The following is a 144179-nucleotide window of genomic DNA, read 5'->3' as shown; positions in this document are numbered from 1 at the left end:
TTATGCCTTTTTTGATACAATGCCATAATGTGGAGTGGATAAGTTGCAGCATATGTCAAAACCTCCAATTCAAGTCATTTATAAACTTAATGTCAGAAGATTAGACTGTTCTGCCAAAATATTTGGTTCACATATAATTCAAACTGCTATAGATCATAGGAAGTCGGATATAAACTAGATAGACAGTGTTTGCCTTTGACAGAAGCCTGCCCCATTATTTGAATGTCACTGTCTATATTTCATTCGATATAGAATTAAACAGAGCGTAAGGCACAGAAATTGGCCATTTGTCCCAAAAGATGCATTCTTTGGTTTACTGGTGATGCATCTGGTGCTCATATGAACATCTTTTCATTCCTCTTCGTGTTATGCTATTAGCTTCACCTACTTGTTTATTACTCTTGTATTTGCATAGTTTCTTCTTCAGTGCAGTTATATTATTACCTGAAGCCTTTCTTGTGATAGCAATTTTCATATTGCAAACATACCCTGGATTCAGAAATTCCTCCTGAACTCCCTATTGGATTGCTTGGTGGCTAACAATATTCCTGCTAGGCTGTATGAACGTACAGCCACACAGCAGCCTGGAAAGTACCACACAGGCCTTGTTTTGAGTTAAATATCACATGTGCAGTTGCAGCACAAAAAAAAATTAAACATACCACAAGTTGTAATCGCTGCCCATGAGAGTAAAATTGTAAAGGGAATATTGGTGATTATCTCAGGTCTATGGCCCCAATCATGCTCTAGTTTGTACAATGCAGTCCAAATTATCTGGGCTGTTTTTCTGTTTATTGAACCTGTTTTCAATCATGCATCATGTTTGTTAACCATGATTACTTGTCTTGTAACACAGTTTCTTTACAGAACAGTAAGTACTTGCTGGTAGGTATATTCAAGAGTGAGACATTAATATTCAAGTCACTGTGACTTCAACAGGAAAGCTTACAATAATTGGAACCTTAAAGTTAACTCATTTCTAAAACTCTCACCTTCATGTTTATTTTAATCTTCAAATTAAATTTTGGAATTATTCTGTGGCGTGGTTTGATAATTACACAGAAGTAAAGAATTGTAAATATGATAAACATTATACTGCTCAAAATAATACGTAGTAGATGTGTGCGTCCTTTTAATGGCAGAAGGTGAAATTACTGACGATTCTTGAAATTGTTGGGCGTCAGTTGCAATTCATGTTGCAGACTGGAACATTAATTGGCAGGTATGAGCCTCTAATGGTTATAGTACTGGATTAGAAACTCAGAGGTCACAGGTTGACAAATCCCACTGTGGCAAGTTGTGCAACTAAATTTAATAGATTTGGTCATATGTGGAAAGAGAGAAAAAGAGGTCATGAAACCTGTTGAATTGTATGTAAAATCCAATTGATTCACTGATGTTCTTCAGGGAATGAAATGTGCTAGCCTCTCCCTCTGACACATTAATGACACTGGTCTCCATGGTTGACTTTTACTTTCCTCTGAAGAGGCCTACTCAGGCTTGCAAACAAACACTTCAAGAGAAAGACTCATCACCACCTTTTTTAGAACATCAAGTGATTTTCTACATATGACATTGATTACACTTCAAAAACACTTCATTGGTTGTGAAGCACTTTGGCGTGTCCCACGTCATGAAAGGCTCTTCCGAACTCTAGATTTTGTCTTTTGTTCGATTGAAGTGGAGCTTTGCCAGTGTTGGCTACATTTTGAGAACAAATATAAAACCAGAGCACGGATAAAGAGAGCCAAGTGGCGGAGGAATTATATTCCAGCAAACAGGCTTTAATACAGCTTGCATGAAACCTATTCAAATAAAATCTCAAAGCATTACAATAAGCAGAACACAGAACCTAGTGAAGGAAGGGTAGTTTGATGTGCATAAGGTCAATCTCAGCAATCTGGAATCCAGTCATGTTTGAGAGTAATTATCGATACTGGATAACATTCCGGTGGTGCTATATACAGTGAATTGAATTACCATCAAATAAATTCAAAACCTCAAGGATCATCATTTTGAAATACTCTTTTTAATGTTTTAAAGCTGCCTCTAGTATTTCCAACATGAGAGCTGGAAATTTACAGTTTATTCACTGAGTGCACGAGAAATGGCTATGCTGGGTGACCTTGAGGCACTGCGGCCTGAGGGACCTATGGCCTGTCCGGCCCAGCTGTCTTCCTGGCACCAACAGGGTCACTGCGTGAATAGTTGGTGAGGGAGAAAGGATGCAGCTGTCGTGTGTGGAAAGCATGTGTTATAATGCCACTGCCATTCATTGCACTTTGAAACACTGCTGCTCTCTACAATGTATTTTAGGAGTGGTATCAGAATTGGGAAAAATGTCATGATACCTGCTTAATTGCAAGAAAATCCAATTGATTTACTGATGTTTTTTCAGACAAGAAAATATGCTATCCTCTCCCATTGGTACATTGTGACGCTAATCTGTGCTGTACCTCACATTTAGCATTATAGGGGTTTATAAAATCATGAGGGGTGTGGATGGGGAAAATAGACAAGATCTTTTTCCCTGGGGCAGGGGGGAGTCCAGAACAAGAGGGCATAGGTTTAAGGTGAGAGGGGAAAGATTTAAAAGGGACCCATGAGGCAAACTTTTCTGACTGAGGGTGTATGGAATGAGTTGCCAGAGGAAGTATAGAGGCTGGTACAATTTCGACATTTAAAAGGCATCTGAATGGGTAAATGAATTTGAAGGGCTTAGAGGGATATGGGCCAGGTGCTGGCTAATGGGCCCAGATTAATTTAGGCTATCTGTTCAGCATGAACAAGTTGGACCGAAGGGTCTGTTTCCATACTTGCACCTATATGACTCTATGACTGCATAACTGGAGAAGGTGATGGAAGAAGATCATGAATGGTAGTAGTTCCAGCTTTCAATGAAGCTATGAGAGTTGTCACTACTGGCATTAGAGTTCATGGTTGTATGTATTTTAATTGCTTGACACCATTATTCTGCCTTAAATTATTTGACTAATGTATTGCTTGGATTCAGTGTTCCAATCCACACTTTGCTTCCTTTAAGTATTTCTCTGTGATGCTTTTCCTACCATTATAAAAACTAATAAGGGTTTTCAAGATGTTAGGGACTTTTGATAGAGTGGGCTTTCCCCCCTGAAAAGTGGTTCACACCTAAAGGTCTTTTTAAAAAAAAATTGGTAAAAGATCTGAAGGAGACATGATTTTTTTTCACAAATAGAGAATTGTCTCAATCTGGAACATGATGTACCTGAAAGTTCGGTGGAAGTTACTTCTGTATAAACCCAGTAATTCTAAATGGAGTTGGATAGCTACTTGAAGTTGATGAGCTTTCTGAGTTACAGACAAAAAGTGGAGTTGTGGGACTAAACACAACCGCAACTTTGAGGAGCCTGTACAGAAACAATGGGCGAAATGTTTCTCTTTCTGTGCTACAAGCCTCAATAATCCTAAGATATTTGGCTTCACTATTTTGTCCGCACTTATTTAGCAACATTGCTTTGGCTGGTACTAAATTACTGTGTTGTTTTGCCTGCTGTTATTTGAATATAGATTTTCTGCCATTTCTTTTTCTGTAATCTTGTCTGGAGATTTTGCCTTGCTGTTGCCTGACTAAGCCAACTAAATTTGTTTAGCAATGATGTGACCTCCCTCCCCACTCCCTGACCTCTGAGATGTGACCACTCCCTGTTCCCTAACTTGTTAAATCATTCATAGGATATGGGCGTCACTGGCAGAGACAGCAGTTACTGCCCATCCAAGTGCTGCTGCTTCCCTTTCTTGGCCTTTTGTTCCCTCTCTTAGAACTTTATTTCCATTCAAGATCCAGATTCAGTCTGAGGCTGGGAGTTTCACTAGTGTGAGTCCTGATCAATCAGATGTGTTGGGGTTTTTACAATCCATGTTATTTTAAAATGACTTTTAAAGCTGCTCCTGTCTCACTGATCTTCCCCAAAGCCATTGCTCACAACCAGGATTCAGGAGAGAGAAGCAGTGAGCTGGAGCATTTCAAAACAGCAGGGATTGCAAAACTCTCGGATCATCTGAGGCCTCAGGAGCTTGCAAGTTCCATGACTTCAGAGCTCCAGATTGAATCCTGATCTTGAACGGGATTACAAATTCGGGTAAGGGAAGTGAGGCATATAGACTTACAATATAGGATATGGGAGTAAGCTATTTGGCACTTTGAGTCTACTCTGCCATTCAAGATGATCGTAGCTGAGCATTCAACTCTGTACCCTGTTCCCATGGCCTGCACAAGAAGGATGGATTGTGTCTGAATTCGAAGGAGACTAATATACTGACAGGAGGTTTGCTAGAGCTGCTCGGGAGGATTTAAACTAGTAAGGTGGGACTCAAGGAGATAGTGAGGAAAGATACTGATACTAAGACAGTTGGGAAAAGTAGTGAGTCAAACAGTGGGCAGGTGGGAAGAAAGCAGAGAACAAGGTAGGACTGATAAATTATTCTGCCTTTATTTCAATGCAAAGGGCCAAACAGGGAAGACAGATGAACACAGGGCATGGTTAGGAACATGGGACTGGGGATATCACAGCAATTGCAGAGGCATAGCTCAGGGATACACAGGACTGGCAACCTAATGTTTCAAGATATGAATGCTATAGGAAGGCTAGAAAGGAGGGCAAGAGAGGAGAGGGAGTTGTGTTTTTGATAAGGGACAGCATTACGGCTATACTTAGGAAGGATATTCCTGGGAATACATCTAGTTATTTGGATGGGAACTGAGAAATAGGAAAGGGATGATCATCTTACTGGGCTTGTATTATAGAGCCCCCAATAGTCAGAGGGAAATTGAGAAACAAATTTGTAAGGAAATCTCAGTTATCTGTAAGAATAATGTGGTCGTTATGGACTGCCATAGTGTTAAGGGTTGAGATGGAGAGGAATTTGTTAAGTGTCTACAAGAAAATTTTCTGATTCAGTATGTGGATGTACCTACTAAAGAATGTGCAAATACTTGACCTACTCTTGGGAAATAAGGCAGGGCAGGTGACTGAGATGTCAGTGAGACATGGGACCAGTGAACATAATTCTATTAGTTTTAAAATAATGATGGAAAAGGATAGAGCAGATCTAAAAGTTGAAGTTCTAAATTGGAGAAAGGCCAATTTTGGTGGTAGTAGTCAAAAACTTTCAAAAGTTGATTGAGGGCAGATTTTCGCAGGTAAAGGGACAGCTGGAAAATGGGAAGCCTTCAGAAATGAAATAACAAGTCCAGAGAAAGTATATTCCTGTTAGGGTGAAAGGAAAGGCTGGTAGGAAGGAATACTAGAAGACTAGAGAAATTGAGGGTTTTTTTCAGAAAAGGAAAGAAGCATATGTCAGATATAGGCAGGAGAGATTGTGCGAATCCTTAGAAGAGTATAAAGGCAGTAGGAGTATACTTATGAGGGAAATCAGGAGGGCAAAAAGGAGACATGAGATAGCTTTGGCAAATAGGGCTAAGGAGTGTAGAACTGCAGAAGATAGGGTAGTTACTAAATGTGTATTTTGCATTAGTGTTTACTGTAGAGAAGGATATGGAAGATATAGAATGTGGGGAAATAGATGGTGACATCTTCAAAAATGCCCATATTATAGACGAGGAAGTGCAGGATGTCTTAAAATGCATAAAAATGTATCATTCCCCAGGACCTTAACAGGTATACCATAGAACTCTGTGGGAAGCTGGGGACTGATTGCTGGACTTCTTACTGAGATATTTGTATCATTGATAGTCACAGGTGAGGTGCCGGAAAACTGGAGATTGACTAATACGGTGCCACTGTTTAAGAAAGGTGGTAAGGACAAGCCAGGGAACTACAGACCAGTGATCCTGACATTGGTGGTGGGCAAGTTTTTGGAGGGAATGCTGAGGGACAGAATTTACATGTATTTGGAAAGGGATATTCAGCATGGCTTTGTGTGTGGGAAATCATGTCTCATGAATTTGTTGAGCTATTTAAAGAAGAAACAAAGAGGATCGATGAGAGCAAATTGGTGGATGTGATCTATATGGACTTACGTAAGGTGTTTGACAAGGTTCCTAATGGGAGACTGATTAGCAAGGTTAGATCACATGGAATACAGGGAGAACTAGCCATATGGACATAGAACTGGCTCGAAGTAGAAGACAGAGGGTGGTGGTGGAGGGTTGTTTTTCAGACTGGAGGCCTGTGACCAGTGGTGTGCCACAAGGATCAGCGCTGGATCCACTGCTTTTCATCATTTACGTGAATGATTTGGATGTGAACAAAGGACGTATGGTTAGCAAGTTTGCAGATGACACCAACATTCGATGTGAAGTGGACAGCGAAGAAGGTTTCCTTCGAGTACAATGGGACCTTGATCAGATGGGCCAATGGGCTGAAGAGGGGCAGATAGAGTTATTTAGATAAATACGAGGTGCTGCATTTTGAAAAGGCAAACCAAGGCAGGACTTATCCACTTAATAGTAGGATCCTCGGGAGTGTTGCTGAACAAAGACACCTTGGAGTGCAGGTTCATAGTTCCTTGAAAGTAGAGTTGTAGGTAGATAGGCTAGTGAAGAAGGCTTTTGGCATGCTTTCCTTTATTGGTCAGAGCATTGAGTATGGGAGTTTGGGAGGTCATGTTACAGCTGTACAGGACATTCATTGGTTAGGCCACCACTGGAATATTGCATGCAATTCTAGTTTCCCTCCTATAGGAAGGTTGCTGTGAAACTTGAAAGGGTTCAGAAAAGATTTACAAGGGTTGCCAGGGTTGGAGGATTTGAGCTGTAGGGAGAGGCTGACAGGCTGGGATGTTTTTCCTGGAGCATCGGAGGCTGAGGGGTGACCTTATCAAGGTTTATAAAATCATGAGGGGCATGGATAGGGTCAATATATAAGGTCTTATTCCTGGAGTGGGGAGAGGGAGGGGGGTGTCCAAGAGTGGAGGACATAGGTTTATAGTGAGAGGGGAAAAAATTAAAAGGGGAACCTTTTTCACGCAGAGGATGGTGCATGTTAGAGGAAGTGGTGGAGGCCAGTACAATTACAATATTTAAAAGGCATCTGAATGGGTATATGAATAGGAAGGGTTGGGAGGGATATGGGACAGGTGCTGGCAGGTGGGACTAGATTGGTTTGGAATATCTGTTCAGCATAGACAAGTCAGACCGAAGGCTGTGCTTCCATGCTGCATATATCTATGACTCTATACCTAACTTTTCTTGAGAACATTCAATGTTTTGGTCTGAACCACTCTCCATAGCAGCGAGTTCCACAGGTTCACCACTCTCTGGATGAAGAAATTTCTCCTCATCTCAGTCCTAAGTGGCCTAAACCATATCCTTGGACTGTGACTCTGCTTCTGGACTCTCTGGTCATCCGGAACATCCTTTTTTTGTTTGTCTTGTCCAGTCCTGTCGAATTTTAAAGGTCTTTATGAGATTTCTCCCGCATTCATCTAAGTTCAAGTGAATATAGTCAGTCCTGCCATCCTAGGTCTCAATCTGGTAACCTTCATTCAAAGTTTGTGCGAAGATTTGTAGCTCGGGTGCTTGTTGTAGTGGTTCTGTTCGCCAAGCTGGAAGTTTTTGTTGCAAACGTTTCGGCCCCTGGCTAGGAGACATCATCAGTGCTCTGGAGCCTCCTGCGAAGCGCTTCTTTGATGTTTCTTCCGGTATTTATAGTGGTCTGTCCTTGCCGCTTCCGGGTGTCAGTTTCAGCTGTCCGCTGTAGTGGTTGGTATATTGGGTCCAGGTCGATGTGTTTGTTGATGGAGTTTGTGGATGAATGCCATGCCTCTAGGAATTCCCTGGCTGTTCTCTGTCTGGCTTGCCCTATGATAGTAGTGTTTTCCCAGTCGAATTCATGTTGCTTGTTGTCTGAGTGTGTGGCTACTAGGGATAGCTGGTCGTGTCGTTTCGTGGCTAGTTGGTGTTCATGTATGCGGATTGTTAGCTGTCTTCCTGTTTGTCCTATATAGTGTTTTGTGCAGTCCTTGCATGGTATTTTATAAACTACATTAGTTTTGCTCATGTTGGGTATTGGCTCCTTTGTTCTAGTAAGTTGTTGCCTGAGCGTGGCTGTTGGTTTGTGTGCCGTTATGAGTCCTAAGGGTCGCAGTAGTCTGGCTGTCAGTTCTGAAACGCTCCTGATGTATGGTAGTGTGGCTAGTCCTTTTGGTTGTGGCATGTCCTCGTTCCGTGGTCTATCTCTTAGGCATCTGTTGACAAAGTTGAGCGGGTATCCGTTTTTGGTGAATACCTTGTATAGATGTTATACACAAATAGGTTAGGTATACCACAAATTCAACCCAAACTCTGGGTCAGATATGTCGATGACACGTTCGTAATCATCAAAAACACGGAAATAGAAAAAACACACCGGATCATCAACACCACACTCTCAGGAATCCGATTCACGAGAGAAGAAGAAAAGAATAGCCAACTCCCATTCCTAGACGTGATAGTACAGAGAACACCGAACGGAGAATTCACCACAAGGGTACACAGGAAAACAATACACACAGACCAAGTCCTAAACTATGAAAGTAACCACCCAACACACACAAACGAAGCTGCATCAGGACACTATTCAAAAGAGCTACAACACACTGCAGTACACCAGAACTGCGAAAAGAGGAAGAGGAACACCGATACAAGGTATTCGCCAAAAACGGATACCCGCGCAACTTTGTCAACAGATGCCTAAGAGATAGACCACGGAACGAGGACATGCCACAACCAAAAGGACTAGCCACACTACCATACATCAGGAGCGTTTCAGAACTGACAGCCAGACTACTGCGACCCTTAGGACTCATAACGGCACACAAACCAACAGCCACGCTCAGGCAACAACTTACTAGAACAAAGGAGCCAATACCCAACATGAGCAAAACTAATGTAGTTTATAAAATACCATGCAAGGACTGCACAAAACACTATATAGGACAAACAGGAAGACAGCTAACAATCCGCATACATGAACACCAACTAGCCACGAAACGACACGACCAGCTATCCCTAGTAGCCACACACTCAGACAACAAGCAACATGAATTCGACTGGGAAAACACTACTATCATAGGGCAAGCCAGACAGAGAACAGCCAGGGAATTCCTAGAGGCATGGCATTCATCCACAAACTCCATCAACAAACACATCGACCTGGACCCAATATACCAACCACTACAGCGGACAGCTGAAACTGACACCCGGAAGCGGCAAGGACAGACCACTATAAATACCGGAAGAAACATTAAAGAAGCGCTTCGCAGGAGGCTCCAGAGCACTGATGATGTCTCCTAGCCAGGGGCCGAAACGTTTGCAACAAAAACTTCCAGCTTGGTGAACAGAACCACTACGGTAACCTTCATTGCATTACCTCTGTAGTAATTGTGATGAGGTCAGCCAGGTGGTTCTCATAGAATATGACTTCCATGATTGGACCAAATGTGACCAAATCTGGGAGCCCTGGCTGACAGATAAGAACAAGAGTATCAGACATCCTGTTCACTCTGAGGGCTGTCTCTGAGGGAGCTGGATCAATGTCAAGGACCCTCTACACATAAATAAAGGGTGAATTGGTGACAGGATAGTGGTCTTTATGGAGTTATTTCACTCTTCATAGCCAGAAAATCCTTCCTCAGGTAAGGAGACCAAAACTGCACACAGTACTTTAGTTGTGGTTTCACCTAGGCCCAATACAATTGCAGGAGAAAGTGAGGACTGCAGATGCTGGAAATCAAAGTTGATAATGTGTTGCTGGAAAAGCACAGCAGGTCAGGCAGCATCCAAGGAGCAGGAGAATCGACATTTTGGGCATGAGCCCTTCTTCAGGAATGAGGAGAGTGTGGTGCTGAGTTCAAGGTTTGGGACTGAGACAAGGTGGGGGGAGGGGAAATGAGGAAACTGGAGAATTCATCCCTTGTGGTTGGAGGGTTCCTAGGAGAAAAATGAGGCACTCTTCCTCCAGCCATTGTGTTGCTATGGTCTGGCGATGGAGGAGTCCAAGGACCTGCATGTCCTTGGTGGAATGGGAGGGGAAGATAAAGTGTTGAGCCACGGGGTGGTTGGTTGGTTGGTCCGGGTGTCCCAGAGGTGTTCTCTGAAACGTTCTGCAAGTAGGCGGCCTGTCTCCCCAATATAGAGGAGGCCACATCGGGTGCAGCGGATGCAGTAAATGATGTGTGTGGAGGTGCAGGTGAATTTGTGACGGTTATGGAAGGATCCCTTGGGGCCTTGGAGAGAAGTAAGGGGGGAGGTGTGGGCGCAAGTTTTGCATTTCCTGCGGTTGCAGGGGAAGGTGCCGGGAGTGGAGGTTGGATTGGTGGAGGGTGTGGACCTGACAAGGGAGTCACGGAGGGAGTGGTCTTTTTGGAATGCTGATAGGGGAGGGGAGGGAAATATATTCTATATTGGGGAGACAGGCCACCTACTTGAGGAACATTTCAGAGAACACCTCTGGGGCACCTGGACCAACCAATCCAACCACCCCTTGGTTCAACACTTCAACTCCCCCTCCCACTCCACCAAGGACATGCAGGTCCTTGGACTCCTCCATCGCCAGACCATAGCAACACGACGGCTGGCAGAAGAGCGCCTCATCTTCCGCCTAGGAACCCTCAAACCACAAGGGATGAACTCAGATTTCTCCAATTTCCTCATTTCCCCTCCCCCCACCTTGTCTCAGTCCCAACCCTCAAACTCAGCACCACCTTCCTAACCTGCAATCTGCTTCCTGACCTCTCCGCCCCCACCCCCACTCCAGCCTATCACCCTCACCTTAACCTCCTTCCACCTATCGCATTTCCAACGCCCCTCCCCAAGACCCTCCTCCCTACCTTTTATCTTAGCCTGCTTGGCACACTCTCCTTATTCCTGAAGAAAGGCTCATGCCCGAAACGTCGATTCTCCTGCTCCTTGGATGCTGCCTAACCTGCTGCGCTTTTCCAGCAACTCATTTTCAGCCCCAATACAATTGCAGCAAGACATCCCTGTTCATGTACTCAAATCCTCTTGCCATGAAGGCCAACATAGAGAAAGTGAGGGCTACAGATAATGGAGATCAGAGTCGAGAGTATGGTGCTGGAAATGCACAGGTCAGGCAGCATCCAAGGAGCAGGAGAATCAACGTTTAGGGCATAAGCCCTTCATCAGGGTTTCATCATTCCTGATGAAGGGCTTCTGCCCAAAACATCAATTTTCCTCCTCTTTGGATGTTGCCTGACCTGCTGTAATTTTCCAGCACCCAACTCTCAACTATGAAGACCAACATAGCAGTTGCTTTCTTTAATGTCTGCTGCATCTGAATGTTTACAGTCAGCAAGTGGTGTATAAATTCACCCAGGAAACCACGCAACGATGTGACAGGGGAAGGAAACAGGATGCAACTAAACTGCATGGAATGACCCCATCTTGCTGAGTTGAGAAACATGGAGGTTTGTCTGCAGCCAGGAGGATCAAGGAGCAGGAAGTTTGGGAAGGAGGATCATTGATGGGAATTGGAAGTAACTAATATTAAAGCTTATTTCAATTCATGTAAGGAACTTAACAATGCAAAAAGTATGTCAGCTTACAGGGCATAATGTTTTAATATTTTTTCAAATAAGGAAGGTCCGACAGACTCTAAATACAGTTCAAACACCAATCTTTCAATTAACATAATTTTACTTAAAGTCACAATTTTCACAATGATAACCAAGACTTCTTGTATCCAATAGTCTTTTTTTTGTTCCTTCATGAATAAAAGTATATGTAAACTTCAGAAGTGACTGTTGATTATTCATATTTTAATTATATATTTGCTGGAATTTCAGGTCTTTCTGGAACTGATATTATCAGAATCAGATACAGGCCAGCCAAATAGAAGCTTTTGTGTCTAATTTTCAAAAGGCAGTTTTTAAATTTGTAACTTCATGCCTATACTGTGCCATGAAATCTTGCATCTTGGACATTGCCTGTTCAATTTTGCAGCCATTCATTTTCTATGTGAAGGAAACCAAATTGCTAAATATAATGTCAAAATCTGGAAACCATAGTCTCACTGCTAAACTCTGGAGGCCTGTCTGATGTTTTGTGGTTTACCTCACACTGTGTAAACTTAGTAGTAAATGGATAATAGAATATTGTCTTTCTTAGTACAACTATGTTTTCTATTTTAAACCACAGTGATGTTTTCCAGTCAAAGTAGTTTCATCCGTTGTAAATTATTCCATTTTATATCCAAGTTTTGAGTCACACAGATTGATCTATTGCAGTGGTGCACTGGGCACTTAGACACTAGAGGCAGGATAAGAAAATATAATTTTGTTCTGAAAATGTCAGTCACCACAATTGTTCTTATTTTACAGGTTACTTATTTTAATTTTGATGCTCCAAGAATTCCGTTGCGTTTTCCCATTTGTGCTTGATCTGTCCCTTTTATTTTAATCCAATTATTTCTTACTTCCATTGTTATCTATCACATCTAATGTACATTCTTGCTAACAAGGCCTTGGCAGGCCTATGTGACACTGGTAGATATTGAATAAATCCTGAAACTATTTGCTCAATCAGGATGCTGTCATGGTATGTTATTCTGAGATGGGGTTTTTTTTGCAAGCTCTATTCCTCAAGTTGCTAACATAATAGATGAGAAATGTCTTGGATAAAATTTCCACCGTAAACACAGAACAAAGTCTCTTATAATTATAACTGCTGTCATCAATATACTGAAAACACTTTTGTAGTGCTTAAGGTATCTTCTAACAATGTTTACAGTGAAATTGCTTTCCCATCCTGGATGGTACTTTTCAATTTTCTCTTTCCTGATAATAGGAAGGTTTATCCAAGACTATTTCCCAATAAAGTAAAACCTTAATTCCTCGAATAACTTTTGCTGTTACTCTTTCCCATCTCTAAAATATACCAATATGATTTTAAATTTAGAAGCTTAAATTAGTGAAAGTGCTCGAGGTGTATCTTGCTTCTTGTAATGAACTCTACAAGGTGGCAATTTTAATATTACTTTTTTCTAAATTGAGATCTTATTGCATTTTGTGTGTGCATGTGTCTGTGTATGTGAGAGGGAGAAAGGTGCACTAAATGTTGTGGATGTATCTGTTATCCTGAGTACTTTTAACAACTGATCAATGCAACATAGGGGTAGTGTAATCCCTGCTGGTGCAGGAACGTCTATCCCTCAGCATTATCAGGATGCAGGTAATTAGATGCCTTTTCATAATAGCAAGATAGTAGGATAATATCACATGATTTTCTCTTCCATAATTTTCATTCTTAATGGTCCTGCAGTCCAAACCTTGAAACTGAATCCAAATTTTTCTGTCAGCTATGAATTTTTCTGTGGCTTATATAGATAATGTGTGACTCCTAAGTCAAGAACTTTGAGTGGTGAAATGTAAAAAAAGATATAACATTCATAGGTTCTATTCCTCCCAAACCTTGATTGTAGAATTCCTTATTTTAATCAGGATAAAAAACCGATGCTTTGTAATTTTGAAATTAAATCAAAACTTACCTTCCACATGGCATAAAGCCCAGATACTAATCTCCTAGTTCTGTGGTCAAGAAAAGAATCTGTTCAAGAGTCAACTGATTATAGAGCCCGCAGCATGTGAACTGAATCAGGGAGATATGAAAGACAACATCCGCGTCATCTATACTGGTACCGGGAGTAATTCTGAAAACTACACACCCTGGAAGACAGATTAAGTATTAGCTAAACTGTCAACTGCAGTGTCCTAAGAAGAATGTCTTGTCAACTACATTCAAAATGTACAAAAAGAGTTTTTTGTTTGATTTATTTCTCCAGAATACTTTCAATTTGTTATCAGGTTTATGATGACATATTTTTTATTCCAGAATGAGAGGTTACTTTATGTCACAGAAGATGAGACTTGTCACTTTGCTGATACAGTTTCTGAATTAGTGGTGCTGAAAAAGCACAGCAGTTCAGGCAGCATCCAAGGAGCAGTAAAATTGATGTTTTGGGCAAAAGCCCTTCATCAGGAGTACAGTTTCTGTTCATTCCCAATCTATTCTTTGGTAACCAAAGTAAGTCAGTGACTTGTAAGATACATGAAGTGAAGATCCTTCACATATTTTAACAAATTACACTGTCATTTAATTTATATAATTAAGGAAGCTCGATTCATATTGGGTCTTTTTCCATCACACCTTTTTGGGTGCCTTTGCCTTGCACTGCCTGAACCCTGAGCTATGGAATTCCCACCCTAAAACCAGTTCTTTCTCTCTCTCTCTCTCCTTCTTTCACACACCCTTCATAGGCAACATATTTGGACAAGCTTTTAGTTGTCTGCCCTACTATTTCCTTGTATGGTTTGGTTTCAAATGTGTCTTTCTATCATTCTTCTGCAACTCGTTTTACTCCATCAAACGTACCAGACAAGTATAAGCTTTTGCAATTCATTCTGGGGATATGCAATTGCTTTCCAAATCTAATTACCCTGAAGACAACTCTATCCTCTTAACTGCTACACATGATGAAGTTGGGTTGAGGGGCTGTTAGATAAGGAATTTCAGACATTTTCTTAAAATGTGATGAAGAATGAAAAGAAAAATACTAATACAGCAGAACTAAAATCAAGAATATTCTGATTTTGTGAATAGTGGCTAGCCCTCTCAAAAAGTAAGTTTTGGATCCTTGTTACTCTCAGTCAAGTTTGTTCTCAAACAGGTCATGAAGCTGATCCATCTGTATTCCCCTAAAGCAATCAAAGTACACTGCATGCTGGCTGGCAAAATACAGCTGTCAGTACTTTATGAATTTACAATATTTATTGTAAACAGGAATTATAAAAAAAATTACATCCATATGTTGTTATGCTGTTTTTCTTTAATAATACCTGTATTACATGTTCTAAACCATTTGCTTACGATACATTGCATTGATTTACACATTGCTAGCTGCTTAGAAGTGTATATAAACCACCATAAATTGTTTTTCATATGAAATAATATTCTTAATTCAGTGACAACTTTCCACAATTATAAGTACTCTCTGTCAAGTTGAAAAATGAAGCATACTAATAAATTATTCAAACAACAAATGTTACTGTATCTAACTGCTTTGGGATGTCCTGAATCCATGAAAGGAATTATATAAATGCATTTCCGTCAATATTTGCCTCTAAATATTATCTGCTTTGCCAGCCATCTTCCACTTATGAAATATTGCCTTTCTTGACAATGCCAGATCCATCACTGTGTATATTAAAAGGCTGAGGATCCTGGGATTGTATTCATTGGGGTTTAGAAGATTAAGGGGAGATTTAATAGAAACTTACAAGGTAATACATGGCTTGGAAAGGGTGGACGCTAGGAAATTGTTTCTGTTAGGTGAGGAGACTAGGACCCATGGACACAGCGTTAGAATTAGAGGGGGTCAATTCAGGACAGAAATGCGGAGACATTTCTTCAGCCAGAGAGTGGTGGGCCTATGGAATTCATTGCCGCAGAGTGCAGTGGAGGCCGGGACGCTAAATGTCTTCAAGGCAGAGATTGATAAATTCTTGATGTCACAAGAAATTAAGGGCTACGGGGAGAATGCTGGCAAGTGGAGTTGAAATGCCCATCAGCCATGATTGAATGGCGGAGTGGACTCAATGGGCCGAATGGCCTTACTTCCACTCCTGTGTCTTATGGTCTTTTGGTCTTAAAAGATATATCATAATGAATTCAAATGCGTACAATTTATTCTTGGGGTTTAATTTGTCAAGACTTTCTTACATGGGATCTCGACGAAAAGTCTGTTATTAATCTGCAGAAATCCTTAGCACATAAGATTCTGGTATATGTTGAATTCAGTTCAGTTCTGATAATTCTGCCAATATAAACCCATGAAACTATGAGGGCAGTTTGTTTGAAACATTTTCTATTTACAAAGTGTTATAGGTGGATGGGTAATAAAAAAAAGGTTGATTTACTGGAAGTGAATATAATTGATGCTTATGCTGTAGCTGTTGTCATAACATTGATATTCCTTTTGACTTTCTATGTCAAAATGCAGTTGGAAGATAATTATTTTCAATTCTCAACTGGAATGACAATAGAGGTGTTAGAACTAGCCTCAATGCCTTTGGGGAAATTAACCATCCAAAATTTCAAAAATGAGTTTCAAGAAATAATTTCAGAACCTTTTGTATTTGTCTGGTAGCTTTGATGTAGTAAAATGCCCCAAAGAGGTGTACAAGAAGTGGGAAAGTGGCATTTTGTAAAATGTGCCCAAATTTCAGATCCAATTTTCCAAATTAAACATTCATGGATGGAACATGGTGTGAAGTGTAGTCATGATTTCACAATCCTTACACTCCAGCAAGTCTCCACATCAGGAGTGCCAATGTGGGAAATTGCGCTTATAGTGCCTGCAGTTGTTTCAGATTTTGAGGATATTCTGCTGAGTGATTTGCATCAGAATCAAATAACTATTTACAGACACACTTCACTTTCTTAATTGGAGGCATGTGGGCATTTTCTTTTTTTTGCTAATTTTAACAAGTGTTTTCATTCTTTCCACGACTAATGTTTTGGAATAAGAAAATGCATGCATATTCAAACTGTCTTCTGGCAAACAGTGATAAGTAGAATATGGAATGCTTAATAGTAGCCAAGCTTATTCATGTGCAAGATGAGGGCCACTTCAGACTAATTGGTCTTCATCCGAGGAGACTGACAAATGGCTTAGAATTTCATGTAAGCATGTGAACTGGTATGTAAATAAGGGAGCAGAACTGAGAGTACCAAAAATCCAGCCAGCATCTGTTTTATTTAGAACATTCTGTACTTCTTCAAAAGCCTACAATTCATATCTTTCTGAATTGGCTTCTAACAACAGAAGTTGCCTAGTCACTCTCCTGAATAGCAAAGCCCACTTGAGTGCCAGTTTGTTCCATTTACTGATTCTCCCATATTTATATCAACGTAAGCAGTTGAAAATGTGTTGTTGGTTAAAGCACAGCAGGTCAGGCAGCATCTAAGGAACAGGAAATTCGACGTTTTGGGCATATGCCCTTCATCAGGAATGAGAAGAGTGTGCCAAGCAGGCTAAGATAAAAGGTAGGGAGGAGGGACTTGGGGGAGGGGCGATGGAGATGTGATAGGTGGAAGGAGGTCAAGGTGAGTGTGATAGGCCGGAGTGGGGTGGGGGCGGAGAGGTTAGGAAGAAGATTGCAGGTTAGGAGGGCGGTGCTGAGTTGAGGGAACCGACTGAGACAAGGTGGGGGGAGGGGAAATGAGGAAACTGGAGAAATCTGAGTTCATCCCTTGTGGTTGGAGGGTTCCCAGGCAGAAGATGAGGCGCTCCTCCTCCAGCCGTCGTGTTGTTATGTTCTGCCGGTGGAGGAGTCCAAGGACCTGCATGTCCTTGGTGGAGTGGGAGGGAGAGTTAAAGTGTTGAGCCACGGGGTGGTTAGGTTGGTTGGTCCGGGCGTCCCTGAGGTGTTCTCTGAAGCGTTCCGCAAGTAAGCAGCCCATCTCCCCAATGTAGAGGAGGCCACATCGGGTGCAGCGGATGCAATAGATGATGTGTGTGGAGGTACAGGTGAACTTGTGGCGGATATGGAAGGATCCCTTGGGGCCTTGGAGGGAAGTGAGGGAGGAGGTGTGGGCGCAAGTTTTACATTTCCTGCGGTTGCAGGGGAAGGTGCCGGGAGTGGAGGTTGGATTGGTGGGGGGTGTGGACCTGACGAGGGAGTCACGAAGGGAGTGGTCTTTGCGGAATGCTGATAGGGGAGGGGAGGGAAATATATCCCTGGTGGTGGGGTCCGTTTGGAGGTGGCGGAAATGACGGCAGATGATACGTTGTATACGGAGGTTGGTGGGGTGGTAGGTGAGAACCAGTGGGGTTCTGTCTTGGTGGCGGTTGGAGGAGCGGGGCTCAAGGGCGGAGGAGCGGGAAGTGGAGGAGATGCGGTGGAGGGCATCGTCGATCACGTTTGGGGGGAATCTGCGGTCCTTGAAGAAGGAGGCCATCTGGGTTGTGCGGTGTTGGAACTGGTCCTCCTGGGAGCAGATGCGGCGGAGATGAAGGAATTAGGAATATGGGATGGAGTTTTTACAGGGGGCAGGGTGGGAGGAGGTGTAGTCCAGATAGCTGTGGGAGTCAGTCGGTTTATAGTAGATGTCTGTGTTGAGTCGGTCACCTGAGATAGAAATGGAAAGGTCTAGGAAGGGGAGGGAGGAGTCTGAGACAGTCCAGGTGAATTTGAGGTCGGGATGGAAGGTGTTAGTAAAGTTGATGAACTGTTCAACCTCCTCGTGGGAGCACGAGGCAGCGCCGATACAGTCATCGATGTAGCGGAGGAAAAGGTGGGGGGTGGTGCCAGTGTAGTTACGGAAGATGGACTGTTCCACATATCCTACGAAGAGACAGGCATAGCTGGGGCCCATGCGGGTGCCCATGGCAACTCCTTTAGTTTGGAGGAAGTGGGAGGATTAAAAAGAGAAGTTATTCAGGGTGAGGACCAGTTCAGTCAGTCGAAGGAGGGTGTCAGTGGAAGGGTACTGGTTGGTGCGGCGGGAAAGGAAGAAGCGGAGGGCTTTGAGTCCTTCGTGATGGGCGATGGAGGTGTACAGGGATTGGATGTCCATCGTGAAAATAAGGCGTTGGGGACCGGGGAAGCGAAAATCCTGGAGGAGGTGGAGGGCGTGGGTGGTGTCCCGAACGTAGGTGGGGAGTTCTTGGACTAAAGGGGACAGAACCGTGTCAAGGTATGCGGAGATGAGTTCGGTGGGGCAGGAGCAGGCTGAGACAATGGGTCGGCCGGGGCATTCAGGTTTGTGGATTTTGGGCAGGAGGTAGAAACGGGCGGTGCGGAGTTGTGGGACTATGAGGTTGGAGGCGGTGGATGGGAGATCCGCCAATGTAAGCACACCAACAAGCAAATTTCTTTAGAGAATATACAACTGATTAATAAAATTGTACAGGCTACACAGAAAAGAATCTGAGATATTGAACTTTTGCTACTTTTCTGTTACTCCATTAAGTTTTGTGGTTTCCTCCACTTAAAACTATGTGGTTTATGGGACGTTATATAGCAATATAGTGAAACTGATGTTAACAAATTCATCCTGTTATGTTCCAGACTAGGGCATGAGCACATGTGTGAACAGACCAGTAACTGCTTGTGTGCAGGATTACAAGAAATCCAATTTGAAAAACTATGATTGCAGGCTTAAGGCATCAATGTATGTACAGTCTTGCACTTCCATAACTTTTTGCAGTTCATTCAGTAAATTTCACGGTCTAGCTCCAATCGATTGCCACCTGCTTCAAAGACCCGTTCTGATCAGTTACATAAAATCCCATGATGCATGTTGTGTTTGCAAGTGAACTGAATGCATGCTTTGGAGAGAGTGCAGACGAGGTTCACCAGGATGTTGCCTGGTATGGAAAGCACTAGATATGAAGAAAGGTTGAATACATTAGGATTACTTTCATTAGAAAGACAAAAGTTGAGGGGGGACCTGATTGAGGTCTACAAAATCACGAACAGTATAGACAGGGTGGATAGCAAGAAGCTTTTTCCCAGAGTGCGAAACTCAATTACTAAGGGTCACAGGCTCAAACTGAGAGAGGAAAGATTGAAGGGAGACATGCGTGGAAAGTTCTTTACGCAGAGGGTGGTTGGGGCCTGGAATGCTTTGCCAGTGGAGGTGAAAGGGACAGGAACAATAGTATCTTTTAAGATGTATCTAGACAGATACATGAATGGGCAGGGAGCAAAGGAATACAGATCCTTAGAATATAGGTGGCATGTTTAGATAAAGGACCTGGATCAGTGCAGGCTTGGAGGGCCGAAGGGCCTGTTCCAGTGCTGTAATTTTCTTTGTTCTTTGTTCTTTCTTTGTAGAGCACATCCATAGGTCAAGCACACTGACAGCCAGCAATGCTAAGTGCCAATGGAGACTTCTTGGAAATGTGCTTGACTAATTTATATCAGTACAAAAGTAATTGGATCCATCTTCTGTGAATTTTTGAGCTAAATTAATGGACAGGCTGTTGACTGACATATAAGGCATTTTGTAGACTTTGATCCTATTGCTTTAGCAGTGCCTTTAGCTGCTAAAGAATCCATTTGATTAAATAGTGGTCTTTTCCAAGGCTCTTTGGTAAATCTAAAGCATTAGCATACCATCTCCAGGTTTCTGTCTAATCTGGGACAGTTGACAGGGTGACATCCTGAATCTTTCAAACAAAAGATTTTTAAATACAGGGATCTTGGCCAGGGATGCAATGGTTCCATGGATCAGATATAGATTTTTAAGGCTGCAGCAACTGCAGTGATCGGGAGGAGACCTGGGGATGTTGCTGCTTTCCCTCTCACTCTTGTCTGGATGAGTGTTGTGGGATCTGAATGTTTGTATTGTGGTTAGCTCCATTAAGGATGGAAGGTCTCAACATTCCAATACAGTTGTTGTAAGTTTGGAGAGTTCCATTCCACTTGTACAGGTAGATATTGGAAGCATTTTTGCAGGATGGTTCTTGTTCCCACGCAGTCTGAAAGAGCTCAGTGTGTTTCTTGATCAGATATTATCCTCTAGCCTTGTAGACCTCAACCAGCTAGCAATACCTGCTGGAGCTCTGCTGCAAGGACAGGATTTTGATGATGCATACTACTTACACTATCCAATACACCTACCATTTGGAACTCTTACCATTTGCAACTCATGGTAAACCTCATTTTTATCATCTCCAGGGTCTTCATGGTTGGAATTGTCACAGGTACTGAATGACGTGAACTACGGCAAAAAACTTTTGGAGATTTTTATGAAATGCTGCGTGGGGTCTTTCTTGATGTCAAAATTGGCATGTCGCATTTTCCAAATAATTTTCAGACGTCAAGGCAAGATTCTTGTTGGAGAGTGACAATAAATCATTTCATGGGGACTGTTGTTCATTGTTATCCTCATTATCACTTAATTTCCCCTCATTAATATGCACTGTCCTATTCTATCACATACTGGATAGGCGCTGAGAATCTGAACAGGTATCTGGCAACTCCAAATCATTGTTCACTCCTCCAAATTTCTCTCTTGAATCCAGCACCAATGTCTCAGAGTACTCTGCATGGGCAGCAAGTGCACTTCGCCAATGTCCACAGACACCAGCATTCAACACATTGCAGCCTCACTGCAGCATGATGGCATATCTCCAATTCACTTACAATACAGTTCAATGCAGCACTCTGGAGCACACTGGCACCCACCATTAGAATGCTGCTGCAAGGGCACTTTATGTAAAGGGACATACATTCTAAGAGTCTGGACTGGACTAAAGTGCAGTTCAAGGCTCTCTTAGCACTTGCTATCATAGCGCTCACCTGGATGTTCACAGTATTCCAATCTTGCCTTGTGTTTGAGAGCTTCTCCCCCATCAGCTCCACTTCAAAAGGCTTGCTTACAGTACTTCTGCCTTGCCTTGCAGTTAAGCCAGGCAGGTTGCCATTCTTAACAGCAGTCATCAGTCAAAAGAGCAGGCACATTGCTGTATGGCAGTGTTGTGTCAATCTCACAGCTTTAGTCTGTTGCCTCTGAGGCAAACACACCCATGTGCTACAGGCAAACGATCATGTCTCAAAGTTGAATGGGAGTAGTCTGCAGTCAGGTCAGTCTTAACTCCTCAGAATAGTTCAGGGCAACACCCTTCTTTCAGCGGGTCCCAGCAAGTAAGTCAACATCAGCCTTCAATATCAGTCCAGGATTTTGGGCACAGTCAAGCATCCATTCAGGGTGACCAGGGCCAGTGGATCCATAGCACATAGACAGCCTTGCAGTTCCAGTGCAACCAGTGCAGGGAGTTACAGTAACACTGTCGGGGAAGGTATCACATAGGGGTTTGGACACTCATCACTTGGTGCTGATCTGTCAAGTCATTCAAGGGGGTCAGCCACAGTTACCATCCATTGAAAATTAAGGGGCTTTATCAGTGATCATTGTTGGAGGAGGAAGGCTGGGGAATTTATTTGTGATTATTGGAGTGTGTTTTTGAGGAGGTTACTATTCTGAAGGGAGGAGAAATTCAATATATAAGGTGGGGAGAGATTGTTTTGTTTTTATTTATTCATTTTTTAGTGGGATTTGGGTGTCACTGGCTGGTCAGCATTTATTGCCCATCCCTAGTTGCCCTTGAGAAGATTGTAGTGAGCTGTCTTCTTGAACTGCTGCAGTCCACTTGCTGAGCTGATCCACAATGCCAATGGGGAGGGAATACCAGGATTTTGACCCAGCAACAGTGAAGGGACAGTGATATATTTCCAAGTCGGGATGATGAGTGGCTTAGACGGAACTTGAAGGTGCTGGTGTTCCCATGTATCTGCTGTCCTTGTCCTTCTAGATAGAAGTGGTTGTTGTTTGGAAGGTGCTGTCTGAGGATCTTTGGTAAATTTCAGCAGTGCATCTTGTTGGTAGTACACACTGCTGTTCCTGAGCGTCGGTGGGGGAGGGAGTGGATGCTTGTGAATAGAGTGCCAAACAAGCACTTTGTTCTGGACTGTGCGAAACTTCTTGAATGTTGCTGGAGCTGTATTCATCCTTGCAATTGGGGAATATTCTATCACCCTTCTGATTTGTGCCTTGTAGATAGTGAACAGGCTTTCAGGAGTCAGGAGGTGAGTTATTTGCCACAGTATTTCTAGACTCCGACCTGCTCATGTAGCCACAGAGATGATGGAGCATGGGATGGAAAGTAGCAGTGGATTGTTGACAGTGATGTACAAGACCTGGCATATTTACTTAAAACCCCTGGGATGGGGCTCAGACTGAAGCTGGTACTGGAGCTAGTAATGTGGACAGATGCAGACTCTGACAGACATTTGGATGAGGGTTTGGGGAAATGCAAAGACTATGGGGTTAATGTGGAGGCCTAGCAGGACGGGAATTTTATGTTTGTGTTTTATAAAGACAGAAAGACAGATTCTGAGATTCACCATTCAAGGGTCAACTACTGTTGACTTCCATTTTGCTGTAAATACCAAAGATACAATGGAAATGAAATTGGCTTCATCCACACCCAGAGTGGGTGGAGTAAGCACTATATTCTGTGAGGGAGGGGCTTCAATTTTGAGAGCCTTTTAAAGGGCAACATCATTGCACAAATACCCATAAGCAAACTGAAACACATCATTCATGCTGTGCGAACATTAGGCACCAATCCACATCCTTGCCCAAGCACTCCTGACCATATCGTGCAAGATAACAACTGAAGTCCCATTCATGCACCAATAACAATGTTGGTCAACCTGGAAGGGAGGAGAGGCTACTCTGCAAATTAGCAGAGACCTTTGTCTGTCTATGGTGCAGAAGCTGCTCACTTCATAGCTTAGACCATTGAACGTTATGTAGCGTTAAGGAGGGGTGGGCCGTGTATCTTCAATGTTGCAATTGGGTCTTGACAAAGACTTGCACAAACAGATGAAGGGAAAACAAACATATATTTAAATGTGAAAATTTATGCACAGTGACATCAAACCAATTCACACAAGGCACATACCTCGAAGGGTAAATTCTTCATCTTAACTTCTTCTGTTTCTTGGCAACTTCCTAAGCATTCCATTTCTTAATATGAATATAAAGAGTAAAGGAGTGAAGAATCACTTGGTCAGCTCGAGAGAAGTCTAAATCATATGCAGTCTTGGTTGTAGTTCTTCAATACTTACAGTGCAAGGGGTGAAGGCTGATTGGGCCCACTCACCTGCCCAAATGATTTGGTATATTGATACCAGCGAACCTAAAAAACACAACTGAAAAGAAGTCTGAAATGAAACATAGGCTCAACAAAGAAAGTTTCTCAGAAAGGTGGGCTGATTAGAAAGAAATGGCAGGGAATAGTTGTGAGAGCACTCGAAGGATTGTGGGAAATGGAAGAAGGAAACTGAGATGCGAAGGGAAGAATAACAATGCTAGGGTCAAGGGGGACAAGAAAGGGTGGGACTGCATATCAAGAGTGGGGAATACAGTAAAGTAATTACAGTAGGGCTGAGGGTGGAGCTCTGAATGGGAGTAAGATCACGGAAAGGACAGGAATATGAAAGGCTAAGATTGAAAAACAACAGAGACAACAGCAAAGGAAAGAAAGAGACTATTTATGGGAAGTAAAGTGTATTCTAGAGGATGAGGGTTGAGGTGAATGACTTAAAGGAAAAGCCTCCTGTCATCAGCTTTCCTGAAACAGTTTTCAAAATAAAGCCGCACAGAATGTGCAGTTCAATGGGTGGATCACTAGATCTGTCTCTGTGTGTCCCTGCACAGCACAAACACACCCAACTGAGGGAATCAAAACAGAAACTGAAAAATACTGTCATGTGAACACTACATTAAGGCTTTTGCACTGAAGGGAACCACTTGCTGCAGAATTAAAGTGAAGAGGTCCTTATAACTCCAAGCATCTGAACTATATCCTGTCATACATGAACCTTTGTCAAGAAGGGCACCCAAGAGTTACCAGCAGTGTACATGCTGCGGGGGATTGTTATACCACAGTCAGCAGTCCAGCTTTCTCGTGACCACAATTTGGGGCAACAATTTCTGCAATTGTTGTCGCATTATCCGCAACATGGTCACTTACATTGTGCACATTGTCCAGATTCCTCAAATGTTTACCCAACTAAACACCATCCCCCAAACCCCCCTCCCGCCCCATCTTCCCCCCCCCCACGTTATCCCTAGTACTCATCCACAGGTGACAAAGGGAGAACCTGAATGTATATCCAATGACTCCAGTATGAAGTGCCCAGACTGATGCTAAACAGTGCTAAAACAATACCAAAGTATCCAGTAGCGCCATCATTGAGCTGACAATTGATTTGCTGATGATGTACTTCCATTGCCTGGATTGCGCAGCAACAGTGCTCCAGTACTTGCTGGATAGATTAATCTTTATTTACCGCGCAGAATGACAAGGTGAGAGTTTTGAAAAGGGGGGGAAATGGACCAGCCACATGTCTCCTCAGATGAGAAAAAAGGGGAGTCTGATGAATGTACTGAACAAGCTGAGTTGACGAAATCTGAGTGACTGTGGACCGGGCAGACTGACCCAAGAGAATCAGAAAGTGGCTAGTTTTGAAGCTGAATGATTTTGCATTCATATGTATGAAATCTCAGAACCATGAACCAGTTATGGAGGGAAGGTACTCCTGCTGTTAAAGGAATGCTTGGTTTATGACATTTCTAAACATGAAACTACTTTCTTTGGCACAAATTTCATGTAATTTGTTCACTTTGCACCAATAACCTTCTGTTCAATTTCCTCGGCAGAGCATCAGTCAGGATTTATGCAGGATTATATGGGGCTTGCATTTATATGACTCAAACCTTCATGTGAAAATGGCATTCATCTGTCACTGAAACGAAGAGGGAATTATTATATTGATTGACTCAAGAAGCCCAACCATTGATTTAAGTTCTTGCTTCCAAATGTTATGTTCTTCCCAGAAGGCAGCTGTGAATGTGAACCTCAGCCCAAATTCAGCAGGTATTGATTGTTCTGCAGCAACCACCCAATCCCTGGAAGCAGCCATGTGCTCACATACCAACGCAACACCTGACAAACTTGCACAGACTCCTCATTTGTGTTGGTTGCGCATGTTCTCCCCCTGCAGAAGGAAGAATTGAGAAACATTGGAATGGGCTTATCAATGCATTGCCTACATTGATAACAATATCAGTTCCAAGAGCTGTGATTGCCTGTGTACTTTATTAAAACGATATGGTATGGGAAGAGTTAGCCATTAAAGAGTTCTGATTGAAAGATGGTTCCATGTCTATGTTGTGGGGAGGTGATGGCCTAGTGGTATTATCACTACGTTGTTAATTCAGAGATCCCAGTAGTGTTCGAGGGGTCTGGGTTTGAATTTTACCACTGCAAATGATGAAATTTAACTGCAAACAAAACCTGAAATTAAGAGTCTGACCATTAATCCATTGTCAGAAAAGTCCAACTGGTTCACTAATGTTCTTTAGGGAAGGAAACTGCAGTCCTTACCTGGTCTGGCTTGCATGTAACTCCAGACCCATAGTAATGTGGTTGACACTTAGCTTTCCCCTGAGCAATTAAGGATAGGTAATAATGCTGGCATAGCCAGTGACACCCTCATCCCATGAATGAATAAAACAAGAAAAGCTGGAGTTGATGCAAGTCGATAAAGCATTATATGATGTGTGCCTGCAATACTTGTGCTCTCATCGTTCCGAAATTATGGTGGTCCACTTCTGCCCTGCAAGCTTTTGGTGAAATTTTCCCAGTTCTCATCAAAGAACAGTGATCAGATGACATGTGATGTTGCACTAATTGTTGTATTTCTTTTTATGTTTTAAATGTGAACATCATGCAGGCATCACTAACAAGCTCAGCATTTGTTGCCCATCCCCAGTTACCCTTGAACTAAGTCACTGGCAAGGCTATTTCAGAGGCCAGTTAAGATTCAACCACATTGCAGGTCTGGTGTGGCGTGTCAGTAGATCAGAAAGGATGACAGATTTTCTTCCCAAAAGGACACTAGTGAAGCAGATGCTGTTTACAGCTATCAAACTTTTTTGTTTCCATGTTCACCTTAACTGAAACTAGTTTTCAATACTATAATTATTCATCTGTTTATTAATTTATTAACATTATTTCTTAATCAAAGTTAAAATCCACAACATGCCATTGTGTGATTTGAGCCTGTATCCTCCAAAAGATCTGCCTGGATCTTTGGTCTAGTTATCACTATGTTCTGACTTTCCCTGGTAGAACTACATTGGCAGTTGGAATAGTGTGGTAGACATTGATTGCACAAAGAGACATTTGATATCAATCCCTCAAACCCAGTCTTGTGTGCAACAGTCCTGAGCAGTGACAACCTCACACCCACACTCATGGGAGCATCAAGCATTGAATTGGCAAACTTCAAATGAATCTCTATGTTGAACTATGGCACTTTTTTTTTGCCACATCACTGGTTGGGGCATTCAAGCAGAGCTGCTCCTGGGTTGCAGGCAGTGAGATACTTTCCTGGTGTTTTTTAAATATGATAGCTAGAAATTGGAACCCAGACATTCTGGGGAGGAGACATAGCTTGCTGCCTAACTGACCATAAAATTAAAAGTTTTAACAATGCACAAATATTAATTAGATGAGAAGAATGTAGTCATAAAAGAGAATCCAACCCACCAATGAGCAGAAATACCTCTCATTTTCACATCACTTATTCTTAAAAAAAAAATCAAGGTTCCACTCAATGTCCTTGTCCTCCTGAAGTCTACACTATCCTGCTCACTATTAAATTGTTGCCAGATTTTGCAATATCCACAAACCTCAAAGCTGTACTCCTTGTACCCAAGTCCAAGCTTTTTACCTGACAATACAAATGCCTCTTTTTAACCCTGATTCAATGTTGAGATATTATGGTTCCCAAACAAGGGTGAGACAGCAATGTTTTGTCACATCAGCAGTTTTTAAATGTTTCGAAACAAATAGGTAGTTGTTCATCCTGGTGATTATTAGCTCCAGCAGATAATAACCCATACCGCTCTTCAATTTGAAATAATTCTCCTCAGCTCAAAACAGAGTTACACCTGATGAGTCATATCAGTGTTCACACATGAAGAATAACAGACGCATGAGGATCTCAAACAATAATAAACTGTAATACTGGTTATTCTTAAATCTGTAAGTTATTATAATGCCAGTTGATGTTAGAATATGCACATGAAGTTCAAGGGAACTGTCAAAATAAGACAACTCAAATATATTTATTTTGCAAGTTGATTCTGAAATATACATGGTACTTATAGCCATGAGTTTATGGTCATAATAAGTGAGGATGTCAGTGTTCACCATTAACATGGGATAAATTAGAAAGTAACATGAAGTCCTCATATGCGCAGTTCAATGCAGATATATTGAATTGGTTGTCTTATTTATCCTTCTCCACAAGCTTTGCTTCAAGGTACACTTAGCGTTAAGATATATTTACATGAAAGCCATGAGGATGCTGCCCTTACTACTAGTATTCCAATAAAACTAGAAGACATGGGTACTGAAGTAGGCTATTTAGCCCATTGTGTCTTCTCCATTCAATTAGATCATGGCTGAATGGAATCATGTTCTGGATTAGTGGTGCTGGAAGAGCACAGCAGTTCAGGCAGCATCCGAGGAGCAGTAAAATCGACATTTCGTGCAAAAGTCCTTCATCAGGAATAAAGGCAGAGAGCCTGAAGGGTGGAGAGATCTTGTAGAGAGAGGAGGAAAACTTCTTCAAGGCAGGCATCCTTGCAAAAGAATTCACAGTAGGGTTAAAATCTACTAGATCATAGCTGATCTGATAATCCTAACTTCTTTCCTGCCTTTTCCTTATAACTATCGATTCCTTAAAATCTGTCCATCTCAACCTTGAATGTAACTAACACAGCCACCACAAGAAATAGTAACATAGCAAAGTTTAGGAATAAGTAGTGAGTCCACCTTCAATTTCCTGTGTAATTCCTTTGGAGTCTGCTACAATGGGATTCCACAGCCTCCCCACGTGCAATGCTCACCCACTCTGGAATAATGACTGCCTGGTGAATGGAATATCCAAGCCAGAGTTATAGAGTCATAGAGTCATACAGCATAGAAACAGAACCTTTGGTCCAACTAGTCTAAACTGAATATAATGCCAAACTAAACTAGTCCCACCTGCCTGCACCTGGCCCTTAAACCCTCTAAACATTTCCTATTCATGTACTTATCCAAGTGTCTCATAAATGTAACTGTACCTACATCCACCACTTCCTCAGGAAGTTCATTCCACATGCAAACCACCCTCCGTGAAAACAGTTTGACCCTCATGTCTTTTTAAGTCTCTTTCCACTCACCTTAAAAATGCACCCCCAGTCTTGAAATCCCCTATCCTACAGAAGAAACAGCTTTAACCCAGAGGTAGCTGGATCCTTGGTTGTTAAGAAAAGGCATGAGATATCAAACAAACACTGAATTTACAACTGCAGTCGTCCTTTGGCAGTAGCATTCCTTTTTTAAAAGAAAACACAAGTTGAAATTAAAAGTTCAATATATCTGTGTCTTTGGGGCTCTGATCCATTGTCATAATGTATGCAAAGTCCTGTCACTACAGTTGACGACATGATAGAAGGGCATGGGCAGTTCTGTCTCAGTACCTCTAATTAAATTGATTCATTCATCTTTCTCCATTTCAATTACAGCATACTCTATTGTGATATCACATCATGAAACTCTATCACTAACTTTACTTGACCTGTCAACCCATGGACTAGTCGAAGTGAGAACACTCTGCACCAGCATCCCCCACAATGATGGCATCGCAGCAACAGCCTCAGTACTCAACACTAACAACTGCCAATCTCCAAACACCATCCTACAACTCATCTGCTTTATCCTTGATCACACGTCTTCACCTTTGACAACCAGTTCTTCATCCAGACACATGGAACAGCCATGGGGACCAAATTTGTACCCCAATATGCCAACATCTTTATGCACAGGTTCAAACAAGACCTCTTCTCTACGCAGGATCTCCAACCAACATTTTACACCTGGTACATTGACAACATTTTCTTCCTCTGGACCGATGGCAAGGAGTCACTGATAAAACTACACAGTGACACCAACAAGTTTCATCCCACCATCAACCTCACTATGGACTACTCTCGACTACTGTCTCATTCTTGGACACATGCATCTCTATCAAGGATGGACACCAAGCACCACACTCTACCGCAAACTCACAGACAACCTCACAATGCTACACTTCTCCAGCTTCCACCCAAAACATATTAAAACACCCATTCCCTATGGACAAGCCCTATGCATAAATCGGATCTGCTCAGATGAGGAGGAATGTGACAGGCACCTGGAAATACTCAAGGATGCCCTCACAAGAACGGGGTACGATGCTCAACTCATTGACTGCCAGTTCTGATGTACCACAGCAAGGAACCGTAATGACCTCCTCAGGAGACAGACACGTGCTGCAACCTTCGTTGTTCAGTCCTTCCCAGGAGCTGAAAACTACATCATGTTCTTCATGACCTACAACACATTATCAATGAGGATGAGCACCTCGCCAAGACCTTCCCCACACCTCCACTACTTTCCTTTAAACAACTGCCAAACCTCAAACAAATCATTGTTCGTAGCAAGCTGCCTGGCTCTCAGGACAACTCCATACAACCCTGTCTCGGTAGGTGCTGCAAGACGTGTCAGAGTGTGGACATAGATACCACCATTACACGTGGAGACATTTCCCACCTTGTATGTGGCAGGTACTCATGTGACTCAACCAACGTTGTCTATCTTGTACTTTGCAGGCAAGGATGCACTGGGGGAACCAAACAAAGGCTACGACAACGGATGAATGGGCACCACACAACAATCAACAGACAGGAGGGTTCCCTCCCAGTTGGGGAATACTTCAGTGGTCCAGGACATTCGACCTTGGACATTCGGGTGACCATCCTCCAAGGCGGACTTCAGGACAGGCAGCAGCAAAAAGTGGCTGAGCTAAGTTCGGTACCCATAGGAGGGCCTCAACCGGGACCTTGTGTTCATGTCACATTACAGGTGACCACCATTGCACTATGCACACAGACACTCCTATACACATACACACGGACACACATATACACAGACACGTAGACAGACATACACACCCTTACAGACACACACACTCCCACACTCACTCAGGCACCCTCTCACAGACTTAAGACACTTTACACTCATTCCATGCACATATACACTCTCTCTCACACTCAACCCAGACAGACACACACACACAGACAGACACAAAGACCCACATGCATACATATATTTTGTGGGTGAACTTGTACTTGCAGAGTTACATTGTATTTTGCTCAAAAACTGCATGAATTCATGTAAAATTCTGAGCTCAAAAACTGCATGAATTTATGTAAAACTCTGTTATCTCACTTTTTAGATTAGAATCGATCTAAACATCATGGCATAGACAGAGAACACAGGGGGCTAACACCTTCAACATATTGTCTAGCTAACATCAATTGTTACAGCTAACCTGAGAATGCAACTTTTAAAAAAAGGTTTTGTGATTTACACATGAAAAAAGTGAAACTATCATGTTATTTGAACAGATGAAAGACTCAACAGACAATCGAGGTATTTTTCAATGTAAAATTTCAGTTACATCACACTGTAAATTTTTGCCATAAATTCTGTGCCTTATATTTGTGTCCTCCACATTCACCTGATGAAGGAGCAGCACTCCGAAAGCTAGTGCTTCCAATTAAACCTGTTGGACCTATAATCTGGTGTTGTATGATTTTTAACCATTAAGGGAATCTTCATGCTAAGACTCTTAGCATTTCTGGAGTGCCATTTCCTTTTTTATAAAACCTCTTTCCTTAGTCCTTCCTATTTCACCAAAGTCTTCAAAATACTTTAATTATCTTTGTCATTCCAGGGAATTTGCAGACAAGATTTAGTCTCACATAAATATGTTGTTAGGAAAAATGGAAAAGCATTCTTCGCCATGTTTGCTTTTTGTAAATCAAAGATTAATTTCTGTAAAATAAAAATACAAACAAAACTTGCAGCTGGAGCCAGTCCTAATGCATTATATAAAAATCCAGAAATTCTTATGATCCTTTTAAGAAGCCCAGATGGATGATGGGAGGTTGTTTCACTCATTAGGAAAGTCACATTAAATTTTAACTCACTGGATTATACAATTTCAACGCATCCTGGCTTCTTTTTGAGTGAGATTATGGGCAGAAAGTTTTCCAAAGAGACAGGAAACAGATAATAGATTTGTTTTGGGGTCAGCCTCTATTGGCAGGCTAATTAAAGTTCAGATTTGCATGAGACTGAGTCCTTAACTAATATACAGACGTGTTTCCCTGTGCACTTAGCACCTCTGGGATCGAGGATAGCTCTAATTCCCCAAGACTGGTTGACTTGAGGTAGGGATCTGCTAAGTGTGTGCCAAAGCCTTCCACTTCACCAGAGAGAAGTGAGATACTTGGTTGGAAGCCTGGCACCCTGGGTGAGTCAGACAATCCATTCGTCCATACTCAAGGTGTCTAATGGTGGAAACTCAATGGAAAGGAGGAAGGTGCTCCTGATGAAGATAACAGTCCATCTTCCGCAACTACACTGGCACCACCTCCCACCTTTTCCTCCGCTACATCGATGACTGTATCGGTGCTGCCTCGTGCTCCCACGAGGAGGTTGAACAGTTCATCAACTTTACTAACACCTTCCATCCCGACCTCAAATTCACCTGGACTGTCTCAGACTCCTCCCTCCCCTTCCTAGACATTTCCATTTCTATCTCGGGCGACCGAATCAACACAGACATCTACTATAAACCGACTGACTCCCACAGCTACCTGGACTACACCTCCTCCCACCCTGCCCCCTGTAAAAACACCATCCCATATTCCCAATTCCTTCGTCTCCGCTGCATCTGCTCCCAGGAGGACCAGTTCCAATACCGTACAGCCCAGATGGCCTCCTTCTTCAAAGACCGCAGATTCCCCCCAGACGTGATCGACGATGCCCTCCACCGCATCTCCTCCACTTCCCGCTCCTCCGCCCTTGAGCCCCGCCCCTCCAACCGCCACCAGGACAGAACCCCACTGGTTCTCACCTACCACCCCACCAACCTCCGTATACAGCGTATCATCCGCCGTCATTTCCGCCACCTCCAAACGGACCCCACCACCAGGGATATAATTCCCTCCCCTCCCCTATCAGCGTTCCGCAAAGACCACTCCCTTCGTGACTCCCTTGTCAGGTCCACACCCCCCACCAACCCAACCTCCACTCCTGGCAACTTCCCCTGCAACCGCAGGAAATGCAAAACTTGCGCCCACACCTCCTCCCTTACCTCTCTCCAAGGCCCCAAGGGATCCTTCCATATCTGCCACAAATTCACCTGCACCTCCACACACATCATTTACTGCATCCGCTGCACCCGATGTGGCCTCCGCTATATTGGAGAGATGGGCCGCCTACTTGCGGAACGCTTCAGGGAACACCTCTGGGATGCCCGGACCAACCAACCCAACCACTCCGTGGCTCAACACTTTAACTCTCCCTCCCACTCCACCAAGGACATGCAGGTCCTTGGACTCCTCCATCACCAGAACATAACAACACGACGGTTGGAGGAAAAGCGCCTCATCTTCCGCCTGGGCACCCTCCAACCACAAGGGATGAACTCAGATTTCTCCAGTTTCCTCATTTCCCCTCCCCCCACCTTGTCTCATTCGATTCCTTTGAACTCAGCACCGCCCTCCTAACCTGCAATCTTCTTCCTGACCTCTCCGCCCCCACCCCACTCCGGCCTATCACCCTCACCTTGACCTCCTTCCACCTATCACATCTCCATTGCCCCTCCCCCACGTCCCTCCTCCCTACCTTTTATCTTAGCCTGCTGGACACACTTTCCTCATTCCTGATGAAGGGCTTGTGCCCGAAACGTCGAATTTCCTGTTCCTTGGATGCTGCCTGACCTGCTGCGCTTTAACCAGCAACACATTTTCAGCTCTGATCTCCAGCATCTGCAGACCTCACTTTTTACTCCTACCCTATCCCTATAAGCATGCATTTCCCATGGCTAATCCACTAGCCTGTACATGCATTGACACACTCGGCACTATGAGCAATTTCTGATGAAGGGCTTATGCCCGAAACGTCGAATTTCCTGTTCCTTGGATGCTGCACTTTTCCGGCAACACATTTTCAACTATGAGCAATTTAGCATGGCCAATCCACCTAAAATGAACATCTTTGGACTGTGGGAGGAAACCTACGCAGGCACTGGCGAATGTGCTAACTCTGCATAGACAGTATACTGATTCCTGGTGCTGTTAAACATCTCACCACCCCATTTCATTATCTAAATTTCGGTGCGGAAGGCACAATTTCAAAATTGGCAGATGACACAAAATTTGGAAGTACTGTGTACAATGAGGAGGATAATAGTAAACTTTTGAGAGGCTATAAACTGGATTAGCAAATAAGAGGCAGATGAGATTTTATGCTGAGAAATGTGAAGTGATGTATTTTGATAGGAAGGATGAGTTGGTGTAAAATAACTGAGGATAACATTCGAGAGAAGACAGAGGAGTAGAGGTACCTTGCTGGAGGGAAATGTTGGGGAATGCGCCGAGGCACATTGAGAGCAATTTTATGAGGCATATGGAATTTTGCACTTTATAAAATAGAAGAGTAGAGGACAAAAATAAGATAATATGGTGAAATAAAAACGTAAGGTGCTGAAGAAACAGAACAAGTTTAGCAGCACTTTTTTCCCATTGTTAGAAAGGTTGAGACCCAGAGGGCACTAATTTCAAATGATTGGCACGTGTGTCATGTGGAAAAGTCTATTTACATAGCAGGTGATTATGATCTGAAATACACTGCCTAATATCGTGTTGGAGTTATCACTCAATCATGGTTTTTTGGAAGCAAATTAGATAACGATCTGAAGAGAAAAGTGCCACAGGAAAAAGGCAGAATAATGGGATCAGACAAATGACTCTTCAGACAGCTGGCACAATGGGCCAAATGGCCTCCCTTCTGTGCTATAATTATTAAGTCATTGTATTTCTAGGTTAAGTTGGCATCCAGAGCTGAAAATGTGTTGCTGGAAAAGCACAGCAGATCAGGCAGCATCCAAGGAGCAGGAGAATCGACATTTCGGGCATGAGCCCTTCTTAAGGAAGTTGGCATCCAGTGTGTTCTATGTTTCAGTTTGACTGATGTGGAATAAAATCTAGAGCAGGATTGGAAACCATTAGGCTATCCATTCTGTACCACTTTCATACCAATACAGATCTCAGGCTACAGAGTAGTGAGATGTCATGATTCGCCTCAATACCTTAAGCCATGAAGTGTATGTTAGATTAGGACCTGATTGAACTTATCTGTGAGGCCTTCGAATGTTGAACAGCCTTCTCACACGTACAGCTTTGGTTTCCACAAAGAAAAGCTACATAGGTAAGGCAATGAAAGGCTTTTGGCATTGCAGAACTATGTCCCCATTAAACACAGCACATTCAACAGAGAATCTGGGAATTCCTAAGAAAGAAAGTACTCTGTGATAGGTTTATAATTTCAAGAGGCCCTGTCTTCTTAAGTTGAATTTTGCCTAATTCACAAAGGACTAAAAACCTTACAATCCTGACCTTTTACCTCATCCCAAATGATGGATCACCTGCTTCTATTTTCTATCTATGGACGGCTCCACGTGGCCCTTGGTGATGATTGCGGGACCTCTCAGTAAAATAGTCTCTTGAGACCAAGGAAGAAAATTGTGAAGCAAAGTTAAGTGATCATCATCTGAGAGAAAAAATGTAATTTCCTGGATTGAAAGAAAATTTAGCTATATTACAAAAGGAATGTGGAAAAAAAAATCCCTTTATCCATGTTAATAACGTGATTGTAAATAAAAGATAATTAATTGTTGCTCTAAAAAGTAGTTAAATGCTTTTGTGTGCTTTTACTTGCATTTCCCTTCACTTCATAACAAAGCAGAACGCAGCTTCCTGTATAAGACATTAAGCCTGACAGATCCCACTTGAGTTGCCTCCATTTGCTGTCATTTCTTGTTAATTTTTCTTTGCTCATAGCTTGATTTGCACGCATCCCGTAGCATGAAAAGGATATTTGATTGTATATGTGTTTTAACTGGCTACTTCTCGCCTCCTGTTTCCTATTGTTTCCTTTGTGGCCTGGAAGCTACATTCTTCTACCTATCAGCCCTGCTGTCAGAGTCGATTGGTATGGGCTATTGTTCGCCATTGAGACAGGAATCAAGGTGGCAGTGTGAGTGAGATTTTTTTCTTTGGTTAAGGTGTCTATCAACGGTGTCCTGGGTCATTGCTTCTTCTGCAATGTTTATTTAATGACTTCTGCCACTTCCTCTCTCTTTGTTACTTAAGTACTTTGTTCTTTATCATGGCAAATTAATGGCAACATAAAGAACTGAAAGTCCAGCCAAACCCTGATAAGATTACCTTCCAGCTTCAGCAGAACACAGTTGTATAACTCTTGGAAACCTGTCAGATGACGTGCACTTGCAGGAGACAGGCATTTTGTAAATACAGAAGGTTTAAAAAGTGATCAGGAAAGCCTAACTTTGTGAACCAGATTTGACATGATGTTGAATTAACTCAATACAATGCCAAATTGAACTCACATTTTATTTCAAGAATCAAGTTACGACATGACAGATTTTTCCTCTCCTTCACAAAAACTGCATATTTCCACTTCTGTAAGATCACCTGACTAAATCCATTTACTGCTGACAACCTCATCCATGTCTTTATCACCTTCAAGATCAATTTTCACTCCAAATCTCTGCTGCTGGGAAATGTATACGATCCCATACAAAGTCCCACTCACTGTCAATTCCCTACCACTGCTTCCTGATCATATCTCAGCAAAACCATCTAGTTCTACACAGTCACTACCCCAATTACCCCAAAACCACCTCAAAAACTCTGAGAACCTCTGACTACAGCATGTATCACCCTACCATCTCGGCTCTATTCTTTAATTAAACCCCATACTCTCTTCACATTTTAAAGGCATTTTTAAAACAAACCTCTTTGAGCTCTTTCCTCAGACTTTGTCTTACTCTTTAGGCTCCTGATTCAAAGAGCCCACTGGTTTTTGCTGACTCAATTACTGACTTTTTCTTCATCTGGAATAAAATTCCTACCTTGTACACTAACTTCTTCCTACTCCATTTCATTGCTCTGTTTCTAGGGTAACCACGTGTAATGAAATAAACTGAAAGACCCTCAATCCAGGAGGTGGGCGTGGGGGTTGGGGGTAACTGTAAGCAATTGGAGTTGCCAATGGCAATAAACAGTGGGAAGTCCACTGAGGTGATCATGAGAATGAGGGAGGAATTTTTGGAACAACATTCCTTCTGCGCTGCATCACCATTCTGAAGTTCCTCATACAGCGATCGCCAGGCCAAAACATTGAATTCCTTTGAAAGCCTATGCCACACATGCACCTTGGAAATCTGCACACTGAAAAAAGTTTGGAGGGTGTATAGGCTTGGAGGGTGCTCCTCATGTCTATGTGAGGAGGGTTTGGAGGCATTGGAGGTGAAGTTTAAAGCATCCAAAATTTGCAACTTATCATATGGAGCTGCAACATTACCATCACTTGACTGCCCAACTCACCTAAACCGCAGTCCCATGTTAGTGAGACTCTTTGGTTCAATCTCCCATTGGATGTTTGAGAAATGAAACAAGGGATAAACTGTCAATTTAAAGGATAGTCACTTCAAATAAAAAAGAATCAGTGACTACCCTGCCTAGTCTAACCTTGCAATGTTGAGTTGTCAAGCATGAGCTCATGCCCCCTGGTCTCTCCCATTCTGAGGCCCTAATGTTTAACAGGACTTTGGAATGAGGCAGAATGGTGATAGGTTTCCCTTAGATTCTGCATGATTTGTAGGCAGGCCCTGATTCCCATTGATGGAATGCATTCCCCAGCCACAACCAGGCAAGTGGTGGGACTGACTGACTGACTGCCAGGCAGGATTGGTGAAACTGGACAGTATTTCAGATAAAAAGGTGAATCTGAGATTGGAGTGGGTCGGTAACTACTACAGTCGGACTTACAGAAGGTTGTGTCAGGACCAAAATACGATGTTGGAAGCGAAGCTGTTGGCAATTTTATCTTTTATTAAACATTCTTCTACATACAAAACAAAGATCAGCAGGAGGCTTGACACATAACCATTTCTTTCTGGAGTCTCTTGCCATGTGATACGGTACATCACTGATGATTTTCACTGACTAAATGTTCAGCACTTATGCTTAATATTACAATGATGGGAGGGTGGGGACAGTGCAATTTATGGGAAGGAGAACAATGTTTCTGAAGAGATAATGGAACATGGGGATTAATTGCAGGAGGAGCATGGAGCAGATCTGAAGGCGGGGGTTTGGGAAAGATCAAATAAGGATTGTATCAGAAATACAGTGGGGCTGGGGAGAAGATAGCAGGCCAAGTAGGATATATGGTGGGGATGGGAGATATTGAGTAATTCACAGAACATGATGAGGATTATTGTTGAAGATCTTCATAAAATCAGTTGTAAAATTATTACCCTGCCAAGATGATTTTTTATCTCTTCTCACTCCCAGACAAGCTTCACTTTCAGCTGATATCTGCCCGGAAACTAGTTCTGAGGAGTTGATTCCTTCTGAGGGTCACTGACACAGATTTTGCAGCAGCTCAGATCGATGCACTTCAGAGTTGGATTTTTTCCCTTACAAATGAGCAAGGGCTCGGGCTGGAGTTAGGAACACCAGTGGTAATTCTGTATCAGACGACACAGCATTCTCCATGTTCTCCTGTGCTACACATATGCTACAGCTAGGGCTGACTGTAAAATAATCTTAGAGCAGCAGGAGAGAATGTACAAGGTTGTGGCATATCTTCAATGTACACAGATAGTGCATGTACTCAGGCTACCAACACATCTGTTACCTTAATGAAAATAATAGATACCTCAGCTTTGGCCCTATCTGCTTGCCAACAGTGTAGTAGCAGTGAAATGCTCTTGGTCCATGAGGGGGATGATTGTCAAAAGGGACCATAGAAATGGAAATTTCCATTCTTGCCAGTTACATTACCTAACTGTTTCCCCCTCACCCACTCAGTATCCTCAGGGTCAGCGTGTCCTTATAGCCAAGATTACCCAGGTAATGTTCTGGGGACCTGGGTTTGAATCCTGCTATGGCAGATACTGGAATTTGAATTCAATAAAAATCTGTGATTAAGAGTCTAATGATGATCATAAGTCCATTGTTGATTATCGGAAGAACCCATCTGGTTAACTAAATTACTTTGGGAAGGAAACTGTGACCCTTACCTAGTCTGACCTACATGAGACTCCAGACCCACAACAATGTGGTTGACTCTTAAGGATGGATAATAAATGCTTGCCTAGCCAGCAATGCCTTCATCCCATGAATGAATTTTTAAAAATATGTACAGGTGGTAGTCTTATGGTGTTCATATGACTATTTGAAAATAATAATACGCTTCAATGGTGGACTTCCTATTGGGTACCAGCAGCTAAGGTAAAGTGAATAATATCTGTTTCTTAGCAGCTCCTCCTTTGATAGATATTGGGTAATGTCTACTAGTATCATCTGTGATGCTTTGTGTTGATTTACCACCATCACTTTACTAACCGTGGGCTAGCTTACTGACACCAAGTGAGGAAGCATGCCCATGTGAAATTTTTGGCAAAGCAAGTCTTGGTTTGTTGAATAGTGCATGTTTATTACATAGTAATTAGTAGCTGGTTGCATAGTAGCTGAGTTCCATGAAAGTGCCAAGCGAAGCTCAGACGTAAGTATACATTAATGCTTACGTAAATGGACCTGTTTACCAGCTGACCATGTTTGAGTTAAGAGTGTAAACTGGTAGGTTAGAGCTGATTTCTCAACAGGCTCATATTATTGTTGGATTTAACTATCACCTGCACTTCTACTCAATGTACTTCTCCAGGTCAATATATTCAGATGAGTGACCCTGTGGTCACCCCTTTCTCTCTCTCTCTCTCTCTCTGTCTCTGTCTCTCTCTCTCTCTCTCTCCCTCTGCTCCTACACTGTTAAAACAGTAAGCAAGTAGGATCGAGGTTGTGTTCAGGTTTGAAATTTTGAAAATTTTGATTTTCAGCTGATTCAAACCCACCTATTCTGGGAGGGAAAAATAATCCCTTTCGCGTCCCATTCCCTGTCCAATCACCAGCCTTAACCCCTGTCACCTCCATCTATTTCCAGTTTCTCATTTCCTGGCGGAGCGTCAGTTCCATTTCCTGTTGACTCTTTACCCATCTCGGGCCTCAGATTACACCAGAGCATGGTGAGAGACCACCCAAAATGTTTTCTGCTTGTGACTAGATGGTGGGCAAAGCCTCATACAGTGCTGCATCAATAGCATCTTTGTAAAGAACCAGAAATGCCCAGTAAGTGGAAAGGATAAGAAAAAGTACCTTTTTATAATAAAGTAAATATTTCAAATCCTTCATGGGAAATAAGGCAAAAACATTTCTTTAAAGTATTTTAAAATGTAAATAACTGAGACAAACAATCTGTGCAGAAAGAGACATTTGTTAAGTAGGAGATTATCTGTAGCTCTTATCTTCCAGGACTGGTCTGGTTATGATATTCATATACGACTAGAATAAGGGACAAATATTTTATTTCACTCAGTCTAAGTCCTGAAAATGTACATACTTCATGCACCAGTCTGTATAAATGGGTACCACATTATAAGTTTACTAACAAAGCTGAAAAGCAAATAAAAAGCAAAATGACTTCATGAATATAAAGTAGTTGAGCAACTGAAAATGGAGGAAAGGATTTTCACGATGATGGAGAAGGTCCCTGGCTAAGCAGAAATAGTGCCACAAACCTAAATCTGCAAATGCCTTCCTCAACCTAGCACCTACTTTCTCATGACATTGAGGGTAGAACAGGACAGGTAATGCTTTACATTTCTGAGGAGCAAAAAGGCAACAACACTTGAGTCAGATCCACAATTCATCATAATGATGTTCCGAACATGACTTGCACACTTTAGCCTGATCAGGAGGAGGGTAAACTTACCAGAGTTCATTAGAGAGGTAGGGTACCTTTTGGGAGAGGTAAGATATTCTTTTGGATACAATCCGAAAATGCCTTGAGGAAAGGTCAGGTATTCCTGAGGATGCTTAGTAGTAGACATGAATGTGCATAAAATGGGTAGATTCATCAAAGCTATCAAGGTCCTTGGAACAGTCAATGGAGATTCCAGGGAACAGCAGAAGAATGTGCTAACGAAACTGTCAGGTTTTCTACTGCAACACCGCTACATTTAAACTAAGTAGCGGGGGGGGAGGGGACAAACTGGATGTTTAAAAAAGTAATTGAAGGGAAAGTTAGAACAAGAGAAGTCAAGAAAGACAACTGTATCAATGAGGTAGAAAACTCGGAAAGGGATCATGTTGTAAGGTTGAGTGAAGTAGGGGTTGATGGGAAGGGTGAGAGCAGTAACAAATTAAAAATACTATATATGAATGTACAAAGCATTAGACATAAGATGGATGAGCTTGAGGCTCTTTTGGAAATTGGCAGATACGGTATTGTGGGGATAACTGAGACGTGGCTTCAAGTGGACAGGGCCTGGGAAATGAATATTCAAGGCTACACGGGCTATCGTAAGGACAGACTGACAGGCAGAGGGAGTGGGGTGGCCTTGTTGGTAAGGGAGGATATTCAGTCCCTTGCGCGGGGGAACCTCGAGTCAGGGGATGTAGAGTCAGTATGGATAGAGCTGCGAAATACCAAGGGTAAAAAGACTCTCTTGGGAGTCATCTACAAGCCCCCAAACAGTAATCTGGATGTCGGATGTAAGATGAATCAGGAGCTGAAATTGGTCTGTCGCAAAGATGTTACTACAGTTGTTATGGGGGATTTTAACATGCAGGTAGACTGGGAGAATCAGGATGGTATTGGACCTCAAGAAAGAGACTTTGTGGAGTGCCTCAGAGATGGATTCTTAGAGCAGCTGGTGCTGGAGCCGACCAGAGAGAAGGCAATTCTGGATCTGGTATTGTGTAACGAACCAGAATTGGTCAGGGACCTCGAAGTGAAGGAGCCATTGGGAAGTAGTGACCATAATACATTAAGCTTCAATCTGCAATTTGAGAGGGAGAGGGTACAGTCAGAAGTGACAGTACTTCTGTTGAATAAAGGGAACTACGGAGCTATGAGGGAGAACTGGCCAAAGTTCAATGGTGTAATACCTTAGCAGGGATGACAGTGGAGGAACAATGGTGGATATTTCTGTGTATAATGCAGAAGTTGCAGGATCAGTTCATTCCTAAAAGGAATAAAGATCCCAGGAGGAGGCATGGGTGGCTGTGGCTGACGAGGGAAATTAAGAAACATATAAAGTTAAAAGAGAAAATGTATAACATAGCAAAGGTAAGAGGGAAATCTGAGGACTGGGAAGCTTTTAAAGAGCAACAGAGGATTACTAAGAAGGAAATACGCAGAGGAAAAATGAGGTGCGAAGGTAAACTGGCCAATAATATAAAGGAGGATAGTAAAAGCTTTTTTAAGTATGTGCAAGGCATAAAAATGGTTAGGACTAAAATTGGGCCCTTGAAGACAGAAACAGGGGAATATATTACGGGGAACAAAGAAATGGCAGAAGAATTAAATGGGTACTTCAGATCTGTGTTCATTGGGGAAGACGCAAGCAATCTTCCTGAACTTAAGGGAATCTATATTTGCCAGGATTTGATGTTGGAGAGACTGTTAGGTCTGAAGGTTGATAAGTCTCCGGGGCCTGATGGTCTACATCCCAGAGTACTGAAGGAGGTGGCTCGAGAAATCGTGGATGCGTTGGTGATTATTTTCCAGAGTTCGATAGATTTGGGGTCAGTTCCTGAGGATTGGAGGGTGGCTAATGTTATACCACTTTTTAAGAAAGGTGGGAGAGAGAAAGCAGGAAATTATAGACCAGTTAGTCTGACCTCAGTGGTGGGAAAGATGCTGGAGTCTATTATAAAGGATGAAATTACAGCACATCTGGATAGTAGTAACAGGATAGGACAGAGTCAGCATGGATTTATGAAGGGGAAATCATGCTTGACTAATCTTCTTGAATTTTTTGAGGATGTAACTCTGAAGATGGACTATGGAGATCCAGTAGATGTAGTGTACCTGGACTTTCAGAAAGCTTTTGATAAAGTCCCACACAGGAGGTTAGTGAGTAAAATTAGGGCACATGGTATTGGGGGCAAAGTACTAGATTGGATTGAAAATTGGTTGGCTGATAGGAAACAAAGGGTAGTGATAAACGGCTCCATTTCGGAATGGCAGGCAGTGACCAGTGGGATACCGCAGGGATCTGTGCTGGGACCGCAGCTTTTTACAATATATGTTAATGATATAGAAGATGGTATCAGCAATAACATTAGCAAATTTGCTGATGATACAAAGCTGAGTGGCAGGGTGAAATGTGATGAGGATGTTAGGAGATTACAGGGTGACCTGGACAAGTTAGGTGAGTGGGCAGATGCATGGCAGATGCAGTTTAATGTGGATAAATGTATGGTTATCCACTTTGGTGGCAAGAACAGGAAGGCAGATTACTACCTCAATGGAATCAATTTAGGTAAAAGGGTAGTACAGAGAGATCTGGGTGTTCTTGTAGACCAGTCAATGAAGGCAAGCATGCAGGTACAGCAGGCAGTGAAGAAGGCTAATAGCATGCTGGCCTTCATAACAAGAGGAATTGAATATAGAAGCAAAGAGGTGCTTCTGCAGCTGGGCAGGGCCCTGGTGAGACCACACCTGGAGCACTGTGTGCAGTTCTGATCTCCAAATTTGAGGAAAGACATTCTGGCTATTGAGGGAGTGCAGCGTAGGTTCACGAGGTCAATTCCTGGAATGGCGGGATTACCTTACACTGAAAGACTGAAGCGACTGGGCTTGTATACCCTTGAGTTTAGAAGACTGAGAGGGGATCTGATTGAGACATATAAGATTATGAAAGGATTGGACACTCTGGCAGCAAGAAACATGTTTCCGCTGATGGGTGAGTGCCGAACCAGAAGACACAGCTTAAAAATATGGGGTAGACCACTTAGGACAGAGATGAGGAGAAACTTCTTCACCCAGAGAGTGGTGGCTGTGTGGAATGCTCTGCCCCAGAGGGCAGTGGAGGCCCAGTCTCTGGATTCATTTAAGAAAGAGTTAGAAAGAGCTCTCAAAGATAGTGGAATCAAGGATTATGGAGATAAGGCAGGAAGAGGATGCTAATTAGGAATGATCAGCCATGATCATATTGAATGGTGGTGCAGGCTCGAAGGGCTGAATGGCCAACTCCTGCACCTATTGTCTATTGTCTATTGTCTTGTCTATTGTCAATGGAACAATCAAGCTGTTAAAGTATTTAGATCTGATGCCCTTTAAATATTCGAGAAAAAATCTGTTTGCAATGTTGATAGAAAGAGTCAAAGTCTGCTATTTCACTTTACTTGTTGGAATAAGCCAGACGCCCATCATTATAGGATGAATGTTGCACGACCAATATTACAACCGATCATTATCACAGGGGGTGCCTGTCAGTTCAAATTTGATTAACATCATAAAGTGTTGGTGAAATTTTTGAATTGGGACTTGAATGGAGTAGTGTTTGTTTTATAAGGGACTAAAGGAAGTTAAATGTCATGAATGAGTTTTTGTCAGAGTGCTTTTAGTTTGAAGTAGTGAAGTCATTACGTAACACTAGCGAGCCTTGTTTAATCTCAACATGTGGCCGTGATTTCCCATATGGATATTGATGAATTGACATTGATGGTGTAAGGACAAAAGTGATGGTTGGAGGTCATGTGTTAACCTGAGATAACATTATTTAGGCATATGCTTTGTCGAGGGCTATGGAGTTGGTAGAGGGGCATAGGTTGCATGGAAGGTTTGAGGGGATAATGGGATTAGATAGAATGGCATAGGGTTGCATGGAAGGGATGAGAGAGGACTGTGTGAGAGGTGAGGGTCAGCAGGCTGCATTTTATTCTGATTACAACATACAGGGCAAAGTGCCAATATATCAACGCTGTCCATTTGCACAGCCCATATCTGTTGCTGCAGTCCGTGAGACCATATCTAAGCTCCTGGGCACGACTTGCATTATACCCACAACCCCAACCCCACCAGGAAATGAAAGTCAGAACATCGGAAACCCTTCCTCTGGGTTTGGGTTTGTGAAGCTGAGAATGCTCCTGTCCTGAGAGCAGAAATTCAGGCCTAAGGGTGGCAGTGAATAATTGTTTTAGGGCTACACGAATGCATATATTGAGGCTCCCCGTTGGGTAAAAAGACCAAGGTTTTCTCAAAGTATACTAATAGCCTATACTTGGTGCAGGAACAGAGAGACCTGAGGGATTAGTCTGAATGTAGTGGCTGCAGTTCTGGCCATCAGGAACACCCAGTTATAGTGCTTCTTCTCACATCTCAATTACACAAAGACGCTGCCTGCTTTTACTGGGCAACCTTCCAACATGGTGTAGTGCACTAATTCCTCTTCACCTCCCCCCACCCCACTCACTCATAGTATGTGAGTGGTGGTAACCTCCAAATTTTTCTACTCCTGAAGTTTTTTTCTCACAATCTGTTCATGGGCCAGCATTTAATGCCCATCGCTAATTTTGCCGAGGACATTTAAGATTTAACCATACTGCTATGGAGCTGGAGTCCCATGAAGATCAGATCAGATAAAATAATGATGGCAGATTTCCTTCCCTGAAGAACATTAATAAATCAAATGGGTTTTATGACAACAGTGGTTACATGGTCACTATTAGATCAGGTTGTTAAATGAGTTTAAATTCCATCATCTGCCATTGTGCATTTGAAAGATGCCCCATGGACATTAAGGAGAAAGTGAGGACTGCAAGATGCTGGAGATCAGTGCTGAAAATGTGTTGCTGGAAAAGCACAGCAGGTCAGGCAGCATCCAAGGAGCAGGAGAATCGACGTTTCGAGCATGATTCCTGAAGAAGGGCTCATGCCCGAAACCTCAATTCTCCTGCTCCTTGGATGCTGCCTGACTTGCTGCACTTTTTCAGCAACACATTTTCAGCCCATGGACATAAACCCAAGGTTCTGGATTACCAGGCAGTGACATTACCATTTTGCCACTGCCTCTCATGAATGCATTACATGGAGAGTTGCTCTCTGTCTCCTGCTTTTCCTCCTAATTTTCCAGCCTTTTCCCGGGGCAGAATTAATTTCACATTACATATATTCAAATTCATGAAGGTGACAATTTCACAGAAAAGGTTATGCTAAAAACATTTGAGACTTGACCAATCATAAATGGAGACACAGAATACAAAAGCAAGAAAGCTATGGTTTTAAAACACTGATTTGGCTTCAGCTGGAGATTGGTAACCATTTCTGATCATTGCAATTTAGGATATGACGAATTTTGGAAGAGTAAACTGGAGAATGGTTCTAATGGGATGAAGTTGTGTGGCTAAATTGAGAAGTTGAGATTGTTCTCCTTAGAACAGAAAGGTCAGGAGAGGATTTGATATATGTGTTCAAATTCAAATTTAGCTACTCTATGATGTTGACCTGAGAGGGTAAATGGGGCCTTGCATTAATGTGTCATCTGAAAGATCCACCTCCAAAGTTGCAGCTTTCCTTCAGCCCTGAAAGAAAGACTTGTATTTGTATAGTGTCTTTCATGACCACTGGATGTTTCAAAGCCTACAGGATACCTTTGAAGTGCAGTCACTGCTGAAATGTAAGAAGTTTTGTAGCCAATTTGCTCACTGGAGATCCCACAAACAATAATGTGACAATGACTGGTTTTTTTTTGCCTTTTAGAATCATAGAGATCTACAGGACAGAAACAGACCCATCAGTCCAACTTGTCCATGCCAACCAGATATCCTAAGTCAATCCCATTTTCCAGCATTTGGTCCATATCCCTCTAAACCCTTCCTATTTGTATACCCATCCAGATGCTTTTTAAATGTTGTAATTGTACCAATCTCCAACAGTTCCTCTGCCAGCTCATTCATACATGCACCACCCTCTGCATGAAAACGTTGCATCTTAGGTCCATTTTAAAACTTTTCTCTCTCACCTTAAACCTATGCCCTCTAGTTTTGGACTCCCCCATACCAAGGAAAATACATCATCTATTTATCCCATCCATGCCCCTCATGATTTTATAAACCTCTACAAGGTCACCCCTCAGACCTGATACTCCAGGGAAAATAGCCCCAGCCTATTCAGCTTCTCCTATGGCTCAAACCCTTCAACCCTGGCAACATCCTTTTAAATCAACATCCTTTTCCAAACCCTTGCAAGTTTCACAGCAACCTTCCAGTAAGAGGGAGACCAGAATTGTGCACTGTATTCCAAAACTGGCCTAACCAATGTCCTGTACAACCACAACATGACCTCCCAACTCTAATACTCAATAAAGGCAAACATACTAAATACCTTCTTTATTATCCTATCTACCTGCTACTCCACTTTCAAGGTACTACTTGAAGGAATGCATATTGACGAGAAAGCTGGGAATATCTCCCTTCTCTTTCAAATGGTATCATGGGACATTTTACATTCAAAGGGCAGGGAGAACTTCACTTTAATATCTCATTCAAAAGATAGCACGGTCACTGGCCCAGCATTTCACAGCATTGTCCCATAGTATCTCTTGCTATGGTCAAGTCCTGGAAAGAGATTTGAATCCACAGTCTTGTCACTCAGATATGAGTATACTATGAACTTTACATAGCTGACACAGTACAGATGAGTGATAGCAATGGTTTAAAGGTAAGTTCTTTCCTTATTTTAACCCCTTTAGACAGATTATGGCACACTTCCTTGGTCTTCTACGCTGACATGGGACATGAACACATATATTCTGTTCTAGAGGCAGGGGCATTACCACCTCACCATAAAATCTTTATCTCAATTATCAATTCTATCATTGTTAAACATATTATTTACCTGAAAAGCAGAACTGTCTGTTAAAAATAAATACATTCTTGACAGGTAATTGCATTATATTCTTGGTAGGGTAGAAGTTACTGTCACCAGTATTATCAATGAAAATTTAATTTTACTGATATCTAGTTCTTTTGTCCACTACTTTAATGAAGGCGCTAACCCAGACATAGTATCCTGTTAAAATAACTGATGTTTGATACATGTGCAATGAACAATCGTGTGATTACTTTCCGACCTTAATTACTCTCTGATCGTGTTATGAGCAACCTTTGCTGGAGAAAACTAAAGGCAGTGACATTCCAAAGAAGTTGCAAGAAAAATCAATGGTGTTGATTTTTTTAAAATGCTAAAATATGGGTAGGGCTTGAATTCGATTTCTGCTTTTCATACTGAGTAAAATCTTTTTTCTTCTCTGAAACCCTATGCCTTATAGTGCCCCTCTACTTATTGCTTATAGTCTGCAGTATTAAATGGATTCCACAGCAAATGTTTCATGTATCGGATTGGGGGGAGGGGATGGTTGGGATCATGGTGAACACAAGCAGAGAGCAGTTATTTTCTGCAACTGAATTGAGGAATATAAATCAGAAATTGTTCAAGGAACCTGATTTCAAAATCACCATGAAGTCGGTGCTCCTTCAGGAACACCAACATAAAAGGCCTGACCAATTTAGGAGTGACTCAATGACCCTGCAGATCAAAGGTCTATGGTGCTAAATTAGTTACTGTGCTTATTTTAAGCCTGCAACATAGTATAATTATTTTGGGTTTGTACCCCTGTCACGTTATCCTCAATGTAATTCTGGAGCAAGTAACTCAGCTCCTGATTCCCCAACACACGTTCATCATCCACAAGGAACAAGTGAAGAACATTGTAGAAAATTCTCCGACGTCCAATGACAAGTGCAGTCCCAAAAGCGCTCAAGAATGTTTGCACCATTTCAGACAATTCTGCCTACTTGATTGATACCCAGTCCAGAGCTAATGCACAGTGGCAGCAGTGTTTATCATGTAATAAACATCACAGCAACTTGCCAGTGCTCCTTCAACAGCAACTGCAAATATGAATAGGATAAATAGACAAGATCTTTTCCCTGGGGTGGGCAAGTCCAGAACTAGAGGGCATAGGTTGGGAGTGAGAGGGGAAAAATTTTAAAGGAACCTAAGGTGCAATTTTTTCATGCAGACGCTGGTGCGTGTGTGGAATGTGCTGCCAGAGGAAGTGGTAGAGGCTGGTACAATTACAACACTTAAAAGGTATCTGGGTGGATATATGAATAGGAAGAGTTTAGAGGGATAGCAACCATGTGCTGGCAAATAGTATTACTTTAGTTTAGGATATCTGGTCAGTATAGATGAGTTGGACTGAAGGGTCTGTTTCTGTGCTATACATCTCTATGACTCTACAACTACACCCTGTACTAGCACGAACTGGGGTTGTCCAATGTTTATCCTGTGGGCCAAAGGTGAGCTGCCTTGCCTTATAAAGGTAAATGGAAGAGAATGACTCCGTAAAGAGCTGGTCCTCTAATCACAGGCCCTTTTCTCACTCTGTTTAGATTGAAAAGCAATCATGTATAAATGGCTGTCCTAGTCTGCCATAGTCATGTATCTTTAATCATGAGGCAAACTCCCAGAAGGCACACATTTCTGTAAAGGCCTGTGTTGAATACACTATATTATCGTAGACTCAAGACAAGGTGTCAGAAAAGGTGAGTTTTCAAAGCTGAAATATAAAGCACAATTGCAGAGCTGTGAGCTGCCATTAAAAATAAAAACAAAATCACATTGAGAACACAATTAAGAGAAAATGGTTGCAGCTTTTCCCCTACTAGTTCCTATGAAAATGTCTGGTACTGTCAGACAGAACTTGGAATTTTTCCATGAACAATGGCAGATTTATGCAAGAGCAACTGACTTGTTGAGCAAACCAGAACAAGTGCATTTTGCTACACTTTTATCATAGTGAGGAAGAGACTGTTTCAAACATATTCCATCATAAATCTCTCTCAAGAGCAGAAAAGGTTTAAAAGGTTTTAAGGCACACTTTCAGCCCCAAGGTAATGTTGCATATGAACGGTAAATATTCAATATTAAGGAACAAAATGAAAAGAGTCCACTGATCTCATACCCATCACCCTGGCTGCAGAAACCTCTGAGTTTGAGAAATTAAATGGTAAGTGAATTAGAAACGGAACTGTACTCTGCATAATGGATCCAAAATTGAAAGCATGTCTACTAAGTGAGGACAAACCTACACCCAGCAGAATACCTGACCTGTGCAGCAGTGTTGAGATTGTGAATATACAGCTAGAGCATATCCATGGCATAACAAATCAGCTCTTGCACTGTACTGATGGATACTCCAAGCATATAGTATGGAACCACAGACAAGTCTAGTTCAGAGGCAGGCCCTGGGGACCTGGATTCAAATCCCAGCCCAGCAAATGGTAGAACTTGAATTCAATTTTTTTAAAAAGCCTGAAATTAAGAATCTACTTTAATCTATCATTGATTGTCATAAAGCCTCACCTCGTTCACTAATACATGTCAGGGAATCAAATCTGCCTCACCTGGTCTAGCCTGCATAGGACTCCAGATCCATAGCAAATTGACTAACTTAACTGCCCACTGGGCAATTAGGGATGGGCAATGAATGCTCGTGATGCCCTCAGTCAATGAATGAATAAATAAAAAATGGCAGAATGCAAGTGATAATGGAACATCATTGCAAAGAGAAGAAGGCATTTCCAACTTGGGGAAAGCAATGTTCTCATTGCAAAATATTGAGTCACTTTGCACATAAGGTCAGGTTGAAAAGAAGCACAACAAGCCAGTACAGATAGCCACTGAAGAGATGGCAGATGATGATCTGACAAATAGTGATACATCATGCAACAGGTTTGTTTAGTTAAATCAATAGCGAACCGCAATGTCGTGACTGTTGGAATGAGGCCTGCAGAAGGAGAACGTCAGGTCAACATAAAATGTTAGATAGACACCAGTGCATCATACAATGCCATGACCTTCACAGCAGTGCAAACAGCTCAACATGGTGATTGAAAAAATAAAGTGCTTGAAAGTAAAGTTAGGATTACATGATTGAAGCACACTCGTTAAGGGCACAGCTTACCCATTACAATAACATGAATGAGGATCTGAAATTCCAGATCATAGATGGCAAGTAAATGTAATTCATCTCAGCCAGAGCAAGCCTAAACCTTGAATGTGATGAAAGAGATTCACAATGTGTCACTACTATCTGATTCAAAATGCCTGCAAGAATTGTTCCTCTGATTAAAGTGAGGCATATTTAAGCAGATGCATATTTACAGATATGCTGTTGAGAGCAGCCCTCTTGCTGAAAAAATTGAAGGATGCTACAACAGAATGTGAAGTCTTCCAAATTCAACATGAAGCCGCAATCCATCATGCTGTGAAGGTCATCCATCAGCAGAGATATTGAAAAAATCTGATGAGTGCCCTGCTAAAAACAAGCAAACTAACCAACAAGATACAAATTTCCAACTGTTATGAGAAGTAGCGATGCCAGAGAGCTGTAAGATAATATAAAGTCACCATATCCCTACCAGACCACAGGGCTGCTCTCTCATCAGAGAGATGACTGGTGCCAGTTTAACCTGAGGGTCACCACACCACAGGCTAGGGGAAAGGTTGAGAAGGAGAGCCCTTCATGGTAAACTCAGCCAGTGAAGGAATTGAACCTATGCTGTTAGTATCATTCTGCATCATGAACCAGCCATACAACCAATTGAGTTAGCTAATCCCCAATGGGACATGGAGGTGAATTAACAGCCCAAGATGGTATATTGTATGAAGGAACTAAAGTAAGTATCTGGAAGGAATCGAGAGGTGAGATGGCAAAGCACATTTATGCAACTCACCAAGGAATCGAATCAGGTCTGAGGAAGTCAAGAGATGTGCTCCATTGGCCAAATATGAACAACAAAATAAATGACTATATCAGCAATACAGGGCTTGTAATGAGAAGCAAGCTAGCGAGGCACTGTTAACACATGTCATCCAAGAAAGACCATGGATGAAACTGGAAAGAAACCTCTTTGTGCGCACAAGAAGTAATTACATTAAAGAAGCAAATTATTACTTTGACTACTGGAAAGTGGACCAGTTGACTCCAGTGAATACTGTTGAGATTTTAGAACACCTAAAGTAAACCTCAACAGTTGTAGTATTCCCAATATTGTCACAAGTAACGGTGGCCCTCAATTCACAAGTGAAGAATTTAGTTCCTTCGTGAAAATCTGGGAAATTCAACACATCATCTCCACACTATCCCCAGTCAAATGAAAAGGCTGTGAAAATTATCAAAGGAATCTTAAAGAAATTAAACTAAACCCACGCAGATGTATACAAGGAAATCCTCATGTAATGAGGGCATGGAAAGTAGTCCAGTCAGCACACAAATTACTCTTGCAATAGCAAAAATGCCAATATCCCCAGAATTAGTAACAGTGTGAATGCAAAGATAAAGATGAAACGTCAGAATGCTATATTTTATTTCAACAAATCAGTAATATTGAAGAACCAGTCAGGGTGCAAACTTTCAATGATCTCAACAAAAGGCCTCATCCCTGATAAAGGGCTTTTGCCTGAAATGTCGATTCTCCTGCTCCTCGGATGCTACCTGACCTGCTGTGTTTTACCAGCATCACACTCTTCGATTCTGATCTCCAGCATCTGCAGTCCTCAATTTTTCTAAACAAAAGGCTGTCCAAGTAGCCACTTGGCACCTGCATGGAGCCGAAGAATGTGGCACTGGTAACGCACAGCCAGTCAGGAAGCATCCGAGGAGCAGGAGAATCAGCGTTTTGGGCATAAGCCCTTCATCAGGAAAGAGACCTGTAGCCCAAAGGGGCTGAGAGATAAATGAGTGAGCATTGGGGTTGTGGGGAAGGTGGCTAGGAATGTGATAGGCAGATGAAGGTGATAGTTCAGAGAGAAGGGTAGAGCGGATAGGTGGGAAGGAAAATGGACAGTCGGAAAGTTCAACAGGGTGGTGCGGAGTTGGAAGGCTGGAGGGTTGGATCTGGGATAAGGTGGGGGGAGGGGAAATGAGAAAACTGGTGAAATCCACATTGATCCTATGTGGTTGGAGGGTCCCAAAGTGGAAGATGAGGCATTCTTCCTCCAGGCGTGGGGTAGTCAGGATTTGGCAGTGGAGGAGGCCCAGGATTGCATGTCCTTGGCAGAATGGGAGGAGAAGTTAAAGTGTTCAGCCACCATGCGGTGGGCTTGTTTAGTGCATGTGTCCCAGAGATGTTCTCGGAAACATTCCGCAATTTTGCAGAGGAGACCACATCGGGAACAACAGACACAGTTATTGGCATGTGTAGAAGTACAGGTAAATCTCCGTCAGATGTGGAAGATCCTTTGGGGCCTTGACCAGAGGTAATGGGGGAGGAATGGGCACAGGTTTTGCACTTCTTCCCATGGCAGGGGAAGGTGCTGGGAGTGGAGGGTGGGTTGGTGGGTGATGTGGACCTAATAAGGGAGTAGCGGAGGGAATGACCTCTCTGGAATACAGATAGAGTTGGGGACACACACACACACACACACACACACACACACTACACACACACCTCTTTGTCCTTCTCCTAGCTGCCCAAAAAACTGTCAATGTCAATGCATTGGGCTGGGAGAAAGGGAAATCTTTGACCGGGGCCAACACATTATTGTTTACCTCCTCAGACAAATACAAGCTCAATGTTCATTTAACTCAAGTTTTTATCTCAGTCCCAGTCCCCTTCCTCTTTGCTGGTGATACAGTCAGTGGCCTAGTCTGTCTCTTGCTCTAGCTCTGATGCTTAATCAAAAAGGTTTTATTGGTTATATCTGCTGTTTTGCACATTATAGTGGGCAACTTTATTAAGTATTTGTTTTTAGGTAATCAGTTTGCTTATTTGATACCTTCTAGTAAGTTACCTATGTTTTCTTCTTTCTTAAATTAAGTTTGACAATCACGTTTTTAGTCTTTTGCCAAACCTTAACTGTCTAGAACTTAAATGCAACCTGTCACATGGGAAGGTTGGACGACTCTGACCCAGAAGGACAAGGGCAGAAAATACATTGGATCACCACAACCTGTAACTTCCATTCCAAGCTGCGTACCATCCTGAGTTGGAACGCTATCATTGTTCCTTTATCATCATTGGATTAAAATCCTGGAGCACCTTCCATAACAGTTCTGTGCTTGTGACTACAGCAAAAAGAACTGTAGCGATTGTCAAAGTCTTTTATCGATCTGAAACAAGACTCAGACAAATGATTCCTTTGTCCAAACCAATCTTTACTTTTCTTGTATGCAAGGGGAGAGATTACCTATTCACGTTATAGGTAACAACTCCAACAAGCAATTTAAAAAACAATTTTTTTTATAATATAAACATGGGAAAATCTCTATGCGACTATTCGGCAAGTGGTATGTACAAAATTGCAAAAATGGGCCTAACTGATAGAAAATGAAATTTAATGCTGTTCATTGGGACTGTCTGTTCTTTCCCAGACCTTTCCCATGGATTCTGGCCAGAAGATGTCTGCTTGCTTAAGCTACAATTTTCTGCACACTAGCCACCAGCAATACCAAACTCAAGCCTCAAACCACTCTGTCCATCATGCTTGCCCCAAACACATTTTATTATACCACATGGTTCAAGAAGGCAGTTGGCCATCAGCTTTTCAAGGATTGCTTGTTGAATTTGGATGAGCATTCCTACTCTTCCCAGCAAAACGTAATTTAACATTTATGGGTCTAGATTAGAGTGGTGCTGGAAAAGCACAGCAGTTCAGGCAGCATCCGAGAAGCAGTAAAATCAATGTTTCGGGCAAAAGCCCTTCATCAGGAATACAGGCTAATTTAACATTTATCTTTGGTGATCCTTTTGTAACTCAGCATTAGGCCAGTTGCATTGTAGAGCTCATCAGTACCATTCAAACAATGCTGGGAAGTGAGGGTCAAGCATTTACTTGGTTTCAATGCTACCGAACAAAGAACAAAAGAAATTACAGCAGAGGAATAGGCCCTTTGGCCCTCCAAGCCAGCACTGATCCAAATCCTCTATCTAAACCTGTCACCTATTTTCTAAAGATCTGTATCCCTTTGCTCCCTGCCCATACATGTATCTGTCTAGATACATCTTAAATGATGTTATCATTCCCACCTCTACCACTTCCGCTGGCAACTTATTCCAGGTACGCATCACCCTCTGTGTAAAGAACTTTCCATGCATATCTCCCCTAAACCTTTCCCCTCTCACTTTGAACTCATGACCCTTAATAACTGAGTCCTCCATTCAGGGAAAAAGCTTCTTGCTATCCATCCTGTCTAAAGCGCTCATGATTTTGTAGACCTCAATCCGTCTTTCTAATGAAAATAATCCAAATCTATTCAACCTGTCTTCATAGCTAGCACCCTCCATACCAGGCAACTCCTGGTAAACCTCCTCTGCACCCTCTATAAAGCATCCACACCCTTTTGGTAATATGGCAACCAGAACTGTATGCAGTATTCAAAATGTGGCCAAACCAAAGTCCTATATAACTGTAAAATGACCTGCCAACTCTTGTACTCAATACCCCATCCAATGAAGGAAAGCATGCCGTATGCCTTCTTGACCACTTTACTGACCTGCATTTCCTCCTTCATGGTACAATGGATCTGAACACTCAGATCTCTTTGTACATCAATTTTCTCCAGAACTTTTCCACTTACTGTACAGTTTACTCTTGAATTAGACCTTCCAAAATGCATCACCTCACATTTGCCTGAAGTAAATCCATCTGCCACTTCTCTGCCAATCTCTCCAACCTATCTACATTCTGTTGTATTCTCTGACAGTCCCCTTCAATATCTGGTATTCCACCAATCTTGGTGTCACCTGCAAACTTGCTAATCAGGCAACTGATACCTTCCTCCAAATCATTTATAGATATATCACAAAGAACAGTGGTCCCTCTGGAACACCATTGGTCACAGGTCTTCATTTAGAGAAACTCCCTTCCACTACTACTCTCTGAGTCCTGTTGCCCAGCCAGTTCTTTATTCATCTAGCTAGTACACCGTGGACCCCATACGACTTCACCTTCTCCATCAGCCCATTGGGGAACCTTATCAAGTGCCTTACTAAGGCCAAGTATATGACATCTACAGCCCTTCCCTCACCAACCAACTTTGTCACCTCCTCAAAGAATTTTATTAGGTTTGTAAGACATGACCCTCCCCACACAAAACCATGCTACCCCTTACTGATAAGCCCATTTTCTTACAAATGGGAGTAGATCCAATCCCTCAGTACCTTCGCCAGCAGCTTCTCTACCACTGATGTCAGGCTCACCAGTCTATAATTACCTGGAGTACCCCTACTACCCTTCTTAAACAAGGGGACAACATTAACAATCCAGTCCTCTGGGCCCTCACCTGTGTTCAAGGATGCTGCAAAGATATCTGTTAAAGCCCCAGCTATTTCCTCTCTCACTTCCCTCAGCAACATGGGCTAGATCTTATTCAGACCTGGGGACTTGTCTACCTTAATGACTTTTAGAATACCCAAAACTTCCCCCCTTGTTATGCCAACTTGACCTAGAGTACTCAAAGGTCTATCTCTAATCTCAACATCTATCATGTCTCTCTCCTCAGTGAATACCAATGCAAAGTACTCATTAAGAATCTCATCTACTTTCTCTGACTCCATGCATAACTTTTCTTCTTTGTCCTTGAGTGGGCTAACCCTTTCTCTAGTTACCCTCTTGCTCTTTATATATGAAAAAAAGGCTTTGGGGTTTTCTTTAACCCTGTTTGCTAACGATATCTCATGACCCATTTTAGCCCTTTTAATTCCTCATTTCAGATATTCTTCCAAAGCTTTGTCTGTCTTCAGTAGCCTAGACCTTATGTACACATCCTTTTTTCTCTTAGTTGGTCTCACAATTTCACCTGTCATCCATGGTTCCCTAACCTTGGCATTCCAATCTCTCATTTTCACAGGAACATACCTCTCCTGAACGCTAATCAATCTCTCTTTAAAAGCCTCCCAAATGTTAAATATGGATTTCCCTTCAAACAGCTACTCCCAATCTACATTCCCCAGCTCCTGCCGAATTTTGGTAATTGTTGGCCTTCCTCCAATTTAACACTCTTCCTTTAGGATCACTCTCGTCTTTGTCCATGAGTATTCTAAAACTTACGGAATTGTAATCACCATTCCCAAAGTAATCTCCGACTGAAACATCAACCACCTGGCCGGCTCATTTCCTAACACCAGGTCCAGTATGGCCCCTTCCCGAGTTGGACTATTTACATACTGCTCTAGAAAACCCTCCTGGATGCTCCTTTAAAATTCTGCTCCATCTAGACCTCTAACACTCAGTGAATTCCAGTCAATGTTGGGATAATTAAAATCTCCTGTCACTACAACCCTGTTGCTCCTACATCTTTCCATGATCTGTTTACATATTTGCACCCCTATCCCATGTTCATCATTGGGAGGCCGGTAGTACAGCCCCAACATTGTTACTGCACCCTTCCTATTTCTGAGTTCTGCCCATATTAACTTACTACTCGAGTCTTCCATAGTGCCCTCCTTCAGAAGGCTGCGATTTCTTTTTGACCAGTAATGCAACTCCTCCACCCCTTCTACCTCCAACTCTATCCCACCTAAAGCATCGATATCCTGAGATTTTAAGCTGCCAATCATGCCCTTCCCTCAACCAAGTCTCAGTTAAAGCAATAACATCATACTCCCAGGAACTAATCCAAGCCCTAGGTTCATCTGCCTTACCTACTATACTTCTTGCATTAAAATGAATGCCCCTCAGACGACCAGTCCCTTTGCATTCATCATCTGCTCACTGTTTCCTCTTCCCCTTAGTCACGCTGACTTCATTATCTAGTTCCTTGCAGGCTTTAGTTACTACTTCACTACTGTCCTCTAACCTCATTTGGTTCCCAACCCCCTGCTGCATTAATTTGAATCCTCCCAACAGCATTAGCAAAAGTGCCACAATGACATTGGTTCCAGTCTGGCCTAGGTGGAGACTGTCCAATTTGTAATAGTCCCGCCTCCCCCAGAACTGGTCCCAAATATTTGAACCACACCCTCCTGCACCATCCCTCAAGCCACGCATTCATCCTGTTTATTCTATCATTCCTAATCTGACTTGCGTGTGGCACTGATAGCAATCCTGAGATTACTACCTCTGAGGTCCTTTTTTTTAAAATTGGCTCCTATCTCCCTAGATTCTGCTTGTAGAACCTCGTCCCATTTCTTACCTAGATCGTTTGTGCCAATATGCACCACAATAAGTGGCTGTTCACCCTCCCCAGTGAGAATTTTCTACTGACCTGTAATGTCACAACAATTTACGAGCCCAGACTGTGTCCATGCATTTTGAGCAAGATGTCTGCACCAGACGATTTCAACAGAACATTGGGAAGGACTCCTTCCAATGAACACTGACCACTTGACAGGACAAGCAATATTGTTTTTCAAATCAGCTTCTCAAGTTCAATTATGGATGGGCAATAATGGGTGTTCTTTCCATTGATTCTCACATCTCGTGAATATGCAATAATTTATAGTGTTTGTTTTAAAAATACTTTATCCTTTTGTCTCTATTAACTTAATGTTAATTTTTTTGTTACTGTGAATCTTTAACTGCAGATGAAGTGACATATGATCAATGTGAAAATAATGACTTGAAAAAAATCTCCAGCTATTGTTCCAAATATTTTCATCAACTCTTACTTTGTTCATAATTTATTAAACATGGGCATATTTTGGACGTAAACGTTGCTGCAGTGTTTCATTAGGCTCAATGAAAACATATCGAAGCAATGTATTTGACTGTATTCTGAGGTTTGTTATAGATTAATGCCACAGTATTAAGTTACAATGCAAGTATTGCCACACGGGCTAATACTCAACTTTTTATGATGTGTTTTGACTTACTTAAGAGTGAACGTAATCCAAAGTTCAGACATTGGGTCACATTAAAAAAAGATGCAATCAGTTATTTGGTGGACTTAGAGAACATTGACTTACTTTTAAAACAAAAGTGATTAGGGTAACTATATTTTTAAAATTAGAGGGGTTGGCTTTAATAACCCCTGGTCCCCTGATATTAGGTAATTAAAGATAAGTAGATTCCTTACACAAGGAGATTCTAACCAGTCCAAAGCCTGACCTGCCCAGCTAGTACAGGCATGATGGGCTGAAATGACTCCTCCTGTGTTGTAACACCTTAGTGGTTCTGTTATTAGGTTTTGCACAAATCCAGGTCCTATCAATAAAACTGTTGGGATTGTTGCATGGAAGCATTAGGGACTTCTCCCCTGGCAGAAGCTTCTCTGCATTTGGTCTAAAGACAGAAGGAACCAACCTGGTAAGTTGAAAACTTACCTGGTAAGTTATGAGTGGCATGGTGGCTCAGTGGTTAGCACTGCTGCCTCACAGCACTAGGGTCCCAGGTTTGATTCCAGCCTTGGATGACTGTCTATGTGGAGTTTGCAAATTCTGTGTGGGTTTCCTCCCACAGTCACAAAGATATGCAGGTCAGGTGAATTGGCCATGCTAAATTGCCTATAATGTTAGGTGGGCACTAGGTGCATTAGTTAGAGGGAAATGGGTCTGGGTGGGTTACTGTTCGGAGGGTCGGTGTGGACTGGTTGGGTTGAAGGGTCTGTTTCCACACTGTAGGGAATCTTAAAAACAACCTCTCTTTGTGGGACATACTAGAGCAGAAGTGATTTTTTTTTGCCATCACAGTCTTCCCTGCCTCAGACATCAACCCCCCCCCCCACTTCCTCACGCCACCACCAACAGCCCCCATTTCTCTTTCACTTGTTTAGCTGTTTCTCAATGTATCATAGCTCAGAATCACTTTTCAAAAACCTCCCACTGCTTCTCGCAGCTGCATTGGCTCTCTCCTTTAAAAGAAACAGGCTGTCTCTAGTCATTCACAACGTCAGACTTCCTGCTAACTCATGCAGCCCTTGGAGCAGCGCAGCTAGGACTGGCTCCAAGCAGAAATCCTTTCAAAAAAAGCAGACAGCAGCACTTTAGTGAGCTGCTGCCAATGCAACACGGGTTAATCAGACTTGAAGACCGCAGGTGTACCAATTTAATCCTCTTTCGGTATGGGTTCCAGACACACCTCTTTGTGATTCAGTCTTTTAACAAAATGAGCATCCCCACAATGTAATCATTCTTTCGACCATCATAAATTACAGCAGTGTAAATACACTTTTGTGCCTTTTCACTCTTTCATGTTTGAGTGGAACTGTAAACTTATTGTGTATTCGAATTCACACATCCCAGACTTTCATATTTGTAAGGAGTACAGAAGGCAACATTGGTGAATGAGGGCATTTTCAAGGGCAGGGTGGGGGAAGGGTGTTGGGTATTTTTGTGGATGACAACCAGTGAGCAGGATGGTTAACTGGCAGCGATCGTGTCTGACAAGCTGTGGATTACCAGACTGGCATCAAGATGCTATGTGCTAGAAGGGGAGAGAGTGGTATGCCAGGCTAGCCAATGTAAATTGCAGGAGGCAATGCGGTTGCAATCATGGAGAGTAAGAGTCCCAGGACAGCAGAGGCCTGCTTGTTGAAATCGGCAGAGGACTCCTATTCTTCTCGGTACAAATTAATCCCATACTTATCTTTGGTGAGCCTTCTGCAACTCAGCGTTAGAGCATTCCAACTGTGTTGGGAAGTGAGGGTCAAGCATGTATTTGGTTCCAGTGCTGCTGAATTGTAACGTCACAACAATCTATTACCCCAGATTGTACCCTAATTCTTGAGTCTGCTTTTTGAGTGAGATTTCCGCACCAGGTTATTTTAACAGAACGTTGTGTATGTGACTCCTTCCCATGGACACTGACTGCTTGACATGCCCCACAATATCTCTTCAGATCAGCACAGCCCCTCTACTTTGAAGTGCAGCTGAGGCCTCAGGATCTGAGCTGACACTTAGGTTACAGCTTTTGAATTCTTATCACCGTCAGTGGCCTTTCAATTGCTCACAAAGGTGAAGGGCAGTGGCACTTCTGATGATGACGAATATGTGCTCAATGTGACCCTTTGGCCTTTTGAAGAGGTCTGAAAATCCAAATGGACTTACTCAGATAATAATATCGTTCATAATCAAAGAGAATCTGTTTTAAATTCTTTAGCAAATTATCTTTGGTTTTGTTCTGCAGCTGGTGATTATACCGAATCTTGAACTTTATTAAAAACAGCCAAGGTAATTCATGCCATGTATATTTTCTTTTATGATGCACTGCATCTTGCAAAATAGCTGTAGCTGACAAATAATGATTAAGCATCGAATAAGGTTGCACACCTATTGATTAAAGGAAACAGTATTTGTAGAAAATGGGACAAGATGCTTATGATTTTAATGCTGCAGCAGTAAAGGCACTTATTAATATGACAGTCACCATTATCGGCAAACGGCAGAATCTTGTTATGGCAGGGTGTGATGGTGTGGTAGTGGTGTGGTGGTGATGGTGGTGGGGTGGGGAGGGGGGTGGGGGAGGGTAGGGGTGGTGGTGTACTCTCTGGTAGGTTGGAGAATTGGCAAACTGTAGTGCCTGTTTTTAGGAAAAACCCCTGGACCACGAGCCAGTCATGTAATGGTGAAGCCACTGGTGGGTCTTGCCCTATAATCAAGATGCTTGGATGGAGGTCCCAATTCATGAGAGCTCCTAGCTAATTAAGCCATGCACTCATCAATGCTACTTAGGAATCTGTAGCTGCTAAAAGATGGACACTCTGTCCTCCATACTATCCTCCAGTATCCCAGCATCAATGAGGACCCAGGTGAGATGCACATAATGTGGAGTGAGCATAAAATTTCAGGGTGGGAAGGTGCAAGGGTTGGGTATCACAGTGAGTGGTAATTTAATAAGCAAAAGTGGGGGTTGGGGAGTGATTCTCATTGTTTGTCCCCTCAGCTAATGTCCAGTGCCCCCAACATGGCATTGATTATTTTGATTGAGGGAGAAATCCTGTCTTTGATCCATCCTGACAAGTTGCCCACACAGCTTGTCCTGGACATGGCAACACGCCCACCTATAGCATCAGGATAACGCCCTTAAATGATCTTCCATTGACTATTTAAGGGCAACTGATCTGAAAATTGTGGGCTTATTTGCCCAGAACTTCATTCTAGTGCTGTTGACAAGAGATAGATAGGTTCTTGATCAGTACAAGAATCAAAGGTTATGGGGAAAGTGGATGTGAGGTCTGTCAGATCATTCATGATCTTATTGGATGACAAAGGAAGCTTGAGTGGTCAAATGGTCTCCACCTGTTCCTGTTTATTATGAGAAGGCAGTAGGGTTCATTTATAACACCATCCTGCCGAATTCAATATCCTTCCTACCCCCAAGCTTACACAATATTCTGCCTCTTGTGTCAGTTGCTAATGTTCATCTCTGAGATAGAATCTTCTGATTTTTATCAACTAGGTAAAAACAATGACTGCAGATGCTGGAAACCAAATTCTGGATTAGAGTGGTGCTGGAAAAGCATAGCAGTTCAGGCAGCAACTTTTCCAGCACCACTCTAATCCAGAATCTTCTGGTTTTTAGTCACATGACAGTGTGGTACTGAAAGGTTGCTCTATTGTTGAAGTTTTATCTTTAAGAGGAGGTGCTAAACTGGAGCTCTGTGTGCCTTCTGTTGCACTATTTCAAAGAAAAGCAGGGTTATCCTTGGCCAATTTTTATCCTTCAATTGTTATCAAAACAGCAGATTATAGGATCATTATCCCATTGATGCTTTTGGCAGCTTGCTGTGTGCAAATTGGCGCCATGTTTTCTACATTACAGCAGTGACTATACTTCAGAACTGTTCCTTTCACTACAAAGTACTTGGGATATGTCATACACTCAGGTGTTAAACTGATGCAAATCTTTCTTTGTAAGAAAATCAATATACAATATTCTTCACTGATATCAGTTATGACATAAAGATAATTTGGAATGACTAGGATAAAGGAGGACTAAAAACAGTGCTTAAATCTTATTTTTTTGTCATAATGATGATCTTCCATTGAAAAATTCCCACTCCCATGAACTGAAAATTGACCTCAGGTGCCTTGTACTACCAGAGCAATCACTGAGCATTGTACAGATAGCCTCCAAAGTCCTATTTCTGTATGTCTTCCTTCTTATTGTCAGATTCCTATATGTTGTACACTATATTGATTTTTAAAAGTATACCTATGATTCCACATAAGAGAGACTACAGCTACATGTAACAACAATAATGTGACTTGGATTTTAGAACTGGATTTATTTATTTTAGTGATTGAAGGTATTCTCCCCTCTACCACAGCTTCTGCCCCTGATAGTGGAGAAAGGAGATGTCTCCTTCTATCTGCCCGGGCAAGGAGACTGTAACTTCAGTTTGCTAGTATTGGCCAACCTTTAATCAGTTTTACTCACAACTGGATATTTGGAGTCAGCCAGATTCCTGAACAGCATGCCATGAACTTTATTCTACATTCATACCCATGGGATTCCATGCAGGAAAGTTTTATACAGTAAAACATTGTTAAAGCTGAAAGCTATTGCACCTCGTTTAGAAAACAAGGGGGAGGGGAGAACCAAGAGATCAAATTATACACTGGCATAGTTATTAAACCCAATAGCTTAGTATATAATACATTAGGCTATTATTTTAGCAAGACCTGAAAAGACTTGTACTAAATCTAGGCCCATACCATCAATCTGTTGATCCTGCTGCCTGCAAAAGTACTTTTGTTTAAAGGAAGATTATCTTGGGAATGCTACCTGAGTATAGGTCATGATAAACAAAAGTCTGGGAATTATATTGCTGGCTTACGTTCATACCTGCCACAATTACAATAAAGAGTGAAGGCTCAGTTTTATAGAAGCATTACTGTAACAGGGTTACGAGCCTTTCAGAATTGTACAGCAATCGGCATGAATTAAAGGATCATCTCTAAGATGCTACTGGAAAAGAAGAATGAGCAGGGTCACAGGGAGAGGTTGGTGTGCCAGGTGGGGGTTCCGGGTAAGTATGGGAGTAATACAAACAGTCCTGGAGAAAAATCGCAGCAGTATTCAAACAAATTGTACACTTTTATTAATTTTGAATTTTTAAAATTACAGTTAAAAACATTGAACATGGCAACAATAACAGATAAGAACAAATTCACTTTCCAGTTGATTTTGGGAGATAGTACAGGGTTTGATAGCTGTGAATTAGAGTTGTACCTGCATACAGTTGAGTCTTTGAATCTCCAATCACAGCCTAATGGACAGTGAGGCACAAGAGAAGCTGTGACTGAGAAACGACAGAAGAGAATGGCAGTCATACAAATGGTCCTGAGCAACCATTAGCCTGTGCTCATTATCTTCTCTTTTCGGCAACCAGGGCCACTTCCGATCATGTCAAGGGTACACTTTATATGTACATTATAGTCTGTCCTTACATTTCCTGTGTTTCTTTGCTTTTTGTTGCAGGCAAATGTCTAAAAGGATTAAATAACCTTCAAATGTGTAAAAGGGAGCAAACAGTCTTGGAGAGGATTCAAAACACAAATACTTGGCGGAAATCATAACTATCACCTGTCTGTACAATTGAAAGGTTCAGAACCTTCTCTCATTTTTCAAGTGTACCACAGAGACCTTTTAATTGTGTAGCAAATTGCATTTAGCGATGACAATTTAATAGGCAGGTGTGCTATGATGTTCAGAAACAGGAAGGCCGCTGTGGAAGACACTAATTGCATGTATTTTAGTGCTTTGCTCATGAGACTCCAAGCCTTGCCATCATTTCTGCAAAACTCATGATTTATTTAGCTATGGAAAAAACATTCTTGATTTCAGTATCCTGTGTGATAAAAGCTGTAATGAGTTGAGGAAAGAAGTGAAAGGCCTACTTTCCTGCCTGCCTTTCTTGGAAATGGAAACTCCCTGCACTGATTGACTTGTTTGGCAGCGTGATAAACCAAGCTGTGGGCACTCAGCCAACTGACTTGAAACTCCTCAGGCTCAGATTTCCTTGGGACTCGGCCAGGCTTTCACCCCTGTGATCTTCTTTTGACCTGGCAGATATCTGAAAGCATTTCACACAATAAAATTCCAGCGTGTCAACCCAGTCAGGTACTGTCTGCTTCACTTTGTAACCCTTTCCCTGCCGACTGGAAATTTTTGATTAACTCACAGAGTTTTGGAAAAATATTCCAGGGACTTCAACACAATTTGCCCTTAATTATCATTATTACCAATTATCAAAAGTGGACTTTATTCACATGCCCTTTCTTTCCATTTATTTGCTGTATCTGCATTTACTTGTTCTAATATTGAATGCACAAGTATTCTCAGAGAATGTTTGCACTTGCATTTTTGCAGTATTTACAATTTTCGCACAATTTGAATATTTTTTCTAACTGAAAATGGCTCACAAGGAAAAGAGTAAATGTGCCTCTTCCAATTTTTTTAGCTAACAGGAAAACAATGAAGGAAAAGATACCCTATGATGGTAAGTTTTAACACAGGGGCCTTTTCAGACTGTCCCCCTTGCTATTGGTGTGAAATCTGTTCATTTTATTTTGAGGAATGGCCTTTATAATCATAATGCTGTGTGTAGTAAAGTGGGCTAAGTGTCCTGCTGAAGCTGGTGTGCTTCGGTTCAACAGAATTTCAGGCAAGCTGGAGACGAACTGGGCTAACAGGGAGATAGGCCCAGAGGAAGAGCTCAGCCTGCAGAGCTCAGGAGGAGACACCATGTTCTTTTGAAGCCTGCAGAAATAGTTATGCTTTCTCTCGAATGCACAATGTTTGGATTCCCCTGACCTTTCTCATCTCTTCCTCTTCACACCCACCTCTGCTCAAAATTTCATTGGGATCTTTGTCCTTCTTTGAATCTCAGTTTAAGCACAGTAATGAAGATTTGATCTGCTCGAGTTAGGAGGCTTCCCTGATTTTTACGTTGCGGTGGATAAATATGACATTATCAGCTGTATTCTCTCTGCTGCCACCTCATTGTTTTGTAGAGCATGCTGCTTTAGAATAAACGCAGTGGGTGTTTCTGTGAAATCAACAACTGAAGCTCTACCAGACTTATCTGTCTAACACAGTTACCATTTGTCACCAAAGGATTTGCATTAAAATTAAGGAATCAGAATTATATTGATATGTAGGTAAAGGGCAAGTATTAATGAACATTTAAGCACATGGAATGAACCAACTTGAGACTAGGTGGCTTACTGAGTAACATGTTGATGTAGACATGATGCAAACGAGTCCTGTCTCTGTATTCTAATATTTCACACAGATTTACATATTCAAATACATCTGGTACGTATAAAACACCAACAAATGTAAAGCTGAGTAAGAATGCAGCTTTTTTTTAACCGTTATATTTACAGCCTTCAGGAAAACATTCTAACAATTTGGTGACGTGTCACGCTAAGGCAGACAATGGTGCTCTGGCAGTGTTCTCTGATTGTGTTCTGTCTCTGGCAGTCCCTCAAAACAAGGAGGACACTAGCCACAGGACCAATAACAAGATTCAATCTGATACTATAGGGAGGCTGTAACACTGCCACTATCACATGGTTCTGGCTAACCAAAACACACTCCCACAGGAAATCAGGATTTATAGGTTAATGATCTACCTGCTTGATTACAACAATAATGCACCTTCTGTGGCTATCAAGTCCTGGGATGAGACTTAACCTACTGACGCAAAGGTTGAGGCATCACCCACTGCAGCACAAGACCTCCACAGACTGTCCTTTTCTGTCATTCTAAGTATCATTCAATCCATTTACTTCATCCCTAAAATTTAGGTGTATCTTTTACCTGTCAACATTCCCCTTATTATCTCAACATTGATTCTAAAATACATAAACTCTATTTCTCTTTCTTCACTTCACATAATGAGTTAACAAATGATATGCATTAATATCTTGTTTTTCTCAGGAATCACACTGACTGACCTACTATGCAATTTTTGCATTTTGCTTCCATTTATAGATGGCTCAGATTGCAGACAGAACTGTGCACGTTTTAAGGGTATACTGTTTATGTATTAATATTTTTTGTGTTTTCATATCATTACTACTATTTGAAGCATAGTATGTCCAGTTACACCCCAGGGGGCATCACATATATTTTAACTAGTCATTATGGGAACCAACATGTAGGAGAGTTTATGATCCCTTAGCTTCTGGGTAGTGTTGCATTAAACCAAATAGACACAGCTTTCTTCTCACAGAAAAATGATCATATTTTATTGCAGTAGTGACAGAGGTCATTTTAGCTTCAGAGTGCAAGTTAATGGATTAAGTATTCCCAGCTATATTCAGTAATTGCTTTCTATCTGTTAAAAAGTTCTGTGTATATTGATAATCACAAATCTTGCCCTTTGTAGCATGAAGTGAGAGTGTCTATCCTTGTCCAGAAATAAGTCCAGACATATTTATTTTCACAATATGTAGTTATTAATGCAATTGTGCCAAGTAGTTTTGATGTGTTACAAAAGGGGAAGCACATTCCCGGTAAAATGACTCCATTGATGAAAAATACATCTGTACAATTATCCTGACAAGAATTAAAAAGCAAAAATGCACCACAATATAGTAACACTGGTTTCTTATTAGGAAATAAATGAAAATGGCTATCAAAATAAGATCTTTATCTGAAAGGATGAGGAAGTGAAATGCAGAAATGATTGATTTTTTCCCCTGTTGCAGGCTTTACAATACTTGCTTTACTGTAGCACTACATAAAACAATGGGCAGAAAATACAGTTTATTCAAATAATTTTGCACATTTTGCTAATATGTTGATGGAAAACAGTACTCAATATACTGGGAGTGGCATTTGATGTGAGCCATCAGCTGAGTGGATCAAAAGGATTGTGGTGTCTGCAAAATGAAACATAACTGCATTGGTGTTAGCTCATTGTGAGTATTCAACTTTTTGGCTCCCTCTGTCAGTCACTTCAAAACACCAATAATATAAACAAAATGTGAAAATAGTGCTTCATAAAACGCAGATGTTGAATCAGTTGAGTTTTGGGTATGCGTTTCAATTCTTCAATTTCTTGCCTTTTTCTCATTCCTTCCCTCTCCTGGTCATTGTCATTTTGAGCTCTTCTAAAATTCTGCTGCCCATGTGCGATGTTGTGCTCAGCCATCGCCCCCCCATGCTCATTGACCTAGAACATCATAATTTTGAATTCTCATCCTTGTTATCAGATTCCTTCCTCCTCAGTTTTGTAAATTCCCACAGCCCTAAACTCTCTGTTCTTCCACATATGTGCCTTCATGTGTTGTTTTGAGTTCCTTCACCTTAAATTAATGATTGAATCTTGAGTTGGATAGGCCTCAGCACTGGAATTAGCTTTCTGTACCCCTTTGCTTCTCCAAATACCATCTTCTTAAGTGCTCCTTAAAATATTCTGCTTTAATAAAACATTCAGTCGTCTGCCCTAAAGCCTCCTTCTTTCTGTCAGTATCAACTTTCTTCTCCATTTGTGCCCCCTTGAAGCAATTGTGCCAATTTCCTGCATCAACCATCTGATATATTACAACTTCTTTATTGTTAGTTGCACAATTACTGACAGCCTATCATGAATCTCAGTCAAGTGATTGTTCTTCAGAAGAAGGATGACAAGGAAAGTGGGACGGGCAAACATCACATGAATAGGGAATTCGACGTTTCGAGCATAAGCCCTTCATCAGGAATTATGCTCGAAACGTCGAATTCCCTATTCCTGAGATGCTGCCTGGCCTGCTGTGCTTTAACCAGCAACACATTTTCAGCTGTGATCTCCAGCATCTGCAGACCTCATTTTTTACTACAGCAAACATCACAGGCAACACAATCCTGAATTCATAACACACTCTCACAATATTTAGGAAGAAGAACACTTAGGTTATGATCTGGTGTAGAAATCCTGAATGATTTAGCGAGGGGATGCTAAGAACAATAACAGTTTCTATATTTCCTCATTTGAGAACTCTGAAGACTTAAAAATAGGCACAGTTTGTAATGTGGAACTTTTGCCCCGAACAAGGCAAACTGAGAGATCTTAGCGCATCCAGAATGCTGAATGCTTTTGGAATAATCTAACAGGAATTTGCCAGAGTTCATGAGGAAATTCGGAGCTACTTAGATTTGTTTTGAACAAAGACATACGGCTTCATCAGTTACCTGAGGTTATAATTAGTATGATTCCTAACAGGTTTTGATCAGAAGTGATTACACTTCATTGGCTGTAAAATGCCTTTCATATCCTGGGGCCATGAAAGCAAATGAGTGCACTTTGTTTTTCTTTCTTCAGAAGTTCAGAAATGGTGTTAATGTACATGTAAGACTGTTAGTGATACCATTGGTTAGCATGTTTATACTATGCTGTTATAACAGAACAACTGAGCTGCATGCTTCATGTTTTTCATGAATTCTTCATCTCAGAATGAGCTACTTGGGATGGTGCGAAATACAGTGAGGAGAGAATGAAAGAAAAATCCACCCTAGTGTAGCATCAGTGTTACCACTATAAACATTTTGGTCACATCGAATAGAGTGACAAGTGATGTACTAATTTCAACTTCCATGATGTTTTTTGGTTGAATTGGTGACAGTTTTGGTTAAGTCAATAGACCACAGTTTTGGATCTCACTCAGAAACTTGATGGCTAATCCACAATCAAGCCTCAGTGCCATGTTGGAATTCCTTTAAAACAGCATTGCTGGAAATGATATCTTTCAGGTGTGACATTTAATTGTGGACATTTCTGTCTCCAGTAAAGGGTGTGCCACCAGATGACCAGTTAAATGTCTATTGGGCACTTATTTCTGCTGAGGCTTCTCCACAGAAACTGGCTGGAGTTCCAACTGAGTGAGGTCCCCATTGGGCCCATGAAATCCTGCCCAAAGAGTGGAAATATCGAATTTGAACATAAACATAGAATATAGAACAATACAGCGCAAAACAGGCCCTTCAACCCTCAGTGTTGCACCGACCTGTGAACTAATCTAAGCCGTCACCCTACACTATCCCATCGTCATCCATGTGCTTATCCAAGGATTGTTTAAATACCCCTAATGTGGCTGAGTTAACTACATTGGCAGGCAGGGCTTTCCACTCCCTTACCACTCTCTGAGTAAAGAGCCTGCTTCTGATATCTGTCTGAAATCTATCACCCCTCAATTTGCAGCTATGGCCCCATGTACAAAATGATGTCATCATCCTAGGAAAAAGACTCTCACTGTCCACCCTATCTAATCCTCTTATCATCTTATATGTCTCTATTAAATTGTCTCTTAGCCTTCTTCTCTCCAGTGAGAACAGATCCGAGTCCCTCAGCCTTTTCTCATCAGACCTTCACTTCAGACCAGACAACATCCTGGTAAATCTCCTCTGCACCTTTTCCAATACTTCCACATCCTTCCTACCATGGGATGACCAGAACTGCGCACAATACTCCAAGTGAGGCCGCACTAGCGTTTTGTACAGTTGCAGCATGATATCACTGCTCCGGAACTCTATCCCTCTACCAATAAAATCTAACACACCGTATGTCTTCTCAACAGCACTATCAATCTGTGTGGCAACTTTCGGGATCTATGTACATGGACACCAAGATCCCTTTGCTCATCCACACTACCAAATATCTTTCCATTGACCCAGTACTCTGCCTTCCTGTCATTCTTCCCAAAGTGAATCACCTCACATTTATCTGCATTGAACTCCATTTGCCACCTCTCAGCCCAATTCTGCAGTTTATCCAAGTGGCCCTGCAATCTGCAACATACTTCCACACTGTCCACCACTCCACCGACTTTAGTATCATCTGCAAACTTACTAACCCATCCATCTATGCCTGCGTCCAAGTCTTTATAAAAATGACAAACAGCAATGGTCCCAAAAAAGCACTAGTAACCAGACTCCAGGCTGAATATTTTCCATCAGTCACCACTTGCTGCCTTCTTACAGAAAGCCAGTTTCCAATCCAAACTGCAAAATCACCTTCAATCCCATGCCTCCACATTTTCTCCAGTATCCTACCATGTGGAAGCTTATCAAAGGCTTTGCAGAAGGCCATGTACAACACGTCAACTGCCCTACCCTCATCCACATGCTTGGTCACCTTCTCAAAAAGCTCAAAGAGGTTTGTGAGGCACGACTTGCTCTTGACGAATCCATGTGGACTATTTCCAATCAAATTGTTGCTTGCTAGATGATTGAAACTCCTGTCTCTTATAATCCTTTCCAAAACTTTTCCTACAACAGATGTAAGACTTCTTGAAGAAGGGCACAACATTCGCAATCCTCCAGTCCTCTGGTACTAAAGTTGTAGACAATGACGGCTCAAACATCAAGGCCAAAGACTTGGCCACCTCCTTCCTAGCTTCCCAGAGAATTCTCAGACAAATTCCATCCAGCCCAGAGGACTTATCTACTTTCACACCTTCTAGAATTGATAACACCTCCTCCTTACTAACCTCAATCCTTTTAAGTCTAATAGCCCATATCTCAGTCTTCTCCTCGACAATATTCTCCTATTCCTGAGTGAAAACAGATGAAAAATATTCATTTAGCACCTCTCTGATCTCCACAGAGTCCACAAACAACTTTCCACTTCTGTCTTTGACAGGCCCTATTCCTACCCGCGTCATCCTTTTATTCCTCACATATCTGTAGAAAGCTTTGGGTTCTCCTTTATTCTGCCGGCTAAAGATTGCTCATGTCCCCTCCTTGCTCTTCTTAACTCTCTCTTAAAGTCCTTTCTAGTTACTCTTAAGTCTCCATCACCTCATCTGAACCATCTCGCCTCAACGTCACATAAGCCTCCCTCTTCCGCTTAACAAGAGATACAATTTCTTTAGTGAACCATGGTTCCCTTACCTTATTATGTCCTCCTTGCCTGACAGGGTCATACCTATTGAAGACACGCAATATCTGTTCCTTAAACAAGCTCCAGATTTTGATTGTCCCCATTCCCTCCATTTTGCTGTCCCATTCTATGGCTCCTAAGTCTTGCCTAATCGTATTATAATTGCCCTTACCCCATCTTTAACTCTTGCCCTATGGCATGTACCTATCCCTTTCTATCGCTAACTAAATGTAACTGAATTATGGTCACTCTCCGCAAAGTGCTCATTGATCACTAAATCAAACACCTGGCCTGGTTCATTACCAAGCACCAGATCCAGTGTGGCCTCCCCTCTTGTCGGCCCTTCGACATACTGTTTCAGGAAACCTCCTGCACACATTGGACAAAAAGTGATCCGTTTGACATATTAGAGTTATAGCATTTCCGGTCAATATTGGGGAAGTTAAAGCCCCCCATAATGACCACCCTGTTCCTTTCACTGCTGCCAGAATTGTTTTGCCGATCTCTTCTCCATATCCCTGGAACTTTGCGGAGGCCTATAAAAAAAATTCCCAGCAGTGTGACCTCTTCTCTCCTGTTTCTAACCTCAGCCATACCACCTCAGTAGATGAGTCCTCGTCAAATGTTCTTTCAGTCACCGTTATACCATCTTTGATTAATAAAGCCACACCTCCCCCTCTTTTACCCTCTTCCCTGATCTTAATGAAAGATCTAAACCCTCGAATCTGCAACATCCATTCCTGACCTTGCTCTATCCATGTCTCCAAAATGGCCACAACATCGAAGTCCCAGGTACCTATCCATGCTGCAAGTTCACCTAAACCTGAGATCCTCCCCTTGTAGGGCCTCCCATCCATCCACGTCCTCTAACCTTAAACACCAGGGACATATTAGGTAAGCTTCTCTTCCCTTTTACTTTCTGATAAGGGGACTAGAGGTGCTGCCATTTCTGATGCTCAAGGTAAGCTTTTAAAGTTTTAAATTAGTGACTCACCTTTCCTGACAGGCCCCTGGTCCAAGCTCCCGCTCTTCCTGCTGCTGGCAACTGAAATTAATGGAGATATAGCTTGAAGTATTGTAAAATAGAATCGTACAATTGAGGAGGTATGTTAAAGAACTGCAACCAATTACTTGGGCAGACAATTGTTGAAAACTCAAGCTGGTCAGACAAAATGCTCAATTTTCCTCCATGGTGTAGGTTTATAAGACATAGGAGTGGAAGCAAGGCCATTTGGCCCATAGAGTCCACTCTGCCACTTAATCATGCTTGATGGCATTCCAATTCCACTTACCCACACTCTCCCCGTAACCCTTAATTCCTTGAGCTCAGCCCGTACACACTTTTTACCCACTCCAGGACCCGGCCTGTATGCACTCTGCTCCCCTCCAGGACCCAGCCTGTGCACACTCTGCTCCCACTCCAGGACCCAGCTTGTGTCACACTCTGCTCCCACTCCAGGACCCGGCCTGTACACACTCTGCTCCCACTCCAAGACCCGGCCTGTACGCACTCTGCTCCCACTCCAGGGCTCAGCCTGTGCACACTCTGCTCCCACTCCAGGACCCAGCCTGTGCACACTCTGCTCCCACTCCAGGACCCAGCCTGTGCACACTCTGCTCCCACTCCAGGACCCGGCCTGTACACACTCTGCTTCCACTCCAGGACCCGGCCTGTACACACTCTGCTCCCACTCCAGGACCCGGCCTGTACGCACTCTGCTCCCACTCCAGGACCTGGCCTGTACGCACTCTGCTCCCACTCCAGGGCTCAGCCTGTGCACACTCTTCTCCCACTCCAGGACCCGGCCTGTACACACTCTGCTCCCACGGCAGGACCCAGCCTGTGCACACTCTGCTCCCACTCCAGGACCCAGCCTGTGCACACTCTGCTCCCACTCCAGGACCCAGCCTGTGCACACTCTGCTCCCACTCCAGGACCCGGCCTGTACACACTCTGCTTCCACTCCAGGACCCGGCCTGTACACACTCTGCTTCCACTCCAGGACCCGGCCTGTACACACTCTGCTCCCGCTCCAGGACCCAGCCTATGCACACTCTGCTCCCACTCCAGGTCCCGGCCTGTGCACACTCTGCTCCCACGTCAAGGCTCATTATTTTTTTTTCCACTGTGAATATTGACGAAAATATTCATTTAGTGCTTTCTCTATCTCCTCTGATTCCACGCACAACTTCCCACTACTATCTTCAATTGGCCCTAATCTTACTCTAATCATTCAATTATTCTTGATAAACCTATGGAAAGCTTTAGGGTTTTCCTCGATCCTATTCACCAATGACTTCTCATGACCCCTCCTGGTTCTTCTTAGCTCTCTGTTTAGGTCTTTCCTGGCTAACTTGTGATTCTCAAGCCATCACATCTCATCCTAACATAAGCCTTCTTCTTCCGCTTGACAAGAACTTCAACTTCCTTAGTAAACCACGGCTCCCTCACTTGAGCACATCCTCCCTGCCTGACAGGTACAAAACTTATCAATGACCAGCAGTAGGTGTTCCTTGAATAAGCTCTACATTTCTATTGTGCCCATCCCCTGCAATTTCCTTCCCCATCCTATGCATCCTAACTCTTGCCTAATTGCATAATAATTGCCTTTCCCCCAGCTATAACACTTGCCCTGTGGTCTATAATTATCCCTTTCCATCACTAAAATAAACATAACGGAATTGTGGTTACTATCACCAAAGCGCTCACCTACCTCCCAATCTAACACCTGGCCGGGTTCATTACCGAGTACCAAATCTAATGTGGCCTCACTCCTTGTTGGCCTGTCTACATACTGTGTCAGGAAATCCTCCTCCACACATTGGACAAAAACACACCCATCTAAAATACTCAAACTATAGTATTTCCAGTCAATATTCGGAAAGTTAAAGCCCCTATAACAACTACCCTGTCACTCTTGCTCCTATAAAGAATCATCTTTGCTAACCTGTCTTGTACATCTCTGGAACTATTTGGAGGCCTATAGAAAACTCCCAACAAGGTGACCTCTCCTTTTCTGTTTCTAACCTCGCCCATACTACCTCAGTAGACAAGTCCTCAAAAATCCTTTCTGCCACCGTAATACTGTCCTTGACTAACAGTTGCCACCACACCAAAGCTCCCCCTTTGCCCATCTTCTCTGTTCTTCCTGAAACATCTAAATCCCAGAACCTGCAACAACCATTCCTGTCACTGTTCTACCCATGTCTCCGAAATGGCCACAACATCAAAATCCTAGGCACTGACCCATGCTGCAAGTTCACCCACCTTGTTCCGGATGCTTCTGTCGTTGAAGTAGACTCACTTCAAACCAATTTCTTGCCTGCCGGTGCCTTCTTGCGACCTTGAAACCTTATTTATGACCTCACTACTCTCAACCTCCTGTATGCTCGAACAATTTAGGTTTCCATCCCCCTGCTGAATTAGTTTAAACCCACCTGAAGAGCATTAGGAACCCCCCCCCCCTCCTCCCCCCACTGCCACCACCATCCCTGCACCCCCGCCAAGGATATTGGTATCCCTTTGGTTCAAGTGAAGACCATCCTGTTTGTAGAGGTCCCACCTTCCCCAGAAAGAGTCCCAATTATCTAGGAATCCAAAATCCTCCCTCCTCCACCCTGTATCCGTGTGTTCAAGTCCTGTCCCTCACTATTCCAGTGGCACAGTGGTTAGCATTCTGCCTCACAGCACCTGAGACCTGGGTTCAATTCCTGACTCAGGCGACAGACTGTGTGGAGTTTGCACGTTCTCCCCGTGTCAGTGTGGGTTTCCTCCGGGTGCTCCAGTTTCCTCCCACAGTCCAAAGATGTGTGGGTCAGTTGATTTGGCCATGCTAAATTGCCCGTAGTATTAGGTAAGGGGGAAATGTGGGGGTATGGGTGTGGTTGCGCTCCGGCGGGTTGATGTGGACTTGTTGGGCCGAAGGGCCTGTTTCCACACAGTAAGTAATCTAATCTATTCCTCGCCTCACTAGCACATGGCATGGGCAACAAACCAGAGATAACAATTCTGTTTGTTCTAGCTCTACGCTTCCACCCTAACTCCCTGAATTTCTTCCTTAGATCCCCACCCTTCTTCCTACCTATGCCATTGGGTGCCTATGTGGACCACAATTTAGGGCTATTCCCCTCCCCCTCAAGGATTCCGAAAGCACCTTGGCACCTGGGAGGCAACACACCAATCGTGAGTCTATTTTGTTCCCACAGAACCTCCTTTCTGTGCCCCTAACTATAGAGTCCCCAATGACTAATGCTCTGCTCCTCTTCCCCCTTCCCTCCTGAGCAACAGGACAGACTCTGGGCCAGAGACCTGTGCCCCATTGTTTACCCCTGGTAAGTCCCTCCCCTCAACAGTATCCAAAACGGTATACTTGTTGTTGAGGGGAACAGCCACAGGAGATCCCTGCACTGCCTGCCAGTTCCCTTTCTGTCCCCTGATGGTAACCCATCTACCTTCTTCTTTTACCTGAGGTGTGACCACCTCTGTCACCACAACATTGTCATATGAGGGCCCTGGGAGCAGAATCCTAACCCAAACCTACATTTCATGAGCAGCCAGTCAATATGAGGCAGATAGCTGCTCCTTGCAGTCAGCATCCACAGAATAGTAAAAGCTAAAGGTATTAAACCCAGCAGAGACCCAGTGTCAACAAAGAATCCCAGCCCAAATGTGGGCGGGGGAAGAACATGAGAGTAAGGATCACAGTATTTGCATCATAGGAGAGGGGAGCAGAGTGGTGAGAAGCAAGGTCATGTTAGTTTCCAGAATCCTACACCTTTCCAGGCACTTGGTCCCTTGACCAGACAAAGAATACTTGGGAATGAGGGGCCCTACAACTGGGAGATCAACTGCAAATCCGGAAGGATTTTCTGGGCAGATTTGGGGGATGCAAACAAGAAAAACTCTACTCAAATTTAATCCCTGAGCCACTGTGAAGTGCATTGGGATCAGGGATAATTGATATGAATTGTTAATGAACCTAATTGTTATTTTGTATCTGGCAGACAGAAACCCTGTAACATGCTCTTACCACCCCTAGTTTAGTTTGGGACAATTTCTGGTTCCGGGCTGTTTAAAGTTGGTACTCCTTCCACACCCACAAATCTTCCCAACTGCTGTCAATTGCTCACTTTGGCTGGCTCAATTAAGTTATGTTCTTTGTTTCCCTTTGCCAGCTTCATAATTTGTATTTTTTTTCATTATGCGACATCTCCTGCTTTATGGCCCAATTTTATCCAAGTGTACAAATTCCTCTACAATCAACTCGGATGCTCCATATTGTTTACGTCCTTTTTAATTTGCTATCATCAACAAGCTTGGAAGGATTTATTACTGTCCTGAACTCAAAATTAGTGACACACATTGAGAACAAATCTGGCAATTAGCCATTTCATTCCTTGCAGGCTCTGTTCCCTTAATGATTATTATTTGTTTCTTCTTGCCTCATCAATGAGCTACTCCCTTCAAAATGTTCTCTTCTATTCTATATAATCCTATTTTCTGAAAGGATTTGTTTGTTGAAGGTTTTGTGCAAATCTCAACATATTAAATTGACTGACTTCCATGGGTGGGGGTGGGGTTTGCAGAAATGCACTTCCAGTGGAGGTTGTGGAAGCAAGCACGTTAGCAACATTTAAGGCGAATCTTCATAGACACATGAAGGGGAGGTGAACAGAGGGATAGAACCGGTGCATGGGCCATACGTAGTGGGTCTAAATAAGAAGTAGGAATTTGCATAGACTTGGTGGGCCGATTGTGTTGTAGCCATTTTATTCCATCACCAAAGAATTCTGATAAATGTCTCAAGCAAGTAATTTTGCTAATTCTTCACTTTTGATGCATCCTGTGTGTACTCTCAGCCAATTTGTATTATTTTCTCAATCACTATTATCATGTGTTTATATTTCCTGAGATTACACCCCCACATGCTTTTTAATGAAGCAGCGTTACACTTACCTCTCACCAATGAATCCCCTAATATATTGGAGGTGGCACGATGGCTCAGTGGTTAGCACTGCTGCCTCACAGCACAAGGTACCTAGTTCAATTCCCACCTCAGGCAACTGCCTGTGTGGAGTTTGCACATTCTCTGCGTGGTGTGCTCTGGTTTCCTCCCACCGTCCAAAGATGTGCAGGTTAGGTGAATTGGCCATGCTAAAATGACCGTAGTGTTGGGTGCATTAGTCAGGGGGTGAATGGGTCTGGATGGGTTGCCCTTCGGAGGGTCGGTGTGGACTTGTTGGGCCGAAAAGCTTGTTTCCACAATGTAGAGAATCTAATCATAAAATATCTTCATTATTTATCGTAGTGATTACTATATTATCATATATTTTACCTGTTCATGTAGCAATCAGACAATGTTTAAGTTTATTATGTTTGCTGTATTTATGCTAATAATAATATTCAGATTAACTATTTCAAACCAGGTAGCACCATAACAAACCCCTGAAGAGATTACACTAAATCTTCAGTGTTGTCAGGAGATTCAAATCAGCTAATTAATTTTGCCTTAATATTGACATATTGAAAATTGTAATCTCTAACCATGTAATTGGTATTCAACAAGGAAAAGGGTCACTGAATAAACATGAAGGGTGGTCATTTCGATTTATACTAAATTTTGTGAATTGTGGCAGAGATGACTGAAGATCTAGGTAAATCGAATCTTTTGAAAACTTAGTCTGATTTGATAGGACAATATCGGAGAAAGTGAGGACTGTAGATTCTGGAGATCAGAGTCGAGAGTGTGGTGCTCGAAAAGCACAGCAGGTCAGGCGCATCCGAAGAGCAGGAGAATCAGCATTTTGAGGCAAGGGCCCTTCATCAGAAATGAGACAATATGCTCGTAGTAAATGAAATGTACTCGGATTCAACCAGTTGTCTCTTGTTCTGTGATACGATTTTTTAAAATTTGTCGAAGAGCAAACTTCCTAATAGAACAAGAAAACTGCATGACATCGTTGGAATGAGTTGTGAAATGAAGTCCGTGAAGGGCAGAGTTGCCAGCACTCGAGCAGACTGATAATCTCTGAATATGGTGTGAACATTTGAGAATTGGAATGTGAATTTACATGAAGCTTATTCATTCTCGGCAAAGTAAAATGGAACCTGGATATGGCACATTGATTGAATATCATGATGTTAACAGGCAATTTTGGAAATTTACAGAACTGAAGGAAGCCTGAAGAATCAGACTGCTGTGCCTCTGCCAGATCTTTGAAAGAGCTATCTAATTAGTCCTATTCCCCTGTTCTTTCTGCTAAGCCCTGCATTCCACATTTCCTTTTCAACTATGTTCCCTTGGTGGGGTCAGTAACTTTAAGCTGAAAGGAAGGAGGTTTACAGGGAATGTGATGGGCACGGTGGGAATCTGGAATGCCTTGGCTGGGAGGATTGTTGAGGTGGGTAACTTCACAACCTTCATAAAAAATTTGGATGAACACTTGAAGTGTCAAACGATTCAAGGCGACAGGTCTAATGCTGGAAAGTGGGGCTCATGCAGATTTAATGTACTTTTGGCAGCATGGACTCGATTTACTGTATTGTACTGTACTTCTGTACTGTATGATTCTGTGTATTTGATTCACTGTAAAAGTTACAGCACACGTTTAGGAACATTAGTTACTCTGCAAGGAATCATGGCAATGAGTAAGCATGGCAGGCCTAGTTTAAAAATCAAGACAGATTTCAATATTGGGGAATGCACTCATGAAAACAATTACTAAATAAAAATCAAGAAGAGACTATGGTCATAAGCTCATTTATCAGCTTGTTCAACTTTGTAACATAAGGGACAAGAACTCCCTGTCAGTTTGCAAATAGTTTTCTGCAAACGTGGTCAAACTAATCCTGTCATTACAGTGGCAATGAACTAATGTTTGTTTCGGCATTTTAAAGATGTGCCAATTTCTATCCATTGAGTTCTGAGCTTCTTTGTAAGGTTTCAGAGTAAAGAATTACAGTAGAAAGTCAGTAAGGGCTATTTCTGCAACATATTTCATCTTGTTTATTCTCTATTGCCACTTCGAGGTCTGGGAGACTCAAGGTAATTATGGACGGTCTTCCAAAATCACTACCTCTTTAGCACAATGAGTTTTTCATCGAAATCCCTGACTAGTTGTGTTTCTTGGAAGAATAAACAGACCAACTGAAGGATGCAATGCTGGCTGAGCTTAACAAGAGGTGCCTCTGCACTTATGCAGTGGTACTGTCTCAGCTGAATCACAGGCAGAATTGCACATACCTTCTGTTTCTGAAGGCCCCGTGCCTGTAGAAGATTTAATTAACTATGACCACCATTAGAGTTATGTTGCTTGCTCCAGATTGATCTGTAGCCAGATTCCTCCACAGGCATGGCACTCCTGGTGGCTGTCAAGGTCACAACTGCCTTTAAACATTCATGCTTCATATTCAACTTACCACTGGGGAGCGTCAGGAACATAAGCCAACAACTGTTCATAGACGGTTTTATCATGCAAGTTATTTCACCTCCTCTCCCCCTGGGCAGCCAAAAGCAGCATGGAAGGGTTGTGAGGTTTTATTATGGCAGGAATCCTAAAGGCCGGGAGGTTATAGATTGCACCCATGTGGCCTGACATGCTCTATCACACAATGCCACTTCCTATGTGATGAGAAAATAATTCCATTTAATAACGGTTTCAGCAATTTTTCAACCAGCAGCGCTAAATTATGCATATCAATGTCCATTTCCCAGGGTTATGAGAGTCTGCCGAATGCTGAACAACATCTCCATCCAAAACGAAAGGTCTCACACTAGAGCTTTGAAGGAGTCAGACTCCCAGGTGAAGCAAAAGGACCATTAGGAAAAAGGAAACAGATGCACCATTGTGGCTGTGGAAGCGAACCTAGCCATGCCTGTGATGGTCATTTATAAAGCTCTCATACAGAGCACCTCTTAGAAATGAGCTGACACTGTGAATAGTTCACCAGTTTCAGTAGAGCAGTACGTGATAATCAGCAAGATGTTTTCTTGTCCATGTTTTACTCCATGACACTTCATGGGGTCCGGACCCAATGTTGAAGACTCCCAAGGAAACTTCCTCGCAACTGAATACCACTATGTTCCCACTTCTACTGGATGTATCCTGTTGGTGAGACATTGCCTGGAGATGGTAATGGTGGTGTCTGGGACACTTTCTGTGAAGTATGGTTCTGTGGTCATATTAGACTGTTGCTTTACTAGTCTGTGAAACAACCCTCCCAATTTTGGCATTAGCTCCAGATGGCAAGGAGGACTTTAATAGGTTGGCAGGCTGATACAACTGAGTAGTTTGCTAGATCATTTCAGAGGACAGATCAGACTCAACAACATTGCTATGTTTCTGGAGTAACATGTAGGCCAGACCAGGTCAGAATGGCATTTTCCTTCCATGGAGGACTTTAGTGAGCCAGATGGGGCTTTTCCTGATGATCACCAATGGTTTCTTGGACTCTTAATTCCAGTTTTATTTTAATTGAATTCAAATTGAAGTATGATAGGATTTGAATCCAAGTCTCAGGACATTTTCAAATCTCTGGCGTAATAGTTTAGCGATAGTGCTACGAGGCGATTGCCTTCCCCAGAATGTTAGTGATATTCTCAATTATTATTTCAGATAACCATAAAATATCATTTTTAAATTTGTAAATTCAAGCAATTAGAAATTAATTTTTTTCCCTAAATGGTATTAGTAAACCAGGTGGTTTTTAACAACAATCACTGATAGGTTACATGATTATCATTGGCCTTTTAGAGCCAGATTTTTAATTGAATTCAAATTTCACCAGGGACAGCACAGTGACACTGGTTAGCAGTGCTGCCTAACAGTGCCTGGGACCCAGGTTTGATTCTAGCCTTGGGTGACAGTGCGGATTTTGTACTTTTTCCCCATGTCTGCATGAGTTTCCATCAGGTGCTCCAGTTTCCTCCAAAAGTCCAAAGATGTGCAGGTTAGGTGGATTAACCATGGGAAACGCAGGCTTGCAGGAATAGAGTTGGGAGGTTAGAGAGTCAGTGAAGACTCAAAGGGCCTTTTCTGCAACAGACAGATACTATGATTAAATGTTTATTCTAGTAGGATTTGAAACCATCTCACCAAAATACGACATGGATTACTAGTGCAGTGACCTGGATTCTCACTTACCCAATGTGCAGGTTCTAAATAACACAACCTCAACCACGTGGACATTAAATTTGATAAATAAAAATTAATTTTGATGTCTGAAATAACTGCACAAATATCCTGTCCCCAAGTCATCCTTTATTTACATGTGCACAATACTTCAGCTCTGACCAGCCAACTCACAGCCAGTCCCCAGAATGAAGAAACTCTGAATCTACTGTTTGTATCAGTCAGTCAGGACTCCCTAATTGACTCAGGTTAACAACCCCAATTAGGAATCTCATAGTCAATGAGATACATCTGGCCCTGGTTCCAATCATTACAATGTCTGTTCGATCTGGTGAAGCTAAGGAAATTAACCTCATTAGGTAATCTACACTATGTTTTTCTGATTTAGCTCTGTTATTTAAAATTATGTGTGTGTTGTTGTTCCATAAAGAAGTATGAAGGAAGTAGGAGTATACTGAAAAGGTAAATCAGGAGGGCAAAAAGGGACATGAGATAGCATTGGCAAATAGAATTAAGGAGAATCCAAAGGGTTTTTACAAACATATTAAGGACAAAAGGATAACGAGGGAGATAATAGGGCCCCTCAAAGATCAGCAAGGTGGCCTTTGTGTGGAGCCACAGAAAATGGGGGAGATACTAAATGAATATTTTGCAACAGTATTTACTGTGGAAAAGGATATGGAAGTTATAACTGTAGGGAAATAAATGGTGACATCTTGCAAAATGTCCATATTACAGAGGAGGAAGTGTTGGATGTCTTGAAACGGTTAAAAGTGGATAAATCCTCAGGACCTGATCAGGTGTACCTGAGAATTCTGTGGGAAGCTAGAGGAGTGATTGCTGGGCCTCTTACTGAGATATTTGTATCATTGATAGTCACAGATGAGGTGCCGGAAACTGGAGGTTGGCTAACGTGGTGCCACTGTTTAAGAAAGGTAGTAAGAACAAACCAGGGAACTATAGACCAGTGAGCCTGACCTCAGTGGAGGGCAAGTTGTTGGAGGGAATCCTGAGGGACAGGATGTACATGTGTTTGGAAAGGCAAGGACTGATTAGGGATAGTCAACGTGGCTTTGTGAGTGGGAAATCAAGTCTCACAAACTTGATTGAGCTTTTGAAGAAGTAACAAACAAGATTGATGAGGGCAGAGCAGTAGGTGTGATCTATATGGACTTCAGTAAGGCGTTCAACAAGGTTCCCTATGGGAGACTGATTAGCAAGGTTAGATCTCATGGAATACAGGGAGAACTAGCCATTTGGATACAGAACTGGCTCAAAGGTTGAAGACAGAGGGTGGTGGTGGAGGGTTGTTTTTCAGACTGGAGGCCTGTGACCAGTGGAGTGCCACAAGGATCGGTGCTGGGTCCTCTACTTTTTGTCATTTACATAAATGATTTGGATGCGAGCAGTTAGTAAATTTGCAGATGGCACCAAAATTGGAGGTGTAGTGGACAACGAAGAGGGTTACCTCAGATTACAACAGGATCTGGACCAGATGGACCAATGGGCTGAGAAGTGGCAGCTGGAGTTTAATTCAGCTAAATGTGAGGTGCTGCATTTTGGGAAAAGCAAATCTTAGCAGGACTTACACACTTAATGGTAAGGTCCTGGGGAGTGTTGCTGAACAAAGAGACCTTGGAGTGCAGGTTCATAGCTCCTTGAAAGTGGAGTCGCAGGTAGGTAGGATAATGAAGAAGGCGTTTGGTATGCTTTCCTTTATTGGTCAGAATATTGAGCGCGGGAGTTGGAAAGTCATGTTGCGGCTGTACAGGACATTGGTTAGGCCACTATTGGAACATTGTGTGCATTTCTGCTCTCCTTCCAATCGGAAAGATGTTGCGAAACTTGAAAGGGTTCAAAAAAGATTTACAAGGATGTTGCCAGTGTTGGAGGATTTGAGCTGTAGGGAGAGGCTGAACAGGCTGGGGCTGTTTTCCCTGGAGCGGCGGAGGCTGAGGGGTGACCGTATAGAGGTTTACAAAATTATGAGGGGCACGGATAGGATAAATAGACAAAGTATTTTCCCTGGGATCGGGGAGTCCAGAACTAGAAGGCATAATTTGAGGGTGAGAGGGGAAAGATATAAAAGAGACCTATGGGGCAACCTTTTCATGCAGAGGATGGTACGTGTGTGGAATGAGCTGCCAGAGGATGTGGTGGAGGCTGGTACAATTGCAACATTTAAGAGGCATTTGGATGGGTATATGAATAGAAAGGGTTTTGAGGGATATGGGCCGGGTGCTGGCAGGTGGGACTAGATTGGGTTGGGATATCTGGTCGGCGTGGACAGGTTGGACCGAAGGGTCTCTTTCCATGCTGTACATCTCTATGATTCTATGACTCTAAAATAATTAGATATGTAGACCAGATATTCCTCTGGAAATAACAGTGGAGCATTGAATATTCCTGACCATATGAGGCATTTTCCCTCATTACCATCCAAGCAACACCAAATGCTAAAGCTACTTTCTGGCCTCCTCATGATTAGAATTATTCTTTCTGCAGATATTTGATTTTTGTTTGAAACATTCCACAATTCCTCTGAGATAGTCAACAATGCAATATTCTGAAGATCTCCTTCCAAAGTGCAACACCTTGCATTCATCTATATTGTATATTTTTGGAAAACTATGCCCACTTGGAAGATTTGACTAGCTCCCTGGCTACTTCAACAGAGTCAAGTGCCCACCCTAAATTGGTGCCATCTGTGAACCTGACCACCTTGTGTTGCATCATTGAGTTTGTTTATATAGATTGGAAACAGCCCTAGTTCCAACCACAACACCTGAGGCAATTCACGCTGTACATTTCTGCAATTAGTCATCACTCCCCTAACTAGTTCCCACTGTTGCCTCTCTCTCTCTCTGCCAGATCTTATCCACTTTCAAGTTTTACCTAGGGTACCCTATAGGCTAAGAAATTGTTACAGCTTCACATGTGCAATTTTATATAATGTTTTTCTTGAAGTTATGGTATGCTGCAGCTTTGAGATTTTTAACTCCTTTAGATATCAATTTCTCAAAAGTATAACTGAGCACTTAAGGATGGCCTAAACATTTTGGAAATTACACTACTACTTGGCTTTCACTTATGTAACCATTAAGTTTGTTCCTAATGATTAATTCCATTTTAATTAATGAGATAATAACATGGCTGTGCTTTTATCTCCATGTTGGGAGGTAACTCAGAGCATCAAGTCAAATTAAAATCTCTTCAAGAATAATTGTTAATGATAAGTCAAGATGTTGTTTTTGTGCTCCATTTGCTCTCAAACAATGTTTTGAAATCTGACCTAAGAAGGAATCCAAATCATCCATTTTTATGAAATGCTTAGAGGTAGAAAGCAATTGAAGAGATACTGAAGCCCTGGCAACAATTCTGTGGCAAAGTGACTGAAAAAAAATCAACAAAGACAATTGTTGAACAATCACTGGAATATAGAGACAAAGTTGATCTTGCATGAGGGTCAAACATGAGTTTGCCAAGAGAGGAAAAAACATTCGTTATTAGTGTAAATTTAGATTAGGAAAGTAGACCATTGGAGCAGTTAATGTGTTATGTTATCTGTTATAACTGTCACATGTTTTATGCGACTGCACCAGTAAAATTCTTTTTATATCGCAAAAGTTTACAAGAGTTAACATTTTAGGTAATATTTCCTGGATCACTGAGATTGTTTTCAAATGTTGCTATTTCATTAACTGAAGTTAGAAAAACAGGAAACCAATTGTACTTCAGACAAGCTATCAGTATTAGAAAACAGTAAGGCAAAATACAGTGGATAATAATCCGCCAATCAACAGTCTGTAATGCATTGAAAGAAACTTAATTTTTAGATTAGATTAGACTTACAGTGTGGAAACAGGCCCTTCGGCCCAACAAGTCCACACCGACCCGCCAAAGCGCAACCCACCCATACCCCTACATGTACCCCTTACCTAACACTACGGGCAATTTAGCTTGGCCAATTCACCTGGCCCGCACATCTTTGTGACTGTGGGAGGAAACCGGAGCACCCGGAGGAAACCCACGCAGACACGGGGAGAATGTGCAAACTCCACACAGTCAGTCGCCTGAGTCGGGAATTGAACCCGGGTCTACAGGCGCTGTGAGGCAGCAGTGCTAACCACTGTGCCACCGTGCCGCCCACTTTTCTGTCCAATAATTTGACTGAGGGATATGAAGCTATGCCTGGAACTTGTCGCTATTCACAATCTATGTAGATTTTGCATAGCAACTCTGACACCCAACTTCATTTTACATCTAATTCCAGTAGGAGTTTAATATTGAATTCAACAACTGAACAACCTGAATTAAACTTTCAATCAAAAAGTCCACATATAATATTAGTGATAAATATAGCTATGATATGAAGCTTTTGCATTATGAGATTTGGGTGCCCAAATGTATGGAATGTATGGAAGGACATGGTTTCATATGCAGTTGGACAAATAGATCATCATTATCATCATCATCATCATCATCATCATCATGATTATGCGTGGTTTGCCCGAAGGCACGTCCTTGTTTCATTGTCTACTGATGCTTTTAATAGGTTATACATATCTTAAATAAATCTTCCACAAGGTTAACTGGTAAAAATTAATGGCTGCTGTAATTAAGTGGTATTTCACAGACATACAACAAAGAGCTTCATTCTCTTCCAGGTTTTCACTGCCAGGAAGAAAAAAATGACTTCAGTACTATAAATTGCTTAAAATGTTGGTTTCCCATTATTAAAGATACCATGTGGATTTTGGCTTTGAATGCTTTTAATGATGATGTGTCTTAGTCGCCTTTACTTGACTGAACGGAAAAGTTATAAAGTGCCAAACGTATCACAGAATGCTCATAAATTCACGTGAAATTAAGACCCTGAACTGAAAGGCAGGTATTAAGGGTATTTTTAGATTCTCCACGTCTGAGGTCCTTGAGTTAATCCCCTGCTAACACACTGACGCAGGTACAGAACAGGATGCCCAGCTGGTGGGCAGGCCGTCAAGCCACAACTGGAGCACTTGCAAGAATGCTGCCTACTCACGAGTTCAGAGCTGAGGGTTTTAAGAAGGACAAAATCAAAGGAGTTTTTGTTTTTCCTTAAAGTCAGGCATAGGCTTGGCCCAGCAGTGGGCCTGCTCCACCTCACCAGGCCTACCACCAGATAATCACCCCTAGTTTTCACAGCTGAGGAAAGTAATCCACCTACTTTGACCCCTGCAATTCCTCTGCAACAACTTAAAGCTGTTTCTAACATCTGTACTTGGGAAAGTTGGGATTTTTTTTCGCTTTTTTTCAAGCCATTGTTTGTGGGTGGCAAGCTGGATGAAAGCAACCCTTTCACGGACTGTAAATCAAAAAAAAATCTTCTCAAGTTGGGAAAATGAAAAAAAAGATTGGCTAGTAAGCAATACTGATGTCAAGGGATATGATATTTGCTTATTCCTTGAAATTCAACAGTGTGTTTATGTAAAATGGTTTAATTACATGCAGACCTATCTATTTCTTTGTGTGCATAATGTTCTATTGAATTACCTTGCATTTGGTATACATTGACAATTAAAGGCTAGTTTCAATATTTATGATTCATTTAAACTGAAAAGTTTTAACTTTTATTTGCCGAGCAAGAAGCATTTCAATTTTATTAAATGTTAGGGCTGTAGTTTGCCTTTACAGCTGGGATTATACATGTATCCATTCATGGGCTATTTATATTCTACTAAACACTGATGTGAATGAATTTCAACAAATACTGCAGCCAATACATTGAACTTTATATCAGGATCAACACATGGCAAATCAAAATAAAATTTTTTGGTGGATGAAATGTTACCAGTGTGATTGAATTCTATTTATTTCAAGAAATTGAATATAGAGTTATATATAGACTGAAATGATAAATTAGGGTGCTTGGCCTTAATTAGCACTGAAGTGGTGTTATTTTAAATGCTTCCCTCTGTTGGGTGCCACATGACAGAGATGGGAAGAAAAGACTGCAAGTGTGTGAGCTTTAACTTTAGAAAGGACAAATTTTGCATTTCGAAATGTGTTCATCTTGGTTACATTTTTCAGATGGTTATTTTTCTTCTTAGTTCTTGGGTGTTAACCATGACTAATTGCAAACACTCAAGTCTTTGCTCAGAAGATCGTAGGTTCAAATCCCACTCCAGAGATTTCAGCTTGAAATCTAAGCAAACCTTTCAGTGTTACAATGAGGAAACGGTGCACTGATGAAAGTGTCCTCTTGCCAATTTGAGATATTAAAGCTGTATGATAAGAACACCAAGAGAGTAAATCTGGCATCCTGTCCAATATTTATTCTCTATCTGCTTCCCAAAATCAGATTACCTAAACATTCTTTTTATTGATGTTCACCAGGAGCAAGGGGTTTGTCTTATGACTTCTTATGAAGTGAGATTGACCAGTTTAAGTCTGTACTCTCTGGAGTTTATAACAATGAGAGGAGACTTAATTGAGGTATATAGGATGCTAATGGGGGTTGACAAAGTAGAAGTCGAAAGGATGTTACTTCATGAGGTAAAATCTATAATTAGGATTAGGGGTAACAGATATAAACCAGACATGAGGAGAAAGTATTTCTTTTAGAGGGTCATTAATTTGTTGAATTCACTACCTGAGATTGTGGAAATGCTGGGACATTGAGTAAACTTAAGGAGGAGATGGAAAGATTTATAATTAATAATGGGTTGAAGGGTGATAAACAGCAGGCAGGAAAATAGAGGTAAGGCCAAGATGAGATTAGCCACGATAATATTAAATTTCAGAAAAGACTTGGGGGGCTGAATTGCCTACTTCTGCTCTTAGTTCTTTGTGGAACCTTGCTGTACTGCAGTAGTTTGCTGAACTTTCTACGTTACATCAAGTGTTTGCAAAATGACTTCCCAGCTGTTGCATGCTTTGAGATATGCTGAGAACAGGAAAAAGTAAGGACTGCAGATCCTGGAGATCACAGTCACAAGTGCTGGAAATGCACAGCAGATCAGGCAGCACCCGAGGAGCAGGAGAATCGACGTTTCGGGCAAAAGCCTTTTCTCAGGAATACTGAGAACAGAAAAGGCACAATATAAATGAAGAAGAAATGAAGTATTTCTTTTCTTTTTTTTTTCCTTTTTATAAATGAGCATGGTAACAGAAATATGAGGAATGTGTACATTTAGTACAGTTTTGCTGGAAATATCAATTTTATATCTATATTCATGTCAAGATTAACGACCATCTCTCCCAAATGGATAACATTGACTAGTAGATCCACGCCAGTTAAGCTGCACTACATCAGTCCTCTACAAACTATGGGAGCAGAAACTTGACAACAAAGACCTCTGCCAGTCTGGTGTACAGAGCAGCTGTTGACACCATTCTCCAGTTCTGCCAAGAGACCTGGACTAAGTATCAGTGGCACATAACGAACAGTGCTAGAGAGATGCCATCAGCAATACCACTGCAGCACTCTCTAAATTCTAAAGGAGGACTGACTAAAAAAATGTCACTGTCCTTCCCCAAACCAGCTTCACTACCTTCCAGGCCCATCTCCTGCAAAACCAATGACTTGACACTGTGCTCAGGTGGCCTCACTAACTCCAGTTTTCTCAACTTCTAATGGTCAGTATTCTGGAAAAACGCAAAGACAAGGGTACACAGACTGTCAGAACCTTCGAGCAGTCTTGATACTAATAACTGAGAAGAGTTTATACTAAATCTTTCACAATGGTGACAACTTGTCCATTGAGCTGCACCATGCTTTGATTCTCAAAGCCTTTGTGATTAGACAGCAGAGAAGAAAGGAAATGGAAGTAGACCCTACACTCTACACGGGATAACCTGCCCATGTGCCCAGGTTGAGAACCAGTCTGTTTACTCTCATGTATATCTACAGCAGAAGCTCATGACCTGAGAAGACGTCATCCTCAAATCAAGGGACATCCAAAAATGTCAAAGATATTAATATTGGTATTAATATTGGTTCTTTAATGGATTGTGTCCAGAAAACAGAGCATTAGGCATTTATGTTCAAATATGAACCACTTCTCTAGCTGTTATTAGAGTACCAACATGATGGGTAAACCTTAGGAACCTATGGGGAGGTGATGGCCTGTGGTATTATCACTGGATTGTTAATCTAAAGGCCCAAATAATATTCTGGGGATCCAGGTTTAAATCCCACTATAATTCAAATTGAAAGTCTCACAATAATTATGAACCTTTCGACTATTGTCAGGGAAAATCCATCTGGTTCACTCATATCCTTAGAGAAGAAACCTTAACTGGTCTGGCCTACATGTGACTTCAGACCCACAGTAATTTGGATGACTCTTAACTGCCACCTGGGGGCAAGAAGGGATGAGCAATAAATGCTGGCCTCGCCACTGATGCCATCATTCATTGAATGAGTTTTTAAATATGTATCCATATGCATCGTTTCCCAGTTTGAGTTTCAAAATAACTCAAGTGGAGCTTTTGAACTTTAAGAATAATATTCAAAAGAATTGATTTACCCAACTGGTGATAACATAAATGATAATAATACATTTTTTTTGATGGTGCTTTTTGAGTGATGACTGTTTACCAAGACAACAAAGATAGTTCCCCTGCTCGTTTGTGAAATAGTGAGATGTAATCTTTAATGCCCATCTGAGAGGGCAGACAAATTCCTGGTTTAATGTCTCACATGAAAGAAAGGATCTTCAACAGTGTAACAGCATTAGTCTAAACTTTGCTCAATTCTCTGAAATGGGATTTGAACCTCAAAACATTCTGGCTCAGAGGAGACACTGCTAAAGTTGGATTATAATTTTACATGCAGACTTTAGGCTGCCACACTGTGACAGATTTGGTATGCCCCCCCCATATCCTAGTGGTACCAATTTCATTGCCTGTTATCAGGCCTACCCATTGCCCACTGCACTTCCTGTTTACCTTAGACATGCATTTTTCAGTCAATAGAGAAGTGATGTCATTTGCCGCTGATCTTCAAGAAAATTACCATAAAGAGATCCAGTTTTTGTTGCCCAGCTTTAACATTTCTCTCAGTTTTTTGCATGTAAAGCTGAAAAAAACCAAATACTAACATTTGAGCTGAAAAAACCAAGTACTAACAATTGATTGCTGTCATAGGGTTGATGTTATGTTGTGGCAGATAAACTGTGCCCTCTAGAATTGGAAGATCACGTGCATTTCTAAAGAGCATTAAGGGAAAAGGGTGTAGTGAAATCTGTATGTGAATGGGCAGGAAACTAGGCAGAGAAATGGTAATATTTGTTCCTGACGATATTGATTTAGAGCTTTCTGCTCACTTTTGAATAATAGCAGGAAGAATAAAGTTATTAAGGTTCATTTAATAACCCAGTATGAGAAACTACCAAAGCATCGATTGAAGTATAAAGGATAGGGAGAGGGTTTTTTCCTAAAAGAATAAAACATTCATAAAATTTATACATTTACATTACAAAATATTAAATTAAAAATTACAGAAGATGTAATAAAATTCAACTTGTTTCCAACAGGGTGTTCCACGTTTAAGTGCTCTAATATAGTCGTAATAGCCTCAATATTTACAATACACGTTCCATGTCCCACAAATGTTCAGAGAAAGGTTTTTGAGTTCCGCACAAAGCTGCAATTGTAACAATGTTGATGGAAGGTTTGGTCCGATCAGAAAGTCTGCTGTTCCCAAAAGCTGTTTATAACAGGCTGCAGAACAAGAGAACATATACTGTACTTAAACAGATCTATAAAAGAAGCAAAGGTGAAGTGAGAGAAGCTGAAAATGTGTTGCTGGAAAAGCGCAGCAGGTCAGGCAGCATCCAAGGAGCAGGAGAATCGATGTTTCGGGCATGAGCCCTTCTTCAGGAATGAGGAAAGTGTGTCCAGCAGGCTAAGATAAAAGGTAGGGAGGAGGGACGTGGGGGAGGGGCATTGGAAATGCGATAGGTGGAAGGAGGTCAAGGTGAGGGTGATAGGCCGGAGAGGGAGTGGGGGCGGAGAGGTCAGGAAGAAGATTGCAGGTTAGGAAGGTGGTGCTGAGTTCGAGGGATTTGACTGAGACAAGGTGGGGGGAGGTGAAATGAGGAAACTGGAGAAATCTAGGTTCATCCCTTGTGGTTGGAGGGTTCCTAGGCGGAAGATGAGGCGCTCTTCCTCCAGCCGTCGTGTTGCTATGGTCTGGCGATGGAGGAGTCCAAGGACCTGCATGTCCTTGGTGGAGTGGGAGGGGGAGTTGAAGTGTTGAGCCATGGGTGGTTGGGTTGGTTGGTCCGGGTGTCCCAGAGGTGTTCGCTGAAACGTTCCGCAAGTAGGCGGCCTGTCTCCCCAATATAGCGGAGGCCACATCGGGTGCAGTGGATGCAGTAAATGATGTGTGTGGAGGTGTAGGTGAATTTGCGGCGGATATGGAAGGATCCCTTGGGACCTTGGAGGGAAGTAAGGGGGGAGGTGTGGGCGCAAGTTTTGCATTTCTTGCAGTTGCAGGGGAAGGTGCCGGGAGTGCAGGTTGGGTTGGTGGGGGGGGTGTGGACCTGACGAGGGAGTCATGGAGGGAGTGGTCTTTTCGGAATGCTGATAGGGGAGGGGAGGGAAATATATCCCTGGTGGTGGGGTCCATTTGGAAGTGGTGGAAATGACAACGGATGATACGATGTATGTGGAGGTTGGTGAGGTGGTAGGTGAGAACCAGTGGGGTTCTGTCCTGGTGGCGATTGGAAGGGCGGGGCTCAAGGACAGAGGAGTGGGAAGTGGAGGAGATACGGTGGAGGGCATTGTCGATCACGTCTGGGGGCAATTGCAGTCTTTGAAGAAGGAGGCCATTTGGGTTGTATGGTATTGGAACTGGTCCTCCTGTGAGCAGATGCAGCGGAGACGAAGGAATTGAGAGTATGGGATGACATTTTTACAGGAGGCAGGGTGGGAGGAGGTGTAGTCTAGGTAGCTGTGGGAGTCGGTCGGTTTGTAGTAAATGTCCGTGTTGATTTGGTCGCCTGAGATAGAAATGGAAAGGTCTAGGAAGGGGAGGGAGGAGTTTGAGACAGTCCAGATAAACTTGAGGTCGGGGTGGAAGGTGTTGGTAAAGTGGATGAACTGTTCATCCTCCTCGTGGGAGCACGAGGCAGCGCCGATACAGTCATCGATGTAGCGGAGGAAAAGGTGGGGGGTGGTGCCAGTATAGCTGCGGAAGATGGACTGTTCCACATATCTTATGAAGAGGCAGGCATAGCTGGGGCCTATGCGGGTGCCCATGGCTACTCCTTTGGTTTGGAGGAAATGGGAGGATTGGAAAGAGAAGTTGTTCAGGGTGAGGACCAGTTCAGTCAGTCGAAGGAGGGTGTCAGTGGAAGGATACTGGTTGGTACGGCGGGAAAGGAAGAAGCGGAGGGCTTTGAGTCCTTCGTGATGGGGGATGGAGGTGTACAGGGACTAGATGCCCTTGGTGAAGATAAGGCGTTGGGGACCGGGGAAGCAAAAATCATGGAGGAGGTGGAGGGCATGGGTGGTGTCTCGAATGTAGGTGGGGAGTTCTTGGACTAAGGGGGACAGGACCGTGTCGAGGTATGCAGAGATGGGTTCGGTGGGGCAGGAGCAGGCTGAAACAATGGGTCGGCCGGGGCAGTCAGGTTTATGGCTTTTGGGCAGGAGGTAGAAATGGGCGGTGCGGGGTTGTGAGACTATGAGGTTGGAGGTGGTGGATGGGAGATCCTTTGAGGTGATGAGGTTATGGATGGTCTGGGAGATGATGGTTTGATGGTGGGAGGTGGGGTCATGGTCAAGGGAGCAGGAGGAGGAGGTGTCCGTGAGCTGGCGTTTAGCCTCAGCAGTGTAAAGGTCGGTGCGCCAAACTACTACCGCGCCTCCCTTGTCTGCCGGCTTGATAGTGAGGTTGGGGTTGGAACAGAGGGAATGGAGGGTTGCACGTTCCAAGGGTGAGAGGTTGGAGTGGGTGAGAGGGGTGGAGAGGTTGAGGCGGTTAATGTCACGGCGGCAGTTGGCTACCAAGAGATCGAGGGCGGATAAGAGGCCAGCACAGGGTGTCCAGGTGGATGGGGTGTGTTGGAGGCGGGAGAGTGGGAGAGAATCCTGGTTGAAGAAGTAGGCGGGGAGGCAAAGGCGGCGGAGGAATTGTTCCATGTCTCGCCGCGTGTTGATCTTGTTAATCCGAGAGTTTAGGGGGATGAAGGTAAGGCCTCTGCTGCTATCCTTGTAGCGGGAGGAAAAGAGCTTCTTCAAGGAAGGCATCCTTGCAAGAGGATTCGCAGTAGGTTAAAGAGAGAAGTGAGAGAAAACATGATCTCTTAATGAGTGAAGTTATGGAATGGACTGTCTGGAAGTGTGTTGGAGGCATGTTCAGTCAAGGCATTCAAAATGAAATTGAATGGCTATTTGGATAAAAATAATATATATAGGGAAATTGTAGAGGATGCTCTTTAACAAGCTGGTGCAGACAAGATAAGCCAAGTGGCCTCCTTCTACGATTCTGCACATCAAAGTAGCTTAAAATCTAGCAGTTTACTGGTGGTTCAGATCCTTTTAAATTGCACTGATTACGTTGCTAAAAAAATCTACCAATCTAAACAAGCCTGATGCCTAGGAATCTTTAGGAGGGGCACATAAATAAGTGTTAATGTTCTCATTAGCATCTGCTGCAGACCTCAATGCCTGTGTTAAATGGCCACTGAGCTGCTCAACAGTCATTCAAAAGAAAAGATATTGCATGTATTTATAGCAGCCAACAAGTTTGGACTTTGGTGCCCCTATCTTGTGCTAAGAAACAAGTTTGGCAATATTACCCAAAGCAGGGCCAGCAATGGTCCTGAATGTGTGCAAATATGTGGCATGTTCCCTGTTCCCCTCCACTATGTGCCGGAAGGTATGTTGATATGATTTACTCCAGCCCTAATCAAAGCAAAAGTGAGTGAAGCTGCCACAACAGTAACAACTTTTAACCATCAAGCTCGCCCACTTCAGTTTAATGAAATATTCTAAACTTCTTCCTGGTGATGCAGTGAGAAGGGTTCACTTGTTAGTTTACATTCGTCATCATTCTAATTGTGTACGATCATTACCTCATGCAGGAGGCCAGTTTCCTCCTGTTCACAATATGTAAAGTCCAAACAAATCCCCTGATCAGAATACTTACAGGGCAAGTAATTGACAGTCTGTTGTCAAGCATGCCCTCCCACAATAGTAAATGCCTTTGGCATGCTCTAGAGACAAGATCAATCTTTTGCCTTTGTTCAGAAGGTCAATGGTTTGAACCCTATAGTTGTAATTACAGTGTGGGAAATTTGTTCTCTGGAAACTAAGTTCCTCCTGACACGGTGAGTCAGTTGCACAAAACATCTTCCCTAATGACGCATTGGTAGGTTGACAGCTCAGGTATTTGATATTAGTTTTAATCAATTTGATTGAGTGCATCAATTTTCGGAAGGAAAGGGAACCAACCAAGCTTCCTGGTTTTAACCTTGCAAGATTGAAAATGGTAATGGATTTGTCTGCAAGAGATTGTTCTGGGGAAGGAACCTTTCAATGCACCATTTGACAAGCTGTCATCAACTATGTCAAATGGTAGCTTCTATTCACTTTCTTCCAGCTATATGGTAATATTCTTCTTCATTTTTTTCCAGTAATTCAGTAAATTTTATGAACTAAGCATAACCCGGAAAACAAAAGCAAGACATTGAAAATCAGAAATAAAAACAGAAAATGTAAGAAATGCTCAACAGGTCAGGCTGCAACTGTGGAAAGAGAAATAGAATCAATTGGGTGGGATTTTCCCTGTGGGCTTTAGAACTGAGGAAAGGGGACATGGAAAACAGTGTCCAGTGATGTTTTTCCCCAGATTGGATAATCAATGGTTAAAGAGTGGACTGATCCAATAAAGAATGCAGGTGGGTCCTCAAATCTGACAAGAAGTCCTGCAGCAGGTCCTTTCAGGTTAATGCAAGAGGCCAATGCCATTTTTGATATCTCCTCTATCCAACTTTGTTTCATTTTAAATTTTAATAATTGGATGTAAATGCAGAGTCACCGTTGTGGAAAGGGGGGCAATGACCAGGCAGTGATACTGATTCCCCAAAGCCTCCAGGTTCCTGTTTCTCCCTCCATAGATGCTGCCAGACCTACTGAGTTTCCCCAGCAATTTTTTGTTTAAGTTTTCCAGTTTCCACAGGTCTTTTGTTTTATTTATTAACCTTTATTGTTTATTTGGCTCACGAATTCTCTCGTAGTGCCCTGGACTCTGCAGGAAGCATTTTCTTCCAAACAAACCTGAGAGGACAATCATGGGAGCCTTGACATTTTCTTCCAGTGCTTTTGTTTGTCAGTTAAATAAATATGGGAGTTTGGGAAAAAAAGGACGGTTTATCTGGGAGGAGGACATGGTGATAGGAGGTTATGTAATTAAAACTCCAGGAATAGATCCAGCCTGATAAGTAAACAAAGAACTACGAATGCTTGAAATTGGAAACAAAGTCAGAACATGCTGGAGATAAACAGCAGCATTTGTAGAGAGAAAAATAATCCAGTGACTTTTCATTAGAACTGGTTATCCAATCTACGTCGAGAGTGAGGGTGCTGGAAAAGCACAACAGGTCAGGCAGCATCTGAGGAGCAGGAGAATCAACATTTCGGGCAAAGGCACTTCATTAGAAATGAGGCTTGTGAGCCGGCCTCAACTCCCATCCTCATCCCTGATGAAGGGCTCTTGTCCAAAATGTTGGATCTCCTGCTCCTCAGATGCTGCCTGACCTGCTGTGCTTTTTCAGCATCACATTCTCGACTCTGATCTTCAGCATCTGCAGTTTTCACTTTCTCCTAGTTATCCAGTCTAGTCCAGTCCAGTCCAGTCTAGAATATGTCCAATCAGATTGTATATTGTATAAAAATACCTTAAATAAAACTTTGTAAGTACTCTGTTTTTATTCCTATTTGCCCCCCAAAATTCCCTTATAGGACACATCAATGTTAAAGTTATTTATTTCTGCAGAGACTAATCATACAAGTTTGCCACAGTCTCAGAAAAAAATTCCTCAGCTTCAGCTATTCTAAGAGGCAAAATTTTTATTTAACCTTTCTTAAATGTGAAGATGTTGGACTCTTATTGTAGTTACTTCCCCAATATATCCATGCAAATCTGCCTATTGCTTTCATTGACACAATACTCTGTAAAGAACCACTTTAGATGCTTCCATTAGTTTCACACTAAGGAATCTTTCAGTTCTATTTACTGATAAAATCTAAACTGAGGTTATGCGTCTGTGTGAATGTAGGCCAATGGTGAAGGTAAGGTTTTACGCTGCTTACAAGTATATCCCACTGCTCAGATTTCTAACAATCTAAGTTTAACAATGATTTGGACAATCAAGGTATTTTTCATTGTATAATTTCAGTTACATCACACTGTAAATTTTTGCTATAAATTCTGTATTTTAGGATTGAGTCCTCCACTATCACCTGATGAAGGAGGAGCGACGTTCCAAAAGCTAGTGAGCTTCCAATTAAACCTGTTGGACTATAACCTGGTGTTGTGTGATTTTTAACTAAGTTTAAGAAGATTAGCTCAGTGAGCTGCAAGCACATTAGATCTGGACTGCAACTTAAAATCTCCCCCAACAAACATCCAGATCAAATGAAACCAGAGAGATGTCCTAAGCATGTTCCACTTCCATGATGGCATAGCTTGCTCAGTGCGGTCCTCAAACTGACTTTTAAGTAAATTTTCCCCCATTTACAATTTCTTATTTTATGATCTGATGAAGTAAATTGCTTTTACACCCTTTCAGGGCTTACTGAATGCTTTTATCTAATTTAGGTTGAAGTCAGAAAACAAAACATCTCTCCAGAGATTGTCGTTCTTACAACTTTAGCCAGCACCACATCCCCAGCTCTCTCGCTAAATAAGCCCACCTGCTGTTTTATAGCTCTTGCCTTTCTATGTTACCCTCTTAAGTCAATATTGGCTCCATTTTTAACTGCAAGTTTCTTTTGATTGCATGTATCCTATTTTTTACAGTTAAACTGCAAATTTCCTAAATCTACAAATTATATTCTAAAGCTAAAAGGTCTTTTAAAAAGAACCATAAAATAGATACTCATGACGCTACTTGGTGGGATCAAGGGATACCTTGCAAGCTTCCTCCATAATTTGTAATCCAAGATCGCACAAGATTTAAGAAGTGTTTTCTTTGTTTAAGTTTCTGCTCAAACTCATTTGCATATGAAAGGTCTCATGAGCCAATATAGTTGGAGAACAATTTGAATTTGATTTTTGAAAAGGTTGTTATGAAAAGCTATCGTTTAACATGTTAAGAGTGGTAATTTGATTTGCTTGAAGCTGCAAATAGTTGATCACAAAAGAATGATTTTTAATTAGTGTTTAGTGCATGGCTCAGTAGTTAGCACTGCTGCCTCACAATGACAGGGACCTGTGTTCAGTTCCAGCTGTGGGTACTGTCTGTGTGGAGTTTGCACATTCTCCCTTTGTCTGTGTGGGTTTCCTCTCACTGTCCAAGGATGAGCAGGTTAGGTGGATTGGCCATGTTCAATTGCCCATGGTGTCCAGGGATATGTACATTACATGGATTAGCTATGGGTAATACAGGTGATAGGGTAGGAGGCAAAAGGGAGGACTGCAGATGCTGAAAACCAGAGTTTAATCAGAGTGGTGTTGGAAAAGCACGGCAGGTCAAGCAGCATCCGAGGTGCAGGAAAATCGACATTTCGGGCAAAAGCCCTTCATCAGGAAAAGGTAGGAGGGTGAGTCTGGGTGGGATGCTCTTCAGAGAGTCAGTGTGGACTTGTTGGCCTGTTTTCACACTGTAGGGATTCTATGGAATGCGTTAATAACACAATTTTAAGTGACAGCAAATAACTACTTTGAAATATTTGCTAGTTATATTGGTGGATAGTGGCCAGTTTCTTAGTACTTAAAACTATGAGAATGTTGCCAGGTTTGGAAGGTTGGAGTCATAAAGCAAGGCTGGATAGGCTCAGACATATTTTATTGAAGTGTTGGAGGTTGAGAGGTGACATAATCGAAGTTTATAGAATATTGAGGGGTACAGATAGAGTTAATGGTAGTTGTCTTTTCCCCAGAATGCCGGATTTCAAGACTGGGGCACATCTTTAAGGTGAGAGGAGAGAGATTTAAAAAAGACATGAGGGGCAAACGTTTTACACAGAGGTGGTTCACATGTGGTATGAATGTCCTGAGGAAGTGTTGGATGTGGGTACAGTTACAACATTTAAAATACATTTGGATAAGTACATAAATAGGAAAGGGGATATGGGAGCAAGCAAGTGGGACTAGTTTTGTTTGCGATTATGTTCAACATAGACTGGTTAGAGCAATGAGTCTGTTTTCGTGCTGTATGACTCTATGATATAAGCTTTATAAAGGTGCTAATTAGTATCCTTGTAACCCAAAAAGCTAGCTTTCTCTTGAGAAACCTGTTTGAATAACCATAAATATGCACAATTAAGGGGAACTTACAAGGATGATTTGGTGGTGTATGGCCATGAAATGGAACATTTTGGATTAGGGCTCCAGTTTCTGAAGATGTAGGTTGGAATCCCATTGCTGATAGTTTGTTATTCTGGCTGTTTTGGTGAAGTGAGCTTTGTTCCATTTTTATGTGAAAGCTGCTGTGGTACCAAAACAGATTGAAGTGTCCTATGTCATCCAAAGTGATTATCCTATTTAAGAATAGTGTAGTGTTCGTGTTCATGACCCTACCTTGGAGCTGGGAGGCTTGGGTCCAAGTGTCACCTGTTCCAGAGGTGTATCTTAACTTGTCTGAACAGGCTGATTGAAAAAATCTGTGTGATCTATAGCAAAAAGGGAGGTGGGGGGTGCGGGGTAGCGGGGGGGGGCGGGGGATGGTGGGAAGAGGAGGTATGCATTGGGAAGGGCAGCCTGTAAGGCAACATTTCCTTAAACAAGTGGAAACTCAATTAATGGTGAAAATGATGTGTGCTTGGAATTCTACAATTTCCTGCACTGATTTGGCCAATTTCATGTGAATGATAAAACGGAAATTCCACCTCCATTAACACAATTATGTCCCATGGCTTCAAACCAGGAAATCCCCTCTATCTGTGAGAAAAAATCACCTTCATCATTCACCTTCATCATCTGTTTTCTTTCTGTCTACTGTCAGACCTCTGAATGTTTCTCCATTTGTTAGCTTTTTGTCAAGTTATCGAGATAGAAAGTGAAATCTTGAATTTCCCTCCTGTTTGAACATAAACAGTATAACTTACTTTTGAAATGTCTCTTCTCAATTTGCCATTTGCATTCAGTCAATGTAAAAGTCACCAGCAGCAGGCTCCTATAGATTTAAACAAGCAAGATGGGGCACTCACACACGCATCCTGAAAAGTCTTTTGCTATACCAGACAAATAGCACTCAAGAAAAATTGCAATAATGAAGCTAATGTATTTTTACAAGTACTAAAGCCAAGCAGTTCACATGACTCTGAGATTCCAGTCAAGAATGGAATTTTTCCCACTATGGAATTGCAGTCCAGCAAGTTTCGATGACTGGGTGCAGTGGTCCTTTGAAGTGTTCCTTTTAACTGAATTATTCCTTTGAAGCGAAGGCTGTCATGCTGACAGGCCTGGGTGGCAGTTGCAATTGGAAGTTCCAATTTCTTTACAAATGAATCCAAAGCTTTTCAGAAGCAGGTTGGAAGAGGTTTTGACAAGATGTTTCAGCCTGCTCGAGAAGATTGCACAGCCTTTCTCTGCAGGTGTGGTAAGCTGTTATTGATCTGCACACTGCCCCTGTCTCTTCTGGGTTTTGATATAAAGAAACAAATTTCACTGTCATGGAAGAGTTTCAATCGCAGCCAATGCGACACGACGGAAAGCAAACAAGAATTTTCACCTGTGAAGAGTCACCTTCAGTCATTTGGCCTAAGACCATTGGTATTCAATAAATGATGTTTGATCACACTTCATTTGAAGATAATTGCTATCAATAGCTTTTCTTTGTTACATTACAGACATGGCATCATGGAGTCAAGGGTGGAATCTACTGGAGACATTGAGGATCTCACTTTCTGCTGGAGAGCTGCTGCGGAATCGATGCTGTCACTATGTGGAGAGGTCCACTGAATCACAAGCCAATCAGGGAGTGGCAAGGCCATGAGCAGACCTTTCAGTGGAATCAAAATTCCCAGCAGAAACTGCTGCCAGCCAATCAGAGATTGGGAACATTTGTGCCCAGCTGAAAGACAGGCATAAAGTCCCAAGACTGTGGAGTAAGGAGGCCATGGATGAGTCATTTGGGGAGGGTACAGGGATTTTGTGTATGAACAGTCATGGGAGAGGTTCACAGCAAGGGCAAGGAATCACTGTCAGCAGCAGCTCCTTCCTGCCCCATTCTAATGCCCAGTCTCTGTATGCATGTGTTAAATCAACAACTTGACTTAATTTATTTATTGTCATGCACATCATGTTACAAAATACAAGGTGCCATCTTAAAGCATTGAAGAATAAACCAAAACTAAGAATATAAAGGCACAAAAAAATGCAAGAAAGTGTCGGACTTCACAGTCCTTCTTGTTAAGTGCTCCATCATGGTACCTTTCACCACACTACTTTTGTTGGAATGAAAGCCACCCACTCTTCAGTGCCATCTCATCTCTACTGACACCACTATAATTCCTCGATGGACCTTGCCAATGCAGATGCCACAGATGCTGTTGGGTATCGCACCATCCCAAACCTAACTCTGCCCCTAGCATGAGTCCACTTCAGGCCCATCTCACCGATGCAGCCATAGCCACTGCCTCCACCGCAGTAGCCATGAGTCAGTGGCTAGTACCGCCTCAGTGATGCAGAAGATCTTGGGGACCCAAACGCTTCTCCGATGCCGCCACTTTGAGTCTGTGCTGCTGTGCCCCACTCGAATCCATGCTGCTAGGCCCTACTTGAGTCTGTGCTACTGGGCCCACTCAGGTCTGTGCTGCTGGGCCTACTCGAGTCTGTCCTGCTGGGCCACTCGAATCTGCGTTGCTGGGCCCACTCGAGTCAACGCTGCTGGACCTACTCAAGTTGATGCTGCTGGGCCCACTTGAGTTAATGCTGCTGGGTCTACTTTGCCCCACCGATGCCATTGTTGCAACTGAGCTCTTCACCAGGCAGTAAGTAAAGTAAAATAGAAGAAAAATAAAGAGAGGAGAGAGAAAAAGAAGAAACAAAAAGAAAAGTTGAAGCAGTTGAGCCCTGGACTCCAAAGTCCTACTCGACAGTCATCAGCCCACATGGAACCTGGAGGTGACTGCATGGTTTTAACAGTCATGCATGTTACATATTGATAGACCTATCTGCGGCTGGATCCACTTAAAGACCTCAGCTGGCAGCAAAGCAAGGAGATTATTAAGCCAACAAACCTCCAATAATAGATGTTTTGTGATACAGTAATAGTGTTCTTACATTTTTTTATTCCCTCCTGAGACATGGACATCATTGGCTGGTCCAGCATTCATTGTCCTTCCCTAGTTGTCCTTGAGAAGGTGGTGGTGAGCTGCCTTCTTGAACTGGTACAGTCCACCTGCTGTGGGTTGACTCACATGCCCTTAGGGAGGGAATTGCATGGTTCTGACCCAGCAACAGTGCAGAAACAGTAATATATTTGCACGTCAGGATGATGAGTGGCTTGGAAGGGAACTGCACTGAGAAAGTTTGCAGAGATGTCCTGGAGTCAAGATGACTGACTTCCAATAACCACAACCATCTTCCTATGTGCCAGGTTTGACTCTAAACAGTAGTCAATTTGACCTCAATACACATTAATTCCAGTTTTGCTTGGGCTCCTTGATGCCACATTCAGTCCAATGTGGCCTTTGATATCAATGGCTGTCACACCCGTCTCACCTCTGGCATTCAGCTGTTTTGTCCATATTTAAAAAACAAGGCTGTAATGTGGTCAGGAGCGGAATGACCCTGGCAGAACCCAAACTGGGTGTCACTAAGTAGGTTATTGCTGAGCAGGTGCTGCCAAAGGGCACTGTTGATGAAACCTTCCATTGCTTTACCGATGACGAAGAGTAGACTGGTGGGGCAGTGATTGGCCTGGTTGGATTTGATCTCTGAACCAAAGGCTGGATTGCACAGGAAGAGAGTCAGTACACCGCCAAACAGATAGACTTTATTAAAATCTACCAGTACTTACAATAGAGGCTTTTCCTGTAGCTTCTCTGTCAAGTTAAGTACTCAAATGGAATTTGTCTTAGTTGTATTATTCAAAAGTATCTACACAAAGAGCTCTCAGCCAATTACTGAAATATACCGAAACTTTACTCTACAGAATGGAACATCAGTATTCAGGTCATAGTTTGTAGGCTTGAGATCATGATTCACATGCTTTCCTCACCTTTCTCTACCTTTCCATTAACTACTGTGACCTGACCAGCCACTGCGTCATCCCCTCACAGGTAACTTGCTGCAACAAAATTATTATAATTTCTCAAAAGAAGTTCATTGTTGACTTGAATAGTGATCTACAATGTTGTCAGGGCTTCACTTCAAAGCTGAACTTTTTCACTTTTGTGCCTCTTCCAGTGTTCGCAATCAGAGACAGAGGATTATCTTCCAGAAGGGCATTAACTACACCTAACTCAACTTCTCACTCAGCCATCTCTTCCAATGTAATTAGTTCCTACATTTTGCAGTGACCTGTCCCGTATGCAAACCTGAATGAAACAAATTTTCCTTCAGTTTACTGATGGGGGGGTTAAAAGAACGAAACCATTCTCCAGCTGTCAACAAATCCTACACACCTTTTGACTTATTTGCATAAACAATATCCTTCAGTTCTGATTGTTTTCTCAGGGAACCTGAAACTCAGTGCTCTGCTGAATCTTTGATAGAGCATCTGCCCCCATAACCATGCTGTTTCCAAGATCACTTTGTCACCGGTGCCTACTCTGCTGTGATGTGCTCATGGATTTCTCTTTGCGTTAATAGAATGGACTTTTCTGCCTTCAAATTAGAAGATCAGATCTTAATCCTTAGCTTGTCATTGTCGTCATACCAAATATTCTGTTAAATATCATCCATACATTTCTGACCACCAGTATTACTGAGCTTTGGAAATTGGAAATGGTTTCGGTTTAATCTCCGTTGAGAGTGTGGTCCTGGAAAAGGCACAGCAGGTCAGGCAGCATCCAAGGAGCAGGAGAATCGACGTATCAGGCTGGAGCCCTTCATCAGGAATGAGGTTAGTGGGTCAAGGGGGCTGAGAGATAAATGGGATAGAGTTGGGACTGAGAGGAAGGTAGCTGGAAATGCGATAGTTAGACGATGGTGGGGGGGAAAGGTCATAGGTCGGAGAGGAGGATGGAGCAGATAGATGGGAAAGACAATGGACAGGTCAAGAGGGCAGTGCCGAATTGGAGATTTGGGACTGGGATTAGGTAGAGGGTGGAAAAATGAGCAAACTGGTGAAATCTACACAATGGAACATCAGTATTCAGGTCATAATTTGTAGGCTTGAGATCATGATTCACATGCTTTCCTCACCTTGAATCCGTGTGGTTGTAGTGTCCCAAGGCAAAAGATGAGAAATTTTTCCTCCAGATGTCGAGTAGTAAGGGTTTGGCGTTGAAGGAGGCCCATGACCTGCATGTCCTTGGCGGAGTGGGAGGGAGAGTTGAAGTGTTCTCACATGGTGAGATTGGTTGGTGCAGGTGTCCCAGAGATGTTCTCTGAAATGATCCGCAAGTTGGTGTCCTGTCTCCCTGATGTACAGGAGACCGTATCGGGTGTAATGGATACAGTAGATGACATTTTGTGGATGTACAGGTAAATTTCTGTCAGATGTGGAAGGATCTTTTGAGGGCTTAGACGGAAGTGAGAAGAGAGGTGCGGGTGGGGGGGCAGGTTTTACACTTTCTTTTGTGGCAAGGGAAGGTGCCAGGAGTGGGGTGAGGGCTAGTGGAGGACATGGATCTAAAAAGGGAGTCTTGAAGGGAATGGTCTCTCCAGAACACTGACAGGGGTGGGGAGGGAAATATATCCTTAGTTGTGGGGTCTGTTTGTGGGTGGCAGAAGTGGCGAGGATGATGCAATGTGTGCAGAAGTTAATGGGATGGAAGGTGAGGATCAGGTGGGTTTTGTCTTTGTTGCATTGGGAGGAATGGGGTTCAAGGGTAGAGGTCTGAGAAGTGGCGGAAATGTGCTGGAGGGCATCATTGACCACGTGGGAGAGAAAATTTCATTCTCTGAAGAAAGAGGTCATCTGGGATTTTGTATGGTGAAATTGATCATCCTGGGAACAGGTGCAGTGGATGCAGAGGATTTAGGAATAAGGGATGGTGTTTTTACAAATGGCAGGATGGGAGGAGGTGTAACATCTCCGGGACACCCACACCAATCAACCACACCACCCCATGGCCCAACATTTCAACTCCCCCTCCCACTCTGCCGAGGACATGGAGGTCCTGGGCCTCCTTCACCACCGCTCCCTCACCACCAGACACTTGGAGGAAGAATGCCTCATCTTCCGCCTCGGAACATTTCAACCCCAGGGCATCAATGTGGACTTCAACAGTTTCCTCATTTCTCCTTCCCCCACCTCACCCTAGTTCCAAACTTCCAGCTCAGCACTGTCACCATGACTTGTCCAGACTTGTCCTACCTGCCTATCTTCTTTTCCACCTATCCACTCCACCCTCTCCTCCCTGGCCTGTCACCTTCATCCCCTCCCCCACTCACCCATTATACTCTATGCTACTTTCTCCCCACCCCCGCCCTCCTCTAGCTTATCTCTCTATGCTTCAGGCTCACTGCCTTTATTCCTGATGAAGGGCTTTTGCCCGAAACGTCGATTTCGCTGCACTTTGGATGCTGCCTGAACTGCTGTGCTCTTCCAGCACCACTAATCCAGAAACTGGGAGGAGGTGTAGTCCAGGTGGGAGTTAGTGAGTTTGTAGTAGATGTCCGTGGTTAGTTGGTCACCGAAGATGGAGATGGAGAGATCCAGGAAGGGGAGGGAGGTGTCCGAGATGGTCCAGGTAAATTTGAGGTTGAGGTGAAAGGTGCTAGTGAAGCTGATGAACTTTTCAACCTCTTCGTGGGAGCACGAGGTAATGCTGATACAGTCATCAATGTAGTGGAGGAACAGGTGGGGAGTGATGCCAGTGTAGCTGTGGAAGATGGACTGTTCTATGTAACCAAGAAAGAGGCAGGCATAGCTGGGGCCCATGCGGGTACCCATGGCTATCTTTTTGGTTTGGAGGAAATGGGAGGATTGGAAGAAGGATGTCGGTGAAAGGGTATTGGATGGTACGATGTGAGAAGAAGAAACTGAGGCCTTGGAGACCTTCATTGTGCCAGATCAATGTGTACAGGGACTGGATGTCCATGGTGAAGATAAGGCTTTGGAGGCCAGGGAAATGAAAGTCTTGGAGGAGGTGGAGGTCATGGGTGGTGTCCCAAATGGGGAATTCCTGAACCAAGGGAGACAGGACAGTGTCAAGGTATGCAGAGATGTGTTCAGTCTGAGACAGAAACAGTCTGAGACAATGGGGAAGTCAGGTTTGTCCTAGGTTTAATCTCTGATTAGTTTCTGGGAATTACATGGAGTTATAGCACAATAATGGGCTGTTTAATCCAATCGATTTACCTTGGTGTTTATGTTCCATTTCAGCATTATTATTATTACAGAAAATCAAAGTTCATGATCAAGAGGGTAACATTTTGGCATGGATATGAGATTTGCTGACTAACAGGAAGCAGAGAGTAGAGATAAATAGGTCAATTTCTGGCTGGCAGATGTCATGTGTAGTATGCCACAGGGGTCACTATTGAGGCCTCAACTCTTTACAATTTGTAGAAATGATTTGAATGTGTGATTGCTAAAATTGTCAATGATGCAAAGATCGGTAGGAAAATGAGCGCTGAAGAGAACACAAGGAGTCTACAAAGGGATAGAGGGAGGCTAAGTGAGTGGGCAAAGATCTGGCAAATAGAGTGTGATGTGAGAAAGTGTGAAATTGTCCATTTTAGGAGGACAAATAAAAACAAAGCAAATTATTCAAATTGTGAGAGTTTGCAAAACTCTGAGATTCAGAGAGATCTGAGTATCCTAGTGCATGAATTGCAGAAGGTTAGTCTGCAGGTACAGCAAGTAATCAGGAAAGCTCATAGAGTGTTAGGTTTTATTGTGAGGAGAATTGAATGCAAAAATTGGGAGGTTGTGCTTCACTTCATGAGGGGCATGGATAGGATAAATAGACAAGGTTTTTTCCCTGGGATAGGGGAGTCCAGAACTGGAGAGCACAGGTTTAGAGTGGGAAGGGAAAGGTTTAAAAGTGCCCTAAGGGGCATGCTTTTAACGAAGAGGGTGGTGCGTGAATATGAAATGAGTTGCCAGAGGAAGTGGTGGAGGCTGCTACAATTACAAGATTTAAAAGTCATCTGGATGGGTACATAAATTGGAAGAGTTTAGAGGGATATGGGCCATGTGCTAGAAAATGGGACAAGGTTAGGTTAGGATGGACGAGTTGGACCAAAAGTTCTGTTTCTGTGCTGTACCTCTCTAAATGACTCTATGACACTATGAGTTATCTAGGGCATAGTTGAGACTGCACGTGAAGTAAAACTAGAGGTAATAGTTTAAAAATCAACAATTTAAAACAGATATAAGGAAACTTTTTTTTCTGCAGAGCATTGTGAGCCTTTGGAAATCCCTTCCTCAAAAAACAGTGGATGCCAAATCTTCCAACACTTTAAAATCTTTAACGTAGATTCTTGATTACCAAAGGGATGAAAGATCATTAACAATTAGCAGAAATATAAAGCAAATCAGATCAGCATGATCTTATTGACTGGTAGGGCAGGCTGAAAGAACTGAATGGCCTTCTCTTGTTCCTTGTTTGTATGTTTGAACCTCATCCCCTGACCCATAACCTTCATCTACTTAACTGTCTTCTCCTCAAATGCATTCAAAGTAATCAAACCAGATAACGAATTCCACATTCCATCCTCTCTCTGGCTAAAGACTGGACTTAATAATAATCATCTTAATAATAATCATCTTAATAATAATCATCTTAATAATGATCATCTTAATAATAATCATCTTAATAATGATCATCTTATATATATGGCCTCTAGCTTGAGTCTCCCCTACAAATGGAATTATCTCGATGTCTACTCTAACAAATGCCTTCAAAATATTAAATTTCTCAATTAGATTACCACTTAGCCTTCTCTTTTCTGATTTCACCGAGGGTCACAGCAGGGACATTACAATTGTCTTTCTCTTGAGAAAAAAAGAAAATTTGCCAGAATTTCCATTTCTAATTTGTCACAAAAATCACTAGCTCAAAGTAGATAGTTACAGATATTGGATCATGGCAACTTTAGGCTCAGTTGTAATATCTCTGAAGTTGAATATCATTTACTCATATTTCCTGTTAATGCTCACACTCAGATGAACTACAGAGAAAGGCATCTACACTGAAGAAATTGTAAACAAGTAAACAGTTGAGTAGGAGAAAACAACTGATAAGAAGAATAGAACAAAATGCAGTCCATTAAAAATCATGCAGTTATTGATCGTTTTAAAAATAAATTAATGAGAAAAACAAGTTTCAGCAGTCAAGTGGTTAAGCTGACAATTTGTATGTGAAATTAGTGAATAAAAGTTATGGCTTTCATTGTCATCAAGTGTTAACTGAGGTGTTAACCTGTTTGTTTTAATGCTTCAATTAACATATCAGACATCATGATGGGTTATGATCTTATTAAACAAATGTACATTAATATCAAACAGCACAATCTATGCTTCTAATCCTAGGAGTGTCCATTCCTGGCTCTCAGAAGGAAATTAGTTCACAACTGAATCATTTATTCAAACCAAGCTAATTGTAACTAACTGAGAAACTTTAATTACTCCCTTCAGCTGCAACAGCACGACCAGGCCAAGCACATTATTAAAACATCATTCTAAATTAGAAGCGTGCACATTTATTATTAAGATGCCAAAAAATTCTTAATTTTTGTGCCCCTAAATAGACCTACAATTGGATTGGACCCAAAATTATAAATTCTATATGTGACTAATGAAAGTTAAACTCAGTCTTTTGGGACCATTGAGCATAGATCGGACAGTTTCATGACAGGAAGTAATATAGGATTAAAAGGTTGGGTTTTGTTTCAAAGACTGCAAGCATGAATTTGTAAATAAGAAGCCAGGAGGCAAAAACCCACAAATTGTGTCATGTATCTCAAATCATAACAAATACACTTTCCTTTTGAAAGACTCAGTAAGTATTTAAAACTGTCAAATCATAAAGTTCAATCTGGTGGCTTCTTGGTTAAATTTCACCACATTCTCAAAGCATTTGATGATAATATCAGTCTCTCAGCTTGGTTTATTTTATGTTGGGAAGAAAGAGCTCGCCTGCAAATCCATAGTGTATGCTCAGTCTATCAAGGGCCTGATAAGCATAATGAATTAGCCAGTTTGTCTGGGACTCAGTCCCTCCTCCTTGCCACAAAAGCTTCCTGTAAGTTGAAAAAAAGTGTAATGTGCACAGAATAGTCCAGTTCTTCGGGAACATTTTCTGGTGTGGCCTACAGCTTGGGCTCAGCAGGAAGGAAAAGAGTAGTGATTTATCTCATGCCCAGCCATGTCTACAATTCCTAGTTGTTTGAGCAGCCACACAAGGAGTGTTTCATTGCAGTAAAATCTTGTTTAAATATGAAAATGTCCCTGGTTGTTTTCTGACCATATGCCATCGTTCTCCTTGCCTGACTTCTGTCTTTTTATTAAAATGTATATGTACAATGCTTTTTTCCAAACATATTATAGTTTGTAAACATATGATTAATGTTTTAGCTTGCAAGAAAAAAACTTGAATTTAAAGTCCCTGTTTTTGTTTAGTTTAAATTACATGAAAATTGTTTTTGTGCATTGATCAAATGATTAGTGGGAGGGAAATATGGTTCATTTGCTTCTTCCCTGGAATATGCTCTGAACTCTTCCTTACGTCAGACTTCTGGATTATCTTTCCTATCAAAGAATCCCACTTCTTTGTGTCCTAGCCCTGAAATGTAGGGGGTTGCACTACTGACAAGAAACCTGGCCTATAGGCAGCAAAAATTATCTTTTCGCGTGCTTGCTCTTTATGCATGTGGGCTGTTAACGATTTTTCAATTTAATGGTCAGAAAATACTGGGCAAAGTGCAGCCAAATTTCAGCTTTGCACTGCCAATGGGAAAGGCTCCTGCCTGCAGAAGAGAATCATAAAAATACCCCGATAGGATTTCCACATTGATCACTGCAGAACAGCTGAAACACTCATAGAAACATTGGAAATAGAAGCAGGAATAGGTTATTCTACCCTTGGAGCCTGCTGCACTGTTCAATATGATCATGGCTGTTCCTGCTTTCTCCCCCTGCTCTTTTATCTCTTTAGCCCTAAGAACTATTTCTAAATTCTTCTGGAAAACACTTAATGTTTTGACTTCACACACTTTTTGTGACAGAGAATTGCACAGGCTCACCACTGTCTGGCTGAGTGAAATTTCTCCTCATCTCAGTCCTAAATGACCTGCCCCATATTCTTAGACTTAGACTTTCCCTGAAAATCTGACAGGATCAGCTATATTCCATATGTTGTGGTTGGAATGAGGTCAGCTAGGTGGACCTCATAGGACACGAGTTCCTTGACTGGGATTGTTAACCTGGTCCAATAAGTGCATCCTGACTGACATATATAAATAGAAATGTCAGGGACTCTGCCCACTCTAACAACCAGCTCTGTGCATGTACTATGCACGTGGAAATAAAGGGTAACTTGATGATAGGATACTGGCCTTCGTGTAGCTAATTCATGGAGTATTTCACCATACTTCAAACTGACAGACCACAACTGGCATTAACCATTGGTTAAAAGCAACGCAAAATGTGTAGCTCTGTAATGCCTTTGCCTCAGGATTTCCCAACTGAAGCCAATGAAGCACTTTAGCAGTGTTGTCGTGGTTGTAAGGTCACAATGTGACAGCCAGTTGTGTACAGTAAGCCACCAGAAACAGCATTGTGATATTGACTAGAAAGTCTACTCAATACTTGCTGATATTGGTCAAGGGATAAATGTTAATGAGGATACCAAGAAAGTCTTCAAAATACTGGCACATGGGAGTTTTTGCATCTGCTTGAGGAGAGAGATTGTATTTTAATTAACATCATAAGGAAGCACCTTCAGCAGCACAGCTCTTCTTCAGAGCAGCACTGGAGTGTCAACCTAGAAGTTAAGCTTAAATCTTCAGAGTTGCATTATGAGTTCAGAAAATTCTATTTCAGAAGCAACTGTACTACTCATTTTCCAGGGCAGATACTGTTGGCATTGAAGGAAAAGTGTTTTTAAAGATGTAATGAGTGAAACAGTACACATCCCAATCATTTTTAGGGCACTAATGGAAACAGGATAAATAAAGGTATTTGACTAATAATTGGCAATTGTCATTTGTGGACAAGCTCAATGACTTGGCATTCTTATTAGGGAAGACACACTCGCAAGGAGCATGGGATGGAAATAGGGTTGCATTAGTTACAATACAATACCACCAATTCTTGAACCCATACATCACATGTACAGCAATGGTTGGAAGTACCAGAAAGTGATTTTAAATTTTAATATTGACAAAATTTGATGAAATGAGAGATCAGAATTAGAGCAATAAGAATATGACAAGAATAATAAACTACAAGATACAACAGGTAAAAAATGAGGTCTGCAGATGCCTTTCCTGATGAAGGGCTTATGCCCGAAACGTCGAATTTCCTATTCCTTGGATGCTGCCTGACCTGCTGTGCTTTAACCAGCAACACATTTACAAGATACAACACAATAGCACAAAGAGAAGAAAGTGAGGATTGCAGATGCTGAAGATCAGAGTCAGTAAGTGTGGCACTGGCTGCTGAGCAAGGTGAGGGCCCATGGTGTTCGAGGTGAGCTGCTAGGATGGATCGAGGATTGGCTGTCTGACAGAAGGCAGAGAGTTGGGATAAAAGGTTCTTTTTCGGAATGGCAGCCGGTGACGGGCGGTGTCCCACAGGGTTCAGTGTTGGGGCCACAGCTGTTCGCATTATATATTAATGATTTGGATGAAGGGACTGGGGGCATTCTAGCGAAGTTTGCAGATGATACAAAGTTAGGTGGACAGGCAGGTAGTACTGAGGAAGTGGGGAGGCTACAGAAGGATCTAGATAGTTTGGGAGAGTGGTCCAGGAAATGGTTGATGAAATTCAACGTGAGCAAATGCGAGGTCTTGCACTTTGGCAAAAAGAATGAAAGCATAGACTACTTTCTAAATGGTGAGAAAATTAGTAAAGCCAAAGTACAAAGGGATCTGGGAGTGCTAGTCGAGGATTCTCTAAAGGTAAACATGCAGGTTGAGTCCGTGATTAAGAAAGCGAATGCAATGTTGTCATTTATCTCAAAAGGGTTGGAATATAAAAGCACTGTTGTGCTACTGAGACTTTACAAAGCTCTGGTTAGGCCCCATTTGGAGTACTGTGTCCAGTTTTGGTCCCCACACCTCAGGAAGGACATACTGGCACTGGAACGTGTCCAGCGGAGATTCACACGGATGATCCCTGGAATGATAGGTCTAACATATGAGGAACGGCTGAGGATCCTGGGATTGTATTCATTGGAGTTTAGAAGATTAAGGGGAGACTTAATAGAGACATACAAGATAATACATGGCTTGGAAAGGGTGGACGCTAGGAAATTGTTTCCATTAGGCGAGGAGACTAGGACCCGTGGACACAGCCTTAGAATTAGAGGGGGTCAATTCAGAACAGAAATGCGGAGACATTTCTTCAGCCAGAGGGTGGTGGGCCTGTGGAATTCATTGCCACGGAGTGCAGTGGAGGCTGGGACGCTAAATGTCTTCAAGGCCAAGATTGATAGATTCTTGTTGTCTCGAGGAATTAAGGGCTACGGGGAGAACGCTGGTAAGTGGAGTTGAAATGCCCACCAGCCATGATTGAATGGCGGAGTGGATTCGATGGGCTGAATGGCCTTACTTCCACTCCTTTGTCTTATGGTCTTATGGTCTTATGGAAAAACACAGCAGGTCAGGCAGCATTTGAGGAGCAGGAGAATCAACCTTTTAAGCATAAGCCTTTCATCACGAACGCTGCCTGACCTGCTGTGCTTTTCCAGCGCCATACTTTTTGACAAGAATAGCACAAAATGTCCTAGAGGTGCAGGTTCATAATTCCTTGAAAGTGAAGTCGCAGTTAGACACGGTAGTGAAAAAGACATTTGGTATGCTTGCCTTTATTGTTCAGTCCTCAGAGTATAGAAGGTGGGATATCATGTTGTTGCTGTATGGGGCATTGGTGAGGCCCACTTTTGGAATACTATGTTCAATTCTGGTTTCCCTGCTATAAGAAAGATGTTGTTAAATTTGAAATGGTTCAGGAAAGATTTACAAGAATGTTATGGGAGTTGAAGGGTTTGAGCTGGAAGGCTAGGCTGGGCTTATTTTCCCTGGCTCATTGGAGGTTGAGGGATGACCTTATCGAGGTTTATAAAATCATGGGAGGGCAGGATATGGTGACTCGCCTAGTTTCCTTCCCATGGTAGGGAAGTCCAAAACAAGACAGCAAAGATTTAAAGTGAGAGGGAAAAGATTTAAAAGGGACCTAAGGGCTGGAGATCAGTCTTTGAGGAGATAAGTCTTTGAGGCGAGGTGTGGTGCATGTATGGAATGAGCTGCCAGAGGAAGTGATGGAGGCTGGTGCAATTACAAGATTTAAAAAGCATCTGGTTGGGTAAATGAATACTGAAAATGTGTTGCTGGAAAAGTGCAGCATGAGCCCTTCTTCAGGAATGAGGAAAGTGTGTCCAGCAGCCTGCTGGACACACTTTCCTCATTCCTGAAGAAGGGCTCATGCCCGAAACGTCGACTCTCCTGCTCCTTGGATGCTGCCTGACCTGCTGCGCTTTTCTAGCAACACATCTTCAGCTCTGATCTCCAGCATCTGCAGTCCTCACTTTCTCCTGGGTAAATGAATAGGAAGCGTTTTGCAGGATATGAGCCAAATGCTGGCAAATGGAACGAGATTAATGTAGGATATCTGGTCGGCATAGATGAGTCAGACTAAAAGGTCTGCTTCTGTGGTGTACAACTTTATTACTCTCAGAATAGTGGTGATGTCAAACAAAATATTTAAAAAGCTGTTATGGACAGGGATGCAAGGGAACTGAATCTCCTGTTCCATCCCTTTATTGCCCATGATCAATGTGCTTTTGAAAAGGAGGATGCATGTTTCTTCACTACTGAGTGTTCATTTTGTGTGCTTAAATAAAGAGGATAATTTAATCACATTTCTCTAGAAATCTCAGTCTACAAATTCAGTTATCACATGGATACATTTGAAAAAAGAAAATTGTACTCTTTTATGAGTTACAAACAAAGGATTGATCTGAAGTAATATGACTGGCTTACCTGATACTCTCTTAAAGTGTAGTGGGTGAATTCCATAACAAAATCATATGTCAAAGTCATTGTAGGATTTCCTTGAAAGGGTGGGTTTTTCAGCAGTGCACAAAGTTAGTCTTATGAGTAGAAGATTGGTTTTTTTGTACTAGTGGACTTGAGAAGGAACAGATTTGGAGACCTTATGATGGTCCTGATGCCGGTGTTGGACTGGGGTATACAAAGTTAAAAATCACACAACACCAGGTTATAGTCCAACAGGTTTAATTGGAAGCACACTAGCTTTTGGAGCGATCAGGTGATTGTGGAGGGCTCAGTCGTAACACAGAATTTATAGCAAAAATTTGCAGTGTGATGTAACTGAAATTATACATTGAAAAATTGATTGTCTGTTAAGCCTTTCATCTGTTAGAATACAGTGATAGTTTCACTTCTTTCATGTGTAAATCACAAAACCCTTTTTTTTAAAGTTGTATTTTCGGGTTAGCTGTTAACAATGGTGATAGCTAGACAATATGTTGAAGGTGTTTGCCCCCGTGTTCTCTGTCTATGACCTGATGTTTAGATTGATTCTAATCTAAAAAGTGAGATAACAGATGGTCCAGTCACCACCTTTAGGAATTGATGTTGCAGGCTTTGCTGCCGTTGCTGTTTGCAGATTTATTGGTTTCTGTCCAGATTCTTAGGGGAGGGATTATAAGATTCATTGTCTGTGGCTGTTCTGAGCCAAGTGACCACATAATCAATATTTTTGTTTCCCACCATGAATGATTTCAAGTTGCAGACATTGCTACAAATTGGGGAAAAGCTGGTGGCCACTCACACCTACTTATGACAGAGTGTTTCATTTACATCTCGTTTTATTAAATTTTTAACTGAGGGACATGAAATATGACTACATTTTTCACAAATCCATTGGTAATAGGAGATGTTATTTCCAAAAATGGCTTTTCTTTGGCATCTCCATTCAGACTAGGCACTCCACCCATAGGCATTCAATTGGGAACTGTCTGGAAACCTAAGGTAATTCGTAATCTGTGCAGAACTTCATGACTGGAATGTGATCCTCAGTGGTCAATTTAGTACTCTTTTAATGTCTATCCTTAATCAAAAGACTGTACTAAATACAGTCCATTTTTAATGTTATGAATAGGACATGACTTCCTAAGTTCTAGCTGGCAACAGTGGCGCTCTGTTAAGCAACGATTACTTTGGAGATCACTGTACACATGGAACCAAAACAATGAGAAAAGTTAAGTCCAGATTGTATAGCAACATTAGTTAAAACAAAGAAGGGCTTGTATTTATCTCTCACCTTTCTTGACTTTTGAAGTTCCCAAATCTTTTCAACAAATGAAATACATTAAAGTGCACTTATCTGCACATTATCACAAAACTTACATGCTGTTGTGTATTATAAATGCACCAAATATTAATGAATTTGTAGTAGCAACTCTTAAACAGGCAAAACATCTCAGAAACTATTTTGGATAAGTACAACAAATAATAAGGAACTGAATGAGTTAATTTGTTTTTGGTGATCATGCTTTTTGGTTAATTGAATAACTGATTTTGTCTTGGTTGTGGAAGAACCTTTTACTCCTTGAATAGTACCATGAGATGACTAATGACCAACTTAAAATAAGACATTTCTTTCAAGGTCAGCACCTTCAACAGTACAGCATTCATTAGTAATATGCTGGAATATCAGCCCAGAACGTATGCCTACAGTAGGGTTTGAACCCACGACCTTCTGACTCAGAATTAAGACAAAGTTATTCCATTTTCCATTTTTTCTAGACATATGTCTAAGTAGTAGACCCTTTTTTGGCACATGATTCTCATGGAAACGGCCAACCTCATACTTAACTCTGACTCTACTTTCTGCCTACAGGGTCGAGAGTTGGAACTCCCTTTTGGACCCAGACTCAGGCGGGCTCATTGGTTTCCTGCTGTTTGTGACAAGTTATTGCAGACTTTTCGAAAGGCACCAAATTCCCCACCCACTTACCCACAAAAACTATGAAGGTCTAGATATTATGGCATGCAACCATGTCAGAAAAAAAAATCATGCACTTATTTGGACTAGACCTATGCGTCTTTATAAATAATCCATTTCCTGTTTTAGCATGCTGTGAAAATGAAGCCAGACATAGCGATAAAATATAGAGCAAATTTTTAAACTTTTGAGCTCAACAATAAAGTCATTGCTGTACTCTAATTGATGCAGTTTAATATGTACTCATGATTTAATTTGTGCCACTTGAATCAATTCATAAGACCTGTAAAATATATAATTTACTAGTCTTTCACTTAGTGCCTCTATTATGCACTAATTAATTTAATAGATTATTTTTGAATGCTTTATGCAATTAAACATCCATTATTATCATTTTGCTATCATCCTAAGAGTAATCAGAATTAGTTAATTGACAACAAACATTGTACACTAGACAGCAAGATGATTAGTGTGTTATGCTGATAGAGCCAAGATTTACACCCCATTCTGGCCATGAGAAGGTTCTTCGGGTGCACACTTGATGGAACCATCGTCACCTTTCTCTAATTGTAACACAATATGATTCAAAGAATCTGCTTAACTTTGGAGCATGGATTTATTGCCAATCCAGAAGATATCCTCTACTTGCTTGTAAGATTGTGCTGAATATGAATAATGTCAAAAATTCAACTCAACTCTTTGCACAACTTGGTCCATGATGCAGAATAAATACCAATTATAAACATGATGGGGATTGCTAGGGCAGCTGTTGTAGGAAATGTCGTATTTTAGGGCAATGCCAATATGTACTGATCATTGCTATGTACCCAAGGATGGTGAGTCTTCACTTTCAAATTTGATGGAATTGAGAGATTTCCTAGATTAATTTTAGGGCAGTAACATATAGGTCAAGTCAGGTTTCCTTCCCTAAGGAAATGATTCCATAAGAGATTTAAATTTATCAATAGCTGCCTCATGACAAGGATTTTTCAGATGGCAAGTTTTCTCATCCTGCCATCCTGAGAAGTGGTGAGAAATCCATCCCTGTTGGAACTGGCTGGAACCACATTCCTTTAAAACTCCAAAAAAATATTAACTGCAAGAAGAGGAGACTTCCACACAGAGAAATTTTATTCCCACATCCCCACCCCACCTGCAAATCTCCCTGTGGGACATTGTAAAATCTTGTCTTTCATTGCAATCCTTTGTTTTAGATTAATTAAAATTCTCAACCTACAAGGGTAGGTAAATCACAATCTCTGGATTATTAAGCCAGGCCTCCAGCTCATTAGTATATCATATAGCAGGAATATAACCAACATTGCAATCTATGGGCTGCTGTGGTTCAGGAAGAAAGCTCACGACCTCCTCAAGGGCAATTAGGGATCAGCAACAAAACATGTCTTCCCAGTGAAGCCCAAAGTTGTATAAGGTATTTGTTCTGAAATATTATACACTGCAATAAGATCCACCCAATCTGATAGTGTCAAATAGAATTAATGGGGAAAAGAGAAGATGTTGTACGGTGAAGGAACAGTATCTAATTTACTATTTATAACTTACTAATTTATGGATTGTAACTTGTAGCTGATTGTAGTCACACAATGAACTAGATTTTGTTTAAAACAACAACCTGTTCTCATTCAGACCTACTGGTGATTTTTTCCTGGCTGAGACCCAGCCAATGATATAGGCTAGAGGCAGCAAACTACCCCAACCAGAGGTTGTTGGTTGTTGGTATCAAAACACATACAATGTGATGATCATTGGTCTGAATTAGAACGTAATTAAACTGTACAGAGTGAATTCTGGTGAGCGCAGAAGAAACTTGTATTTACAGTTTTGAAGAATTGATTATTTTAAGAACTACTCATACAGACCATCAGCAGCTGCGACAGCTGAACAGCAAAATGGTTTGCAGGCAAACTTGTAGAAAGATCAACAAGGGAGAAGTGTCATTCAATTGTAAAACCCTTTAGTTGATTGAATAAGAAGGGTTTAGAGGGAAATGGACAAGTTGAACCAAAGGGTCTGTTTCCATACTGTACATCTTGATGATTCTGTGACTCTAAGTCGACAAAGAGATATTGTAAAAGCCTAACCAGACAGGTTTTAAAAGGATAAGTATGAATTCTAATGTGGCTGCAATAGGAGTGGAAGAAAAATAATGTAAACAACAGTTCAGTCAGGAAGGATTTATTAAGGCTGCTGACTCCGGCCATTATTAGCAAAGTCATGGAAATGGATGAGCCTTGTTCATTCGACTGTTAAAGGCAGGAAACCATTCATTTTGCCCATGAGAATTCAGGAAACCTCAATATTGTCCTTGGAAAATTGGGAAACCTTTATTTTTGCCACAGTAAGTGGGAAACCTAATTTTAACTACAAAAGTGTGGGAAAAGCCCAGAAAGGGATGTGGAGATACTGTAGAATCACAGAGTCACAGAGTTATACAGCACAGAAGCAGACTCTTCAGTCCAACTTGTCCATACCAACCAAATATCCTAAATTAATCGAGTCCCATTTTCCAGAATTTGGCCTATATCCGTCTAAATCATTCCTATTCATGAATCCATCCTGATGCCTTAAATATCGAAATTGTACCAGCCTTCACCATTTCCTTTGGCATCACCCTTACATGAAAAGGTATCTCTTAGGTCTTTTTTAAATCTTTCCTCTCTCATGATAAACCTATGCCATCTCATTTTGGACTCCGCTTCCCTAGAAAAAAGACTTTGGTAAAGCAATCTATCTCTGCCACTCATAATTTAACAGCTTCTATAAGGTCACCCCTCAGCCTTGGATGCTCCAGGGAAGGTAGCCCCAGCCTATTCAGCCTCTCCCTATAGCTTAAACCCTCCAACCCTGGCAACATCCTTGTAAATCTTTTCTGAACCCTTTCAAGTTTAACATCTTTCCTATTATAATGGAGCCAGAACTGAATGCAGTATTCCAAAAGTGGCCTAACTAATGTCCTGTACAGCTGCAACATGGCCTCCCAACTCCTATACTTAGTGCACTGACCAATAAAGGCAATCATACAAAATGCCTTCTTCACTCCTCTGTCTACCTGCAACTCCACCTTCAAGGACCTACGAAGCTACAACTCAAGGTCTTTTTGTTTGGCAATATTCCCCACAACCGTACCATTAAGCTTTACTTTCTGCCCTAATTTGCCTTACTAAAATGCAATACATCAGGATGCATCTAAATTAAACTCTATCTGCCACTCCTCGGCCCATTGACTCATCTGTTCATGATCCTGTTGTACTCTGAGATAACCTTTTTCGCTGTCCACTACACCACCAATTTTGGTGTCAACTGCAAACTTACCACATCTTAGTCAAAGAGTCATAGAGATGTACATCATGGAAACAGACCCTGCGTTCCAACCCTTCCATGCCGACTAGTTATCCCAACCCAATCTAGTCCCACCTGCCAGCACCTGGCCGATATCCCTCCAAACCCTTCCTATTCATATACCTATCCAAATGCTTCTTAAATGTTGCAATTGTACCAGCCTCCACCACTTCCTCTGGCAGCTCATTCCATACACATATCACCCTCTGTGAGAAAAAGTTGCCCCATAGGTCTCTTTTATGTCTTTCCCCTCTCACCCTAAACCTATGCCCTCTAGTTCTGGATTCCCCGATCCCAGGGAAAAGACTTTACCTATTTACCCTATCCATGCCCTCATAATTTTATAAACCTCTATAAGATCACCTCTCAGTCTCCGACGCTCCAGAGAAAACAGCCCCAGCCTGTTTAGCTATGAACCTGTACTCCAAGTTCTCTTTGTTCAGCAACACTCCCCAGGACCTTACCATTAAGTGTATAAGTCCTGCTAAGATTTGCTTTCCCAAAATGCAGCACCTCGCATTTATCTGAATTAAACTCCATCTGCCACTTCTCAGCCCATTGGCCCAGTCCTCCAGTCCAAAAAGCAACCCTCCACCACCATCCTCTGTCTTCTCCCTTCAAGCCAATTTTGTATTCTGCCTAGATTCTATGTGATCTAGCCTTGCTAACCCATTTATCACATGAGACCTTGTCAAACGTTAAGCTAAAGTCCATTTCGACTCTCCACCAAGCTGCCTTCATCGACCTTCTTTGTTTCCTCTTTACAAAACTCAATCAAGTTACTGAGGCATGATTTCCCATGCACAAATCCATGTTGACTGTCCCAATCACTTCTTGCCTTTCCAACTGTATATAAATACTGTCCTTCAGAATCCCCTCTAACAATTTACCCACCACTGACATCAGGCTCATTGATTTATAGTTTCCTGGCTTTTCCATACCATCTTTCTAAAATAATGGCACTATGTTATCCAATCTCCATCTCACCTGTGGCTATCAATGATACAAATATCTCAGCAAGAGGCCCAACAGTCACTTCCCTCACTTCCTACAAAGTTCTGGGATACGGCTGATAAGATCCAAGAGATTTATTTGCTGTTATATATTTTAAGACATCCAACACCTCCTCCTCTGTAGTATGGACATATTCCATGATATCACTATTTATTTCCCCATGTTCTCTAGCTTCCATACTTTTCTCCACAGTAAATACTGACACCTAATACTTGTACAGTATCTCATCCATTTTGTGCAATTCCACAAGATCTTTAAGTACTGCTATATGACAAAGTTTAAAAGCCTTTAAAGCTCAGAACTACATCAGCATTGCTCTATTGATTAAGAATCTATGTGGGAAAGAGGTTAAAGTAGTATTGATAGTCTATATTTTTTTTAATCCTTCAAAGTCAGGAATAGAAACAGCATTGAGATACTACAAAAGTTTTTGAAAAACTATAAAATAAGAAAAAATGTTTTTTCGAAAAATGTCAGAAATTACATTCAGATTTAATATTAGAAATAGACCAAATAGAACACAGATTAGACATCTTGGAGTAAATAGTTCTTAAGAAACAGATCTGCTTTCAAGCAAGACACTAAATCACTAACTGAAAAGTGAATGCACTATTACACAATAAACCTCGATGTTGCTCCTTCCAAAATGAATCACCTCAGACTTTTCTCCATTAATCTCCATTTGCCACCTCTTATCCCAGTTCTGTAACTTATCTATGTTGCTCTGTAACGTACAACATCCTTCATCACTATCCACCAACCTTAGTGTCATCTGCACATTTACTAACCTATCCTTCAATGCCTTCATCTAAGTCATTCATAAAACTGACAAATGGCAGTGGCCCCAAAACAGATCCTTGCGATACACCACTAATAACTGAACTCCAGACTGAACATTTCCCATCAATCATCACCCTCTGTCTTCTTTCAGCTAACCAACTTCTGATCCAAACCACTAAATCACCCTCAATCCAATGCCTCTGTATTTTCTGCAATAGCCTACTGTGGGGAACCTTATCAAATGTCTTACTGAAATCCATATCCACTACATCAACCGCATTACCCTCATCCACCTGTCTGGTCACCATCTCAAAAAACTCAGTAAGATTTGTGAGGCACGACCATCCCTTCACAAAACCATGTTGACTATCCCTAATCAACTTATTCCTCTCTAGATAATTATAAACTCTTACAATCTTTTCCAACACTTTACTCACTACTGAAGTAAGGCTCATTGGTCCATAATTAGCAGAGTTGTATCTTTTCCTCTTCTTGCTCCAGTCTTCTGGCACTATTCTTGTAGACAATGATGGCATAAAGATCAAAGCCAAAGGCTTGGCAATCTCTTCCCTAGCTTCCCAAAGAATCTGAGAATAAATCCCATCTGGCCCAAGAGATCTATCTATTTTCACACTTTCCAGATTTGCTAACACCTCCTCCTTGTGAACCTCAATCCCATCTAAAAATGTGTTGCTGGTCAAAGCACAGCAGGCCAGGCAGCATCTCAGGAATAGAGAATTCAACGTTTCGAGCATAAGCCCTTCATCAGGAATGAGAGAGAGTAGCCAAGCAGGCTAAGATAAAAGGTAGGGAGGAGGGACTTGGGGGAGGGGCGATGGAGGTGGGATAGGTGGAAGGAGGTCAAGGTGAGGGTGATAGGCCAGAGTGGGGTGGGGGCGGAGAGGTCAGGAAGAAGATTGCAGGTTAGGAGGACGGTGCTGAGTTGAGGGAACCGACTGAGACAAGGTGGGGGGAGGGGAAATGAGGAAACTGGAGAAATCTGAATTCATACCTTGTGGTTGGAGGGTTCCCAGGCAGAAGATGAGGCGCTCCTCCTCCAGCCGTCGTGTTGTTATGTTCTGCCGGTGGAGGAGTCCAAGGACCTGCATGTCCTCGGTGGAGTGGGAGGGAGAGTTAAAGTGTTAAACCACGGGGTGGTTGGGTTGGTTGGTCCGGGCATCCCTGAGGTGTTCTCTGAAGCGTTCCGCAAGTAAGCGGCCTGTCTCACCAATATAGAGGAGGCCACATCGGGTGCAGCGGATGCAATAGATGATGTGTGTGGAGGTACAGGTGAACTTGTGGCGGATATGGAAGGATCCCTTGGGGCCTTGGAGGGAAGTGAGTGTGGAGGTGTGGGCTCCAAGGCCCCAAGGGATCCTTCCATATCCGCCACAAGTTCACCTGTACCTCTACACACATCATCTATTGCATCCGCTGCACCCGATGTGGCCTCCTCTATATTGGTGAGACAGGCCGCTTACTTGCGGAACGCTTCAGAGAACACCTCAGGGACACCCGGACCAACCAACCCAACCACCCTGTGGCTCAACACTTTAACTCTCCCTCCCACTCCACCGAGGACATGCAGGTCCTTGGACTCCTCCACCGGCAGAACATAACAACACGACGGCTGGAGGAGGAGCGCCTCATCTTCCGCCTGGGAACCCTCTAACCACAAGGTATGAATTCAGATTTCTCCAGTTTCCTCATTTCCCCTCCCCCCACCTTGTCTCAGTCGGTTCCCTCAACTCAGCACCGTCCTCCTAACCTGCAATCTTCTTCCTGACCTCTCCGCCCCCACCCCACTCCGGCCTATCACCCTCACCTTGACCTCCTTCCACCTATCCCACCTCCATCGCCCCTCCCCCAAGTCCCTCCTCCCTACCTTTTATCTTAGCCTGCTTGGCTACTCTCTCTCATTCCTGATGAAGGGCTTATGCTCGAAACGTCGAATTCTCTATTCCTGAGATGCTGCCTGGCCTGCTGTGCTTTGACCAGCAACACATTTTCAGCTGTGATCTCCAGCATCTGCAGACCTCATTTTTTACTCAATCCCATCTAGTCTAGTATCCTGTATCTCAGGATTCTCCTCAACAACATTGTCTTTTTCCAGTGTGAATACTGATGAAAAATATTCAGTTAGCACTTCCCCTTTCTCCTCAGACTCCATGCACAACCTCCCACTACTATCCTTGATTGGCCTGAAACTTACTCTGTTCATTCTTTTATTCCTGTAATATTAATAGAGAGCCTTAGGGTTTTCCTTGATCCTACCTGCCAATGACTTCTCATGTCCCTTCCTGGCTCTTCTTAGTTCTCTCTTTAGGTCTTTCCTGGCTAACTTATAACTCTCAAATGCCTTGACTGAGCCTTTGTGTCTCAACCTAACATAAGCCTTCTTCTTCCTCCTAACAAGAGATTCAACTTCCTCAGTAAATCACGGCTCCCTCGCTCAATCACTTCCTCCCTGTCTGACAGGTATATATTTATCAAGGGCACACATTAGCTGTTCCTTGAATAAACTCCACATTTCAAATGTGTCCATCCCCTGCAGTTTACTTCCTCATTCTATGCATAAATCTTGCCTAATCGCATCATAACTGCCTTTCCCCCAGCTGTAGCTCTTGCCCTGTGGTATATACCGATCCCTTTCCATTGCTAAAGTAAACATAATTGAATTGTCGTCACTATCATCGAAGTGTTCACCTCCCTCCAAATCTGACACCTGGTCTGGTTCATTACCCAGTACTAAATCCAATATGGCCTCGCCCCTTGTTGGCTTGTCTACATACTGTGTCAGGAAACCTTCCTGCACACAATGGACAAAGACTGATCCATCTAAAGCACTTGAACTGGAGTATTTCCAGTCAATATTTGGAAATTTAAAGTCCTCCATAACAACTACCCTATTACTCTAGCTCCAGTCCAGCATTATCTTTGCAATCCTTTCCTCTACATCTCTGGAACTATTCGGAGACCTGTAACAAACTCCCAACGGGGTGATGTCTCCTTTCCTGTTTCTAACCTCTGCCCATACTACCTTAGTAGACGAGTCCTCAAACATCTTTTCTGCTACTGTATTACTGTCCTTCAGTAACAATGCCACCCCCACCCGCTTTTTACCATTTTCTCTGTTCTTACTGAAACGTTGAAATCCCAGAACCTGCAAAAACCATTCCTCTCCCTGCTCTATCAATGCCTCCCAAATGGCCACAACATCGAAATCCCAGGTACCAACCCATGCTGCAAGATCAACCACTTTATTCTGGATGCTCCTGGTGTTGAAGGAGACACACTTCAAACCACCTTCTTGCTTACCAGTGCCTTCTTGCCACTTTGAAACTTCATTTCTGACCTCATTACTCTCAACCTCCTGTATAGTGGAGCTACAATTTAGGTTCCCATCTGCCTGCAGAATTAGTTTAAACCCTCCCAAAGAACATTAGCAAATCTCACCCCGCCACCCACCCCCGCCCACCAAATATTGGTGTCCCTCTGCTTCAGCTGTAGACCATCCTGTTTGTAGAGGTCCCACCTAGCCCAGAATGAGCTCCAATTATCCAGGTATCTGAAACCGTCCCTCCTGCACCATCCCTGCAACCACAGTTCAACTCCTCTCTCTATTCCTCACCTGCTAGCCCATGACACAGGCATCAAACCAAAGATAACAAATCTGTTTGTTGGAGCTTTAAGCTTCCACCCGAGCTCCCTGAATTTCTGCATTAAATCCCCATCTCTCTTCCCACCTATGTCGCTGGTGCCAATGTTCAAATTTATCACAATATCCTTCAAGTGAATGCATAATGTCCATCCAACCACACTTTTGCATCCGTGATATTTAATTTTAAAATGTGGTTACATATCTATATAAATGCTGATAATTTATATCTTACACAGAGAGTTTGCTGATTTAGGACAATTTGATATGGTTGAATACTTGCCTAAATTTTTAAACTCTCAAGATTCAGACAATTCTTTTGTGCCAAGCAGTTGAATTATTTCTGTACAAGTTAGAGGAAATGGTTTGACAGTCATATATAGTTAATGTGATCAAATTGCATCTGATTTTTTACTGCATGCTTTTCCTCAGAGGATGTTTTGATTTACAGAGTGTCTGTTACTAAGCGAAGAATTAACTTCTGCAGTGATATGCACAATTTTCTCTTTATTCTCACCAGGCTTGGTTAATACAAAATGCATTTGCTATGCAAAACATTTTGACGCCATTAATTTAATTCAAGGTTCATGTTTAATGGCATTTGAAAAGGTTTATGTATTTTTTCATTGAATGTGAACATGATGGAGATCAGAACTGAAACACTTTTAGTATCAGTCAACTTGTTTACAAGTCGTTTTAATCTTTCACTTAAAGGAAACTCTCCCATCTTTCTCCCCAACAAATTGATCTGTGGAAAATTCATTCAGTTGAGAGGACAGGATAGTCTGGCCTCCAGCATCTGTGTTCTTGATAGAAGTAAACCAACTGAGATTTAATGTTTTTACTCTTAGCACATTCTAATGAGACCATATTTATGATCTTGCTTTAAATAAGGGCCAGCAGAAACATCCATTCTATATTTATCTTGCCACTAGTTCATGGTGACCAACAAAATATTTTCACCCATCAGTGTTTTGCTTTGGCCAACACACAAGAAGTGTATGAAAACAGTTCAGGAATAGTTCTGCTTCCATCCACTTTTTCCTCCTTTCCATTAAACTAGCCTTTATTTTCTGTATTACTTCATAATTGTCCCATGATGCAGAACATTAGTGGCTAACTTTCTCAACATTATGCCTCGTCTGAGGTGTGGAAGGTCACCACTAGTTGACCCTCTCTGATGAGATGATGGAACGATGCTGACTTTACCTTTATTTTTACCACAACCAGTTAACAACTCAAATTGTTCAGCCATGGGTTCACTATGTATCTTGAAAAGCCTTCTTGGCAGCTATAATATAAAGATATCACAGTGTTGATTCTGAGTTTGAGTTTCGGCTTCAGGGAGAATGCAAGATTTTTTCCCTCAAAGATTTGTTATACGAGATATACAAAAGTTCATTCACTGGTGAAGTGGAGTGTTTTAGTGGTAATTTCGCTAACATCACATATTCTTGACACCAAAGCAAATTCTGTGGGAGCATAGTTGGTGGATTATAAATTCAGTTCATGAAGCTATTATCATCCAAATTGTTGGGATCCTTCATTATTAGTTGATTTGATTTGATTTATTATTGTCACATTAACCTAGGAATAGTGAAAAGTTTTGTTTTGCATGCAATACGGGCAGATCATACCATATAAGGTGCATAATAGAATTAGAAGGGTAATTATATAGTTAGTCTAGGCTACATGAGACTCCCAAGCCTACCAATGTGGTCACTTCTTAATTGTCTTCTGAAGTAGCATAAAACAATTAGGGAGAGGCAGAAAATGTATGCCTTGCCAGTGATGCCCATATTTCATGAAAGAACAAATGCAAAAAAAGACTTTTCAAAATCTGGCAACAGTCCTCATACAACCTCCAAAAAGGCGAATGTAGGGTCAACCTGTCATCACCCAATAATATTTAGCATTTTTAAACAGAACGCCTAAAAATAAGTAAAAAGAATCTTAAAAACAGCTTCTGCTAACCATCATGTGAGAACTTGGGAACTAATTTGAATAGCCACAGAATTGATGGCCATGTTTGATTAACCCAGGTATTAAAAGCAAAGAGCACGCTAAGATCATATTGTCTGCTCATGTGAATAATATCTGCATCCAGCTGTAATGTTGCTTGGCTGGTCACATTAATGGGGAGCTCATCCTGTGAGTGACAATGCACTTAAAGCTAGCTTTCACCACTTAAAGGATGTACATGGTGACTGGAGAAAGTGGTGGGACACATAATGGAAGAGAATCTGACCCAGAAAATATTGAGGAACGACAAGTTCCAAGGTTTTCAGATGCTTTGCTGGAGGTCTTGGTGGAGAATAAAGAAAGTAGGAGAGATATTGCATTACCACAGGGAGGATAGGCATCCTCCAGTGAGATGAAAGCCAGGAGTCAAGTCCAAAAGTTTGAATCCAATGTGCATGAAGCATAATGACCTCATGAGAGCAGTTAAGGTCAGTGAATGCATTTCTGAATGGGATATTCTATCAACTATATCCTCAATCTCAACCACTGCTGAAATCAATAAGTTTCCATTATTCACTTCCCACAGTCTCCGTCAATCAGAGCCTCAGTTCTATCATTCACAAATTCCAGCCAACCCTCACATGCGTAGTATTGTGGCAAACCTCACAGCCACATCCCGTACTTGCACACATTGCCAGCCATTCAATCATGGCTAGTTCATGACACAACCAAACTGCAAGATGCACACTTACAGACCTTCTTTTTCTCTCATAATCAAGGTGCTGCACAAACTGAGGTAGGAGGAAGGAACTATAGGGGAAAGTGCATTTGCATGTTCAAACCTCTCATGGAGGAGATCATGTAGGTTATTATTGGGATGTGATTTGCACAGGCTGTTGGCACTAGTGGAACTGTTACACCAAAATTATTATCCTGTAGTCCTGCTTTCCTCATCTCACTTTTGTTTCATCTCAAAGTTCTTTTAATTTAGAAGCTGTGGAAGGTGTAAGCATTCAGGTCTCACATTCCCCATCTCCCTTAACAACAACCTTACTCTTATATCTTTTACCTTTAGGTACCACAAAACAGTGGAGAAATGCCAGGAGAGAATCATGCTGATTACACAGTATTCCACTGTATTTCACACTTATAAACACCAGTTCAGATACCGAACATGGGTGTATTTTAAATGATAGATCAAAGGCTGGATCTGTATATAATGAGAGACCAGAAAGAATGGGCTACAGTCAGGACAAGGAGCAGGGAAAATGCATTTGCCAGCATGCTAGAGGGCAAGATCTTACACTGGTTTCATTGCAAAGGACTCAGATGAGTATAGATTAGTTCACAGGTCGATACAATATCAAGGGCCGAAGGGCCTGTTCTGCGCTGAATTGTTCTGTGTTCTATAACAGGTGTGTTGAGGGGGCCATCCCAATGTCAGCAGTTATTCTTTGCCACTTTGCCAATGCTCTTTCTGAATCCTCCCAGCTAGCCAACATAGCTGACAGCCATGGCAACAGTATGCCATCCAAAGCTTCAAGGCAAAGAGTCCAATTTTATCTCCCAAGACCATCTGCAGTGTCCTGTACTGAAATTCAGCAGTGAACATTTTAGCCACGCTGTCACCACTCTTGTAGCACTTCATGGAGCACACAGATAGGAAAATACTGGAATTGAGGGAATTTATAAGAGTGATGACTGGACTTCTATACACAATATGGCTTGACATTGCTTGCAACTTCGCACTAAAATATTTATTTTGAGATTTTTAAATATTTTATGCACTGGAACCAACTGGAAACCACAATAGCGATAGGTGAATGATAAGGGAGCATTGATAAATGAAGAATTGGGGTTGCAGTTACTGAAGTACATGTGTGAATTCTTTCCTGCACAGATATATAGGGCCTAGTTTGTTTCATCCCTTCCCCTTCCTGTTTGCGTCTTTATTCTTATGCTCCTTTTCCACCCCAAATTCCTGGTTCTCAGCTCCATGCTGCTGCCAAAGTCTGTCTCCTCATGATGAAGCAGACCACACCATATTTTCACACCTGCTATGTGAAAATGTCTTAATGTGTAAGTGGTACAGGCAGCAAAAATGCTGATTACCTCTATCAATGGACTCCTGCATCACAATTGTGAGGATAGCTTGCACATTGATGTTTGTTGAGGTTCAGGTAGGAAATGTTTTTTCAGAAAGTAATCCCATGTGGATATGACCTCTTACTGAGGGCCCTTCTCCCCATCTTGTTCTTTCTCCACGTTACAGCAGTTTACTCTGCTCTCTATACCAAGATAAATTCTCCAAGCCATACTTGGAGTGGCAAATGGAGTTAAATTTGGATAAATGCGAGGTATTGCATTTTGGTAAAACCAACAAGAGCAAGCCTTACACAATTAATGGTAGGGATCTGGTAGTACTGTTGAACAGAGGCACCTGGGTTTCAGGTATAGTTCTTTGAAAGTTGCTTCACAGGTAGGTAGAGTAGTTAGAAAGCATTTTGCACACGTCTTCATTGTTCAGACTGTTGAGTATAGGAGATGTTGCAATTGTTAAGGACTTTTGGGTTACTGTGTATAATTTTGGTCACCCTGCTGTAGGAAGGACATTATTAAAAAGGAGCAGGTACAGAAAAGATTTACTGGGATGTTTCCAGGACTGGAGGGCTTGAATTATACAGAGTCATAGAATCATACAGATGTACAGCACAAAAACAGACCCTTTGGTCCAACCTGTCCATGCCGACCAGATATCCCACCCCAATCTATTCCCACCTGTCAGCACCCGGCTCATATCCCTCTAAGCCCTTACTATTCATATGCCCATCCAAATGCCTTTTAAATGTTGTCATTGTATCAGCCTACACCACATCCTCTGGCAGCTCATTCCACCCTCTGTGTGAAAAAGTTGCCCCTTAGGTCTCTTTTATATCTTTCCCCTCTCACCCTAAACTTATGCCCTCTAGTTCTGGACTCCCTGATCCCAGGGAAAAAACTTTGTCTATTTATCCTATCCATGCCCCTCATGATTTTATAAACTTCTATAAACCTCCGACGCTCCAGGGAAAACAGCCCCAGCCTGTTCAGCCTCTCCCTCTACCTCAAATCCTCCAACCCTAGCAACATCCTTGTCAATCTTTTCTGAACCCTTTCAAGTTTCACAACACCTTTCCGATAGGAAGGGGACCAGAATTGCACACAATATCCCAAAAGTGGCCTAACCAGTTTCTTGTACAGCATAACATGATCTCCCAATTCCTATACTCAATGCTCTGACCAATAAAGGAAAGCATACCAAACACCTCCTTCACCATCCTATCTACCTGCGACTCTACTTTCAAGAAACTATGAATCTGCACTTCAAGGGAACTTTGTTCAGCAACACTCCCTAGGACTTTACCATTAAGTGTATAAGTCCAGCTAAGATTTGCTTTCCCCAAATGCAACACCTCACATTAAACATCTAAATTAAACTCCATCTGCTACTCCTCAGCCCATTGGCCCATCTGATCAAGATCCCACTGTAATCTGAGGTAACCTTCTTCGCTGTCTACTACACATTCAATTTTGGTGTCATTTGCAAACTTACTAACTATACCTCTTATGCTCATGTCTAAATCATTTATATAAATGACAAAAAGTAGTGGACCCAGCACCAATCCTTGTGGCACTCCACTGGTCACAGGCCTCCAGTCTGAAAAACACCCTCCACCACCACTCTCTGTCTTCTACCTTCAAGCCAGTGCTGTATCCAAATGGCTAGTTCTCCCTGTATTCCGTGAGATCCAACCTTGCTAAGCAGTCTCCCATAGAGAACCTTGTTGAACGCCTTGCTGAAATCCATAGCATCCTGCTCCTCGAATGCTGCCTGAACTGCTGTGCTTTTCCATCACCACCCTAATCCATATAGATCACATCTACCGCTCTGCCCTTCTTGTTACTTCTTCAAAAAACTCAATCAAGTTTGTAAGACACAATTTCTCATACACAAAGCCATTTTGCCTATCCCAAATCAGTCCTTGCATTTCTAAATACATGTACATCCTGTCCTTCAGGGCTCCACCCAAGGATGGGATATTTTTCACTGGAGCTTAGCATTTTGAGTGGTGACCTTATAGAGGTTTATAACATCATGAGGGAAATAGATAAGATGACTAGCAAAGGTCTTTTCCCTCGGGTGGGGGAGTGCAAAACAAGAAGGCATATTTTTAAGATGAGAGGAGGAAGATTAAAAGGGACCTGAGGGGCACCTTTTTCAAACAGTGGGTTGGTTCATATGTGGAATGAACTGCCAGAGGAGGTGGTAGATGCAGGTATAGTTCCAAAATTTAAAAGACACTTGGTTATGTACATGAATAAGAAATGTTTAGACTGATATGGGCCTAATGCAGGCAAGTGGTACTAGTTTAAGTTTCGAAAACTTGTTCGGCATGAACTAGTTGGACCACAGGGTCTGTTTCCTTGCTGTATGACTCAATGACTCTCTGATTCCAAGGCTAAGACTACCCATATTGGAGAGCAACTGGTTAATGCAGACACCTTGAAGCCAACCAAAGTCCTTTAATGCCTGCCACATGACTCACTGTCAACAGATGCAACTTGAAACAATTATGTCAGTTAGATAATCGGCAACAGCCAGAAGAAATTATTCATCAACTAACTTGTACATCGTCAGTGATCCCTCAAAACAGTCTTACTGGGGATCCTTTCCACAAAAGGACATTTGTTCTGCTTGGCTGAAATATTGATCACCATAATGGTATATCAAACCAGCATTGCATTCTGAGTGACATTGTGAGGTGCCTGCACTGCACATTTCCAGCCATTGTTGATTGGTCCAGTGGCAATTTCCAGTGAAATTAGCTCCTCAACTGTATGTCTGTCACAGTCATGGTGACTAAGGATTGTGACAGCACTCAGAAAATGAGTTCTAATTGTGGTACTTTCTCATCTGACCTTGTTTGGTATCTTGTGGAATATGCCCCTTTACTAAAGCGGTACTAAGTGAGAGTTGTTTGAGATAGTTTGTTACCACCAATCCTCCTTCGCCTCGGCTCTATCTACTGATTAGTGGTAGCAGTTACACCACACCAACATATCTATAGAAAAGAGACTGTCCTTAGGCAAAGGAAAGTTTATGCATGATAGCAAGAACTGCAACTGCATTTGTTTAGACATTTACTCATAAACATTTCGGAAACTATAGATCTGCTCCCTCCAAAAGCTGGAGTTCCTTGTCTCCAACCACAGTGTGTGGCATTAATAAAATGGGCAGGGCCAACGTAACGTGAAGATTAACCCCTTCAAAACCATTACCTTATACAACCAGTGAGCTGAATGTCTTGCCCTCAATCTGTGTGTCTGGGAAACAAAACCATCCTGCATGGTCAATTGAAAAATAACAGACAATTATGCAACCCTATTTTCAACTGACTTTATTCAATTATCCTTCTTAAAAACATGCCAGTGAAGAATAATTGGCAGCAATTGATCATATTAGCCACTGTCAGGCTATTCGTTGCCATATGTCTCCAATTAGAGTGTGTCCTTTCTTTTACCTTCATTTCCAAAGTGTCGATTTTCATTCCCTAAAGAAAGTCAGTTAGACGCATAAATGGAGTTCTGTCTGATTTGCAAGCTGTGTTTACTTTCAGGTGCACTGTTGCTCCCAGAAGACAGCACATTTTCATGTACAAAAATCTAACCTCTTGCACTTTTCAAATGGGACTGGACTTAAGCCAAACCTGTAGATTTCATATTTGGTTCACAGTTAATAAAATATATGAAGTTTGCTCAGGAACTAATGCGCAGCCAGTGTTAACGGAAAATAACAACTCCTTTCGTTCTCAGCATCTAGATTTTGGATAATAACCTGCACTGTGTTGCGAATACTGCAAAAATAAATATTTTCTCATCATACATATTTTGCATTCTGCTGCTTTTTTGCATTTAAAGGTATTTGGACTTCACAGCAGTAGGCTTATGATGGTGTATTTTAATAATAAATCTTGGTGGTTGCTAAAATGTTGTGGCCTATGGGCCACTTGTAAATAGTGCATATTTTTATTTACCGCTAAATGCTCCGTTTTTTCACTACTGCAGTGATGTGGCAGTTTCTTTGTGAATTGATGAAGAAATGACAAACATGATGGGTTTAATGAAGTGAGGTGACCTGAGTGTGTTATCATGCTCTTGCACGAATACAGTTATATTCCTCATTTCAAACTTCTCCACAGGTGGGGTTTCCCACACATCATTCCTGAGCCTGTTATGGACTAACTGGTAGGAATAGTTGCTATGAATCGTCAATACCTTGGTGATAGTTGTATTTTGTGACTGTCAGCATGTCAGAAAGTGAACAAGATGGAGCATAATCTTTTTCATCTTTGAATTCCTTTGAGACTCTGGAAACTTCAAGATTGAGGAGGTAATGTTATTTTCAGAGCAAAGAACTTAAAATTGGAGTTAAAGATAACAATTCAACTGCTTCTGATTATGTGTTCTGACCAGAAATAGTGACATGATACCAGCTCACCAATGCCAGATAAACTAGATGCCTATAAATTGCAGGATGTAAACATGAGGAATAAACATGTTTCAGTGACATCTTCAGTGACATAAATAAACAGGGAAAACATTTGGAAATTAATTGTATTATACTTTGCTGTCTTCTGTTTTTTTCCCCAGTCAATACTAAAACATGGATTAAATCATGAGCAATTGCAGGTTTGAAAGAATGTTGCATAAACATTTGTGATGGCAAACTCTCTGTGGTACCTCAGCTTTATGGTAATAAGATAAGAAAGAGAAGACATGCACTTAGAAAGAACCATTCATGTAATCAAGAGATTGAAGATGCTTTGCAGACAAAGAATTGCTTTCTGAAATACACCCACCATTCTATACACCAATGCAAAACACAATTTGTAGACAGCAAGACCAAGCAGACAGCAATGAAATAAATTAGTAGTTAACCTATTTTTGGAAGTGATGACTGAGGAATAAATACTGACCAGTACCCAAGAAAATCATCTCCAACTTTTTATGAATACTACCATGGGATCTTTTATAATTATCTGAAAAATTATTAAGTAAAAGATGAGTTTACCTCAAATGTATTGTTAAATTCTGAGAAACATAAGAAGAAGCCAATTGATTTGAATAAGATTGAGATTCGAGGGGATAGGCCCGATCACAATCCCAGTGCATCGTATGGACTACTAGACTACTCTAGATTTATGGTTGCAACTTCACATAGAACCATTATTCTACTCTCCCCTAAATCTTGCAAGCCAAAATCAGCAAGAGTTTAATCTTGTAAAGTGGATTACCAAAGGCTTTTAAAATACCTAATGCTTATTGAAAGAGAAAGTGCTAACTAACACACACTTCATGGAAATGTAACTCAAACTTTCATGACATACTCATCCTTACATGTAGACATGTTAATCATTCAATGTATAGTGTCTGGCCCAGTGGTATAAGTATATTGACTAGCCCAGTAATGTCTGGGTTCCTCAGACCAACTATTTTATTTCAAATCATTTCAACTCACACACTGTAACATATACCCTGTAAAACAACTAGACAAACATGGGACTCTTTTTGTCAGGATTGCATTAGACTTATATTGTGCCAAATGTGCCAAAAGGCAAAAATCATTCTCTCAATGGGGAAAGCTGAAAGATAAATTGAACTGTTTCACTAAAACAAGTGTTTTCTCACAGTTATTACCTCTGTCATCAATATATAAATTTTAATTTTTGATCAGGTTTTATCAAAGAAAGCAATGGGCTAAATCTTTCCAACTCTTGAACAGTGTGTACATTAGTGAGAAAGTTGGGAGAATCTGGTAAAATCAGAATTAATGAGATTCTCAAAGTTGAGCGCAAACGTTCCAATATCGAACCAAGTGTTGAACAGCAGGATAACAATCTCAACAGTGAGTGGTGAGAAACATATTTGCATTTCTTTACATGCAGCCAAATATCATCATTGGTTAATCTCATCTCATTGGTATTCAGTTTTCCACTGTCCCATCCACTGGCTAGTACCAATTGCCAATATGAAAGTCAGAGTGGTTAGCTAGCAACTGCAGCTCGCCAGTTGCTCCTGGTGCCCTCCATCATGGACAGCAGTAGCCAACATTTCGGAACACACACCATGGGCAGTGACCGCATGCATGAGAACCCCTCCCCCATCCATCCACAGACATTGACAAAGGACATGCACCAGTCTCACTGCAGCCTCCTGGCACATCTCTGATCCACATGCAAAATCGTTCTGCACTTCTATGCTGCTCTGTGGAGCTCACTAGTATCATTTACTGCAATGCTGCTCCTTGTATGCTGGGAGAGGTACCTCGCTCATGGACCAGCGGACATCTCGGGGTTCCTCACTTATTCTCTTAGAATTCACTTTGCTTGGATGCTCACAACATCTTGGTTATACCTTGACTTGACTTTTTATGATTTACCTCAGTCAGAGCTCTAAAGGCTCACAATGCCTTTCTCTTGACTTGTCTTTTAGCAGAGACAGAAAACCAGATGGTTTGTCGGGATTGTCAGCAATAGTCAACCAAGGGGCCAGTCAGGGAGCTCAGTTGTGAGGATTAGAGGCAGTTTACTAGGATGCAGAGGAGAGAACGGTAGTGAAGATCAGCATTGATCATATTGAAGGGTATAACAGGCAACTGAGCTCCCAAACTTCCCACCTCTCCCAGCCGTAGTCCCTGTAATTCTCTTCCCTCTTGAAGTTTAATGGACGACATTCAGTGTGGTGATTGTAATGAGGTCAGCCAGCTAGACATCATAGAATATGAATTTGCTGAAACGGGGCTGTTTATTTGGTCCAATCAGGAAACTCTGTCTGACAGATAAAAAGGGACTTATCAGAGATACTATGGCTTTAAGATGTGTATTTTGTCTGTTTTTTTAATGAAGAAAGGTTAACACAGAGGTTCAGAGCAGTCTGCTCCAAAGCCAGTAAAGCAAACAGGCCTTGGGCTCTTTTTAAAAGCTAAAACAATAGACGCAGCCTGAATGGGTGGGGTCACACTCTCACAGAACCAGGATTTTTGGTTTTAGCTTTCTGTAACACTGGGGTCTTGAAGCTGGATGTGGAAATTCTTATTCCTCTCTCAGTTACAGTGAAAAGCTGCTAGAATTGCATGTAAGACAATCTATTTTATGTAATTTTCCTCTGCCAAGGGTGTATTTATGGGATGTTACTGTATTGGAACAGTTACTTAGTAGTAGTGAATATATATACATCAATAGAATAGTTAAACCAATTCTTTTATTTTATTTTATCTGTATTTTAATTATTGTAGATTAGATTCCCTAAAGTGTGGGAACAGGACTTCAACCCACCAGTCCACACCAACCCTCTGAAGAGTAACCCACTGAAACTCATTTCACTGCATTTACTCCTGACTAATGCATCTAACACTATGGGCAATTTAGCATGGCCAATTCACCTAACCTGCACATCTTTTAGAATGTGGGAGGAAACCAGGGCCCCTGGAGGACGCACGCGGACACAGGGAGAATATGTAAACTCCATACAGGAATTGAACCTGGGTCCCTGGCACTGTGAGGAAGCAGTGCTAGCTACTGAGCCACCGTGCAACCCCAGATTGTGTACAAATAAAATTTGTTTTCTTTCCTGGTAGTTTGACCAATCAAATTGCATCTGGAAACAATGCTTCACACTTACCTTTCAGAAAATGTTAGCGTCTAGACTGTTTTCTTAATGTATTTTGAGGGGGTTTGATCTGGTCCATAGTACCACACAGTAGAGGGGAAAGATACTTGTGTTTACAAAATATAGTATGTAAACCTGAGGCATTATCCTACTGAGTTGTGTCCAAATCCTGACCACTCTTGACCACATCACACAACATTACAAATCAATCCCACTAATGGCTGTGATATACAAGCAATATACGGTGACCTCAAAGGATTAATGTTAGTTGCCAATGTAGTAATCACCTTCCAAGGTGGAAATACCTGCACATTGTTCAGGAGCTACTCACTTCATAGCTTAGACTATAACAATTTAAACCTGTGTATCTTCATTATTGTAGTTGCAACTAAAATGATATGTGTTCAATGACTTGATTTGGAAAGTGAATATATATTTCCAAATGTAACAATATATTTATGAAGAAGTTTCACCCATGCCAACTATGTGTCCTCAAAAGACGTTTTTTCCTTTCCCTCCCACTACATCTCCATTCAGTCCCACACTCCAAAGCCTCCTATGGAGGAGGCCTTCCCTACAGTGAAACCATTTGGTCTTAGTGTTTTGGTCTGGTGACCCTAGATTAATTGTGTCAGAGGCACATGTACCCTCTTCAGCTTAATCTCCAACAGAACTGAGAGTGGCAGGTTGGCTGGAGCTGAAAGGCACAGCCACTTCTGATGTGTCTTCATAGGAGACTTCTAAGAAGTGCCTGGATGTGGTTTCACCTCTGGTTGGGTCCCTCCTGGCACTGTCTTGTCTCCTTGTGGGAAAAAGGCACTTGAAATAATGTCAAAATCCTTTGTGTCCCTGTTATTTTGCTATTGGTGCTGAGACTGCAGCTATGGAGTACAGGACTATGCATATAAGACCATAAGACCATAAGACATAGGAGTGGAAGTAAGGCCATTCGGCCCATTGAGTCCACTCCGCCATTCAATCATGGCTGATGAGCATTTCAACTCCACTTACCAGCATTCTCCCCATAGCCCTTAATTCTTCGTGACATTAAGAATCTATCAATCTCTGCCTTGAAGACATTTAGTGTCCCGGCCTCCACTGCACTCTGTGGCAATGAATTCCACAGGCCCACCACTCTCTGGCTGAAGAAATGTCTCAGCATTTCTGTTCTGAATTGACCCCCACTAATTCTAAGGCTGTGTCCACGGGTCCTAGTCTCCTCGCCTAACGGAAACAATTTCCTAGCGTCCGCCCTTTCCAAGCCATGTATTATCTTGTAAGTTTCTATTAAGTCTCCCCTTAATCTTCTAAACTCCAATGAATACAATCCCAGGATCCTCTGCCGTTCCTCATATGTTAGACCAACCATCTCCGCTGGACACGTTCCAGTGGCAGTATGTCCTTCCTGAGGTGTGGGGACCAAAACTGGACACAGTACTCCAAATGGGGCCTAACCAGAGCTTTGTAAAGTCTCAGTAGCACAACAGTGCTTTTATATTCCAACCCTTTTGAGATAAATGACAACATTGCATTCGCTTTCTTAATCACGGACTCAACCTGCATGTTTATCTTTAGAGAATCCTCGACTAGCATTCCCAGATTTCTTTGTACTTTGTATATCCAGCAGACACTGAATGTGCTGGATCTGACACTCCATGGCAGCTGCCAACCTGTTCATGAAGACAACCCAACACTTGCATGCCAAAGGCCATACAATGCTATTATCATTCACGTGGTCTTCAATCTTTGTGCCAGTTTGCCCAGTGCCTGTAATATCAGTGCCAAACAGAAGTCTGGTCTCTGGCAATGATCCAAGTGCCAGAGACCTGAGGTGCTTTTTTTGTCAACCAGCAGCAGAGATGTGGTAGTAATATATTCACTTTCTGGTGCTGCCGAATCTAATTTGGCTAAAATGCCCAGCAAACGGTCAGACCCCAAGGTGGTGGAAGGTGCTGGAGACAGATTTGCCATTGCAGCCTCTGAGGGATTTGTGGCTTCCTCCTCAGAGGTGGAGGAGAAGGTACTTTACAGGGCTGACCTCTTTATAGCAGACTTGTGCAAATTCCACATGGCACCTGCAGGAGACATTAGAGAGGAGGCAAAAAGGGATAGAAGCTCAATCATATGAAAAGTACGTTCACTGTGGTGGTAATAAAAAGGCAGCACAGCAGTAGATAATGATTTTTACAGGATATGGCAAGTCTGGTGCCACCACTTGAGATGAATATGTTCTCTGCCAGGCCAAGAACCTCTTCCCATAAGGGTTGAGAAGCCAAATGTCAGGCACCCCACCACACGTCTCTGCTCGTCCAGTGCTTTTGGACTATTTTCTCCTGGAATGAGACAATGGGAGGATTTGAATGAGATGAGATTTGGTGGTAAGATGTTAGTTCTGGTGCAGGTGGGGAGGGTGGTCGTTACACTGAGTGGGTGAGTAGGGCACACAGAGGCCATACAAGTATTGTGAAGGGATTGGGTGGCAAAGGATGAATTAGGAAAGATATTGCATGCAATAGCGAGAGGTGTTGAGCATGAGCCTTGGTGGGAGATGTGTGCAGCATCAGAGAGACAGTGAGTGTGAAGTGGCAGAGAGAAGATGATGGCACTTACCTTGGCAGAGCATTGCTGCATTGCTGGAAGCAGCACTGTCCTAGGTGGCAACCAGACTGCAAGTGTATAGTTGAATGGTCCCCTCTGCCAGTCCTGAGGGAAAAGGATAGCTGTCTTCTGCACCACTCCATCCATCAGGATCTTCAAGTCCCTGTCAGCAAAACAGTGTTCTTCTTTCTGCTATATCTGGGGTAATTCACATGAGCCATGCAGGGCAGGTCCAAGCTGCTAGTTCCTGACCTATTGCATTTTTAATGTGCTGCTGGTGATGCAAAGTGGAGGAAGTTCTGGCATTAGTGAATGTGCCTGCGGTGAGTGGAAATTTATAATGAGTGATTGCCACAGGGCAATGGCACAAGAGGTGAGTTCAGAAAATAGTGTGAGAAATCTCTCTAGGTTTCACAGAGAGAATTTTTCCATGAAACACACCAATAGTAGCACCTCACCTATTTCTGGTAAAATGTTAGCCACAGAATTTGACAGTTAAGTATACTATACACTAGTATATAATGTTTATAATGTCTTTCAAAAGGCTGCACCACTGACAGTCCATCATCTTTCTGTATGGCTTTGGAGCGTCAGTCTCAGTTATGTCCTCATGTCCATGAAAGTGGGATTTGAACCCCAAACTTCGTGACTTTGAGGTGAGCACGCTACAAATTTTTAAAATGTGTCATGAAGCATCCAAAGACACATCTTGCTGTTCACTGAGGTGCTTCCATGCCTGTTTATTTTCTGCAGCTTAATAATGGTCAAAGATTGGGCTTAGTGCATGGTGGACAAGATAAGGGCTGAGCTTCAGTTGGGAATGTGACACCCGTGAAGTTTAACTTCACTGTGTGAATTTCTTTTTTACCAAATATATACCGTCCTAGAAGTCATCCTGATTAATATGTTTGGAATCTAGATACAGCATGTAAGGAATCTGCAGATGCTGGTGGGAGGGCCCAGACTCTAACCCAGGAGCTGGCAGGGAGGAGTGGCATAGTGAGGTACATTATTTGTACTGACAGGATTTAATCGGAGAGCATCTTGAGTGGAGTCAATGACACACAATTTGGTAAAACAAAAGCATGGGGATTCTGGTATTGTATCTAAATGTGTATACATATTTTTCAGAGACATAGTAACCCAGTATGATCTTTTAGAAGCGTGATGATCACTATATCATAGGATGTGATCTGAGGGTACATTGGACTCTTTACTCAGCGGGTTGTGAGTTCATGGAATGCACTGCCTGTATCAGTGGTGGACTCTCCCTCTTTATGGTCATTCAAGTGGGCATTGGATAAGCATATGGAGGTTATTGGGCTAGTGTAGGTTAGGTAGGCTTCGGTCGGCGCAACATCAAGGGCCGAAGGGCCTGTACTGCGCTGTATTTTTCTATGTTTCTATGTTTCTATGGACTCAAATTCCACCTTACCTGGGAGATCATTTTAAGCATGACTTGATATTGAAAGCATGTTGCTCTGGTGTAATCGAATAGTTTAATGTTAGCCCAGACACTTATATGCTGGTGAATGTAACATTTGCACGTAACAGTGAGTAGTAATAAACGTGTGATAGCTTATTCAATACTATGATAGCCATACCCAGTTTGTTATCTACAGTTGATAACATAAACATTGCCATATCAGGTAGAACAAATTTACATAAAAAAAAAGCATTCCTGCCCCTCCTGATCCACAAGTATGAGAATAACATGACTGCCCTTTCCTGAGATCTGTCTTCACCTCCCTTAAGCTGTTAGGTTTCCCCAAAGCCTGGGAAATCCAACCAACCAAGCTTAAATCTGCAAGGCAGGTTAAATCAGAGAGTGGAAACCTCATTAATGTAGTTAACAGTCTCCTGGGAATGAGTTGTCTGCCTACACTTTGTATTAAAATCAAAACTGAGCAAGCTGAGTAGAGGTGACAGTTGAATTTAATAGTTTTGATATTTTACCATTGCACCCAATCAAAATCCACCCATTTAATTTTGTGTTGGGGACAGGGAGGTTAAATTGCATCAACGCCTAACAACAAAGCTGTGGCCAAGGGAAGAACGAACTGGGTAAAGGATCACAATGATGTCACATGATACTCCTGCCCACACATTTTGGAAGTTCAGCTCTCCATTGGGAGTGTAAAATTGCAGAATTTCCCCTCACAATCTTTTTCAAGATGTGTCAGTTTTATTCCATATATTTTCATCTCCAACGTCAGATGTCACTTGGGACAACTCATGCTTAATATTCTTTGTTGTTGATGACATTCAAATTTTGTGTTTTCAACATATTGTGATATGATAGCCAAAAGGTAATCAATTATACGACATGAGACTCAGGCTGAATTACAGGACAGGCTTTATGCAATCTCTTAACATTGTATGTGATTCATCAGCTTACTCACTACAAGCTAACTCAACACCACATACATGTTTGAAACCCACTGTGACCTTTGCTATTACACAAAATTATTCGCTTAAGTTACTGTTTCCCTCATGTAGTTTTTACTCAGGCTGCATGGCAAAAATGAATGTCTTCATGCTAAGGATTCAGCTCTGAAATGTTGGGGCTTATTCAAAGATAAGTGGTTGGAGTTTTGTCAAAGAATCATGATTGTTACTTGCAATGGTTTTCAACCCAGTAGGTATGTTGAAGCCAACATATTCCAGAGCATTTAACCTGACTTCTTCTTTTGACAACCTTTGAAGAGAGATACTTTGCAGCAGAAGAACATCTTAACCATCAACTCCCTAATGGTTGTCTTGGTGAATTTTGGCACAGGCTATTCCAGGAAGGGTGTCAACTTCTTGCATGTTGATGTCAATTTTTAAAAAAAATATGATTCCCAAATTGTAAATTACAATTGCTTTAAAAAAATGCGAGTTGAACTTATGTCCATGTATTCCTTATTGAATCAATTCTGATTAGTGACTGATTTTTAATAACATCCATAAGTTTTAAAGATAAGCTGGACATCTTGAGTCATTTCTTTTTATTGCTTTACCTATGTTTTTGATTTTTGTTTGTATGATGACTATCTACTACAATTCAGTATATTCATGTCCAAAACAAGAATGTATTTCATTTATTGCAAGCTTGTTTGAATAGAGGACTTTACACAGTGTGAAAGGGTCCATTGAAATCCAGCACACAGCTTCTTTGCTGAGGAACCAAAGAAGAGGGGATAGGATATTTAGCCGTCGAGTCTGTTCCATCATTCGATGAAATCCACGCTGATCTGCAATGTTATTCCATATACTCAGCTTTGTCGCATATCCCTTAAATACTTTTGAATGGCAAAAGCTGTCAATATGTAGCATCAATTTCCAAACTTCCTCAGCTCTTCGTATGAAGAAGCATTACTTTTTTTTAACCCTGAGAGATCTGGCTTTAATTGTTAAATTATACCCCCTAGTTCTAGACTTGGCAGCTAAAAATGACATTTTTCTCCATCTTTACTATCTGTTTTGCCTTAACATCTTGAAAATTGTGATGATGTAACCCCTTAACCTGTTAATGTCCGAGCAATGCAATCTTACTTTGATCTCTCCCTATAAGTTAAGTCTATGAGTCCTGTTATAATCCGAGTAGATCGATAATGGAGTCCTGATTCAAGCAGCTTGTATTCTGGTCCTCCTGAATAAGGATGAGTATTTCATTTATATTTTAGAGTTTTTTTCCTTTTTTTTGCAGCAGAGAGCAGCAGGAACTAGGCGGAAGTGAAGTCAGAGCACAAAGCCGGTTGGGAAGGTAAGTGATTGTTATTTGAGTGGGTGTGTTCTAGACCCCAGGTCCTACAAAGTAGGGCCTCCTTGCCACCCTCCTCCTCTAACCTAAATTAAATGTCCACAGACTTGCCCCAAAAAGAGGGTCCAAGGAAGTTCCTGTGGATTGAAGAGTGAGGCTTTAGCTCAGGAGTCTTTGACAAGGAGGTTGAGTGAAGTGATACGCTAAAGTTGAAGAGGGTGAAGACATGACTGCCCAGCTGGTTCAGTGTGCTACTTGCTTGATGTGGGACGTGAATGACTCTGGTGTGTCTGGCTCATATAAGTGTGGAAAGTGTGTGCACGTTCAGCTACTGACATAGCATATTGCAGCACTGATGTCAGAACTCGAGGACCTTAGGCTCATCTGAGAGAACGAGATCCTTCTGGACAAGACCTTCAGTGAGGTTATTACACCGACCATACCAGAAGAGAGCAGAAGAGAGCAGACGATGAGGAAGGCAGAGAGGAAGTACCCCGGGGGAAGTACCTGCCAGGAACAAGTTGAATCTTTTGGAAACAGTAGAGACAGATGACGCTGCCAGTCCGCGAGGTGGCCAGGTCTGTCAATCAAAAGTTGGTGTGGAGGCAGAGCGGAAGAGTCAGACATCGCACAGAGCTGTGGTGATAGGGGACTCCATAGTGAGAGGAACTGACCGAGGTTTTTGTGGGACTTAAGGATGGTGTGTTGCCTTCCTGGTGCCAGGGTTAAAGACATCACAGACAGAGTACAGGAAATCCTCAAGGACGAAGGTGAAAAGCCAGAGGTGGTGGTACATGTCAGCACAAATGATGTCGGGAAGAAGAGGAGGAACATACTAGAGCGAGACTCCGGAGAACTAGGAAGAAGGCTGAAAAGCAGGACGTCCAGGGTGGTTATCTCCGGTTTGCTTCCAGTTCCTCGGGCTGGTGAGGCCAGAAACAGGGAGATAATGGACTTGAACGTGTGGCTGGGGAACTGGTGCAGGAAGCAAGGATTTAAGTTCTTGGGCCACTGGGGTATGTTTTGTGGTAAACATAAATTCTACAAGAGAGACGGTTTGCACCTTAATAGGTTAGGGACCAGCATTCTGGCAGGCAGGTTTGCTACTGCAGCACAGCTACGTTTAAACTAAGTAGCGGCGGGGGGGACGAACTGGATGTTTAAGAAGGAAATTGAAAGGGAAGTTAGAACAAGGGAAGTCAAGAAAGACAACTGTATCAATGAAGCAGAAAACTCAAGAAGGGATCATGCTGTAAGGTTGAGTGAAATAGGAGTTGATGAGAAGGGTGAGGGCACT

Source organism: Hemiscyllium ocellatum, chromosome 17 (genome assembly GCF_020745735.1).
Source record: "Hemiscyllium ocellatum isolate sHemOce1 chromosome 17, sHemOce1.pat.X.cur, whole genome shotgun sequence".
NCBI classification, from domain to species: domain Eukaryota; kingdom Metazoa; phylum Chordata; class Chondrichthyes; order Orectolobiformes; family Hemiscylliidae; genus Hemiscyllium; species Hemiscyllium ocellatum.
The sequence above is the reverse complement of the archived record's forward strand: the minus strand, read 5'-3'. Positions refer to the sequence as shown.